Source organism: Bicyclus anynana, chromosome 2 (genome assembly GCF_947172395.1).
Source record: "Bicyclus anynana chromosome 2, ilBicAnyn1.1, whole genome shotgun sequence".
Classification (NCBI taxonomy): domain Eukaryota; kingdom Metazoa; phylum Arthropoda; class Insecta; order Lepidoptera; family Nymphalidae; genus Bicyclus; species Bicyclus anynana.
In genome coordinates, this window is record NC_069084.1 from 9,831,467 (window position 1) to 9,969,804 (window position 138,338).

The following is a 138,338-nucleotide window of genomic DNA, read 5'->3' on the forward strand; positions in this document are numbered from 1 at the left end:
CATAACTTAAAAAGTTCAGTTTCTGCTTTATTGTAACTCTCGCCTACGGCTCAGGCCAGCAACATCGCCTCAGCTGTAATTTTTAACTTACCGCACTTTTAACATAATGTACTATTACTACCCGCTAATTATTATATTTTAAATTTTGTTTTATTTTTTATTTTTAATAATGTAAGACTATACATAAATTAATGAGAAAACCCACAGAAGAACCAAAGTCACTGACATAAGTAGCTCAGCGAGTCGCGTAGCTTAAGTGGCAGTGGCAGGTCACATAGTATGGAAGGTTCTGGAAAGGAGACTCCGCACTGGAAAACGCAGTGTTGGTCGACCCCCCACTAAAGTGTTTTTCATATAGCATGGGTACGGTGACAGTTGACAAGACAAGCCTTATGACGTTCGACGATTATCGTGAAACTTTCAATAGTGAAACGAACTGTCACCATATCCATGCTCTCTGAAAAACACTATAGGTGGACGGATAACATCAAGCGGGTTGCAGCAAACTGCTGCATGCTGGCTGAAGACATTTTGTTTGGAAGTTCATGCAAAAGGCCTATCCAGCAATGGGCGTCCATCAGCTGTTAATAATGAATTATAATAACCAGAGTGCACAGGAAAACCAACTGCAAACTTTTATGGCTATGCAATGGCTAGGCTTCATTTCATAAAATGAAATAGATACTAAAGATAAGTTATAATTTATTTTTATTTGTAATTAATATTGAATTGGGTACAACTCTTCCCACACTTTAATTCTGTCTTCCTTCAAGTTGGTATGTAAGGTGAGATCGTCTGATATACGCAGATACTTTCGGTCATCCGGTTTCATGGCTGGCCATTTTAAACCCTCCAACTCTGGTGTGTCACCACGAGGATTTGGATCACTGAAAGAATTATATTGTTATTAAAGTTGGAAGTATTTTTTTTTTAATAAGACCACTATTCTCATTGCCCTCCAGTCAGGAAAGATGTGCTAGGAGTGGGTAAGACAATAGACCAACGGGTCGAGGACCGCTTTTACCGTTAAGCTATTGAGGCTATATTAAGGTTTGGAATACATAAGTCTCATAAACAAAAGTAGTTTGGTTATGTTAATAATACAGTATAGGTACTCATTTTTAGTACTGCAATTAAGGAAATGGTTGACAGACTCCAGCAATTTTCAGATTTCTTTTTTTTTATTCTTTACAAGTTAGCCCTTGACTACAATCTCACCTGATGGTAAGTGATAATGCAATCTAAGATGAAACCGGGCTAACTTGTTAGGAGTAGGATGAAAATCCACACCTCTTTCGGTTTCTACACGAAATCATACGGGAATGCTAAATCGTTTGACAGTACATCTTTGCCGGTAGGGTGGTAGCTAGCCACGGCTGAAGCCTCGCACCAGCCAGACCTGAACCAATTAAGAAAACCACAAGCCCAGCCGGGGATAGAATCTCCGTATTATAAGTACATACCATGGAGGCTGTCAAAACTGGATAGGTGACTGGTCCTATAGCCTTCAAACTTTCTCTATTTGCCGAAAATAATACTTCGCCAGTCCTAGTTGGACTTTTTGGGTTTCATAATCACCTGGACTATTTGCTAAGTCAGTTGCTTTCACAAAAACAAACTTCATTTGACATTTTTCCATTCAACATTTGAAATATTTTTTGGTTATTACTAAATGGAGTTGCAATGTAAAAATTATATACTGGCTATTATATATTATGGCTTAAGTTAACTTTATTAACGAGACCTAACTTTCCCAGGTGAAATATATATAAGTACCTATATCTGGCAAAGTTGTACCACATGGCTGTCATCCTGTCCACAAGGACTGCATCACGGCCCGTTGTCCCGATCTGGGGCCAGAAACTCAAGGCAAACAAGTAAATTAGATCATCATGGTGGGCAGCAGCTGTAATTAGAATAAATAACACTATAGTGCAGTGGTAGATTTAACCTAAGGCCTAGTATGATTACTTTGATATCATAGTCGAGTACCAACATTTTTTAGGTAAATCCAAAAATTGTTCGTACTTGACTAAAACACTACAGTAGTCCAAACTGGGCATAAGGCCCAGTAGGCTCAGGCCTAGGGTGGCCATTGGTAACAAAAAATGTGTGAATAAGCAATAAAAAATAACTAAATTTCACCAATACTCTTTCTTTTTCTTTAACTTAAAACCGTTTTCACTGTGCAAATATCTCCTAGACCTCAGAAAATGTAACAAAATCAATTGAGTTTGCTAAATGGCAATGAAATGCATATTATACAACGGGTGCTGGAAATGGCTCCAGTGGATATGAGTCCAATAGTTGTGGACAGATTTATGAAATTCCAGCTATCCCATTCTTAAAATGACACAAACTGAATACTATGAATTTTTATTTAAGGTATTTAAATGTTAAAGGATATTTCTATAACTGCATAGCTACATTCTCTCATATTAAGATGACAATATTATGATTTAGTATACAAATTGTCCCCAAACAAACTTACCGACAGGTTTCTTGGTGACAGGATCCTCATAGTGGCTGTGGGTACCGACGTAGCTAAACTCATAGTACCATACTGGGTGAGGTGAGTGGCGACACATAAGATTGGCCATCCTAAACATAAAAACAAATAAATTATTTTTTTAGACTCGTTATTCCTGCAATATGTATAACATTTAGCTGGATTTTAAGTATATTTATAATAAGGCTTGTAAGGTGCATAATCCAGTGATTTGCTAAAATATAATAATGTCTATGGTTTGGTAGTGATATATCTCTAATCTCTTTCAGTCTTTTGATCATATAGGTTGATCATATATGGTAAGATATCCGGAAAAATGCAACAGAACCTCAGCAGAGTAAGTGGATAGATATAGTCAAGGAGAGCACCAACCCACCAAGCTGTATTTCTATTCCATAAAGGGTTAAGGGTTAAGTGCTTCTAACAAGACTTTGAATACCACACCTGTGAACTGGGAAGCTTTCAACTCCATCTGTGTATAATAAGCCAAGATTCCTAGCGCTCTGCGTGTCATTCTGCACAGGCCTGTTGTGCATGTACTCGGAGAACAGCTTCTGTGTAGCTCGTCTTGGGTTGTCTCGTGGCATTATGAACGATATTGGTGCTATTCTGTCCCATTCTGCGTTTATTTGGTCCGTGAGGGTCTGATTCGCCAATATCGCTGCAAAATAAATAGAACTTTAGAAATTTCTGAAAAATATATTATTATTTACAGGTTATATTTTTAAAGCCTTTCTCCCAGCTTGCGTGGTATATTACCTAGCTTGTTTTCTACACATATTTTTCTTAAAAGATGTAACAGATATCTGTGTTGTAAATTACTTTATTTATTTATTTTAAATTATATTTATCAATTTTTTTTTTTTGATGATCTTGCTTCGGCATTTGACACTTGACAGACGACAGTGACACTGACAGTGACACTTGACAGTCCATGACAGACTATTAATAATCATTAATAGACAGTGACAATGACATTGAAAACATCTTTTTTAAAGTCACTTGACAATCCGTTCAGAAAATAAATTAGGAAAAGAATTGTGAAAAAACCAAAAAACGATTTCAAAGAATTATGAACGAAAAAATTTGATAATTATTATGAAAGGAGATTCGGAGTTTGGCGGGAAAATTGTAGGATTGAATTGGATTGGACTCATATGAAGCTCTCGTTTTGTTTTCATTGATTTGCTGCATTATAGAGTTTTATTGCTTAAAGTAGAATGTATTTTATTCAATATAGATAGTTTGTGTAGGATTCAGTGTAGCGTTCCGTGGATGAAGATAGCAATTAAACCCCATAAGTAATACACATTAAATATACCGATAACGATGCCCCACACCATGGGATAGACGTTGAAAAGTTCATCCTCACTTTGCATGTAGGAAAGGAATCCCAAAATTTTATAATATTAAAATAATATTGTAATATTCTGTTTAGAAATTACAAACTTGTAAAATTGACCACAGCTTACAACCATATTATGTAAACTTACTGAAGGCTTTCCAGAAAAATTCATCCGTCGTTTGACTGATGATATGTGGTACTGCATGCATCTTGCCTTCGCGGATTGCGTCAAGTGGTTCCATCGTTAAAAACCTCTCTTGTCCATAATCTTTCTCCACTACAGGCCACCAGATCATAATAGGGTCATAGGCGAATTCCTACAAATCACAATAATTTGGATTATCATTTTATTTTATTGTTTATAAGTACTTGCGAGTTAAGATAGTTGATAGCTTGACCTTACACTGAATCCGTCTAAAGAGTCTCCGAGCTCTCGCCAAGTCTTCGTTTTGAGGCAGTCTATGATAACTTTAGAATTCTCAGTGGGACAGTTCAAAAGACGTGCTTGCTTCACTGCCAAGTTGTATAGGTTGTCCGGTGAAGGGAATGCGAAGATCGGTGATCCACTCATTGAGATGCCACGATGAAATAGACCTAAATATGAAATAAATCATGTTATTTTGTTTACAAAAGGATTAAATTTTGTATGTCGACGAAACTCACTCATTATACACTGGCTTAAAACAACCTTGTATGTGGCAAAATGCTGAGTTAGGGCCTTTTTCTAGGTTATGCCACATTCTTCTTTTATTGCTCCACTGTTTGCGTGGACTGATGGATGAATGATTTAAGAATGTGGCATTACTTAAAAATAAAGATCTTTCTTTCTTTCTTTCCTTTACTTAAATAGCTTCGATTAGTTAAAGCATAACATTTAGTTGTTCAACCTTTAGTAGGTTCTGGAGATATCATGATTTCTCCCTTTTTTGGTTACTGGTTACTGGTGGCTTACTGGTTGATCAACTCGTTAACCTATGTATCTTCAGACCATCAGATTCTGAGTTCGAATCCTAGGTCGAGCTATAAAAATATTGAGATTGTCTTTCTACCAAGTATAAGGTAGCTCATCGGGTTTGGGAAGTTGGTAGTGTTACGTCCCCGTGCATCCCAGAGCACGTTAAGCTGACGGATTCCTGTCATTACCACCATATCTGATGTCAAACATTATCACACTGAGCCTGCTGCCACATTGGAATAGCGTGGTGAAACTAAGTTCCCTCTCCCATAAGGAACCCCTCCCATAAGGAACCCCTCCCCTGGCCCCTCAGCGAACCTCAAATATGCGATAATTATGAAAGCGGTTATAGATAAAGTTACCTTTAGACATGGGCGATATCATGTGCAGCATTACACTCATGGAGCCTACACTGCAGCCAGTGATCGTGACACTATTGGGATCACCGCCGAATGCAGCAATGTTGCGCTGCACCCATTTTAATGCTGCCACTTGATCCTTCAACCCGTTATTTCCAGGCGCTAATTCATCTCCAGTGCTAAGAAAACCTGAAAGATAAAAATATAACTAGAAAATGTATGGGGAACTAAACTTATTTCAGTAGAGGCAGACCTTTTCAGCGACCTCAAATAATCGATAAGTATAAAACTCAGTAACCCACTAGGTGGACCGAAGACATCAAGTGGGTTGCAGGGAGCCGCTGGATGCTGGCGGTTCGAGACGGTTTTGTTTGGAAGTCCATGCAAGAGGCCTATGTCCAGCAATGAATAATGAGGTGGTAAACGCAAGTAACCTCATTCCACGTATGCTGTCAAGTGAGGAGCAGTGGCAGAAGTACGCCCATATGCTTCAAACCACAATGAAAAGAAGGGAGGAAAAAGAGACAGAACAAAAGAGAGAGAGTGAAAGAAAACAACAGGAAGGTCAGCACGAAGAAATGCATAGCGGTTCCGTGCTGACCATGGAGTCCAGGGAAGGTTATTTTTATGTGGAGATATTGAGTTGAACCTTTAGAAGGAGAGTCTGACTCACACTTGTCCGGCTTTTAGCGGCATTGTATAATTATAACTATATTAATATGTATAGGGTCATACCGAGAGAGCTAAGCCTGTAGTTGATGGTAACCAAGACGATGTCTCGATCGAGCAGATAGTGTGGTCCGGCAACGTCACTGCGGCCCGATACAGAGTAATAGCCACCAGCGTGGATGTAGAATATTACTGGCAACGGATTGGACCTAAAAAAAGTAAAATAACATCGTAAGTGCCAATGGCATATCGTTTATAGGGAGGAACGTGCATTTTGTTGGGCAAAATCTTGGACAATTGAATCAGAGAAAAGGGTTGAAAATATTCTTGATAAGTATCAATGAATCGAAACTCTAATTTTGCCTATACATTCAATAAAGTAGGTAAGTGTTTATGTACCTAAAACTTCCAAAGTAGTTGTAGTAGTATGAATTTATTCTAACTTACTTAACTTTAGTCAAACTACTGCTTCATGTCACTTTCGGTATATTTAATTATATCTAAGAACAACATATCAGTAAGGAACCTAGCAATAATTATTTAGTTATTGACAATAGTAAGTATTGCCAGTAGTATATTGCCAGTATATTGCCAGTAGTAAATATTTACTTTGTTTAAATGAAACACCTTGTTATCAAAGTAGGTCACAAAGATCTACTCCAAGAAACAGTGCCAACCCTAAATGGCCTAAATGGCCAGCGACCGTGCTCGATGTTTATAGAAAGATCAAAGATGACTCGCTAAGGTGGTCTCGATTGCAGAGGAGATAGAGATTCCAATTTACCTGTTCTTTTTCAACGGAGTATAAACATTAATAATGAGACAGTCCTCGTCTACGTATTCTTCAGGATCGGAAGGTTGAGGACACGCCGGCCCATCTTCACTCGCGTCGACTGGACTTTTGTAGCTAAGAATAGGTTTGGGTGGCTGGAAAATAAATAAGAAAATATATAACGGTACATAATAATTTATTTATTTTGCTATCATCCGCGAAAAGCCGACGAACCCATTTAGAGAGACGAAGTCAGGAGATGTAGAGTCAACATCTCCTGAGGATGCTCCGGTTTCGGGGTGAAACGTACGTAGAGAGTATTTCGGTTGGTCGGCTTTTCGCGGATGATAGTAAAATAAATAAATTATTAGATATTCATGATGAACTTCCGCAAAATAACGCCTGCTTCTATCCAATATATAACAGTTTTACACACGGTACGGTTATGTACAATCGTAGTTATAGAATAGACTATAGAATTAATTAAAATTACCTTTAATGTGGTTCAAGTGAATTGGTGGTGGTGGTGATTTTTTGAGTTGGGATCATAAGTTTTCTATCAACCACAAGCAGACTTCAGTTTCGATTAAAAAAAATTAAAGTTATACGTGTCGTCTTTTTGCTAAAGTTAACAAAATTTAGCTCAAAATTTAAGATATTACTGATACATCATGAACTTTGTTACTCCTTCAGGCTCAGTAGTATTAGCAGTGCCATAGAATCATCATTATTAACCCATATTCAGAGGTGCCTGCCCCCGACCGGATTCGAACCCACACCCTCCGGAATCAGACGCAGAGGTCATATCCACTGGGCTATCACAGCCATTTAGAGCCATAGAGTATTATGGTAATACCATTCGTTTCGTGGTCAAAGTAGACCAGAAGTTTGGCGTGGTTTATAAGTACATTTTTATGACAATAATTACTTGGTCAATTTACCTGGAACCTCAATTTTCCCACTGGTGGCTCAGCGTACCGAATACCGCGATAGGATTCAAACCTGCGCCCGCGCCTTGTCACATTGTAACCGCCACGAAATTCTCCAGAGGGCGACACTACCACTGGTTGCTTGGGTTCTAAGAAAAAAAACATTCTTTCATAAATTCTTTTATAAAATGTAAATAAGACTAAGTAGGATACCTAATACCTCGAATACACAGTGGCGTGCACTTCACAGATGCAAAAATGCACTGCCTACCCTAAGGACTCGATAAAAACTATAGGTCGCCATTGACGGTCAATTATTCTCACGTTTCTGAAAAGCAAACGACAGTATCCACGCGGCATACTATAGAAGTCAAGTCACGATCAAATTATAGTCGTGGGTGCTACAGAAACGTGAGAATAAGTGACCGTTTGTAGCTAGCATTATAGTGCTCACCCTAGTTAAAAACCTTACGCACGCCACTGCGGCTGCACATGATAGATATACCTACCTATTGTGTTGTATATGTATTGTATAGTGTGTTTGTAATCTTAACCTTTACAATGTTTTTGAACTCATTTGACCTCTCGCGCTACACGGGATTGCATCTTGTTTTGATTGCTGTTATCTACTGGATATATTTATTTTAGCTACCATCTAGGTACATACTTATCTAAGTAGTAGTACTCACTTATGTAGATAATCCGTTTCCGTGAGAATAGCTCATCATCATCATCATCATTATTATCAACCCATATTCGGCACACTGCTCCTCTCAGAATGAACCAATGCGGATTGTGAAAATTCACATAGGTACGTAGAGAAAATTCTCGCAGGTATGCAGGTATAACCTATGCAGGTTTCGTCACGATGTGTTTCCCTCGTTGTTTGAGACACATGATATTTACTCGTAATTTCTTAAAATACACGTAACTGAAAAGTTGAAGGTGCATGCTTGCCGAACCCTTGCTTTTAAACGGATTCGAACCTATACCCTTCGGAATCGGAGGCAGAGGTCATCCACTAGGCTATTACGGATCCTATTAACATACATTAACACAGGTGAGAATAGTTACGGGGATAAAATATTGCTTATTTTCATCAGGGATACAGTAGAATTCTGTCAGTGTCAGAATTTTTCATATCGGTCCAGTAGTTTCAATGCAAACAAACGAACAATGAAATATGTATTTCCTCTTTGAAGTATTAATTTTAGTAGTATAATATGTAGATTTTTGCGTATAAATATTTTTCAATATCTAGTTAAGATGGAATTCTCAATCTTCTTTTGTCAAGCCCATCTTTCTACCTGATATCACAGAATACATAATTTGTGCACTAAAAATACTAATTGAACCTACCTGCATTGTGTCCAATTTGTTCGTCATGTGTGTGTGAGTGACCATGTGCGTACGCACACACAGCCACCAGTAGAACACAGAACCACACTCTCATGTCGCAGCTTGTCTTGCACTAACAGGAAAATCATTACATCGGGCTTATATTGTATTCTTGGCACCTTATGGATACAATGAGACACCAGAGGAAATGTCACAGGATCGAGTTACTGGGTAATTACCCTTGCAAGGCATTCGACTTGCCTAATTTGTAGTTAATGTGGAGATACGCCTTCATAGAACATGAAAATACGGTAAGGTATTACATACGAGTATAAAATAAAATATAAAATACTAAAAAAATGGTTTTATACAAGTGACTACTTAAGTAGATCACGAGAATCTTGTTATTCCTCAGATAATGTATGTATCTATACAATCTGATACGGGGAATCTATCGCACACCGGAGATAAGTCCTCAAGATGATGACGCTTTTAGTGTTGCCAATGCGATTTCAACATCAGAGGAGAGTATAGGGACTTTAGTAGAGCTTGATTTACGAGAGCCGCTGGCTGGGTTGAAGTAGCTTACGAAACCAATTTTCAGTTGACAGTTATCCATCAGGCTACGAGTGAGAACACCGAGGGGGCTTAAGTCGGTTGAACGACTTGAGTCTCCATGGCGAGAATCTATACTAATATTATAAAGCAGAAGAGTTTGTTTGTTTGTTTGATTGAACGCGCTAATCTCAGGATCTACTGGTCCGATTTGAAAAATACTTTCAGTGATAGATAGCCCATTTATCGAGGAAGGCTATAGGCTATATTTTATTTAAAAAAAAATTAGGGATCCTTCCTAAAACTCCAATAATGTAACCCAAGGTGTACATGGCGCCTTCCCAACAGTCTGCTAATTCCCTCAAGCATTGTCATTGCTATTCAAAAGGCCAAGGGGTTGCAAATACAGCAGCGTCATTCACTCGCAGCACACATCATTTTCTACAAAAAATGTCGCGACAGCATATATCTATCTATCTATACTATAATAAAAGAGTAGAAATCGAGTGTCTGTACTTTGACCAAATTTAACTAAAATCAAGTTAGGGCGATTAGAAATGAGCAATAGAATACAAAAATATATTTTTTCATTTTTTTTGCCTGTCTGTCTATCTGTCTGTATGTTCGCGCTATTCTCTGGTTCTACTGAACGGATTCTGATGCAGTTTTCACAAATAGATTAAGCAGGCAACATATATACATGTTCAGGGCAACATATAGGCTTTGTTTCATTTAGATCGGACAGATAGAAAAAAAGTTATCTTGAAAAAACCGGATTGCTTAAATTGATTCGCAGGCGTTATTTGGAGAAACGAGTTTTCCACTAAAACTGTGTAATATCGACATTAAGGCACATATTCTATACTCAACTGACCAATTTGTTTGTTTATTTGGTTGAACGCGCAAAGCTAATCTCAGGAACTACTTAAAAGTTCAGGTTCAAACTAAATAATCCTTTTTGTGTTTAAATAGTCACATTGTCTACTTTTTTATCGTATAATGTTATGCAAGATTTATTACCATAAAAAGAGTACGAATTTGGCGCAATAGCTATTTAATACTTATCTATATACTTATAATAAAACTGTAACAGGTCAAAATACAGAACTTTTTGATTAATTAAAAAAAAAAATATCTTTATACAATCGATACTGAATTCAAAAACATTTTTTTTCGATTATTTGTCTGTCTGTCCCTATTTTTTGTTGACCGGGCATCACACTGAAACTACTGAATGAATTCAAATGAAACTTAGCACGGTTTGAGAACATAATACGGGGCAGGTTATAAAATACTTTTTATAGCGAAAATAAAATCAGAAGGGGGTGAAATAGGCGTTGAAAGTTTGTACGTAAACTTTATTATAGACCGGCATTTGGCCGGGAGTTTGTGATAGGGTCTTTGACCGTGACTACGGCTGGGTATTTTACCCAAAAAAAAAAAAGCGCGGCCTTCGGTCGGGGGTTGTAATATGGCTTCTGATCGTGGCTACGGCTAGGCATTTTTCCGATGCACAAAAAACGGAACGCGTGGCCTTCGGCCGCGCACCGTATTGTAGCCCGGTCTTCGGCCGGGAGTTTGTGATACAGCCTTCGACCGTAACTACGGCTGGGCATTTTACCCAAACACAAAAAATGGAACGCGTGGCCTTCGGCCGGGAGTGTATGATACAGCCTTCGACCTTGACTACGGCTGGGTATTTTACCCAAGCAAAAAAAAAGCGCGGCCTTCCTCTGATCGTGGCTATGGCTGGGCATTTTTCCGATGCACAGAAAACGGAACGCGCGGCCTTCGGTCGCTCACCGTATTGTAGCCCGGCCTTCGGCCGGGAGTTTGTGATAGAGCTTTCGCGCACTGTATTGTAGCCCGGCCTTCGGCCGGGAGTTTATGATACAGCCTTCGACCGTGACTACGGCTGGGCATTTTACCCAAGCACGAAAAACGGAACGCGTAGCCTTCGGCCGGGAGTTTGTGATAAACCCTTCGACCGTGACTACGGTTGGGCATTTTACCCAAGCACAAAAAATGGAACGCGCGGCCTTCGGCCGGGGGTTTGTAATATGGCCTCTGATCGTGGATACGGCTGGGCATTTTTCCGATGCACAGAAAACGGAACGCGGAACCGTACTGTAGCCCAGCCTTCGGCCAGGAGTTTGTGATAGAGCCTTCACGCACTAAATTGTAGCCCGGCCTTCGGCCGGGAGTTTATGATACAGCCTTCGACCGTGACTACGGCTGGGTATTTTACCCAAACAAAAAAAGCGCGGCCTTCGGTCGGGGGTTTGTAATATGGCCTCTGATCGTGGCTACGGCTGGGCATTTTTCCGATGCACAAAAAACGGAACGCGCGGCCTTCGGCCGCGCACCGTATTGTAGCCCGGCCTTTAGCCAGAAGTTTGTGATACAGCCTTCGACCGTAACTACGGCTGGGCATTTTACCCAAACACAAAAAACGGAACGCGTGGCCTTCGGCCGGGAGTGTATGATACAGCCTTCGACCTTGACTACGGCTGGGTATTTTAGCCAAGCAAAAAAAAGCGCGGCCTTCGGCCGGGGGTTTGTATTATGGCCTCTGATCGTGGCTACGGCTGGGCATTTTTCCGATGCACAGAAAACGGAATGCGCGGCCTTCGGCCGCTCACCGTATTGTAGCCCGGCCTTCGGCTGGGAGTTTGTGATAGAGCCTTCGCGCACTGTATTGTAGCCCGGCCTTCGGCCGGGAGTTTATGACACAGCCTTCGACCGTGACTATGGCTGGGAATTTTACCTAAGCACGAAAAACGGAACGCGTAGCCTTCGGCCGCGCACTGTATTGTAGCCTAGCCTTCGGCCGGGAGTTTGTGATAGACCCTTCGACCGTGACTACGGCTGGGCATTTTACCGATGCACAAAATACAGAACGCGCGGTCTTCGGCCGCGCACTGTATTGTGACCCGGCCTTTGGCCGGGAGTTTGTGATGCAGCTTCCGACCGTGGCTACGGCTGGGCATTTTACCCAAGCACAAAAAAGTACGTACTTTGTTGTGCACCCTCTTTCGTCCGGGAGTTTATGATAGGGTCTACGACCGTGGCTACGGCTGGGCACTTAACGCAGACACAATTAATTGCACGCCGGCCGTCGGCCGGGGGCTGGATAGGGCCTCCGACGATGGCTACGACTTTGCATTTTACCCAAGCACAAAAAACGCGCATATTATTGTACACCGGCCTTCGGCCGGGGCTGTGATTTAAAAATTTTTATATATAAAACATACGAAAATATAAATAGAAGGGGCGACGGCGTCGAAAATGTACATCGATTTTCACGCGGACGAAGTCGCGGGCACCTGCTAGTGTATCTATAAAGATTACACCAGGGGCGTAGCTACCACCGTATCAGCCGTATTTATGATACGGGGCCCCCTAGCTATAGGGGCCCCATAAGTGTGAAAGCAAATATTAGTAAAATTTTTCCTTCGATCTCATTTAATGCTTCCCGGAGAAAATAAAAACTGCTAAAGAGATTTTCGAGATTTGCCGTTCGTCTTTTGCGCCCCACAAGTAACTTTGATACAGGGTCCCGCCAAGGCAAGCTACGCCACTGCCCTGCACGTTTAAAATAGGTACCTGCATTTCAGCGCCGGCCCGAAGTAAATTTTAAAATGGAGCGAGATCCAAATATGGCGCATCTCCTGTTTGCTCCTAATAATATGCAGATACCTATACCAAATTATGAGTGTAAAGTGAGAATGGAACGCGAAGATCTTGACCATACTCTGGAATGACCAATTGAAAATCAGGCGCAGTACCGTCTGCGGTTGACTAAGATTATTATTTAGGCGCTCTTTAGGATTTGGCGCCTGGAGCGACTGCTCCGTTCGCCGTATGGACGGACCGGCCCTGCTGCATTTCACCGACAATCTTCTATTATTGGTAATGCAATCAACAGTTAGCAAGCATAACTAAAGTTATCGTACTTACCCACTTTTATTGTTTTCGTACGAGTTAAGACTACTTTTATGTTTTTTGACAAAAGTCACGTTACCAACTCATTTTTTAACTTCACATTTGATCCAGTAATTAGCCTAGGCTTCTTGAGATAACTGATAGGATAAAGTAGATAGATACTATCTTATAAAAGTTCAAAACAACAAATCCGCTCTAAAGACTCGCTCAGCTGGTTATATTTTGTATATTATATATCATTATCAATTGTTAATGATTAACAACCCATATTTGGCTCACTGTTGAACTCGAGTCTCCTCTCAGAATGAGAGGAGTTTGGCTACCAGTCCACCTCGTTGGCCCAATACCGATTAGCAGAGTTTCCTCACGATGTTTTTCCTTCACCGTTTCTTTCTAGACAAAAATGTATATAAACTCGATAAGTATTACATTATTATACCGTACCTACGTAATAGGAAACGTTCGGTTACTGAGACAGAAACATAATAACATAAAGGGGGTTCCCAGCAACAATATGTCATAGACAGACAACATATAAATAAGGAAAATAATTTGCATAAACATAACGTGTTTATAAAGTTAAAAGAACGCTTGACCTTGCACTTGTTATGTATAGCTAATTCACATTAGCTACAGACATATTATAATTTCACTGAGCCGCAATGACTCCAAGGTTATAAAGGGCCTGACATAACATCGATGGCATAGGCATACTTACATCTCCATTCTAACAGTCTTTGCGACTATTTTTGGGACTAATTTGGAGGGTAATATTGGCCTTATTTTTTTTTATTTTACTAACGGACTTCCAAAAAGGAGGTTTACATTTGGGTTCGGCTGTAGGTATACGAGTGTATTTGTATTTTCGGTTTCGGGGTGAAACGTACGTAGAGAGTATTTTGTCGGACCTGGGTGACGTTGTCGCATGGGTTCGCCGAATTTTCGCGGTTGATAGCAAAATAAATAAATCATTATATAATTTTTAAACTGTATTTTATGCTTGTATTTAAGGGGAAAATAAAAAAAAAATTGTTGACCTGTCGCGTCGTCTTGATCAAAATTTTGCGCGGTAAAAGATTGAAGAAGAATGCATACGAACGAAATGCGTATTAAAACATACGCATTTTTATTGTGTGGATAAAATAAGGAAGGAATATAAATAACAGGAAGTGACAGAAAAGTAGAGTGTTATGGTGTTTGGTATGGGGTGGGTATGTCATGCGGAGAGATGAAAGTCACATAACAAGAAAACCGACAAACTTTTTGTCCTTCTATTGCTGAGGAAAGAATGTGTGAAAGAAGATATGTGTACAAAAGGAGATAGTGATAAATTTACGAATGACAAAAGTAATATAGTGGGATAGGGTATTAAGTACAAAGAGATGGTAGTGTTTTATGAACAGCTAGAATTTTTATTAAATGATTCCGAAAATGAAAATTACATTTTTAATTTAGTAAATAATTTATTAATATAATACACTTAATATGTTAATATTGAATTGGATACAACTCTTCCCACACTTTAATTCTGTCTTCATTCAAGTTGGTGTGTACGGTGAGATCGTCTGATACACGCAGATACTTGCGGTCATCTGGTGTCATGGCCGGCCATTTTAAGTCCTCCAACTCGGAAAGGTCGCCACGAGGATTTGGATCGCTAGAATAAGTAAATAAAAATTGATCTATTCATTAAGTTTTTCGATAACTTCTTTTGTAGTGATGTGGTTCTTAATAGAAGTCCTGAGTTCTTTTCCCAGCTAGAGTCGTTGCATTCGTCAAGAGTTGCATTCGGCATCGGCATAGTTATCAAACTAGCCACGGATACGCCTCGCCCTCGCCGTCCGGAATCGGAGGCAGAGGTTAACTTTTTTTAAATTATATTAGACGGTACAAAAATTTACCTGTATCTAGCAAAGTTGTACCAGATGGCGGTCATTCTGTCAACGAGTGTGGCATCGCGTCCTTTAGTTGAGATTGCAGGGAAAGCGCTCAACGTAAATAGATAAATCAGATCGTCGTGGTGAGCAACACCTGAAAATATTTTTTACGTCAAAGTAATCTAATACGGCCACCATATGGGAACCATAGATTTAAGAGACCATAGATGATTAAGAGACGGTACAGATGATAGGAATATAATTTATCACCTATATAGAACCTGAATAGAAATTATTTGTTTTCATAGAAGAGCTTACCAAGTGGTTTCTTAGTGACGGGATCTTCGTAATGGCTGTGGGCGCCTATATAGCTGAACTCATAGTACCAAACCGGATGAGGTGAGTGGCGACACATTAGATTTGCCATCCTAAACATAATATAAAATTTAAATCAGGTCTTTTTATTGAGAAAGAATAAAAAAGGGAACTAAGCTAACTTCATATGAACTATAAAAAACATGCCCACGTGAAATGGTGGAAAGAATACTAGCTGCATTTCCGCGCTGGACAGCCAGGCTGATCTTTGCGCAAAAAATGTGCCAGTCCTTTTATCACCAGTCGAGGCAACTAGTCGCGGTAAAATAAGTATTAGCTTAAATAAAATTACTATAGAAGCTTGAATTTGACAGGATAAACAAGAGTACTCCTAGTAAGTTAGGAATAGGCATATTTGCGTAATATACCTCTTTGCGTACCTGTGAATTGGAAAACTTTCGACTCCATCCTGGAATAACAAGCCCAGATTCTTAGCACTCTCAGAGTCATTCCGTAAGGGCTGGTTGTTAAGGTACACTGAGAATAGTTTCTGGGTGGCATATGATGAATTTTCTCTTGGCAGTATGAATGTTATTGGTGCTATTTTATCCCATTCTGCATTCATTTGGTCCATGTATGTCTTGTTTCCTAATATGGCTGTAAGTGTATTTAATTAAAAGAAATACAGAAATGTAATAACTTATGGCCAAAGTTAATGTTTGCGTACTGAAAGCTTTCCAAAAGAACTCATCTCTCGTTTGGCTGATGATGTGAGGGACCGCGTGCATCTTTCCTTCTCTGATAGCATCAAGTGGTTGCATTGTCAAAAACCTCTCCTGGCCAAAGTCTTTTTCTACTACAGGCGACCAAATCACTATAGGGTTGTGGGCAAATTCCTGTAAATTTTAGTTTTTCATTAATAATCATCGTCGACGTCCATTGCAGGACATAGGTCTTTTGTAGGGACTTCCAAACATCACGATCCTGAGCCACCTGCACCAGTGAAACCCTGCGACTCACTTGATGTCGTCAGTCCACCTAGTGGGGGGTCAACCAACACTGCGCTTTCTCGTGCGGAGTCGTCATTTCAGCACCTTGGGACACCAACGTTCATTGGCTCTTCGAACTATGTACCCCGCCCTTTGCCACTTTAGGCAAAAGAGAAAATTTGTTCTTTTTTTTGCAAAATGGCTTAGGTTAAAATGGCAAGTATTTTATTTTTCTAGACAAGCTAACAGTTATATTGTATTATGTGGCTGTAAATAGAACATCCCATCGTGTTTGATCCATCAGGTAGCTAGGTACAACAAGGAAAGTGACTATGAAAACTTCAAACTAACATTTACACTTACATTGAATCCTTTTAAAGAGTCTCCGAGCTCTCGTGCTGTTTTCGTCTTCAGGCAGTCAACGATAACTTTAGAATTGTCAGAGGGACAGTTCAGTACGCGTGCTTGCTTCTCAGCCAGATTGTACAAATTATCTGGTGAAGGCGACGGATAAAGCGGTGACCCACTCATTGAGATGCCACGATGAAAAAGACCTAAATGTAAAAAGAAATATTTTTGGCAAAGTAAACTTTTTCATTATAGATATTACCGATTTTACTGAAGTTAAAAAACTCTATAGTATAAAATAGTGGCTTGCTTGCGCTCTTCAATATACCTAACTATTTAACCAGTAGAATTGTCTGATTTATTTTCTTTCATTGTCTTTTTTTTCTATTTCAGGTCCTGTAAATTCTGTGATTGATACTTGCTTATCTCACTACATAGTACTTACTTATCTTACTTTGTATAAATTACCTTTTGACATGGGTGAAATCATATGTAGCATCACACTTTTGGAGCCAACGCTGCAGCCTGCAATAGCAACACTATTAGGATCACCACCAAAAGCAGCAATGTTACGCTGCACCCATTTTAGTGCTGCCACTTGATCTTTCAAACCGTTATTTCCAGGAGCCAATTCATCGCCTGTGCTAAGAAAACCTGGAAAAAAATATTTTGGCGTCAACATTTTATAATGAGGCTTAAACTAAAAATTCTTGACTACATTTATGTCTAATGGAAAGCAATAAAGAGTTCTAAATTAAAGCGTTCTTGCCTAGAATAGAAGATCCTATTTACTTGAAGGTGCTCGAATTATAGGAAACACAGACGCAGTTTTTAGTAAAGATGTTGATGCAAATGTTTCATGCGGGTCGACTTGATATCGACAACAATAGAATGCCACTGTTCACAGTGTTTTGTTGTTCTGTGGCTGAATGGGGATTGAGGAACTAGATCCCTGAGAGATGTGCATACTTTCCAAAGTATATCCGGTATAAGACCGATAGACGACGTTGCGACGTTGCGTTGGTGTTGCAAACTTTATACCTATGTGCGTAGGTACATTCCAGGTATACAAATGTATCTTCAGAAGGGTATTTTATACTATCTATCTCCTTATAATAAGCCGAAGAATAGTTACCAAGCGAGCCAAGTCTATAGTTGATAGTAACAAGCACGATATCTCGATCAAGCAGGTAGTGAGGACCAGCCCGGTCACTTCGACCTGATAATGAGTAAAATCCACCACCATGGATGTAGAAAATTACAGGCAACGGTTGTGATCTGCAAAAGTAAAGTTGCGAGGCCTTGATCAAACTTAAGTTTGACAAAGTTCGAGTTTACAATCGAACTTTAGAAACCTCTGGTTATGTTATGAGTAAATGGTGATAATTAAATTTGAAAGCTTAATATTAAAGTTACGAGGGTCACAAACAACTATTTAAATGGTATTTACTTATAAAATGGAAATTTTAGTAATAATTTTTGAAACACATGATGTCTTGCTGTTGAATAATAATATGACGTCATCATAATCATCTACATCAACTAATCCATTTATTGACGACTTAAGAGTTGGATATATTAGACTCGATATCTGGAGGAGTAACAATGCAAGCTATTAGCTATGCAATCTCAGTGATCTGAGATCATTTAGCCTACGTAGGTATACCTCGGTAGGTCAAGATCGTTTATTTTTCTTTCTATTTCGTTATTTTAATGTTGTTTTTGTTGTAAAAACTGATTACGGTGATTTTGAAAATAAATAAGAATGTGAAAAAGAAAATAAAGATTATTTTCTCTGTTTTAGCAAGAATTAAGAGTTTGAGAGAGATTTACCTATTCTCCTTAAGAGGAGTGTAAACGTTAATAGTTAGACAGTCTTCATCAACGTAGTATCCCGGTCTGGTAGGCTGAGGACACGCTGGGCCATCCTCACTAGCATCGACAGGACTTTTGTAGTAAAGGATTAGTTTAGGAGGCTGAAAATATCTGAGCTTTAAATAAATAGTCACTTGAATTAAGTTGCTTTTATCCCCTATCCTTTAAAGAAGGAGGCTTGGTCTTATAGTGTGTCCTATTAACAGTCTAATAATTATGACCTTAATTTCGTAAACATTAGAAAACCTAAGTAATTCCTATAATAGGTTTCCTAATACCCGAATACGCAGAACGTAATAGTAGGTAAAAGGAAACTAGTTTGGCGATAATTATCCACTAGACAGGGTAAATCCATATATCACTAAAGCTAGGGTAAATAAACCACATGTCAGACGATGGATCTCCATAGCTTGACATTTTGTAGTGTTCGAAACATCGCAGATCTGAGCTATATCCAACCTTAATCTATACTAGCTTAGATTCTAAAATATTGAACACTAAGACGGTCTTACCTGAAATCTTAGGTTCCCAATCGGCGGCTCAGCGTAACGTATGCCGCGGTAAGTTTCGAACTTTCGACCACGACGAGTCACATTATAACCTCCACGAAATTCTCCCGAAGGAGACAGTACTGAGGGCTGATGAGACTCTGTTAAGCAATTAATGAAACACAAATTGTATTTCATGTATTATACAATGTAACCATAGAATCTATTCTATGGTAAAAACTTATCAATAAAAGAAGTATCCGAATAAAAGAAGTAGAAATCCTTAATAACATTAACGATTACACGAAAGTTATCGCACCACCACATTTCAGTTTTACACGAATAAAATAATTAAATAGTTAGATACACACTAATAGATAGAACCGTGAACATAATTACTTGAATTTTTATGGGTTACTTAATGTCGAAAAAGACTTAAATTTCAGGTGACATTCAAATATGGAAAACGCAGAGGAAAGATTTTTGATTGTTTCTCTGTAGCAAACCGAATCTACTAGATCGATTCTAAAAATCCTTTCATTAATAGAAAGCTACATACAAAAAGTAACATAGGGTATATTTTGTCTCAGTATCACCTTAGGAACTAGATTGCCTACTAGTGGATATAGGTACTCTTCCAACGGAATATCAAATCGGCATATCGTCTTTATTCTAAGACTTTGTGACGTACAGTCAAGTCTACTTACCTATTGGCTCCCCTAAGCTCTGGCCTTCATGGTGTGTAAGAGTGTGATCTTGTGAATATGCACCGATACCAACGCACACTATTACAATAATATAATTCAACCACCGTCTCATCTTGTGGCTTGTTTTGCACTAACAGGAAAGCTACGCGACCTGATTTATAAGTAACGACATATAGGTATACGTGTTCTTTTGACAATTTATCATGATTGGTAAAATTAATAGGAACCAATAAGGTACAATGTGTACCCTTGCATACGTGAGTAGTTAGGTATACCAATTTGTATTAGGTAGGTGTATATGCAATGGGTAAAAACTAATCTACAAATCAGCTTTACAGATTTAATTTATAGAAAAAACTACAATCAAAAGCCTCTCAATATTTATAGTAGTTGGTATCTAATTAAGGTAATGGGCACTAGACTAGAGAGAAGAATATCTTACCATTCCATGTGTTCATCGCGGGGGTACATAGAGAAAAAGACCGAGCCTGTTTCGGATGCCCAATCTAATATAGAACTAGTGAGGCTAAGGTCTAAAAAAAACAGGTTAAATAGAGAATTCCTCTTGCACCCATTTCTATGGAACATTAACAACAATAGACTATAGTTAATTTGTAATCATTGTGCAATTTTATAAAGTTTGATCTTTATATAGGGATGTCAATGATATTTCCTTAAAGACGTAACTATGAGTCCCTACAGTAGTATAACATTGTAAATATGTATTATGTGGTATAACAATATCGAGGACTCGTTGCAATAAATCAAAACAAAAATCTATTTCATTTGTAGAAAATTCTAAATTATTCACAAGAATTTATTTTAAAGGAAAATACTTATGTTGCTTTGCTTATCGATAACTAATAACTCATTACTTACTCTCGTAAAATATTGAGAATGTATGTAGGAAGGTCTTTATAAATATTTATAGAAGAATTCTTAATGAATAGTGCTCTTCAGGCAGGTATGTACGTTTACGTTTACGTTACGGAAAGTTTGAAAGAAGTAAATGGCTTATTTAATAGATTAGTAATTATCCCTTAACTTTTATTGATATTCAATAATGATAATTGATATTTAGTTCCTAATACAAACATGCACAGAAAGAAACATTCTTTTCATTTCCTGCGTGATGTTGTCATCGAAGATTGTGTTATGAATGTTAAACACAAGTTTTACATATAAATTGCATTTGTTCTTTATGATGATAATATCAATAAAGTCTAGAAAATATATTCGATACAAATTGTTCTTCATACAGGTTAGTTAAGTTGTATCACGCAGAATATAAATGTATCTCTGCTCGAATAAACAAAGAGTAGTTAAAGAAGTAACATGAAGTTGAAAATATACGAGTACTTTCATTAAAACTGTTTTAATTTGAGCTGAAGCTACTCGCATGGTAACCGGAAAAATAAAATTATATTATTTTTCCGGTAATCGTCTGAATTATATACAATTCTTATACCAAATATTTTCTTCTATTTACATTTAACTCTTAACTTAGACCCATGATGGCCCTGTGGATATGACCTCTGTTTTCGATTAATACATAAATGAACTACAGAAATCAAATTGAAATTAGTAATTAAATCCTCAAGAAGTTTACAAATCTATAACTACTTCATGGTAATTTTTCATTTAAGTAAAACAATATTTTGATTAAAAAATTATGGCATTTATTAAAGTAATAGAAAAAACAATATAAATATCACATAACTACATATTTAAAAGGGAATATACTCGTAGGTACGAGTAGATTTATTAATATTTGATTGGGTATAACTCTTCCCAAATTTGCATTCTTTCTTCCTTCATGTTGCTGTGAACGGTCCATTCGTCATCAATGCGCAAGTACTTGCGATCTTCTGGCTTCATGGCTGGCCATTGAAGACCTTCCAGCTCGGGAACATCTCCTCGAGGATTTGGGTCCCTGAAATTTCATTACATTTACATCATTACGTCAGACATCACTGCTAGATTAGTTTTTATGAACTACCGAATCGGTGATAGTGCCCAAAATTAGCCTAATTATCAAAATACGAAGGTGGTTATTTTTGAGTAATTTTATTGCAGGATTTAATGTATAAAATTGTAATAGAACTTGCAATTAACACTTTATTCTATGTGGACATGATTTGCATAGTTAAGATAACTTAGCTTAGGTAAGTTTATTATATCCATTCTTTTGAATTTATGTTGGAATCGAATTGATCATTTATGATAACTAGATCTCTAGGATCATTTATGATAACCTGCTCAGTATTTTGAACACATTAAGAGTTAAATTAATACCATCAAGATTATGAAGGATTAAACAGTATAAGTTAGACGCTATCGGATTAAGTAGGCATAGTTATAAGCATTGATACGCTTTCAGATCCAGTCCAATATCTCTAAGTCACGTAAGAAATTGTCAGAAAATAATGAATTTGTTTAAATTACCCAAATCTTGCGAAGTTGTACCACATTCCCGTCATCCTGTCCACAAGTACCGCGTCGCGACCCTCGGTGGAGATGCCGGGGAACTGGAAGCTCAAGGGGAACAAGTAAATCAAGTCATCGTGATGTGCTGCGGCTAGAACCAAAACTTCTAGTTAATACTCAGAGCCAGTTAGATACTCACATTTCTTTTAACAAACTAATCAGCGTTTTTATACAGAAAAGAATAACTGACGAAAGAGGCGTCATTACTTATTCCAGCAAAATTGTTCTCCAAAATTTCCATTAATATGTTACATTTTTTGGCCTTAGCGAGCAGAGCGAGTGAGCGAGTCAGTGGATGCAGTTTTCTTTTTTAATATCAAAAAGCTAATATTGATTATTCAATATCATGGAAGCACTAGCTTTTCTGTTTCAAAAGTAACACTTACCAACTGGTTTTTTAGTGACAGGATCTTCGTAGAAGCTGTGGTTGCCGACATAGCTGAACAGGTAGTACCAAACAGGGTGTGGAGAGTGACGGCACATAAGATTCGCCATCCTATTGTACAGAATATTGATATCGTTGAATATAATATTACCTTTAGTTAATACATTTCTTTCCTCACGATGTTCATCCTATTGAAGGATAAACATCGTGAGGAAACCTGCATACCAGAGAATTTTTTAATTCTCTGCATGTGTGAAAGTCTGCCAGTCTGCATTGGGCCAGCGTGGTGGACTATTGGCCTAACCCCTCTAATTCTGAGAGCAAACTCGAGAACAGCAGTGATCCCGAATATGGGTTGATAATGATGATGATGAAACAAATCATAAGAAATGGTTTCTAAAATCTACAATATTCAATTAATTTATTGTATACCTGTGTACAGGGAAGCTTTCAATGGAGTCCTGGTATAATAAACCAAGATTTTTAGCACTTTCTGCATCGTTCTTAAGCGGTTTGTCATGCAGGTATGCGGTGCGTAGTCTTCGTGTCGGATATGTAGCGTTTTCTCGATTCAACATAAATGAGATTGGAGCGACTCTTTCCCATTCAGCATTCATTGTATCAGTGAGAGTTTTGTTTTTCAAAACCGCTGAAAAGTTCAATTTTATGTTTAATATCATATGAGGGATTTATGAAAACGTACGATTAATTGAATGTTTCAAAATAATTTCTGAAATGTTTTCAACTCATAATAACTTTTCAAAATATTGGTTCATATGACTATGTATTCTAGTGTCTTACTAAATGCCATCCAGAAGAACTCATCCTCCGTCTGACTAATGATATGAGGAACAGCGTGCATTTTTCCTTCGCGAATTGCGTCCACTGGATCGATTGGCATAAACCTTTCTTGACCAAAATCTCTCTCGATAATCGGCATCCAAATTCCAACGGGATCAAAACCAAATTCCTATAAATTAAGAAAGGTTAAAAGTTCTCCATTTGCAAGTAATTAAGAAGGATTTTCTTAACAAAACTGCTTACATAGAATCCTCGCAATGAAGTCCCTAATTCCATCCAAGGTTTTGTTTTAAGACAATCAATGATCACTTTAGAATTGTTTGTGGGACAATTTAATATTTCAGCCTGTCTAACAGCTAAACGGTACATGTTGTCTGGAGTAGGGCCCTTGTAGAACGGAGACCCGCTCATAGAAATACCTCGATGGAAAAGACCTGTAATGAAAAAAAATATTTTTGTTCATTGATGCATCAAACGAACGAGTTGACGTAGTTGACAAATGGAGAAGATTGACATATTTTGCCGACCCCACTTAAGTGGGATAAGGGAAAGGAGATGATGATGCATCAACCGAATAACTTACTTTTAGTTATATTATAGAGTTTGTATATACCTTTGGACATAGGAGAAATCATATGCAACATCACGCTTGTAGATCCAGCGCTGGTGCCAGTTATAGTAACGCAGTTGGGATCTCCACCGAATGAGGCAATGTTGCGTTGGACCCATTTGAGTGCTGCAACTTGATCTTTAAAACCGTTGTTACCGGGAGCTAGCTCGTCACCAGTGCTCAGAAAACCTGAAAGAAGGTTAACATAATAGCAGACCATAATAAATTAAAATCAGTTAACATTACCAGTTTTACTCTTAAATATCTATATGTGTATATAGATATTAAGATTAAGACTAAAACTGGAAATGTTGTGAATTTATAGTGTTGTGCTGTACTTTTTTTTTATTATGAACACTGACGGGTTGATAGGGATATTTGTACAAAATTACAATTACGTTCGTAGTGCTGTGGTTTTTAATTTAGGAATTTTGAAAATATAACATTATCTTCAAAATTCTGGTCTGGTCTGGTGGTAAGGCTGACGATTACTGGCAAGCGAATGTTCCAGAATGAAGCCGCGTAGAAACCGTCAGAGGTATGGGGTAGAATATAATATTTCTACCTTTTCCAAGGAACCCTGCTTCCATCTAAGACTATATATATTGTGACTTAACATCAGCTGAGATATCAGTCAAGGGCTAACTTTCATTGAATGAAAAAGAATCCAAATATCGTGATACATTGTGGAACACTGAGCACTGTACTGTGTTTTTCTGTATTCTGAGAGTTGATCATTTGAAAGAAGTACATTTACCGAGCGAGCCAAGTCTGTAATTGATGGTGACTAGTACAACGTCACGGTCCAGCATATAGTGTGCGCCAGGGATATCACTTCGCCCCGTCATCGAGTAAAATCCTCCGGGATGTATGAATAAGATAACGGGTAAGGGTTTGGACCTAGGAAATAAATTACATGCTTGTTACTCTGTGTCTCGTTTTAGCTGTGGTTTTTTGTAACAAAATAGTTCTTATACATGTATATTTCACATATAGATACAACATGTATGTTGTACATTCACCTAAGGAATGACAGATCCAAATACAATACTTGGTATACTTTCAAACTCAGCACTTGGGTACACTGGCGAGTTTGTTGAGGTACGCGTTGAGGGTGGTCACCATGGTTAAAACCATAATGGGATTTACTAATAAAATCCCACATAACACGTCTTGCCTCCTTACTAGTAAGTCGGGTATCTCAAATAGAGATTTCCATTACCAAAATAAAAGCTATATTTTCTCGAACTTGTAAATGTTCGAACTGTCTTTATAATTTAGCTTTATTATAGCTTTTGTACAAGTTACTAACGTACTCGTAACTGTAGAGAGTTTTTTGTGACAACAATGTACAATTTACGGTTTTACTTACTTAAAGGTTATTGCATTGATTTTCCAACTAAACATGAAAATATTTGGTGTTAGCTGTAACACATTAAATTGTCACTTATTTTTAAGTACTTTTATTTATTATACCTGTCCTTTTTAAGTGGCGTGTAGACATTAATCGTGAGACAGTTCTCATCCACCGGGTAACCGGGAGGGGCTATCAGAGGGCAGGCTGGGCCATCTTCACTAGCGTCCACTGGAGTTTTGTATTCGAGAATTAATTTTGGTGGCTGTTGGAATAATAAATTTTACATTAGATTCATATTATCTATAACTGACTCCCGCAGTTGTTTCTGGTTCTCGATCCGGTGAGAATACGGAATAAAATTGTTCTAGTAGGATCGTACCAAATTTCATTGTGCAAGGAAAACAACACAAACTAAGAAAGGGAGTTTTAACCAGTTTTAAAGGAGCTCCTTAAACCTACGAACTGATCACAAGGCCAGGGCTCTGCTTGGAGTTTTTCTATCTGCCACTCGGTGAATCCATGGAATGCTAAGATGTTCGTTTTATCGATGATAATAAATCTTTCTATTCAAATTTCAAAGAGTTTTGAAAATTGGTCCAGTTGCTATGTAGCCTATTTGTGATAAACAAACAAAATGACGACAAATTGGCAGCGCTTCCCCCTCTACCTTGCGTGACTACCAGTATCTTATTCCTAACTTAAGTATTCGTTTAATTAAATTTTGGATGAAGATTATAGTTGTGTAAATATTGCAGCTGTGACACCAAACTGTTAATCCCCCCACCATTTCGTTAGTTTTCCCCCACATTAGTTTCATTTGGATTTCCAGGAAGTGACAATTTGCGCGAAAGTCGTACGAATTCGTTTATTTTAATTCAAAAAAGAATATAAAAATAATTGTCAGACTTTTTATATCCGGATGAATAATTACATGTAAAAGAAAAAAATTCGTCAAACGTTTTATTTGGATGCATAATGTAATTCGTAGAGTTTACGTACGATTAGCTTCTTCTTCATTTCCATAGTGGGTACTATGAACGTTATTTTATAGACGTATTCACGTCAGACTTATCCTTAAGTTTAGGCAATATATATAGTAACTAAGTTTCACACATAAAGTGTTTAAGCTAAAGTGAATTTCTGTGTGTCTGACTGAATTCTCAATTGAGTCAAATTGAGATTGAGAGTCTTGGATGTCGTATGATTTAAGACATTTTCTTAAATTATACGACCAAGACTCTGTTTAGTTGAAATGTAATTTTAATTTCTGATTAAAGATCTCGATTCTTTTATTTTTGCTTAATCAAATATTTCCTTATTATCTTTCTACGTACTCTCAGTTATTTGTCTGTCCTTCTTTAAATGTTTAACAATGTTAATAAAATATAATATAAAAAACTATTAAAAATGTATATAATTGTATTATTATTTATTTATCTTTTGTTATTACAATTTTATCTAATAAATTCTAGAGCTTTATTAATCAGTTGGAAATTTCTTTCGAGATAAAGGAAAAGTGTAATGACCTACTTATGTTGACATCCTTGAGTAAATCCAGTTTTTGAATCATACAGTGAGATGTTTTCATATCTAGAGAATCTAGAGATATACTAGTTGTAGAAATTTTACTTGTCAGGTTTTGAAAATATTTACAGAGAATGAAAAATATTGGTTGAAAATTTTTAAACTAAATTGGGAGAGCAGTATTTATGCACATTTTCAATATCAAATAGAACCTTTTAAATTGAAAATCGTTTATAAGTATTAAGGCTTATTGAAAGTAAGCCTGATTTTTTTATGGTTGATAATTTGATATGGATGTAATAACTATACCTAATAGTATTACCTACTGCACGTTTGGAGGTAATTACTGAGGTGCATCTGTACATTTATCTAGATCACTGATCACAGAAAACATATTATGTATCCAGATCTCTATTCCCTTTTTATTTTTGATCAATAACTTTTTAACTTTTCCTCACCTGAAACCTCAGTTCTCCGACCGGTGGTTCAGCGTAATAGATACCTCGATAGGACTCGAACTGGCGACCGCGTCGTGTTGTGTTGTAGCTGCCACGGAACTCACCAGAGGGCGACACTACTATGGGCTGCTTTGGTTCTAGTATAAACAAAATTTCGCGTTAAAACCAATTATTTATTAGATTTTTTTTTAATTTTTGTTAAATCTACCTCTGAACATACTTTACCAAATATTTGGGTACGAGTATTTTATACTGCTTTTCAGTGGCGAAGGATGGAATTCAGATTAAGGTGAGACGTCCCAAAGAATAGGAAATTCATACAGCGTGATACAAACTCCGGTTTCTCATATATCTATATACAGTACAACAACGAATATGCATGGATTTTAAAGGTAACTCGGCGTGAATCGGCTTTCATGAACTTTTCGCCGCTACTATCAGCATGTTTGTTTATCCCAGTACTGGCCCAGGACTCACTCCCTAAAGGAGAGGGATTTAGGAGATTTCTGCAGGATTGCAGAGAGTGATAATATTTAGATAAGTACCTCTGCATCGCGGTTTATCAGATGTTAATGATAATGACTGAACCGCGTATTTTTCGGGGATAAAAGCTGTATGAGAATACACGTGTCTATATTTCAGCGAAATCTTGGCTTATTGCCAAAAAAATCGCGGCTTGAAAGAGTAACAATTATACACACACACACAAACTTTCGCCTTTAGGTACAATAATACTGTAAAGTGTGATTACTTTACTATCGCAAAATCCGACCTTCACCTTAGAATAATGCCCTTGAACTAAATCACTTGATAAACTTCTGCTGAATGTTTTTGATTCCTTAATAGATGTCTGACGACTATATTTACTACTTATATGAACTTCGTCTGTGAAGTTCTTTTTTGGTGCAGCCTCAAAAAATAGTGCTGCCAAAAGAATATTTTGTCCAAATCCAAATTCAAATCCTCCTCCTCACAATTTATATAAACAGAAACCGAATTTACCTACTTTTATATGCTATCTTTTCACTCGCATTTTTCACTTATTCACGGAGATAAATTTCAATTTTATTTATTTATTCGTTTTACAATAATACGCTAAATTAGGTAGAAATGGCTGGTGAAACCTATTTAAAAATTGTTAACATGTTAACTTATCTGAAAATCATTGGTGAATGATATCGCGATTAAGTAAAATAGTATAGGTAGCTCCAATATGACTGACCTGTTACATCTCGATGGTTGTGGTTATGATGTTTATGGTCATGGTTGTGGTTATGGTTGTGGCTGTGGGCATACGACCTCGCCACAGCAACCACTAGTAACGCATAAAACAACCTTTTCATTTTGCAAGTAAAACTATACTGCCGGGAAACTCATAATGAATCACCTTATATACTGTATGTGTTATTAAGCTACTAACGTTCTCAATGAACTTGTCAATAAGAAACACGAAGGTATTCGATACGTGTGTTGCCCTTCCGGTTTACGTGTCTTGTAATTTTTTCAATAATTTTCATTTTACTCTACTTACTTTTAAGCTATTCCATAGCTTCTATCACGGGCCTTGGGCGCGGGGACCGAATCCAGAAATTCTGTAACGAAAAAAACCTCACGCTCCCCACTCCGACGGGCAACAAATACGATTACAAATATTTAGTATTAGTTATCATCAGGAAGATCGCCTTTATCTGCGACCAAGATAATTACGCGTGTACCTAATTATAATACCACCGACTTTTTTCAAAGGCTTGCTCTTTGTCATTCCTCGACTAAGCAATAATAATACCAGTTTGTTTTTAGATATTCGTATAATTGTAAAATATCTACCACCTAAATTTTTGAAGCGTCGTTTTTGCCTAACTAAGTAATAGGTAATCCTTTTCCCTAATTATAGCGTAAATAAGAACTTACTAGGTGTAAAGAATAATTCATTTTTGGAGTTGCAGCGCTATCGTCGCTTAAAACTGGAGACTTCTGAGAAATGAAAATGAAAATTCAGAGATTTTTGTTGTTTAGGCACGAATCTCGATAGGTAATCTATATTAATCAGAGTAATCGGTTTAACCAAAAAAGTACGTTTTGTAGAAGTACTTTTTCTGAATACAGTACAAACAACTGGTATTTTTGCCTAAAAAGTTTTCCGGGAGTTTTAAAAATGGAATTATTTAAAATTCCCGAAAATCTAGCTCGACTTTAAACTGATTACATTTTACCACCTCGAATTTAAACTGATCATTAAATAGAAAATGGTATTTTCGATTTTAAATTTCGTAGGTATGTTTAGGTTTTTGAAGTCGTGTTTTTAAAAAAAATCGAAAATTTCGTAAAATACTTTTTTTTTGTTTGAATGATACGAACTATAAACAACTTTGTTATTAAAATATTTAATATTTGTTGTATACTACGAGTAATATTATAAACTAGCGGTCGCCCGCGACTTCTTCCACGTGGAACTCGTTGTAAACTTTCAACCCCTTTTACACCCCCTTCTATTAATAATTTCCCACGTATGTACCTACAATAAATATAACACTAATTATTTTAGAAAAATATAACTCAAAACGTGAACGATTTCTATTTAAAAAACTCCTTTAGGGGTAGAATTTGAGAAAATCTTGAAGTACTTTTTAGTTATTAAAATTATTAATATATATTAATTATAAGTAATTTTTAGTTATTTAATGGTAGTAATTTGTAAAACATGTATGGTATACCATACATGTTTTACAAATGTAACTTGAAAAGGAAAAGACTTTAGACCCCTAATATACCTCCTTCTGATTTTATTTTCCCGACCATAATTACGTAGGTATCCTTTTAATAACTTTCTTCGTATTATGGTCTCAAAACGTATCAAGTTTTAATTAATTCATTCAGTTGTTTCAGCGTGGTGCCCAGTTAACAAAAAATACGGACAGACAAAAAGTTAAAAAATATATTAATGGCTTCAGTATCAATTATACTCGTAATATATTGCCTTCCAACAAAAGTTTTTAACATATCTTTAACGTACAGAATAGGACCTGTTATGGTTTTTTTTTTATGTACAGATAGATATATGTAAAAGTTGGTCTCTCTGTTACCTCTTTATTTCTAAACAACAAACGGACTGTAGTCCACTGTAGAAACAACTCGAAATTGAAGAATTTTGGTAGAGATTTTACAGGCTCACAGGCTGCACTGAGCTACAATTGCAGTGGGCCTCAAAAATAAATTTAAGTATCTGTTTATAGCAAACAAACCTCATACTGCTTGAGATGGTAGAGACAACTTTATCCGTTTTTTTCACATTCAGGCAATGATACTCGTATTGTAATCCTACTTATAAACGCGAATGTATGTATGGATGTTTGTTACTCTTTAACGCCGCATCTACTGAACCGATTTGGCTGAAATTTGGAATGGAAATAGATTTTACTCATATTTTCATCCCAGAAAAATCCATGGTTCCCGAGGGATTTGTGAAAAACTAAATTTCACGCGAACGAAGTCGCGGGCGTCCGCTAGTCATTTCATTTAGGTAGGTATCTACCAGAGTTCCTGTTTTTGATCATTTTATTAATTTTCATATCAAGTTTTTCGTGTACCGAATTCTACCTTGGTGATACTAAATGCTACAAATCGTAAGCATACCTACTCGCATGTCCATTAATATTTTACTGCATAATAATGCTTGAGGAAAACGGTTCGGTGGAAGTTAACTTCGGGAATACCCAACGAACCTACTTACATCAAATTGATCACATCAAAACTATTGTAACTGGGCATAGTTGCCTTTTTATTTATAGTTTTTTTTTTATTTATCTATACTAAATTTCTTATATACTAAATTTAAGTAAAGTTTGTGCTTATGGTATTGTAGATCAACTGAACCGAATTTGAAAATTCTTTTACCACTACGTTATTTTGTCAGTGTCATCCTACTTAATATTATAAACGCAAAATTGTGTATGGATGTTTGTTACTCTTTAATGCCGCAACTACTGAATCGATTTGGCCGAAATTTGGAATGGAAATAGATTTTACTACATAGGCTACTTTTTATACCGAAAAAATCCACGGATTCCCGAGATTTACCGAAGATCTGATGATTTTAATGGTATGAATGGTTTTAACTCCTCGGCTACTGAACCGAATCACCTAAAATTTTAAATAGAAATAGATTATAGTCTGGATTAACACATAGGCTACTTTTTATCCCGAGAAAAACCATGGCTCCCGAGGGATTTGTGAAAAACTAAATTCCACACGAAAGAAAGTCGCGGGCGTCAGCTAGTTGGCTATAGGTATTTTATCCCCGTTCCAGCTAGTTTATAATAATGACATATATTATTGAACGCATTTACATTCTACTATTTCACACTATGGTTGTTATTAAGTTATTAACTTATCTCCTGAAATTGAATAAACGAAACCACAACACTAAATGAAAATGAACAATAATTATTGCCTGAAACTTTAATAACTTCAGATGCCACAATACAAAAAATTTTAATAAAAAAAATTCAACCGACTTCCAACTCAAAAAATAACTTTAACTAAAAAGCAAAAAATAACATCCTACCTATGTGCTACCTTCTGATCAGTTTCAGGCGGTGCCAAGCCAGTGATGTTGTAGTGTTTTATTTTTAGTGTTAGCATACCCACTGCGTGTGTACAGTCACAACCTATCTAAGTGGAAAGTTCTTATCAATACAAAATTATCAAGTCCAAACACAAGGTAGCTACTGTGAGCCGTCGAGGAGTTGTCTTCACTGTGCTTCGTCTTCGTCACCAGACCCTTAATACAGTCACAATCCATCTAAGTGGAAAGTTCTCATCAATACAAATTTATCAAGTCCAAACACAAGGTAGCTACTGTGAACCGTCGAGGAGTTCTCTTCACTGTCCCTCGTCTTCATCATCAGACCCTTAATACAGTCACAATCCATCTAGGTGGTAGGTTCTCATCAATACAAATTTATCAAGTCCAAACACAAGGTAGCTACTGTGAACCGTCGAGGAGTTCTCTTCACTGTCCCTCGTCTTCATCATCAGACCCTTAATACAGCCACAATCAATCTAGGTGGTAGGTTCTCATCAATACAAATTTATCAAGTCAAAACACAAGGTAGCTACTGTGAACCGTCGAGGAGTTCCCTTAACTATCCTTCGTCTTCATCACCAGACCCCTAATACTGACACAATCCATCTAGGTGGAAAGTTGTCATCAATACAAATTTATCAAGTCCAATCACAAGGTAGCTACTGTGAACCGTCGAGGAGTTCTCTTAACTGTCCTTCGTCTTCATCATCAGACCCTTAATACAGTCACAACCCATCTAGGTGGAAAGTTCTCATCAATACAAATAAATCAAGCCCAAACAAAAGGTACCTGCTGTAAATCGTTGACGAGTTCCATTGTCTGTGTTTCGGCTCCATCATCAGACCTACTCCAGACCTTCATAAAATTGTAGTGGTTTAAAATACCTTATGGAAACATTAACAAACGCACTAGCTGTCCCTACGATTTTCGAAAGTTCCCCTCGATTTCACCAGGATGCCATCATCAGATCCTGACATGAAAAAAATGGGACCACCCTGGAATCAAACCCTTCAAAACAAAAAAAGAATTTTCAAAATCGGTCCACAAATGACGGAATTATCGCTGGACATACATAAAAAAAAAAAAAAAGACATACATACAGCCGAACGTAGAACCTCCTCCTTTTTGGAAGTCGGTTAAAAAAGAAACATCTATCTTTTTTAGTTATTGTAATAAAACTGTATGCTGATAAGGCTTAAGGGGGGTTTGTCTACATCGCTTTTTAATGTAGGTAGGTACACATAAGAATTCTTGGTTTAGTCGCAGTAAAGATATTTTACTGTGGTTTAGTCTTGTTGATATGAACCCTTAGTTACCTTCTAGTAAGCAGGTATTACAACGTAGATAGGTATTACTTGTACTGTACATATGTTTTCTGTGGTATTACCTGCAAAGTCCAGTGTAATCGGTTTGGTAACCTCAAAGCTGGATCAGTTTACAATATCAGTTACCTACTGTAGGAACCTTGGCGTTTAATAATAATGTTATTTATAAATAAGTACTATATTGCCAAGTACCGGCCAGTAACGGAGTTATTTTATGTAGCGTTCGATGGTGGTGACTTGGTAGTTGGTACGCATAAGAATCATTTGAATAATAAAACGCTGAACATATTATGCTTAGGTATAATATCACTACAAGGCCGTAATAGCCCAGTGGATATGACCTCTGCCTCCGATTCCGGGGGTGTGGGTTCGAATCTGGTCCGGGGCATGCACCTCCAACTTTAAGAAATTAAATATCACGCGTCTCAACGGTGAAGGAAAAACATCGTGAGGAAACCTGCATACCAGAGAATTTTCACAATTCTCTGCGTGTGTGAAGTCTGCCAATCCGCATTGGGCCAGCGTGGTGAATTATTGGCCTAACCCCTCTCGTTCTGAGAGGAGACTCGAGCTCGGCAGTGAGATGGGTTGATAATGATGATGATAATATCACTATGTATTACCTATGTCATCTTCAGATTCAATAAATCAGCAATGAGGAGATTCGCAGAAGAACCAAACCAGTCACTGATATAGCTCAGCGAGTCGCGAAACTGAAATGGCAATGGGTAGGGCACATAGTTCGAAGAGCCGGACGTTAGGGTCCCATGTTGCTGGAATGGCGACCCCGCACCGAAAAGTGCAGTGTTGGTCGACCCCCCACTAAGTGGACTGAGGACATCAAGCGGGTTGCAGGGAGTCGCTGGAATCTCGAGAAGAGAGAGCTCGTTTTGTTTGTACGTCCATGCAAGAGGCCAGCAATGGACGTCCATCGGCTGTTAATGCTGATGAGGATGTCATCTTCACCAAAACCATGTATATTGAACAACCAACTACCTATTTAGGTTCTTGCTACTTTTTCGAGCTATGCAACGCTTTAATATTAATAAAAACAAGCCAAATTTTTTTAACTTTCTATACTTATTTGCAAAAATCATTAATTACGATATTTATGAATTACCTACTACGTGAAAAATTGAAGGGACAGGGGGAAGGGAGGTAAAATGTGAAAAATGGGTCACGTAGTAGGGGTATGAGCGTGGAATATTGTTTACTAACTGTAGACCAAGATATGAGTAATAAGATGAACACACGCATCGAAAATACCACATTATGACTTTATTACCCACCCAATCATCTAATAAAAATGACTCCTTTTGTTATTTTTCACACGTTTTCCTTGTTAGTAAGTGCACTGCTAATGTCCTACTTATCTATGATGCGTTGCCACAAAGACAAAAGATTCAGATGTTAAACCTTTTTAGGTATAGAAGTTTCGGTTGTGAATATATTGATAGCCTTGAAGTTTATACTTTACATAGTCAGGCAAAACGTTTTCTTAAATGGTATTTAATAATTTATAATATTAATACTTAATAGATGTACCTACTTATTTTTATACTAATATAATAAAAAGGTAAAGTTTGTGGTGTTGTAGGGGATCTTCTAAACCGGTTTTAAAAATTCTTTTACCTACCGCTAGAACGCCACGTTATTTGCGAGTATTCTCGCGGGAACGGGGACTACGCGGGTGAAACAGCGGGGCGTCGGCTAGTCCATTATATGCCTTAATAAGTGACTTCGGTAATGCAAGTATAATACGATTATGCTCTTGGTCTCGCAATAAATACTCTACCAGTAGGTACCTACCTAGAGGGCTTTTTGGGATCTGTATAGGAAACAGAAAAGAATTTTATAATGTACTACCCTAGCTAAAAACCTTGTGCACTGATAGACAGACATACCTTATTTTAAGAAGATTAAGTTTATTAGCCCATGCTCTTCCTACCATAACTAAGGACGGTAGCAAATTATGGAGTCTGGACCGTGGTGCCGCTGGAAGGAAGCGGGTTTCAAAGCTTCAGATCCTAAACTCTAAGTCTAAATATAAAACGTAATTTTACCGATCATCATATATCTTTCAAACAGCAATGCTGTGTGCATTGCTGTTTGGTAGCAAAAATAAAAATGGCGGTAGTATTTCCTCGGCTGAGCTCTTTTTAAAAAGCCCTAATAACTCTACTAAAACTACGGAAATGAGCTTTTGTTTTTCACAAAGGCTTTGTAGAGTAAAGCTTGTTAACTTAGTTTGTAACACTCCTGATGGTCCGCGCGGGCCGTGGGGCGTGTAGCGGTTAATGTAAAACCCACGACTGCTGCACCTCACTTCCCCGCACGCACGATTTCACATCCGCGCAACCTGTCCCCCCGTCACCCGCATATCATGGGAGTGTCATTAACGAACTTGCCAGACATAGTTATGTGCATTTTTAGAGTTATGTGCATTATAAGAAATTAAATATCATGTCTCAAACGGTGAAAGAAAACCAATAAACATGGGACCTTGCATTCACACACGTAAAGAATTTTCTCAATTCTCTTCGTGATGGACTATTAGCCTCTCAGCCTGAGAGGAGACTCGTTCTCCACAGTGAGTCGAATATGGGTTGTCATTGATGATGATTGTAAAAATGTGTCCAAATGTAATTGCTAATAAGTTTTCCTAGGCGTCATTGTAAGTATTAACATTTTCACGCAGGTTTGATTTTTCTCTCATTTCTCTACTTACCTACATATTATTTTAACTTTTAACAGTGTTGATATAATAAATGTAAAAAAGTGTTTTTACATAGTGTTGTTCCAATTCTGGTTCTGATCGCTGCTTGATTGGGAACTCAATCAAAAGTTCCCAATCAAGCACCGCAAGAGGAGGTTTTATTTATAAATATTTAATAGTGATTAAATATTTATAAATAAAACCTCCTCTTGCGGTGCTATTGAGTTCCCAATCAAGCAGCGATCAGAGCCTGAATTTGAACTATACGAATTGAAGTCTAAATGGAACTGAAGTGAAGAACAAATAGTTGCAAGTGTAATTGCCAGTTGGAAATGAATCACGCATATTCCTGAAACCTGCACGGCTATTCTCTAACGATGTTTTGTATAACTCGCAAGTGCGAGTTTCGAATTCACCGCTATCTATCTCATTTTATAGTATTGTGTTAAAGAAAGAGAGATAGAGGTGAATTCGAAACTTGCGAGTTATAAAAAAACGTTACAGAATAGCCTAGCTGGTCCTCACTCCTCACATATGATAAAATCAGCTAAACCGCCACTTCCAGTTAGGTTTAAGATTACAATGCTCGCAATCAAGTGGAACGGAAAAAGCTTTAGTCGTGAAGCGTCGCGGATGATTTTTAGATCTTTCAAAGAGTATTAATTTCTTAATAATCATGTAGAATTTTTTTACATACCTTCCTATGTATTAGTATTTTTTTCATCCTTTCTATTAGTATTATCAACGCGAAAGTTAGTATGGATATTTGGATGTTTGTTTGTCTCTTTAACGCGGCAACTCTTAAACTGATTTGGCTGAAGTTTAAAACGAATATATATAATACCCTGCAAAATCCATGTTTTTTTGCAAGATTTGCGGAAAACTGACGGTTATGATATTGTTATGAATGTTTATTACTCGTTCACGTCGCGAATGCTGAACCGAATTCGCTGAAATTTCGTATTGAGTTATGTTATAGCCTGGATGTACACAAAGGCTTCTTTTCATTCAAAAATCAAAGATTCCCACGATATTTGTGAAAAGCTGATGGTTATGGATGATATGAATATTTGTTACTATTTTACGCAAAAACTACTGAATGGATTTAGCTGTAATTTGGAATGGACACGATTTATGGAAAACTTTAATTTTACGCGGAGAATGTCGTGGGTATCAGCTAGTCGTCTAATAAATCCTCAAGTATTAGAAGTTATACTCATTGCAGTACGTAGTAGAAAGTCTACACTATAACATAAAAAGGCATTTTACAGGTACTTACAAAATAACAACCGAAGAGACCACTATATTTAACTCTCTATCCTGCCTATCATCATTAAAGGTTGTATTTTCATAATTTATGAAGATGACTCTTTTATTTTATAAAATTATCCTCTCTCCAACATTTCTCCCGCACGCGTCTTTATTACACCAGTTACTTCCGAACGCATCGGCAGAACAAGACGTGATCGTTGCCTGTTATTCAGAAAAAAAAAACGCGCGGTAAAAAATAGAAAGTTCGTTCGAAGTTCAAGTTTCGTTATTTACCAATATTTGTCTTAAATCCTATTAAGAAATAAATAAAATTTTTATTGATGGATTTTATGTGTCTGTAGTTTAGTGACTTTTGGTGTTTATATTTTAGCTAAATTAGGAATTATGTCGGCAATGACGCGGTATTTAATTTATTTGGTAAGTTCTTTTTTTTATTCCGTTTTTATCATCATTTTTCTCATTCAAAAATTCCTGTATCCCTTTCGTACATATTATTACTAATAATTATTATAAAGAGGTTCGTCGTATTGTAAGGGGTAATCTCTGGATCTACCGAACCGATTTTGAAAATTCTTTTACCACTTTTTAGTGGTAAAAGCAACGCTACTTATTTGTAAGAGTCACCCTAAATCTGCTAACCTACATTGCAGCAGCGTGGTGGGTCTATATACGTGTATGGCTCTATATACCGTCTCTTAAAGGAGAGAAGCTTCGCATAAGTAGGCCTTTAATAATACGCTAAAGTTACATACATACCTAATGATGATAATATATATACCTTCTTTAATGTTTGTTACAGTATTTACGAGAATTTATTGAAGGTATCTCGGAGTTTATTGGTCCCACAAACTCTGTCTCAGAACAGTTAGCTTTGTCTCAAATATGGAGGCCCAAATACTGTTTGTTTATTCAATTTTCATCATTATCGTCAATAATAACCCATATTCGCCTCACTGCTGAGCACGAGTCTCGTCTCAGAATCAGAGGGGTTAGGCTTATAGTCCACCACGCTGGCGCAATGCGGATTGGCAGACTTCACACACGTACCTACCTAGAGAATTATGAATTTCTCACGATTTTACCTTTACCGTTTGAGACACATTTAAATTTCTTAAAATGCACATAACTAAAAAGTTGGAGGTACTACTCCGGACTAAATTCGAATTTACACCCTCCGAATTGAAAGTACAGGTCATATCCACTGGGCTATCACGGCAATGGGATGAAACATTAACGTAATTATAAGCATTTCCTAATTATTTATTATAGTATTAAAGGCACTGTAGCAAAAAGTAAAAAAAAATGAGTTTTTCTGTGGCTGTGTCACGGAAATGGTAGTGTTATTTCCGCTTCTTCTTCCGCTTAGAGCGATACACATAACAACAATCGAGATGATTTTCTTGATCCTTTTTAGCTAATTGACTAGTAGGATAATTTTTGGATTATTTTAATTGGATAATGGTATAAAGGAGGGGTTTCTATGAGGATTTTTAATCCCTGCAGAAAAAAGTTCTAAGCCGGTTTCCCCGACTTATCATCAGTTTTCTGAATCGCCATCCATTTTCGGTGTCAATTACTGATAAGCGTTCATGTTGAAATGTATGTATCTTTACTTTTTACCTAGCCCAGGTAGGCAGGTATAATAAGCCTTCAGATTCGTAAAATATGAATATCAAAAACTATCAGGAAGATGTCGATCACGTCCGTTGGGCTGATGGCTTGCGATTGTTATTTAGAATTTCACTTCGTATACTGAATACATTTAAATCGTACATATTCATTTAATAATGTCTCTATGAAATATTAATGGATCTGCTGAGCACGCGTCTCAATTCTTACTACTCTGATCTAGTTCGTTTTCAACACGACATTTGCATGGAACTTTCGCCTTTCTATCGATTAACGTAAGAGATATATTAGCTTGCGTCCCTGTGACAATAGAATGAGAGAAAGCTGGTGCGGTGCGCAGGCGCAGCGAAACTGCCGGAATGTGTACCAAAACTAGAAATGCGGTGAATTGTTGCAATTCTATATAGACGTTGATGTAGACAATGTAGTTCCATTGCAGTTGACATGATGTATGGCTATTGTTCTGGTAATTTGAAACCATACAGGGTTATAGCTGTCATTTGCAATTGGCAATTCGTAAAGCAACATTGACTACTGAATAATTTGAAGATAGTACGTACGAGATAGAGACGTGTCTTTTGGAACTATTTAAAATATTAATGAGTGCGTCTGCATACCAAAATCTGAACTACTTCCTGTTTCCTGATGAAGGATTGGAGTTATTCGTTGACATTACTACTATATTAAGTTACTATGTCGCTAGTCTGATGAGGGACTTAAAAGATGTTCATGTAGCCAAACTGATGCTACTTGGACGTTTTAGAGCATTTATAGAAAAGCTCATTTTTTACCCGACTGCAAGAAGGTTATGTTTTTCGCGTATCTTGTATGTATGTATGTATGTATATATGTATGTATGTGTGTATGTAATATTCTTTATTACCTCATATCTTCCAAACCGCTGGACGGATTTACGTAATTAAGATATCATTAGATTTGTCTTAATAACCCAAGTGTTCTTAGATAGGTGAAATTAAAAAAAAACAACAACAAGACGACTGTGAGATGCTATAGACTCGAGGTGAAAAATTTTTTTTTTTTTACAATTGCAACATGGGTATCAAAATCAAGGGCTTTTTGTGGGGAATTCAAAATGGTATATCATAGCAATGTTAAAAAAAACTATAATTAGAAAAACGTTATTTATTAATTGTCTATACAAAATACGCGAGGCGGATGACTATAAGGTGCGAGGTTTATGAAGTGAAGTTATATAACACCTAAAATATACTAAACTAAATATATTGATTATAAAAATCGGACTAGTGCGAGTCAGATTCGCCCACCGAGGGTTCCGTAGATCTTTTTGAATATTTACTTAACCTCGGTTGGACGTAGGTATAAATTATCGTAATTTGTAACATGTAACTAACAAATAAATCCGAAATTCACCATCTATCGTAACTAAAAAATCTGATCTGAATCTGGTCTGAAATAAATAAATTAATTAAACAAATAAAAAAACCTGACTACATAAATTATACAAAAACTGAAAAGAAAAAAAACAAGCTCAGTCCAGAAGTGTAGAAAGCAATTAGAAAACAGTCGGGACCTGTAAAAAAATGTAGACGAAAATCATTCTATTCAATATAATAGGTCCAATATAATAGGTATAGTATTCAATATAATAATTAATTTATTTATTAAATTTCGAAGTAACGAATCCAAACGATGCAGTTCCACTAATTATATTTCTTTATATGTGGTTTTAACCAGTATTCGTACTACTAAGTTGCGCTATGCCTATGATAATATTAGTACCCTTCCAAGAAACATCAGCACCGGTGTGTGGCAAAGAAATACCGTTCTGTTCCGATCTGGCGCGTTGGCCCGTTAGCTCGTTACATATTGGATGAGACGTGATCACTGATCGCTTATTGTGTACAACATGATGCTTTTATATATTAGGGAAAATTTAAATGGAAGGAGTTTTGCAGGCTTACCGCATAACAATAAGTATTACAATGATCCATGTTAGACCTTCTAAAAACTGTTTTAGTAGTACGGTATCTATCTCATCAGCATCTTCTCTTGTCCCATTTAAGTGGGGTCGGTAAAATATGTCTACCTCTCCAATTCTCTTCTATCATTCGTTAACTCCTCCTTTTACACACATGTAATCTTTCACACTCTCCAATCCAACCATCTTTTCTTTGACGTCCAGTCCTCTTGTGTTCTTCCACTTGCAATTTCAACATTCTTCTAGTAAGTATCTATCTATTGACATCGAAAGCTGGTACCTATACCTTGCACCAAACTTCGAGTCCACTCCGACATTGCAACAATCCTTTCTTCTGATAAGGCCCATAGAGACCAAGTCTCGGAACCGTATTCCGTCACTGGCAACACGTTCATAAACATTCGTCTTAAGGCTCTGAGGAATTTTGGACGCAAAGATGTCGCGGAGTTTACCGAACGCTGTCCAGCCGAGCTGCATTCGGCGCTACACGTCTTTCTCGAAATTGGACCTACCTAACTAGACTGTGTGTCTTAGGTCCTTATATATATTCATCTACATTTTCGAGAGCGCAAAGTTCTCGTCAATAACTGGGTGGAGCGGTACATGGTCATCAGACATAATCTTCGTCTCAGTCATGTTCATTTTTTAGGCCGATACGTAGAACAACTCTGTTGAGATCGTTGAGCATGGTCATCTAGAGTCTCTGCCATAATGACCTCATCGTCGGCAAACCGTAGTGGAGTGATGCACTCAACATTGATGTTGATGCCAGCTATATGTTCTGCTGAAACCAATTACGAATGTCGAGGCTGCCTCATATTATAATAGAAGAAAAGGAACTAACCAAGTAGAGTGTTAGACTAGTTAGGGTTAGATGTACTGTGGTGTTGCACATAGTGTGTCTATATTTCTGTATATTATAGCAAATACACCGCTTACCTTATTTCCTTATTAGGTAATAATGAAGAAATCAAAAGTAGCTTTTTATGCCAAGTGTTCTTCTTGTTACTGAGTCAAGAAGTAATTACGGGTATGTAAGAAACAGAATTAAAATAAACCATATTTCTAACTGTTTTTATTATATTTAAAATGGTGAAAAGTTGCTTGCATGTTAACGGTCTGATAAACAATAGTTTCCCTTTGTTATTATCCGTAGGCGACGATTTTAGTCAGTCTATCCAAGATTGCGGTCAGAGACATAAAAACAAAAAGATAATTGCGTATTCTGTGAGGTCAGAGATAAAAATGTGTGGTTCCGTTACACTTTCACACGTTTAAACTATATACAGACCATTATTACGCGTTGTATCACTTTCGTATAACTCTATAATGTCTATTATAAAAAATTTTGTCTATACTTTCATCTTATGTTCTTTGTAATTTGGTAATGAGAACTTTGTTTGTCCGAATCACATAGCCTCACTGTGGTACTTTCATCTTCATCAACATTGCATCAACAATACAACTTAGGCAGTCATACGACTCTTGTCTAGAGACGATTATTTAGTTTCTACCCGCATTAGTTAACTCTATGATTTGGGTTTAAGAGCTTTACCCCTCCCTATTTTCTATGTTATTTCTATTGTGCTCGTAAGCCTACCAACCTTAAGATCCTCCTACTCGTACTGTTAGATTTGATACTTCATCAGAGAATAAGCCCTATTTATTTTTCTTTTCGCTCGCTTATATTGGTGTACCTACCTATGATTTGCGTACATAGTTATTCCAAAATTCTGCTGTGCCATTGAGTTTAGTTAAACTATTTAGTAGATATTTTACAGTGTTGTTCATACTATTTTAGTGAGAGTTTGGATAGTGCCGCGTTGCAAGAATCAGCTCATGACTAAGGGCCCCGTATGGATTAGAAACGCGTCGGGCATGCTCCGACGTTGTACCTGAGTTTTAGCAGTGTTTCATAATTAATAATAATTAGTAGATATTTTGAGATTGACATAGGTAATATACACTTTAACGGTATACCTACTTGTCTTACCGTAAGTAAATACAAATAAAATATTTTCTAACATTACTCTATGTGTACAATAGCTCCGTAATAATTGAAACGGTCAATAATGTGTACCGGCGTGCGGGGTCGGCGGCCCGCGCTGTGGGTGAAGGTCACTCGGCTAACGGTCCGTGACGTCACAGACTTGTTGACCACTTGTTCCGTACGACTACTCTACACGAACTTCGTGTGGAAAATATTTGAATAGCGACCTGACTGATAGGCATTAGTAGTAATTATGTTATATGTTGATTTTTACTAATTTTCTTATAATAAAAATTCGATAAATTCAACACACGCCCGCTAGATTGTTGTTGTTTTTTTTTTTTTTTTTTCTGTCTGAGTAGGTGTCGATAGCTCCCTGCGGAACCACTACGGCGTCACCGGGGGGGTTGAGCGAGCGCAGAAGCCTGATGTGACCCGAAGGCTGAAAGAAAGATAGAGGACGGAACGGCTCTCTAAGGGCGTCTCCTATGAGACTCGGACCTCGGCTTAGAGGGCCATTCTGGAGGATAGATTGTTGTATTGCACTTTATAAATGCAAAATATTTTAATTAAAAAATTCAAAAACATAAATCAAATAACATCATACTAAGTTCTATACCTATATAATATTATGACTTAAATGATGATCAGTGTGAGAGCCCGATGATTTTATTATTCAAGCCATGTAAGAAAATCATAAGATTTAGGTTTTTTTGTTTACTGATTTTAGACAGTGTTCTTTCATGTAGTTCTTTTAGAAACGGCTTAAATTAACACAACACCGGTTTAGCAACGCCTTTTCGAGTGTATGTTTTTTAAAGTCGGTTAAAAAAGCACTGCCTAGCTTAAGGACTCAATACAAACTTATGTTGGACCACAATAATAAAGTTAAAAACCATATGCACGCCACTGGTTATAAGCAGGAGCCACCCACTCCTAACAGTTTTCTAAATAATTTATTTAGATGGAATATTGGTCATATTATAACGAAAAATATAAATATGGCAAATAGTCTACAAATAAAAACATTAAGAAATATTTTAATAGTGATCTGGTCGAGATTGTCAACCCAAACAAACAATGGTCATGGAGTAGGAAAATCCTTCTCACAATTCGTAACATCATAGATTACCGACTTCTGTAAACGTAATCCGACCAGCAATTCAGCAATCAAGGGAAAGCGTTTCCTATAAAAGACCATTGTCTGAAACGACCATCGGAACAATAACGATTGTTATAAACCGAAAATCAATCATTAAAATAGTTATGTCAGTCAGTCTTAGAAATTAACATTTTTTTTTTCAGCCTATTGAGGTTTACACAAGTAAAAATTGTTTTATTTTAATAAAAGCATTTATACAAGGCAAATATAGGAGTATTAATTTTCTAAATTATTTAGACATGTGTTCTTTTTAAATGGCATCACATATAAGTTCGTCTAATTGCGTACAAAATACGGTACTGCGGCGTCTAATGATGACATTTCGTCACGAAACTACCAAGTTTCGTAAAATAAGCCTTAGAAATACGTGATAGTATAGAAAGATACTCCACGGTAGATGAGTACTTAAGTTGTTAGTCGAGTCGAGATTGCAGTGGTGTCAGTCAGAGCACTGTTATGTGATTACGTTATTTTTTTACGGAAACGTGGTTTCTGCACGCAAAGTAGGGTATGGGCACAAGCTACAGCTAATGTTGACATCTAAGATTACTGTAATGTTGTTTTAAACATGCCCTGTAGGATTTTTTATCTGATTTTTGACAAGCGATGATTAGACGGGCGAGTACTAGTTGTCTCCTCTATGTACTCGTACTTCATAAGTAGATCTCGTCCATATGCATATGATAAGCCGTGATAGCCCAGTGCGTGTGGGTTCGAATCCGGTCCGGGGCATGCACCTCCAACTTTTCAGTTGTGTGCATTTTAAGAAATTAAATATCACGTCTCTCAAACGGTGAAGGAAAAACATCGTGAGGAAACCTGCATACCAGAGAATTTTCTTAATTATCTGCGTGTGTGAAGTCTGCCAATCCGCATTGGGCCAGCGTGGTGGAATATTGGCCTAACCCCTCTAATTCTGAGAGGAGAATCGAGCTTAGAAATGAGCCGAATATGGGTTGATAATGATGAAGTACCCAAAACAGTATATTATTTACTATTTATCTGTATTTAATTTTTACGGATGATCCTGTACCAATACCTTGTTTAATTTTCTTTGCATCCCAGTAGTATTTTATCCTTATGGATAATGCTGTATCAATACTCTATCAGTGGATTGGGGTTATCTCCACCAGTTTCAAATCAGTTGTAGGTAGGGGTCTATACCCGGGAAGATACTTGCGGGGAACCTTTACATCCCAGTGTTTTCTAGACATTGTCCTATGCGTCTAATACACGTTTATTTTTAGACAGACAGTAAGCTTTATTATATTTTGTCTTATACATAATTGTTTCCATTGGTGCCAGGTAATTTATGTAAATTTATATAGAAGTTCGACGCTTAAGAGTCGGCTGAATTTAAAAACATCGTATGTTTTGCGAAGACTCCTCACAAGAAGTTTTAATCTATACTAATATTATAAAGCTGAAGAGTTTGTTTGTTTGAACGCGCTAATCTCAGGAACTACTGGTCCGATTTGAAAAACTCTTTTAGTATTAGATAGCCCATTTATCGAGGAAGGCTATAGGCTATATTTTATCCCCGTATTCCTACGGGACTGGGAACCACGCGGGTGAAACCGCGCGGCGTCTATTATGCATTATAGCGCGCGTGGCACTTGCTCTCACTACGAGTATTTTATATTAAGTACACTACCGTTAGAGAAAGTGTTTAAACATGCTAATTACGAAGTTCATACAGCCATAGGCATAGGGAAACTAGAAAACTTAATTATACTTAGTTTTCTATTCTATAACGTAACGCAGTCTTCCAGTAAAACCATCGATCGATTTCCTGAAAAAAATGTTTTTTGCAATTACAATTTTATACTCTGGGAACGGCGACGTGTCTCAAACGGTGAAGGAAAAAACATCGTGAGGAAACCTCTTCTTAATTCTCTACGTGTGTGAAGTCTGCATAACCGCATTGGGCCAGCGTGGTGGATTATTGGCCTCCCCTCTCATTCTAAGAGGTGACTCGTGCTCAACAGTGAGACGAAAATGGGTTGCTAATGATGACGATGTGATGATCTACTTACTGCACTAGATTCACAATTCTGAAATACTTAGGCACTTCAACTTATTTAAGTCTCATGACCAGTAATTTCAAACGAACAAATAAGGAAATCAAGAGCAAACCTATCACTGAAATATTGATACGTTAAATCACCTGTAGGCACGAACTGGTTTAACATAGATAAATATCTTAAAATTCTATTCACGGCGAGTGATACGGCGGTCAGTATACAGGTATGCGGGTCAGTGAGGCGTAACGGACGTTCTTAACCGTACTCATGACTTACTTAACACAATGCACTGGCAGGTTCCTTGTTTATTCACTTAGGAAACTAAGGCGTGGTTTCCAGCCTTGACATAATTACCTGTGTGTACTTATATTATAGTGAGGTTGTTCCAACCTACATCTATCTGGGTTCTACTATCTCTAATACTGGTGGTTGTGAGATTGAAATCCGGAGACGTTGTGCCATTACTAGATCGGCAGTGGATAAACTTAGCAAGATTTGGAAAGATAGGAGAATCACCAAAACCACCAAGGTTCGACTTATGAGGTGTCTTGTCTTTCCAATCTTTCTCTACGGTGCGGAAACGTGGTCCTTGCGTCTACAAGACCGTCGCAAGATCGATGCCCTGGAGATGTGGTGTTGGAGGCGTTTGTTGAGGATTCCTTGTACAGCATTCAGAACCAACATTTCCATTCTCAATGAACTAAAGATAAAAGAAAGGCTTTCGTCGACTGTGCTTTTACGGGTCTTAAAGTTCTTTGGCCACATCTCCAGAAATCATGATTCTATAGAACGGTTGGTAGTGCAAGGGCAAGTCCGAGGCAAAAGATCCAGAGGCCGATCTCCAACCCGCTGGACGGATTTAGTTAAGGCTGCTACACAGTCATCTTTGGCCAAGTGTACTCAAAATGCAGCCAATCGCCAAAAGTGGCGGAGCATTGCACAGAAGGCGTCGCTCATCGCTGCAACCACGACCACTCTGCCAAGAGTGTACGATTAAGAAGAAGACTTATATTATAACCCAACTTTTCAGAATCTTAGCATTCCATGGAGTGTGCAGGTGCCGGGTCCATCTCGCGGTAGAGAGAAAAACACCAAGCAAAGTCCAGGACTTGTGACTACTGGATGTAGGGTTAAGGAATTCCTTGACAATCGATCAACACTCCCCTTCTCTACTCGTGTTGTTCTCCCTACCTATTCAAAGAAGAATTTTAAGAAATTAAATATCACGTGTGGGCCAGCGTAGTAGACTATATTAACCTAACCTAACCCCTCTCATTCTGAGAGGAGACTCAGGTGAGCCGAATTTGGGCTGATAATGATGAATGATGAGGTTGTAGAGGTAATCTCTGGATATCATCCTCATAATTATCACCCGATGGACATCTACACTCCACTGCTGGACTTCTTGTATAGACTTTCAAAGACCACTGACACCAGCATCCAGCGGCTCCCTGCAACCCGCTTGATATCCTCGGTCCGTCTCCATCTAGTGGGGGGTCGACCAACACTTTACACTGCGCTTTCCGGTACGGGGACGCGATTCCAGCATGTTAGGACCCCAACGTCCCTCAACTCTTCGAGCTATGAACCCTGCTCATTGCCACATCGCGAATCGCTGAGCTACGAGTATGTCGGTGACTTTGGTTCTTTTGCGGATATCCTCATTTCTGATTTTCTGCACTGAATCGATTTTGACGATTCTTTTACCAATAGAAAGTCACGTTATTAAAGTCAGTATCTATATAGCTATATTTTATCCTCGTATTCCAATGGAAACGGGAACTACTCGGCTGAAACCAAGGGGCGTCTGCTAGCATTGAATAAAATCTGGCGATACTTTGCAAATGTTCAGTGTGGTGACTCATTTATTTATTTTGGTTTTTCCGCTAATAACTGCGAATACAACAAAAAATCCCCTACGACTTTTTCTTTTTTCACTCCTGTTTTAGAATCAAAATCTTTAAAGATTGTGTTTGTTTGGTTGTGATTTGAGATATTAGGTATATCTAAGCCATCATTCGCACGAGAGTTTTTTTTAATGGACGTTTTAGAAAGGCGTTAAAATATAGTATAAAGTTAAATACCATACCGAGTCTTACGATTTATTGGTAGATATAGAGAAATCAGTCATGTTTAAAAAACATCTAACTAAAATAACGTAACATCAGTTGTTAGCATACACGTACGTTAGTATAAAATACATCGAAAGTTCCATCATATGCTCATTATGAATGATTCTGATATTTAACTTGTATGGTGAAGGTAAGATCCAATACATTAGCATAATAAACCCGCTACTGGTCAGTTGGCGCCGGGCTGCCGGGTCAGTCTGAACTTGTATGGTGAATAAGATCGTACTGATATGGATAGACAGTAGTAAATAACGAAATTAACCTAAAAACCCTGTAGAAATCCGTGTCATTACTCATAGGCTTTTCACTGGCTAAATCTAACTGCTTATCTTAAAGATAGCATTTGTAACCAGTATTCTAATACTTAGTTGCTTTGCTTTGCTTTCATTCATTCATTAAGTAAATCTCTAAGTTACAAGCAGGTAATTTATTAGACGTCTACATAAGTTATGTTAATGCTAACTATTTATTGAATGTATTCTAATTGGAATATTTTGAGGCAAATTGAACACTTCGCGGTCCGAAATGAGACAAAATATACAGGAATAATAATTTTTTAATTGAGATATACTTAGTACCTAACTAGGTTTGCCTCGATTATTTTTCTATAATGATAGCTGATCGAGCAAGCAGTCAGCTAAGATTAATTGGAAAGCAATCGCCACCTAATGTTGTTGCAAATCATTGCATCAGTGGGAGGCTTCGGCCGTGGCTAGTTACCAGCCTACCGGCAATGACGTACCGCCAAGCGATTTATTGTTCCGGTACGATGTCGTGTAGAAACCGAAAGGAGCGTGGATTTTCATCCTCCTCCTAACAAGTAAGCCCGCTTCCATCTTAGACTGCATCATCACTTACCATCAGGTGAGATTGTAGTCAAGGGCTAACTTGTAAAGAATAAAAAAAGGTACTTAAGTTATCTATAATTTTTTTCAGACGCTGGCATCGCTATGTGTTTCGGAGCCTGCCGTAGAATCAAAGATAGAAGCAGAATCACAGACCGACTCTGAAGAGCCCCCAGAAGGATACTACGCTTTTGTAGAGTCGCCTAATGCTACACCGCCTAGGTACTATAATGTTTTGTTCTTGTGTTTATTTTAGACAAACAAAAAGTATTGTAGAATACAACTGCAAACAGAAAGGCTACAAACTAGCTCTACCTTGAGATATGTACCTTCGTTCGTCATCAACCCATATTCGGCTGAGCTCGAGTCTCCTCTCAGAATGAGAGGGTTAAGGCCAATAGTCCACCACGCTGGCCCAATGCGGATTGGCAGACTTCACACACGCAGAGAATAAAGATAATTCTCTGGTATGCAGGTTTCCTCACGATGTTTTCCTTCACCGATTGAGACACGTGATATTTAATTTCTTAAAATGCACACAACTGAAAAGTTGGAGGTGCATGCCCCGGACCGGATTCGAACCCACACCCTCCGGAATCGGAGGCAGAGGTCATATCCACTGGGCTATCGCAGCTCTTCAAATGTACCTATTAGAGTTATACCTACTAAGATGTAAGAAAGTGTCTCAATAGATCCACCAGTTTACGTTGTACGCATACACAATGAGTAATCCGTGAACATACATAAAAAAAAAAGATTCCGACGAATTGATTGACCTCCTTTTTTGAAGTCGGTTTAAAACATTTTTTGTTTAATTGACGAGAATAGAGAGGGGAATATTGGTAGTGTATATGGAAAATATTTATGAAAAATATTTATAAAAATGTTACATATATAACTATTACCTACCTAGTTAAAATTGAGATCGCCAGAAAACAAGCGTGCTACTTACTTACGAACCTTTCATAATATAATCTATAAGTAATTAAAAATATGAACATATCTGCTTATACTGTACCTACATCCAAAGGGGTCGAACACAGAACCTTCTTTTCCCAAGTCGTTTAAAAAAGAAGCTCGCTAATCGCTTTCCATGTCGTCAAAGTTGTAGGGTCTACGAGACTACAAGTAGGTATAGTTATAATTACTACCTACGTACGCATAAATTAGTGTAACACTTGTCATAGACACATATTTGTTGCCGTAATTATTGTCGGTGACCTTCAAAACCAGCACTCATTATCATATAGCACCGAATGACAACACATGTTACGAATATGTTCCATTTGTAACACCAATGTACCCACTGGCCAGTGAAAGTGCACCTCTCACTGTCAACCGATAAGTAACTAGCAATACTCGAAAGTAATGAACTAGTAATCAACGCTAAGAGAGAGCTCGCATGCTGGAGAAATCAAGCTGCTAACTTTAATGCCCAGGGTACTTAATTTGACCAAACACGTTATAGGGCCTTGTTTGTCGGAAGGTATTCGTTTTAGATGGATACGAATGCAAAACGGTCGGGTGAAACATGCGTGGGTCAGGTCAGGAAATACTTATACTGGCAATTGTTTATTTTTACACATTATAATGCCGGTTATTATAACTTCCAGGGTCCGCCCCCCGCCCTACCGGCAAGTGGCCTCGGAATGCGCCTCCTCAGCAGAGAAGGCTCACGTCAGCGCCAACAACCTCTGCGGGGACCTCAACCGGGGCATCATACCGCGCAACCCCATGGGACAGAACCCCAATGGAGAACCTTATCCTTTGTACGTAACTATGACACTTCATATCTTAGATTTAAGAATTAAGAATACACGTCTGCCATATCGTACGCGATTTTACTTTTACAGGAATATATAAAGGAATACAAGCATTTGTTTATTCCTTGAAATATTCCTAATGTTAAGGGCTTGTACACAAAACTGCGATGCGACATCGCATCGTAAAAATCTATGAGCTCGCACAACGTATCGCAAGAACTTGCGAATTGATTCGCAACGCGCATTCCTGCGATGTTTCGTTCACTTGTTGACGCCATTTTTAGTACGGTCTCCTAAGCAATAACAAAAGTGCACACTTCTTTTTACGATCCATATCACGACGTAGTTTTCAATTCAAAATACGTTTAGTACGGTTGACGGTTGTCGAAGGAATGGTCATTGGTCACCCAGGGAGACGTCTTGCCGCACGAAATCGCATCGCAGCAATTGTAATTTCCTGCGTAGCGAATTCGCGTCGCGTCGCATCGCAGTTTTGTGTACAAGCCCTAAGTGATGTGAGTGTTAGATAGACGTATCTGTATGACTACTCATATATGTATGTCATAGATCTGTATGTACGGTTACCTTACCTTTCCCTAATGTTGTCTCGTCAGCGAGCTAATCCGCAACCACACGCTCCGCTTCCTGTCGCGCACGCTGCCGGTGCTGCGCGCCGACGACGCGTTGCCGCGCGTGGCGCACGTCACGCAGCCGCCCGCGCACGCGCACGCGTACCCCGCCGAGCACGACCTACCCGAGCTGCAGCACAATAGGTAAGTTCCCTCAAGCACTGCTATAACTAATCGTCGTCGTCGTTATCAACCCATATTCGGCTCACAGCTGAGCTCGAGTCTCCTCTCAGAATGAGAGGGGTTAGGCTAATAGTCCACCACGCTGGCCCAATGCGGATTGGCAGACTTCACACAGATATGCAGGTATCCTTCACCTGTTTGAGACACGCGATATTTAAATTTCTTAAAATGCACATAACTGAAAAGTCCCGGACCGGATTTGAACCTACGCCCTCAGAATTGAAGGCAGAGGTCATATCTCGTACCATCAGATACCACTGCCCACTATAATGCACTGCTAGACCTCTGTCCTTAATCGTTATTAGGAAAGGAGACACTGCTCCAATGCTGGTTGGTGGAATTACGATAGTATCTTTAACGATCATTGTTCATCATTGTTGATCATTGATGATCAAGCGATTGCAGCAAACGTGTCCATTTTAAAATGTAATCATCGACTTTTTGGTACTAGGTTAGAGGAACGCTCGAAGAGGTCCATCTCAGCAGAGGAGATACCCGCCAGCGAGCTGCAGATGGAGCATCGCGGACTGGACGAAAAGCCGCGGGAGAGCAGGAAGTTCTGTGACGGAGGCGGAGTGTGAGTATACGACTTTAATTATCACCATTAAATCTAGACATAACATGACGTTTCAGTTACACTAAGCTTAATTGAAATAGAGTTTAATCTATGGTTAGGACTAACTCAACTGGAAATAGAACCCACAGATTAATTAACAATGGTTTTTTGTAAAACAAACAAAATACAACCTATAAGTTATAACCTCATTAAATGGAGACTAAGTAATTTTTTTTTCATAAAGAAAATTACTAGATGACTGAGGAATGTATAAAGTATATTTTACAGCACTAGTCTGTATTTTAGAGGATCGTTCAGCATAATAATATATATTCTATCATGAACTGATTGACAAAATGATGTGAACATGCTTATAGAAGTAATATTATATCAATATATCAATAAAAATACATAGATACTGCAAAATATAAATTTATTAAATTTCAATTTAGCGACATATGTAGCATAAAATTAACGACATAGTTCTTTAAGTTACAACATAGAAATTTACCAAAATACAGCATGTGATGAAAATGAACTGAAAACATCGACGAAACACATTTAATCTTATTTTCAGCTACGTTTTTTTCGTTGGAAATAAAATTAGCTTGCACTCAGTAGAGTAAAAAGCTTTTTATAATATAAATTAGTTAACTACTAAAACAATTTAATTTGATTAATTAATTATAGTAACATGATTAAATTTCAAAACATCATTATGAGTAATTTTAAAAATTCATTTAGCACTACCAAAATATATAGTCAATTAAAAATATAATGTTAGAGCTAAATCTGAAGTAAACTCTATAATTAATTACTTATAAATGCGTATTTAAAGAACGTACATTGTAATATAACATACAATATGACTATAAAATAATATACATCCAGTATGTAACTTCGTCACTTTATTAGTGACTAGCGGACGCCCGCGACTTCGTCCGCGTGAAACCCTACTACCACCCCTACCTCTACCCTACCCTACCCCTTCCCTATCCTTACCCTACCACTATCCCACCCCTACACTAACCCTACCCTACCCTTACTCTACCACTACCCTACCACGCCACGGCGATGGAAGCTTAAAAAATGGAGTAACTTCTCCCGTTTACTCAACATTTCCCTTCACTGCTCTGCTTCTATTGATTGTAGCGTGATGAAAAGTATACTGTAACCTGCTCAGGAGTGTGAAGAATAATTGTACCAAGTTTTGTTAAAATTCGTCGAGTAGTTTTTGTTTGTATAACGAACATACCACGCGACGGAAGCTTGAAAAATTGAGTAACTTCTCCCGTTTTCCCAACATTTCCCTTCACTGCTCTGCTCCTATTCATCGTAGCGCGATGAAAAGTATACTATAACCTGCCCAGGAGTATGAAGAATAATTGTACCAAGTTTCGTTAAAATCCGTCGAGTAGTTTTTGTTTCTATAAAGAACATACAGACAGACAGACAGACAGACAGACAAAAATTTTACTGATTGCATTTTTGGCATCAGTATCGACCACTAATCACCCCCTGATAGTTATTTTGGAAATATATTTCATGTACAGAATTGGCCTCTCTACAGATTTATTATAAGTATAGATTACAAGAACAATACCAATTTCAGCTTAATCTCATAATACTTTTGAAGAGCCCATTGATGCAAGATTTGATAAAACGGTCTCAAGAGAATCGTGTCTTGTTCCATCTAAGATGGTGATACGTTTATCTTTTTCGACCTGAAAAAGTAAAAGAATATTTCTAAATATACTTACTAATGTAATTTCTATTAACATACAACCAATTTATTTTGATATTTTCCGCAAAATGAAAAATCTGTGTAGTGACACAATCATCTTAATTTTGGAAATAATTTTGTTAATCTCCGCGAAATACTGAAGATTCCAAGCGACGGAGTCACACAGACTCGACAGAAAGCGAAACATGACGAAACATTTCACTCGGAAACTATAGCATCAGCCGCTTTAGCCACATTTTACATATTGATTCTCTTTCTACAATCGCTAAAATTATATAGTCAACATCTCCTGGGATAAAGTGGATGCACAATCAGCGACCAAAAAATGTTCCAACTAATGAGTACCAAATACAACTTCTTGGCACTCAATTCAAATAGTCGCATTTGCAAATTCAACCTTAAACTCAATCCTTGAGGTTGAATTTGCTCTGAATTTGGGATTTTATTGAATACTAGCGGACGCCCGCGACTTTGTCCGCGTGAAAGTCGTTGTAAACTTTCAACTACCCCTATCCTACCACTACCCTACCCCTATCCTACCCTACCCCTGCCCTACCCCTACCCTACCCCTACCCTACCCTACCCTACCCCTACCCTACCCTACCCTACCCCTACCCTACTCATTAAGGCTGCACTTCTTTATTTATTCCCCCCCCCCCCCCCCCGCGAGTCGTTTCGAGCGCGGCAACCTTTACACAAAAATAATCCATATAGCATGAATTAGTATTCACGCGCGATGGTTTAGCGTATTTCTTGTATAACTTTGATGTTTCTTTACCGATTTTTATGATTTTTTTTTATTGAATAGGTAATAATGTTAACTTTTTTAGTTAGGGATGAGTGATGAGTATAATAAACATAAGAGTAGACAAATATAATTAGGAAGCTCCGAACTGCTAAGCTATCGGGAGTTACACGTGTTATTGTGAGTCAACCATAAAAGATAGACATATATATGCTGTTGTGTTTTTATAGACAATTTTAAGTAGAACATTTCCGTCATACATGATTTCTACGTAGCTTTAACTATTAAGGCTGTACATGCGACGGAAGCTTAAAAAATTGAGTAACTTCTCCCGTTTTCTCAACATTTCTCTTCACTGCTCTGCTCCTATTGATTGTAGCGTAATGAAAAGTATACTATAACCTGCCCAGGAGTACGTAGAATAATTGTACCAAGTTTCGTTAAAATCCGTCCAGTAGTTTTTGTTTCTATAAAGAACATACAGACAGACAGACAGACAGACAGACAGACAGACAGACAGACAGACAGACAGACAGACAAAAATTTTACTGATTGCATTTTTGGCATCAGTATCGATCACTAATCACCCCCTGATAGTTATTTTGGAAATATATTTCATGTACAGAATTGACCTCTCTACAGATTTATTATAAGTATAGATTAGACTATATTTAAAGGCCTTTAAAGGTATAATTTTCTTTACCAATAATTTTAAAACTGTCAAAGCAAAATTGGCCAGTTTTTAAGTGAAATTTTCTACATTATTGTGCATCCTTTTATTATAAGACGTCAATGCCTTGGAGGGAATAAAAATGTATATGAGACTTGAGAGAATATTATATGTTTGATATAATAGAAACGAAAGAACGTTACCTCAGCTCTGTATTTGAGGTGTTCGGGCCATACACACTGGTCAAAGTAACCGTCGATGTCTGGTGGATCATATAAGCGGTACACCCGGCGATTTAAACATGTTGCATAGTCTAATACAAAGAAGTACCTACAAAAATAAAAGATATAGTTGCATATTTATAGAAAAACATGTAACTTTAATAAAGGTTTTATAAATTGGCTACTGACCTTAAATGACAAATCTCCATTATAGGCTTATAATTTATGACTGTAAATCCCTCAACAATCATAAACTTTTTTCCCTTCACTTCTATTTTTCCATGACTTCTATCCAGATTATGATCTTGTGACTTATTGTCTCCATTAATAGTGCTAACAATATCATCATACATCAATGACATGTTCAATGATGACAAAATATCATAATTATTGTGGTCCAAATTGTGACACTTGATATGATGAGGACTGTCATCTGGATAGAAGTATTGGTCTTGATGGAAGATATATACTGGTGAGAGGATATCCAGCAATTTGTTCGCTAAAGTTGTTTTTCCACCGCAGGTCACTCCCGATATACCTATGATAATCCATTCATCTCTCTTTGCCAAAGACATGTTTCCAAATTTAAATTTGAGGCTCGAAGAAAAGTAGGTAGGTAACCTTAATGTGCAAGAGGTGCTTGGATCTTTGAAGTGTGCTATAGGAAGGGGTAGATATGGTAGAGGGTAAAGGACATGAGTCCTCCTACAAAGAAGAGACCCCACACAGCACAGCCTAGCAAAACCCACTGTGGATCAGGAATGTATTTGTAGATTGCAAAATCTGAAATAGATCAATTTTAGTCTATGTCAATGCATTTTCAAAGTCTTTTAATTTTAATTTTTTTTTCAAGCTATGAGTTATGAAACATAAATTTTAAAATCTATTCTTTACATAAAAACGAAAGGTCATGAACGTCATGAAAGAGGAATGGCCATCCCCGGCCCAGACCTCCCTCTAACTACCCGTCACGTCATCAACCCATATTCGACTCACTGCTGAGCTCGAGTCTCCTCTCAGAATGAGAGGGGTTAGGCCAATAGTCCACCACGCTGGCCCAATGCGGATCGGCAGACTTCACACACGCAGAGAATTAAGATAATTCTCTGGTATGCAGGTTTCCTCACGATGTTTTCCTTCACCGATTGAGACACGTGATATTTAATTTCTTAAAATGCACACAACTGAAAAGTTGGAGGTGCATGCCCCGGACTGGATTCGAACCCACACCCTCCGGAATCGGAGGCAGAGGTCATATCCACTGGGCTATCACAGCTCTAACTACCCGGCAGTTTATTTTTATCTAAAAAAATATTGATAATTCTACTTTAATAATGAAATCATTACTTTATCAAAAAAAGATTGCTACAACGTTTTGCGACATTTTTAATTTTCTAAGATTGATGAAAAAAATAATATAGTTCAAATTGTCCTAGAAGAGTGATATAAAAATTGTATTTTTCGTCAACATACTTTTATTAATCCAATTATTTAACCAGATCCTTAGTCATATATCATATTATCATCACTATATACTTTTATACAGGGGTATACCTGGGTTCCCTGGGCCCGCATTGTATGGGCCGGTGGCCATTCCCCTTTCGACAACGGTTTAGTTAGCTGCTGCTAACTAAAGTGCTGCTGGATTAAAGAGGTGTAAAGGTGGACAAAGTTACAGGCTTCCTCCAGTTTTCAATATTTTCTTTAGCATACTTATATAGTCTTCATTCATTCATTATCAAACCATATTCAGCTCACTGCTGAGCTTGAGTGTCCTCTCAGAATGAGATGGGTTAGGCCAAATATTCCACCACGCCAATGCGGATTGGCAGACTTCACACATGCAGAGAACTAAGAAAATTCTCTGGTATGCAGTATGTTTTTCCTTCACCGTTTCAGACACATGATATTTAATTTCTTAAAAATGCACACAACTGAAAAGTTGGAGGTGTATGGCCCGCACCTGAACCCTCTGGAATCTGAGGCAGAAGTCATATCCACTCTCATAGTCTTATAATTAGATAATTTTGTAGTACATATATTATATAAACAATTTTTAAATATTTTACTTATTATTGATGTATTGAATGACTTTAAGACAGGAATTTTAAAATGTAATAACAGTCTCACCTTCATCAATAAATGGGTAAGAATTAATCCAAAATACCAAAATTGTGAATACAGTCAGTGTTGTCACCAAAATCAGTTTTCCCAAGACTGCATCAGGAATATCCATAAAGACATACCCTTTATGTCACTGTATTTAGATAATATTACTTTTTATGATGTCTTTTCTTTGTTTTGCTTTTCTTACAATCTTCCTCGTCCTCAGGGAATAAAATTGATTTTTCCTCGACAACTTTTATTTCAATTTTATCCAATAGAGGTTTACCCGCTATTGCACGCTGAACTATCTGTAAAACATGAAATACAGTCTTTATTTATTTTAATCTTAAAAAAAAATATTTGCAATATCATTTAAATATCTATTTTCATCTAAGACTTGTGTCATGTCATGATGATGAATTGCTGAGGCAGTGATATTCACTTTTTTTTTTATATTTTTAGCTATTTGTGATATTATGATTCATTCATTTTTATATTTATAGATTCATTTTTACATACATAGATATATAAATACATCTTTATATATAAAAATGAATCCACATATCCCTTGGTTACGCCGAACAGCTGGACCGTTTTCACAATTTTTTCTTTCTTTTTGTGGTTTGTTGTATGTAATATACAGAAATATCTCTTTAGTTTTATATTTTTAACCACTATGGAACCTTGTTTAATGTTGTATCACATGACCTATTATTTTTAGACTCTGTAATACAGTTTATAGTTTTTGTTATATAGAGTTTAATAAATAGGTAAATCACTTGAAAACATTACATTATGTAATATGTTGTATATTACATGTAATTTTAACTTATTATGTGACAAATGTTCTATAAGGATACAAGAACAATTTTATCTGTAGCACTTATACTGCATACTTGAAACACTTATTACTAAAGCATTTTCAATTAATTTCAGTATTGCAGTTCTAATAAATTTATAATTTACTAGCGGACGCCCGCGACTTCGTCTGCGTAAATTTCGATGTCAACTTTACTACTACCCCTACCCTACCCTACCACTACCATAACCCTACCCAACCCCTACATCTACCCTACCCCTACCCTACCACTACCCTAAACCCGGCCCTAAACCTACCCTACCCCTACACTACCCCTACCCTACCCTACCCCTACCCTACCACTACCCTAGCCCTACATTACCCCTTCCCTACCTGTACCCTACCCTACCCTGTAACTTTTCTATCTTACTCCTACCCTTAGCAAAATCGGTCCAGTCCTTCGAGAGTGGTATGACCAAGAGAAATAGAGACTTCTATGCTAATAATATAAAGAGGTAAAGTTTGTGTGGTTGTAGGAGGTATTCTCTGGATCTACAGGACCGATTTGGAAAATTATTTTACCAATAGAAAGCTACGTTATTTGCGAGTGTCATAGGCTATGTTTGATCCCCATATTCACACGGGAACGGGAACTACGTAAATGAAAGCGACGGGCGTCATATAGCGGAATTTGTGCGTCTATGCGTATTAGAAATTTTGTATTATCTCCGAAACTATTTAAGTAATTAACATACTGTAAAGGGCAAATCTTATCTCCATAATGTCCTTGTGATTATTAAATGATTTATTTTAATAAGGATTAAAGTTTAGTTGTATAAATAATGACTTAAACCTAAGTATATAAAATTAATAATTTTTAAAACATAAAAGGTACTATATCTGCTAATATATAGAAGATAGATATATGGTGTCGCGGACTTTTTTGTAGAACTTTTAAAGATACATAAAGTCTCCATACATTAATTTCAATTTTACACAATAGTTAAGGCAGCGCATGCGAATAAGTCTGTTTAAGAGGATTTTCAGTCCGATCTGTATGACAAAAACTGTGATAACTCAGCTAATATATATGATACCAATATAAAATATAGCCTATAGCACTCCCCGATAATGTAGCATTCTACTGGTGAAAGAATTTTTAAAATCGGACCAGTAGTTCCGAAGATTACCCCATTTAAAAAATGTGACAAACTTACAAACTTACAAACTTTACCTCTTTATAATATTAGTATAGAGTATAGATTTATAAGCTTATAATTTAAAAAAAAATGCATATAATACCTTTTCAGCCACAGCCTTATTAGCAGTTGGTGTTGACAATGCTAAGAGCTTTTTAATGTTTTCTTCCGTTAAATCCTCTTTAGGTGATACACCAATTTTGGTTTGTGTTCTTTTCTTTTTCTTGTATTGGTGACTGGTGACTATAAAAATAAATCGATTAATTAATAGTTTTCATCACAGTTATAGTATGGTACATTCGAAATAGTGAAGTGTAGTGTGTACAAGTTAATTCACAGATGAACAAAATTACGTCATGTAAAATTATTAAATCAATGAATGTGTTTTTCAAACCTTGACCTATGTCTCGGGGTCGAGTCGAATCTGCGCGACGTTTTTTTCCTTCAGCTTTAGTTTCTGGAATGAAAAAACACTGATAAATACCCTAACCTAAATAAGACTTGTGTTCTTGCTTGCAAGAAGGTATACCTTCTTGATCCACAAATGCTAGTGCTTGGCGAACTAACGCTGACGACATTTTATTACATTTACAAGAAAATAAACCATTTATATTTTGCAAATCCAAAAACTGTAACCTAAAAATACAAAATTTACAATTTCATTTACTTGTCAATGTCATTTCTCATTACTCATTGTCAAATGTCAATGTCAACGCTCGGAACAATCACTCGGAGGAATTGAGAATTTGCGTTTTGTTCGTCCAGAGTTTGTTTAATGCAACGGATTAATTTATTTAAATATTATTATTATTTTAGTGTATTTGAGAAGTCAGTGAGTGATAGAAAAAAATGAAAAAAAGAAAATGGAAATATGAAATAAAAAGTGATCGATAGCTTTACTCAGCAGATGCATAATCAATTAAACCCAGATCACTTTTGCTAATAATATAAAAACCAACTGTGACTCTAACTCAAAACTAATTCTTACTAAGAATTAAATTTTCTCATCTTTAATTATTATTTTAAACAACAATAGATTTTGATCTAATACTTATTCGAAGGTGCAACTATCTGCAGGTATAGAAGCTACTTATAAGTAATGATTTTCATTATTTTTAGATTCTGCATGTTGTACCGCGCTATAAATGGTGAAAGTGCAGGACCTGAACGTCGAGAGGATCCAGGTCTAGCCCCCCATGCTCCTCACGCAGCACCTCATAGATATGAGGTATTATAAAAATGTGTAATATAAATTCTAATATGATTAATAACTGTAATAAATAGCGTCGAGATTAGACCTACTGACAGCCGCGTGGCGTCATATTTAGTGTCCCATCTTTCTGAATTTATAGCTAGGATTGTGTTTTAATTAGAAGGCGCAATTTCAAATAATATAATTTGAAGTTTACTTTTAGTCATTAAATCACAACGAGAGAAAACACAATACCTGAGGTAGATAGCACTATTTTTAATCGACTTCAAGCGTATGTTTTTTCTAAATGTTTGTTACGTCATAACTTCGTAATTTCTTAATTTTTTTTTTGTTTGAAACAGTATACTCCCAGATTGCTCTCATTTGATTTTCATGAAAATCGGTTCATTAGTTTTGTGTTTAAATGAAAATAACAAAATTGCCGTTTTTGTTCACTATACTAGGACACACTAAAAACAGAAAAATAAAATCTTTTTATCAAATGAATTCAACCGTCTTCAAAATCACAAACTAAACTAAAAAGCGAAACATAACATCGTAAGTGCTACCTTCTCTTTGAACGCGGTGCGAACACAATGGTGTATTAACTTAAGCAAGTCGTATACATATATCATAAAGTTTTAGGATTTTTAGACAGTTATTTCCCGTGGTTATTTCAGAAATGGCTTTAATACACCACTTGCTTGGCACCGCCTTCAAAGTGATCAGAAGGAACATACGATGTTAGTTTTCGCTTTTTAGTTTAGTTTTGTAGATAGTAGATTTTGAAGTCGGTTAAATTCTTTTGGTAAAGAGATTTTGTAATTTTACAATACAAAAAGTTTACTTTTTCGAGATCGAGTAGGTACACGAACTGGAACTCGCGGTACTGTATGAAGTAAAATTGTTATATATTTATCACAGGGTCCACCTACTCCGTGTCCCGCACGTGTGGAGTACGCAACACCAGTGTTCGCACGCAACTACCAAGGTGTTTGGCGTTACGTTGTTCAGATACCCTATGAGGGGTACTTTACACAAACCGTAGAGGTTACCAGGTTTGTACCATTTGTATAAAGCCAGTTTTTCGCTACACTTACATAAAGTAGGCTAACTTTACTTAGCGAATAACATCGAACTTTTCAGATGCATGCAGTCACGGTGCCACTATTTAGAAGGTGGTTGTCTTAGCTCACCGCGCTGGCTCTCTCTACTTGTGGCCGAGCTTCATTATCCGCCTCGGCCTGCTACACCTGCTACACCCCTCCACCAGGTAACAAAAGCATTGATAAATTACAAATAATAAAAATAAGATTAAAAATGAGTGTGCTTTAGACCACACGAAAATCTACTCCCCCTCTCAACGTCATTCACCTCGCCGGATTACACTTTTTGTAACGCATTCGCCAATTTACTTATCACGTGAAGCTTATAATTAATAAGTTTTACTTCAAAAAGCTTTGTTAACATTAGAAGTTGATAATACAGGCACCGATATTGAAATGGTTTTAGCTGGCCTTCTGCAATTGCGATCTTAATTTAAATAAATCATGTATTGAATAGTTACATAGTAAAATATATGTGATATCAGGAGTTTCCGGCATACGGTTCCACGGAGACCAGCTCTGAGAAGCCTCAGCACTGCGACGGACATGATGAGCTGGGCTGCTATCAGGTATAAAATCTTGTCCTATTTATTTTACTTTTTAAGTGGAAACAATTAGTTTATTTTTCAACTAGCAGGTGGCATGCGGTTTCACCCGCGTATTTACCGTTCCTGTAGGGATATGGGGATAAATTAATATAGCCTATAGCCTATAGCACTCGGGGATAGTGTAGCTTCCCAACAGTGAAAGAATTTTTTAAATCGGTTCAATAGTTTCAGAGCCTATTCAATGTAAACATACAAAGAAACTTTTCTTCTTAATAATATTGGCATATAGATATTTTGACTCATTTATGGATATTTTTAATAGGTACGCCTGTACTATGACTGGTTCCTAGTTCCTGGTTCCTGTAAATGCTGGCGGCCAGACTACTTCGCTCGTTACGTGAGGCGCAACCAACACGAGTTGTAAATAAAGATCTCTTTATAATATAGACCTCTTGCAATAAATATTATTAAAATTTAAAAAAAATATTTCAAAGTGAAAATAATATAATTATAACTATAGACTCTATCGAATTCGAAGCGAAGCTCTTTGTTTTAAAACTAGGTTATTACCTTTGTAAAAACAGATCAGGTTTTTTTTTCTTGAATTTCTAATATAGGTGGATTGTGACAAAATCTTTTGGTAACGTTATGTTGGTGGATAAAATAATATTTTTAAGGTTTCATGAGTATGATACTCAAACAAATATGATACATATTTTATACTATAATTATGTTTATAAAATAATTGTATTTAGGAAACCTTTTGGGTGAGATAATTAAAAATAAGATAATACTCGTATTATGAGAAATAGGTGCATACACCTTTTTATTAGTTGATATTTGGTGCTAAGACTTGGTGACGTTTGAGACTGTACTGTATTTATTGAATGTATTGTTATTTCTTGTGGTGCTTTTTAGTTTCTTAAAGGCGTAGGTATTTATATTATCATAAATTCTTTAAGATGGTTCGATCTAATATACTATGTATTTTTTATTAAAAACTAAACGTGATATTAAAATTTCAGGCAAGATTTATCTTAGAAGCGCCTTTAGAAAAATATTTTTTGTGTGTGCTAGACATTTGCTATGAATTTAATTAATATTATTTATTAGCCTGTAGGAACTGATACCATTGCTTTATTTAATTTAATAAATAAATAATTTATAAGTGTTTAATTTTATTCGCTAATGCAATAACAAAACGCTATTGACCCTACAGGATGTATGAAATGTTACTACATGGTACTCTGAGGAAAATTATAGGTATTTTTAGACGATGAATACGATGATTTATCATTTTGTGTACGGTTTTTAAATAGTAGGTAGGTATTGGTTGTATGACTATTTTAAAAAGTGACATTTTAGCCCAACAACTTTTTAATATAGGTTTATTAACCTAACTACTGAGCTCAATGTGCATTTATTTAATTTTTAAGTTAGCTAAAGACGTATGTAATTTGAAAATATTATTGTAATAAAAATACAGCACCTTAAAATTTAATTTTTCTTTTATTTATTCATCACCAAATCTGGGATGCATAAGCATAATTTATTGTCGATGGTCTAAAAACCTCAATAGCTCAATGGTAAGAGCGGTCGGGCTCATGACCGAGGGGTGGTGGTTCGATCCCCGCCCCGTTGGTCTATTATCGGAATACAGTCTTTCCCGACTAAGTGAAGGGGAATGAGAATATTGATCATATTTTAAAAGATATGACAAATATTCTTTAAAAAAAAAATGTATATTGTTTCTATATTTTATTGAGTATTTTTCAAAAATAAATACATTAAGTATATAAATAAATACACAATTAAACTACAAAATTAGATAGGCAAGTCAAAACATTGTTTTTCTCTACACAACCCGGCTTTTTTTATTAAATTCTAAGTAATTGCTTAAGATATTGCTGCTATGTTTAAAGTTAGATAGCTTACATTTATTAGATTCTTTTAAATTATAATTTACGTGTATTATATTTTGTTTTTCATGAGAGTATAAAGAAATCAAATAGGCAGATATAGATACGTACAAGCATATTGCTTCAGTAGAAAAATAACTCCTGAAAATGTAAGTATAATCTCAAATTAGCTCTTGAAAATCATAAGAGTGAAGCCACACAGTGCGGTGCGGCGCCGCGTTTAAGACGTTTTGCGTCGCTGTACACGTGACGTGGTGTGCGGCGCCGTGGCAGATTGTGTGCGGCGCCGTAGAAGATAGTGTGCGGCGCCGTGGCAGATAGTGCGCCTGCCGTGTGGAGCCGGAACGCGCCGACTGGTATATTCTATCCTACCAATATTATAAATGCGAAAGTTTGTATGGACGTTTGGATGTTTGTTACTTACTCTATAACGCCGCTACTACTGAAGCGATTTAGCTGAAAGGAGATGGTCCAAAATTGTATGGAGCCCAGGTCCAGTCATTGTACCCTAGCGTAAATAAAATAAAATATTTTTCTAACTATTATTGATTATACAAATCTACGAGTTTACTTTAATTCTTTCGAAATAATATTCATTATCTCCGAAGAAATGCAACACTATTAATAATGGCGGATTGATGAAGTTTTCAATGCAGTAATCGATTTGACGTTTGCTGTCTAATTGTCATGTCATAGTTGCTTTAAGGCCGCCATCTTTATAAAACTCAAAAACTTGGATTTTAAATTTATTTATTTCTTTTTATTTAAATTTATTCACTTTAATAATTAATAGTTACATTTATTCACTTTAATAATTTTAATAAAATCCTTGTATTTTTAAAATTTTAATGATACGGGGTACAAGAGTGGCCCTGAAATGGACCATCTCCTTTGGAAAGGAAATAGATTTTACTCTGGATTACCACATAGGCTAGGTACTTTTTATCCCGATAAAATCCATGGTTTCCCGAGATTTGCGAAAACTGATGATTTTGATGATATGAATGTTTGTTACTCTTTCACGCCTCAACTACTGAACCGAATTCGCTGAAATTTGGTGTTAAGATATATTATAGCCTGAATTAACACATATACTGCTTTTTATCCCGAAAAAATGCATGGTTCCCGAGCGATTTGTGAAAAACTAAATTCCACGCGGACGAAGTCGCGGGCGTCCGCTAGTCATTGATATTTGTTGCAGGCCACCGCAGCGACGCCGCACCATGTGGCTTCTGCCTAAGCGTTTCCTTACTCGAAACATAATTTCAATCCTTCTGTCTCACAAATTAACAACTTGCCATTTCTTCATTATAATTATCAATCTCTATCGTTACATCATCCTGAGTGTCTGTGGATAACTCTTCAGAAGCCAACGGGGCGGGACCAACATTGATACATTCAAGAGAATCCATAATGCAATTCCCATTGCAATCGTCGGATTCATCATCTCTCTCGGCAGCATTCTCAACGTACGGTATCCTGTGTATTCGATCACCAATCGGATTATGCGGAATTTGTCCAGTATCTATATGATTAAAACCATTGCTAGAATGAGCAATTTCAGTAAGCTCGTCAGTTGATGTCTGCACATTGATATATCGAGTAGTAGATGCCATGTCCTCAACAAATATATTTTGTCGTTGACTGTTTAAGAAGCGTACGGATGGGGTGCCGTTTTTGGGATTGGAAAAAGCAACGTAACATTCGGAATAAGGCGGGGGCGGCTCTTCTCGATTGTTGTGTTTCTGGGCATCGTTTGCGCATTCTGAATATGGTGGCGGAAGATCCGCATTAAAAATCACATCGTTGCTTATTTCGCTGGATTCTGAGGGGTAGGCGTCGAATTCAATTGGCACTTCGGGATCTAAGCTTAGTGGGTGACGATCTGAAATTATAACAATTAATTATTAACATGCTACAGAGCCGTGATAGCCCAGCCTCCGATTCCGGAGGTTGTGGTGTGGGTTTGAATCCGGTCCGGGGCATGCACCTCCAACTTTTCAGTTGTGTGCATTTTAAGAAATTAAATATCACGTGTCTCAATCCGAGGAAACCTGCATACCAGAGAATTATCTTAATTCTCTGCGTGTGTGAAGTCTGCCAATCCGCATTGGGCCAGCTAACCCATCTCATTCTGAGAGGAAACTCGAGCTCAGCAGTGAGCCTAATATGGGTTGATGACGACGATGCTACAAAACGATAAGAAGAAACTGTATATAGATATGCTTACTGCTAGTTGCAAGTACGTTAGGTGTCGGCCATTCTTCAGATCGTCTTCGACGCGCTGAAAATAACAGAACTCTCATTATTATCTCAAGAGCGTAAGTATTTAATATACTTACACGGAAATATATTTATCACTAGATGACGCCGCGCGGTTTTACCCACGTGGTTCCCGTTTCCGTAAGAATACGGGGATAATATATACCCTATACCCTATACCCGATAAATAGGCTATCTAACACAGAAAGAATTTTTAAATCGGATCTGTAGTTCCTGAGATTAGCGCGTTCAATCAAACAAACAAACTCTTCAGATTTATAATATTAGTATAGATTATAAAACAAAGCTCTGTCTGTCTGTTCCCGATAAACTGAAAACTACAGAACAGATTTTCCTAAAATTCGTGAGATATAAGGAAGGTATAATTTGTTAAGATTTCGTGTAAATTGATTGAAATAGTCCTCAAACGTCAATCCGTTTGAAAGCTTTCATAGAAAACGCTGCCAAAATAGGAGATTAGAGGAGATTAGGTAACTTTAGAGATAACACGAAAATATGTATGTGGAATATTCCTCTTTTATTAATATCTACAAAAAACTGATTCTCTTACGGAAAACTCACTAAGCCGATGGTACGAAGTTATGAGCCGTGATAGCCCAGTGGATATGAGCTCTGCCTCTGATTCCGGAGGGAGTATGTTTAAATCTGGCCCGGGGCATGCACCTTAAACTTTTCAGTTGTATGCATTTTAACAATTTAAATATCACGTGTTGCAAATGTGAATTGGGCCAGCGTGGTGGACTATTGTCTTAACCAATTCTGAGAGGATACTCGTGCTCAGCTGTGAGCCGAATGTGTTGATAATGATGATGATGACGAAGTTCACCAGGGAAGTTAAGACATACAATTATTTTCCTTTGATGTTCGTATATACATACATCGCGCATAGTTCCGCGTAAAGCATCGATCAGTGGCGCGCACGAGCAGAAGGGCTGCTATCAGCAAGAGCGCCCCCGCCCCCCACCCTCGCGCCGCCTTCCACACTGACCATTCTCCGTCTACAGTTGTGCTTGTCTTCCCACTGTCGCTCTGAAAGATGCAGAATTCTCGATTTGAATTTGGCAGTTTCGATGGGTTAGCTTCGCGAGAGTTAGTCTGTGGTGGACCTTCGTGATTGTAAACAACGCTCTGGTGCGGCAGCTATACACAAACCGTCGGGTAGGGGTAGGGCAGGGTAGGATAGGGATAGGGAAGAAGTGCACATAAGTCAAAGCGAAGCTTGACCGGGTTCGCTAGTATGATACACTAGCAGACGCCCGCGACTTCGCGTGAGATAGTTTTTCACAAATCCCTCAAGACCAATGAATTTTTCCGGGATGAAAAGTATTCTATACTATGTGTTATAGTATAATATACCGGCATAAAAGTATACTATGTGTTAATTCAGGTTAAAATCTATTTCCATTCCAAATTTCAGCTAAGTCGGTTCCAACATCCAAACAAACATCCATACAAACTTTTGCGTTTATAAAATTAGTAGGATTTAATGTATCTAGACATTTTATATCTCGTCAGTTGCTTGCCTTAGTTTGATGCATCTGAAATTTTCACCTTATTGTGGAAATAGCATTTGATATCTACTCGTACATATTTGTGTAAAGTAAAATTATCGAGAAAAATGAAGTTTCTCACATTCACCTACCATGAGATCGTTGTCTGGTAGATGCCACTGTGCACCAAGCGGTCCCGGTCTCCAGACTGTGGATGAGGTGGGCTGCGCCGCTTGGATAGTGTCCTCTGCTGAGTTTCCCAACCTATAGACAAAACACTGAAAATGGATCCCGCATCGATCAGGGCAATTTAGGATGATGAAGTTTTCATGCCCTGGGGGAGTTGGAACTAGCAGACGCCCTGCGGTTTCACTCACGTAGGTACTTCCAGTTCCCATAGGAATGCGGGTATAAAAGTCTATAGCACTAATAAAAATCTTTCTGTTTGTAAAGGTAAGGTAATTCTTAAAACCAGTTTAGTAGATCTAAAGACAAACTGACAAATAGGTACAAAAAATTACCAAATAAATCCAGTCGTCGTCGTCGTTATCAACCCATATACGGCTCAATGCTGAGCTCGAGTCTCCTCTCAGAATGAGAGGGGTTAGGCCAATAGTCCACCACACTGGCCCAATTGGCAGACGTCACACACGCCGAGAATTAAGAAATTCTCTGGTGTGCAGGTTCCCTCACGATGTTTTCCTTCACCGTTTGAGACACGTGATATTTAATTTCTTAAAATGCACATAACTGAAAAGTTGGGGGTGCATGCCCCAGACCGGATTCGAACCCACACCCTCCGGAATCAGAGGCAGAGATCATATACACTCGGGCTATCACGGCTTTTTTTAAATAAATCCAGTAGCAATATTTAATACCAAAATATTACAAAAAAGAAGAATAGAATCTAGGTACCTGATATGCTGTCTAAGCTGACCGGGTGTGTAGAGCACAATCTCCGGGCGGTGCGCTCGTGGCCACTCTAGTCTTGCGTGAAGTTCTCGCAAACGACGCAGCTCCTGAAAATGGTAGGCGTAGGATCAGATTAGTAAATAATCTGTGTGTCTCGATCAACCTTTTCCTCTATCTATCTATCTAATCTATAAGGAATGAGGATTTGGAGCTTAGTCAGACCACGCAACAGCAATGCGGATTTGTGGACTATTTGTTTGACTCTAACGATCACTATCCAAGAACGACAAATTAACATGCTCTCCGCGCTGCCGCATTCACCGCTCTATCTCTAACCAGAGGGCGGGCAACGTCGGCTGCATCTGCTGCACGTTACATGAGACATCTACCTGCAGATGTATCTGGTGCGCGCGCGCAGTGATCTCGCTGAGCTCGGCGAGCGTGACGCGCCCGCGCCGCCGCCGATAACTCTCTATCTCCGACCAGAGGGCGGGCAACGTCGGCTGCATCTGCTGCACGTTACATGAGATATCTACCTGCAGATGTATCTGGTGCGCGCGCGCAGTGATCTCGCTGAGCTCGGCGAGCGTGACGCGCCCGCGCCGCCGCCGGTACCGCTCTATCTCCGACCAGAGGGCGGGCAACGTCGGCTGCATCTGCTGCACGTTACATGAGACATCTACCTGCAGATGTATCTGGTGCGCGCGCGCAGTGATCTCGCTGAGCTCGGCGAGCGTGACGCGCCCGCGCCGCCGCCGGTACCGCTCTATCTCCGACCAGAGGGCGGGCAACGTCGGCTGCATCTTCTGCAACGTTATATGTATTAATTACTTCCAAATGAGGAAATGCCTGGGTGCTTCTGTATCGTTAATAGATTTTTTTTTTCTGTAACAATCTGTACCTACTCTTTATGAAATGATCTATTTTTTTCAAATACTGACGACTAAAAAAAACAAAATAATGGACACATTATTTTCATTCGTCACCGCAACAGCAGCTATGATATGAATAAATAGTAGGTCATAGTACTTGAATGTTCATACAATTTTATGTAGAAACTGCATTCTAGCACAGTTTAGGTAGGTACCAGCTAATTACAGAGCGTTCTTCAATCACCCATATGCTTTTCATTGAATTTTAAACTTTACTATTATTGCAATTAGCACCAAGACGAACGCAATATAATCTTTGTTTATAGAAGGTTGGAAATACATTAAAATCAACGAGTGTGCCGGTCCTTCCATTCACGCTTGATGACTATTTATGCCAAATCGATAATTGTTATTGCTTAATAACGACGTCTAGACTAGATTTGAGGGGATTAAGAATTCTTACAATCGATTTCGTTGACTTAGGCAGACCTAAGTATGCTATGTCATCTAATATGTGGATTAGTAAATAAGTAGCCACTTAAACTGGCTTACTAATAATATAGCAAAAATAGGAGATACAGGTCCGCTTGACGAAACCAATAAAAAAAAATCGGCCAAGTGCATGTAGACACACGCAGTGTTGGGTTCCGTAGTTTGTTTCAGAGTCTTCAACCACCCATCGGAATAGCAGTTGACTATTTTTATTTATTTATTTATTTTTAATGCTATAAGTTTTGGGTCGGGAGGGTATTGCCCATGAATACTGTTCCTGACTCAGGGACCAACATCGAGGTAGGGCATTTTTTTTAAAAGACAAATAAAATTGGACTACCCTGAATAAGCTTTTTAAAAAAAAAATTCTTACATTAACACAAGAATAATTTGAGAGAGTTCCAGAGATTACCATCCTTCCTACTAATATTATAAACGCGAAAGTTTGTATGGATGTTTGGAGGTATGTTTGGATGTTTGAATGTTTGTTACTCTATAACGCCGCTACTACTGAAGCGATTTAGCTGTAATTTGGAGTGGAAATAGATTTTACTCTGATGTAACTGATGATTTTGATGATATGAATGTTTGTTTGTCTTTTACGCCTCAACTACTGAATCGAATTAGCTGAAATTCGTATTAAGATCTATTATAGCCTGGATTAATACATAGACTACTTTTTATCCCAGAAAAATCCATGTTTCCCGAGGGATTTGTAAAAAACTAAATTACACGCAGGCGAAGCCACGGGCGTCCGCTGTGAATTCAGAATGACTGATAGTAAAATCGGGAAGAATAAAAAGCATCACAATTATTATGTCCAATTCTTTGTATTAAGTAAATGAAGGTTACCAACCAATTAAATGCCAATTGCTACATCCAAATCTGTTTAGCCGTTTCTATGCGATTAGGTAATATTTATAAACATTCATACATAATTATTTAGCAGAATAACATAGGACACTGGATGTAGATTTATTGTAGCTATAGATAACATAATCTAAATAGCAATCGAAAGTCAGTATCTAGTTTTATGCAATGCAGCCTGCAATGCGGTCGCGACAGAAGTAGAACAAAGCTCTCTGAATAAATAATCATTTCTTTTTGACAAGCCGAAGTTCACAATTAAGTTTATATAGTTACGTAGTTATGCAGGCCATCTAACTTAATTTTTTCGCGCATAATAATAAAGCCACAGTTCGACTCTAAATAAACAAGAGGCAATACTTATTATAACTCACAAAATAATGCTAACCTGTGCCTATGCATTAATTGAACTGAATTTAGAACAATAATAACGAAGAGGACTCAATAATGAATTGAAAATTACATTTCAATTAATAACCTTCTTTAAATGTATCCATCCATCCTTCTTTGCGTTTGGGTATTCGTAATTAAGTACACTTTAAGTAAACGAAATAACTTACGACACTACTTACCGGAAAACTTTTTAATGTTATAACATCAATCGATACTTTTCAATTTGTTAAATTAACACGTTATTTTAACACCGTATAGTTGTTTTTAACATTAGTTTGTTAAATAAACTTAACATTAGTGTATGCAGGGGATTGTTGGGAATGCTAGCTACAGTGTTGGGTGTCTACTGAACTGTACGCGACTGTACAACGCACGCGCAGTAGAGGAGTTGCGTCCCACGCAGTTGCCGGCCTACAAAACCAGAACTAAGTTATAGCATAAGTTTTTGCATATACCTATACTACCTATACCTATACCAATACTTAGTATAAAATATGAACTATAATAAAGCCGTGCTAGCCCAGTGGATATGACCTCTGCCTCCGATTCCGGAGGATGTTCGAATCCGGTCCGGGGCAAGCACCTCCAACTTTGCAGTTGTGTGCATTTTTAGTAATTAAATATCACGTGTCTCAAACGGTGAAGGAAAACATCGTGAGGAAACCTGCATACCAGAGAATTTTCTTAATTCTCTGCGTGTGTGAAGTCTGCCAATCCGCATTGGGACAGCGTGGTGGACTATTGGCCTAATCCCTCTCATTCTGAGAGGAGACTCTAGCTCAGCAGTGAGCCGAATATGGGTTGATAATGAATGATGATACTAATGCCATACTCAATGTGCCCTGTTTATCAACAAACAATTTAAAATGAGGGTATAAAACGCTAGTAATTTCACACATATAACAATTTAATTATAAAGTTGTTCTTAATTTAATGAAAATAACTTTGATAAGCTTAGAACAATTCTAGCTAATAAATAATAGATAAGCTTAGGATCCGCTGGATGCATGTGGCTCAGTATCGTGATGTTTGGAAGTCGCTACAATGTCTATGTCCTGCAGTGAACGTCCATCGGCTGAGTCTTTATTAAACGCAAGCTTACTGGAAAGTCTCATTGCTGTGTTAAGGATTATAACGATAAAACAGCTTGGTGTTGAACTGCACTGTACTATTGTGTTAGTTAGTTCTAGATAGGTAATTTTGTAAAATTGTGGTAAACAAAAAAAAAATAAACCTTGGCTGAGTTTGTTGTGGGCTCTTTTCGGACCAAGGTGTGATTGGAACCCTCGTAACTTTATTTTAAGCTTTCGACTTTAATTACCGCTATTAAATCATGACATAACTTGACTTTTCAAAAGTGCTTGTAAACTAAGCCTATTTGAAATTAAATTAAATTTGATTTTATTTGATATGGTAAGTATGTATGTCTAAATAATATACCTACATATGTTAGGCCCTCATTCGCACGAGTGTTATTTTTCACGAACGTTTCTGATGTCCCCCACGACGAGATACCCTAAGCAATTTCTTAAATAGCATAAAGGCTACTCCTGGACTACAGGTACTATAGAAATTGTACCATTTACCTACTTATGATACTCGTAAGTTCACGCTTATGAATAGGTAAGTAGTTGTCGATCAATGAGTAAGTATGACGAAGGACGCATTGATCAGTCCTCTGTTTTCAGTAATTATGTAAGATAATAACGATTGAGAGTGAGATGAAAGGGACGGGAGAGACGGGATCGATGCGCGCCCGACACTCCGGCGCCTGCAGACTTTGCTGTGGGCACACCGGGGTTGAAATTAATTCTTCACTCTCAAGCTTTTACGGCTCCGTACCTTAAAAGCAAAAAAATGGACCCTTTTGGATGATTTTGTTATCCGTCTGTCTGTAGAAATCTTTGCCTGTCAAGATTCTGTTAGGAACACGTGAAATTTTATTTATACTTAAACTAATAAAAATAAATTAATTTGACTTTGATTACAAACACTTAAATTTTTTAATTGCTCCGTAGTTTCAAAGGAAAAACGGTACCTTTATAAGATTACCTTGTTATCTATCTCTGTGTACCTACGGAAACGAGTGGAAATATCGAGTTGAAATTAAAACCATAATACTCAGTCTACAGTCCCTTTAATTTCTACATATAAAAATCAAACTGGTGACTCAAAAACGTCTATTTTGACACTTCAGGAACCAAATATTATTTATATTTGTTCTTCCTAGATGTCCTTAAAATATGAAAAAGGAAAAATCTGAAAATAATACATTTGTAATAACAAAAATGTCTTTATTTAAAGTTATCAATGAAATCCGTGTAAATACGGACTTTGGTATGGATAAAACATAGCGTATGTTATTCGCTTGTATTGTAGCTTTCCATTATAGAAAGTTATATTATTAATATCAGTCCAGAAGTCACGGAGTCGATTCGTAACAAACAAAAATTCAAATCTTACTTCTATAGGTACCTATATACCTCTTACCTAGTTTAGATTGAGTCTATTGTACCCCCGTCTTTAGTTGTCCTCTATTCGGGAGTAAAGAAAGTACATCTCCACTCAGTCCCACAAACACCACACACTAGAGTTCTTGTAAATACTAGTATCTACCTATTCGTAGAAATACTACGATATTTATTATACTACTACTCACAGTGTTAATTACACGAGTTATGTGATTTTGATTAGAAAAACTTAAAACAGAATACTATTAACTTAAAACAGAATAATATTAAACTATGAATAAGTAAACGTATCAGAAATTAAGAGTTGAAGATATTATTTTAGAATAACAGGTAAGTAAGTACGTATTTTATTTCAATGTTATTTAAAAAAAATATTTGTGCTTATATTTTCAAAGTTTTTTTATTAGTACAAAAACGCTAATCAGTTTTCACGTTGGGGGCTTTCGAGAGTCCAAGTAACTGACCGGGGTACCAAAAGAGGGATGAACCTTCTCTCAATACGCACCGTAGGTTCATTCTCTCAGTCACAAGGGTCATTGTTTTCTGGATCCAACCTTTGATCCAACAGCTAAGCGAAAGCTATGTTGGTTGAATCTTTTCGCTATAAGACGTAACGATTGTCGGATAAAATCAGTTGACCCTACAATTCATATGGTGGTAATTTTCGTGAGCAAGGTCCAGCCATCGCCGAATGTATAGATGAAAGATTTATCTAAAACTTTCAATATTTTAGTAGTATTAAAGGTTTTTCTGAGTGAGCTCGTCCGGGATAAGCCATGCTTATTTCTCATGAGGCTTTACTACGGTGATAAAGTATAGCTAAAAATAAATCACGCTATGAATACTTAGAAATAACTGCTGGCCTCTTCTATAATTTGGTCTCTATTAACCTATAAAAATAAACTTCTAATCAATTGAGAAGTGTCATCTACCTACTGTATGATATCCATGACGGGTTGAAAGTAGGCACCTGATGACATTTGTTACATAGAATCTCAATGTCGTATACGCAAGTCAATTGTCAACTAGCAAACGTCAAAGTTAGTGATTCACTGTTGGAGGGCTTCTATAGGAAAGCCCTGTTGAAATACGCTGATGACCTGATGATGATGCTGATGTTTCCAGGGGGCTGGAGCATGGCGGGCATGGGTCTGCTGGGCGGCGGCGCTGGCGGCGCGGGCGGCGTGCTAGCAGCGGAGGTTTGTGCGCCGCTACTGCTGCTGTGCTGGCTGTGCTGCTGGCCCGATGACGACAGGTCCGGTATGTTCACACTCACGACGCGTGTTTACGTCAGCCAACCCGCATTAAAGCATCGTGGTGGGTTTAAACCCCATATCCCCATATAGGGAGGGAAGCCTGGCCTGTAGTGGCCTGTTAAAATAGGCTATTAATTCCTTCTCCAATACATAATTCGTTCTGACTCCACAGGGTAGGCAGTGGAATGATGGTTTTGGCTTTGCACCGCCTTTAATATATCTAATAATAATTAATATTATTTAAAAAATTGTGGGTAAATTATGAATTTGCATGTATTTGCATATTTATCTACCTATTATTAATTTGCATGTGGAATGTGATTTTTGTAAAAGTAGTAAGGGCCCGCGCAGACATTAGACAAAAAGCCGTTCTGAGTTCTGCGTTCTGCACACCGTTTGTATTCTTTAACTATATATTTATGTAACATTATAGCAGACTACTATCTTCTTGGGCTCTTACTATACTTACTACTTCGTTATTTTAAATCTGAGACGTAAGGATAAAATATACTGTTAGATATTCGTAGTCGTACATATAAATTATTTGGTTATTATCCACTTTTTATTATTATATTATATTTAAACTTGTCTTTTATATTTATTCTTTATGCTAATAAATTAAGTATAAAGTATATATAGCTTGCAAATAGGAAATATTTATTGTTTTCTTTACAGATTCTAGCTCAGAAATGCATCCTCAAAAGCCTGTTATTGCTAATGGTAAATAATATAATATTCTGTATGTAATATGTGTTTAATTTAATTTTGTAAATGTGTAAAATTATGTGTTTTTGGTTTTTACTGTGGAAGTAACCTTGGTGTCAAAAACACTTTTTTGTTCTTAAGTGATGTTGATTTTATCTGCCTTTTTTGTTTTGTAATTATTTTATATATTTGACTATTATTATCATGTTTAAATAAAATTACAGTCACCCGTGCTCTAGAATATTTATCTTGTTTAATTTTTTTTCGGATTTCATTACAGAGTCAAATTCACGACACCGCCGCTCCAATGAGTTGTTTGGCCGAAGACTTGGCAGCAGCGCCGTATCACTACACCTGCCCAGTACTTCTGGTAAGGTATTTATGAGACGAATAATTTAGCATTCCATGTGCTGGGCATATTGTGTGACAGAGAAAAAAGCTCTGAGCAGAGCCTGGAACTTTTGACACAGGTGTCAGGTTAAGGAGTTCCTCTATGACACAACAGCAGCACAACACAACAAGAGCAGCATGGGATCATAGAATTATGTGGCCTTGAGCTTGAGTGCTGTCGGGTAATATATCCAATTTTCTGTGTTACAAAAAAACCTCAATTTTGTCAACTTAAATTCAAAAACCCAAGATGTTAAAATTAAAGATAAAAATGGTTGTGTCACACCCACGTTCCTCTGAGAGTGCGTAAACGGGTCATTCCTGGTCTTAATATTAAAATTGTTACCGAGCGAAACACTATTGTCACTCTAGAGTTGCTTTCGTCTTTAGAGCTGTGTAGTGGGTTAACACTGAAAATTTCTGATCTATATAAGCTGTCCCTGCAGTAGGACACTAAAAATAACGATTCATAAAAGTAGGTACATAAATTGATTTATACATACATTTGATTTTTTATTGCATTAATATAAATAACATTTATAATAATGCAATCAAACTTTCAACTTGCAGGTCATACGAAACAACCCCTGTCTGCTCATAGAAGTCATGAAGAAATTAGGGGTCGGCGGAAATCACATTTGGATCCGAACGAACAAGAGACACGGTACCACTCGGCCCCGAGTGTCATAGATGAGGTACTGCATAGAAGGGATTGGGAGCGTTCTACCAAGGAACTTTACATACCGCTCAAATCTGACAATGACTTTTCTAACGCTAATAATGATAATGATAACTCTGACAAATCTGAAAAAGATGATTCCCTTCTTGGAAAATCGAACGAACAAAGTGCCAGTAAACCCTGTAAGAAACATCATAAAAATATCAAGTCTTCTCGAAAGAAAACTGTAAATAAAGAATCTCTGAATGATGACGTGAAAGACCAAGATGCAACTGAAACAACAACCAATTTTTACATCGGTGAATCTAGCAATACTACAAGCCCCGAATACACAAACGATGTCAAAGTTGATGATATTACTAAGACTGTATACAAGCCTAAGGAAGCGAAACAAAGTCTTAATGAGTCGATACGAAGCAAGGACAGGCAGAGGCCCTTAATTCCTCTCACAGAATATCAGGTAGCTGGTTTTAATTTGGAGGCTATTGACGACATAGAGTTCGATAGATCTGGCGCCGTCCATCACTCGGTGGAATCCCGATCAAGTCTTTATAACACGCATTCAATACCAGCCCCGCCGCCTTCTGTAGGTCAGTAACAATTTGTCATATTATGCTAAGATTGATATACCAGTTTTATTCATATTTAAAATTACATCGAAGTAAAAGAGTGTATTTTTATATCGAACTATCTAAACTATTAATTATATCCTTGGAAAATCTATACTTAAATAGCATAACAACAATTAAAATAAATTCATATTAATAACATATGCCCTGGCTTCACCTGGCGCTCTGGCTTCACAATATCTTATTCGTTCAGGTCAAGATTGTTTAAACACACAAACTACTTAGAATTACAATTTTTCTCTGTTGTTAATTATTTAATAAATAACTTAACCTAACAGAAGATATATCACAATTAAGAGTTATTTATGGGTGAATAAAAAATAACCACTAACGTAAGCCAAATACTTACAAGTTCCTTCAACTACAGAAGCTGTAAGTTACGAGATGGAAGTTTCTTATTTGGAAGAAACCGGTACAGCGGGTGTGTGGCGCGCCCCTGCCCCTGTGCCGCCAACGGTGTTGGCGCCGGTAGGCTGGTCGAGAGCCAGGCATGCCAGCGCTGGCGATGTGTTGGCCCCTGTTATTCGACCTCAGTCAGGAGCTCTTTCTGGTAATTTCATTTTTAACAATATCTCTTTTAACTACCTCAGACCACAGCTGTTGTGACATAATGCGGTTTTTTGTTTCAACAGAGGTTCTAACTCCTAGCTCGGCTTAATTCTTCGATTTAAATTGGCGCTTTGTGATCTTATGGTAGACTTTGGCTGTAGCTAGTTATCATTCTAATGGTAAAGCATTGTCTATTTTGTTGCATGTTCAATTTAATCTACTTGTAAACGTTGCATTCAAATTATGCAATAATTACGTAGTTTTTAAATTGGTCGTAAGAGATTTACTGACAGATCGGGATAAATGTATTAAAAGTAGCCAATCCAGGTTAAAATGATCTCAGTGATTTGAATCCAAAGCTTAAAGATTTTTTTTTAAAGTCTTTGAATCATCAAAATATCTACACATGTATTCGTTAGTTAATATTTTTTTTCATATTTAGGTAATTTTATTACTAGTAGATATTATGAAAGATCTTGTTTAATTTTCAGAAAGTGATCTAGACTTTGAGCTTGAAGGCTGCGACGAGCCACCGCCGGCATATGACGAAGTACTCCTAGCATCCATTGACAGAAAAGAAACTGCAATATGAGCTTTACTCTTTTACTTAAAAAATAAGATAAAATTTGTTAACAACTGATAATAATTTTTTCACAATACATATATTAGAGCCCACACTGACAAAAAACTCCGCGTTCTGAGTTCTGCATTCCGTTTTCTCTGGAACAATATTAATTCCGTGTAGTACATGGAATGAGGGACCGAATTATATCAATATTAATTAATAGAAGTTACGGATTTCTTATAAAAGTTGATTTAAATATCACGTATTTTTTCAAATTTTCCATATGTCAAAAACGCTGTCGTCCACTTTGTGACGTCACTAACACACTTGATGTTGTTTATAAACGTCGAACTAATTGTTAACTATTATTTTTGTCCAACGCTCCATTTGTATGGGATTTATTATAGTGACGTCATGAAGCAGTTGAAATATAGACTGTCATGGCCGCCAAGCGTTTGGCTCGTATTGTCAAATACATATTTAAAAATTTTAAATTTTTATATAATCACGTCAAATGAAATTTTCATGTAATCAAAAAATATTAAAAAAAATAATTTCAGTCTAGCAGAACGATAATGATTGATTTACGACCATTTAAAAAAAATCAACTAGTCTATTGAACTTCCATAGTACCGCACAGACTGCAAGCAACGCTGTTTAACCGCTTGTACCTAAGTTTTGGCAATATAGTTACAAAAATTGCGCAGAACGCAGAACACAGAACGCATTAACACTTTCAGTGTGCGCGGGCCCTTATAAGTTCTCTACCAAATATAATTAGTTTTTGACATTTGAAGTACCTGTTCTCTAGAAAAAGAATTCAAATTACTCCTGTAATAAAAATAATTTCACTACATACTGAATGTGCGCTATTCGTTTCAGAACTAATGAACAGTTGACGTATGATTTTCAACATAATTATGGTTATGTTGCGAAGATCTAAGATTTTTTAATTTTTCTATAGATTTATCACAGATCAGAATATAGTTAAGCACATCACAGTTTTACCACTCCAATATTTATAGGTATTCAATATTCATGTTAATTTGCACTGGCTACCTATTAACAATACAACTACAATCTTCAAATAGCTAAACACTTATATTGGACATATTAAGTTAAACATATAATATACATACTTGTATTTCACTACTAAGTTACAAATACAATATACTGTCATGTAAATAGTTCAATGTTCATAAATTAAAGAGAGTTAAAAAAATCATGCATGAATGTTAGATAATATATATTTTTGAAATATCTAACATTATTTTTGTAATCAATAAGATTTTTTAATAGTCATCTATTCATAGATTAACGCTTTATTACGAGGAGTATTACATATGGTTAAATATTTGAACTCTACCCTTAAAGAAGTTTCTGATTTGGATGATGCCAATTTGGTTCAGTTCCACGCAACCAAAACGCAGACGTGTCTACTCACACCAAAACGGAGTCCTTTTACTGTAACTCCTGCTTTCCGAAATATATCTGTAACCAGCGCCGGCCCGAAGTAAATTTTAGAATGGAGCAAGATCCAATTATGGCGCCTCTCCTGTTTGCTCCAGACTCCTAATAATAATTATATGTACCAATTGTGAGTCCAAAGTAAGTATAGAACGCGAAGATGTCGACCATAGTCTGCAGTGACCAATTGAAAATCAGGCGCAATACCGTTTACGGTAGACTAGGATTTTAGTAGTAGGTAATAGAATATCGATAACTTCTAAAATCATACTCCCGGACATACGATGAAGCAGTACTTCACGCCCCACCAATTGGTACCACCACCACTATCAAGCTCAAGTCCGGTCGTGCATGGAGTACTGCAGTCACCTTTTTGATGGCTCTGCTAAGTATCGGATGGCTGCTTTTGACCGTTAGACGCTGTAGATCCTGTAGACCCAGGACACTCAAAGGCGAAGACTTACCCTGTCTGAAAAAACCCTTGGTTATCGTAGGAAGGTTGCTAGTCTCTCGGTTTTTTACAGAACATATTTCGGAGAGTGTGTGTGATCGTGTGTTGGTCACGATCTGCATGATGCGAACAACACACGATCAGTTTTATCGGATGTCCTTCCGTTAGCTCTGCAAACTTATGAACTTATTGTCAGTTGCTGACATCAAAGAACCTGCCTGATCTGCCCCATGGTTGGACTTCATGTCTGGGAGACATAAGAAATTGGTGACCTACGAAAAGTGTTCCCGCTATAGTTTTAGATAATGTAGTACCTACCTATAGAATACCTGCTAGACCTTAGAGAAGTCAGGTAGTAGTACTTGCTCCACTCAGGAGGACCATTCCTCCCAAAAAATACAGTAGTTGGATTATTAACAATGTTTTACGACAAACTGCTGACAAACTTTCGCCTTTTAAATTCACGTAAGTCTGATAATCACATAATATTGTTTTAAGCTTCTCTGTGTTTTAAAAATGTGTTTTTTTTTAAATAGTAAACAATAATTTATTTATATTTTATAATGGTTTGTTAAGTTTGTTATATTATGTATTTTAGTGTGTTAACTTATGTACCTACAAGTCTTTCTAGTCAATTAATTATCTAGGTACCAAACTATTAATAGTATTTGCTCAGAATTTGTATTTGCAAAAAAAGATATCAATAAAAAAATCTAATGGATAAATAAGTAAAGACTATAAAAAAGGTAACTAACTACAACAGACCCATAGCGATCGATGCAATTAATTATTGTATTAGATTATTGTATTAGTATTCCAATTTTGTTTTATAAAAATATTACAATTACGAGATTATTTTCACAAATACAAATGTGAATTAGAGTTTCTAGGCATCTAAACTGCCAATATGCAAAAAATCTATTAGTTTTGTACAGCAGGCGCGTAGCCTATTATTATTTGTATTTCTATCTTTTGTTAAAAACCTTGTGCACCTTGTACGGTGATCGGCTCGGACGACTGATACAAAAGTATATTCCGCTTTAGGTATTTAGTGTTACAGGTTTTTATTATTTTAATGACAATATATTATTTAAAATTGTTTGATTTTAAACAATAATAATTGATTCATTGATATTTCGTCATACGAACATTACAACTTTTTTTTAAGAAAATAATAAAAAGCTTAGGTAAAAATGACTAATTTAAAATAAATGTATTTATGTTGATTGCTGCTTAATATAATATTGTTAATATGTATCCAAACATTGTCGATTTTTTATTATCTAAGAATAAAATTGTTTTCTTAACACCGAATTCGCAACTGTTTTTTTTTCATTTAAAATTTACCTATACACTGCCGATAATAATTAACAAACAAATGAAAATTATATTGTATCCCATGTTAGATAGCCCATTTATCGAGGAAGGCTATAGGCTATATACTATACCCCTATTCCAACGGGAACGGGAACCACGCGGGTGAAACCGCGCGGCGTCAGCTAGTATTATATATAGCATCTCTACTACTCGTATATTATATAGACATATCATCCGGTGTCTACTAACAACCCTTCGTGGATATCATATTAGTAGAAGTAGGTAGGATATTGCACAGTTGATTTGATGTTTATTTTAATAAGTTGTTAATAAAGACCAAATTAGTAACTAGGCCAGCAGTTTAGAGTAACTAGTTAGTAACCAATTACCTCAAAAACTACGCGACGGATTGTAAGAACTTCACCATACCTATAGGTTGTACCTATTCTAAAGCACTCTCTAAAAACTCACTTCGTTCGTTTTTTATAAAATGAATCTCGTGCTATATTGACCATAACCTACTATTGAAATATTAAATATTAGCGGACGCCCCTGACTTCGTCCGCATGGAATTTAGTTTTTCACAAATCCCTCAGTAACCATGGATTTTTCCGGTATAAAAAGTAGCCTATGTGTTAATCCAGACTATAATATATCTTAATACCAAATTTCAGCTAATTCGGTTTAGTAGTCGAGGCGTCAAAGAGAATCAAACATTCATATCATCAAAATCATCAGTTTTCGCAAATCTCGGGAAACCATGGATTTTTTCAGAATAAATCTATGTGTTAATCAAGAGTTAAATCTATTTCCATTCCAAATTTCAGCCAAATCGCTTCTGTAGTAGCGGCGTTAAAGAGTCACAAACATTCAAACAAACATCCAAACATCCATACGCGTTTATAATATTAGTAGGATTTCCCAAGATAAAATATTTCCAAGTCGTGTAAGATAACAACATTATCAAAGGACTGGTATGGTATATGCGGATATCTCTACATATCGTTTTGTGTTCTAAAAAATGCGCCTGTCAGCGCAAGCTCAGTCATGTCAAACTTAACGTCATTTACGGGAGTACCAAATTGTAAAAACGATGAGAAATGTCGTCTTAAATTATAAATGTTTTACCGAACAACACCTTAAATCGATACTACAGTTTTGCATCCTTAAACATTTATTCTTCACTCATAATCTTTAATTTAAACAACGTTTAGTCCATTGGCTGATATGATGATGATAATGATGATACCAAATTTGTGACCAGTATGATTCGGAGAAATTTGACTGTAACAGACGGACATACGGACTCGCGAGTGATCTTAATTATAAGAGTTCCGTTTTTGTACGTAGGTACGTATAGAATTCCTTTATTTTTTAGGGTTCCTAATATACTATAAGTATTTCGCAAAGGACAGAAAAGTCATTCATCTATTTCAAAGTCAGCTTATTTATTTTCTGATATACAATTTCAGTAATTACCAACTTAACTAGTCACTGGTTCTTCTTCTGGGTCTTCACTCATCGTTGGCAGAGGTGTGTGAGGGTTGTTATCCACGCATATACTCCGCAGAGTTATGGTAAGGGAGGGGAATGGCGGTGGTCCCAGAATCAGGATGGTAGTACAGCGGTGGTTGAGTTTTAGTTGGCGGCCAATAGACGGGTGCTGAAACGTAAAATTAAATTTGCTTGTCTTCCTGCCTTCTGCCTTCTGCAAGGTCAAGGATTCAATTCCCACAATATGGCACTTGCCTCTTTTTAAATCTATACTAATATTATAAAGAAGAAAACTTTGTTTGTATGTTTGTTTGTAATGAATAGGCTCAAAAACTACTGGACCGATTTTAAAAATTCTTTTACCATTCGAAAGCTACATTATCCACAAGTAACATAGGCTAAATTTTATTGTTGAAAAAAATAGGGTTCCGTAATATATTTGAGATTTTCGGACACAAGGTGTAAAAAATCAACCAGAAAAGTTACTTAATTTGTGTACGCTGCCTAAACTATAAAAGATAGAACCATAACATGTTCTAATTAATTGTAGATCTTATAAATATCTACAAAAAAGTCCGCGACACACTTTACCTATTTATGTCGACTGAGGCACAACAACCATTTTTTTTATTTAAATTTTTTTTTTTTTGGCCTACATTCAAACGCATTTATTTTACTCATGCTATTAATCCTTATCAAAATAAATTATTTCATCACTAAGTTCAGTTTATGTAGATAATATTTGGTCGTTGAATGATTAAAATTGGACGTTTGGTTTTCAAGTTATAGGGGTAGGGTAGGTAGGGGTAGGGTAGTGATAGGGTAAGTGTAGAATAATAGTAGAACCCCTACCTCTACTATTATTCTACACTTACCCTATCACTAGGGTAGGAGTAGGTTAAGGTAGGAGTAGTTGAAAGTATACATCGGATTTTACGCAAACGAAGTCGCGGGCGTCTGCTAGTTATTAAATAAATAAATAATAAAAAAGAGGTAGATAGGTTACATAAACCACATTCGATGTTTACAACTGGGCACACATATTTCAGCGGCGACAGTGTGTGTTCCGTAGTGCACTAGTAACCCAAAAGTTTCTTTTTAATTTTTTTACGTATCCATTAACCGTTTAGCCGTTAAAGGGTAGGGACACTTGACTTTAACAAAAATTAGCTCTTAAAGGCTTAATACGTTAAGGGAGCTCCTCGACAGTTCACAGTAGCTACCTTGTGTTTGGACTAGATTAATTTTATATTGATGAGAACTTTCCATCCATATAGGTTGTGACTGCAAAAGAGGTCTGGTGATGAAGACGACGGAAAGTAAGGTCCTCATTGGTTTGATACCTTTCACGTTGTTTTTGGATATTCTTACGTGTGGATAATCAAAATTTTTAAATAAAAAAATTAAATAACTTAGGACTTAGGTACTTATCATAAGAAAATAACGTTTCAGCTAATTGCTTATTAATTTTTATTCACACTTAGGAGGTATATTAACACTAAAAATTAAAAAAATAAAAATTTTATTATAAAAAAATCAACTCAAAAATTAAGCAAAAATAACATCTTACCTATGTGCTACCTTCTGATCAGTTTGTAGGCGGTGCCAAGCCAGTGATAATTTAATTCAAGCCGTTTAAATTACAAAATTTCTGTGGTTCTTTCAGAAACGGTTTTAATTTTTCCATAATATTACGATGAAATTTTGGTACGCTTGTAATCTATCGGCCGATTTTTCGGACACAAGGCTTAAGCCGGATTTATATTTGTCTGACGCGTCGTGTTGTGACGCACATCAGAAGCCATCACGACATGTCACACATAAGTGTAAACGTTGCCATAAAAAATGTATGATACCGATTCTATTTTAATGCGTCACGACTCACGACACGACACGTCAGACAAATATAAATCCGGGTTTATTTTTACAATTTTTTTTTTATTTTTTACCTTTTTACGCTACCTTTGGGACTTTTAACGGTGTCGAATGAATAAATTCTCACTACTCGATATTTTAAAATTAAAACAATACAGCGTAAAAAAAACGCGCGGAATAATTTTTACTCAGATCCAGTATAACTAATAAAGCAGAATTAATATGTTTGTATTTTTGTTACAGATACGATTGTCATTTATTGTCAAAATTAAAGCATTAAATGTTTATCACACTAATCACACTTCACATCACACTAATATTATAAAGGCGAAAGTTTATGTGTAAGTGTGAAAGTGTGTGTGTAAATATGTTTGTTCCTCTTTTACGCGGCCACTGAAGCGATTTGGCTGAAATTTGAACTGGAAATAGATTTTACTCTGGATTTCACATAGGCTACATTTCATCCCGGAAAAATACATGGTTCCCGCCGAGTTTGTGAAAAACTGAATTCCACGCGGACGAAGTCGTGGGCGTCCACTAGTTTATTATAAATTATAACTCACAAAGTTTTATTTATAAAATGTTGAACACTTTTCTGACATAAAAACTCTTTGCTAAGATTTCACTTAGCTTTCGTTTTTAGACGGATGATTAACCGTGCGTTTTACGGTATACGAAATGACATACATTATGATATTGAAATTGGTGAAATAAGAAACACTTTACGAGCAAATGTGTTATAAAATGGGTCACATACATACCATTACGCCTCATTACCATAGGTGACCAAGTTCTTCCACTTGCATACCTATCTGATATTTATTTTTCCATTATTACTCTGTGGCGCAGTGGTATGCACGGTGGATTTACAAGACGGACGTCCTGGGTTCGATCCCCGGCTAGGCAGATTGAGGTTTTCTTAATTTGTCTAGGTCTGGCTGGTAGGAGGTTTCGGTTGTGGCTAGTTACAATCCTACCGTCAAAGATTTGACCCCACCGCCAAGCGATTTAGCATTCCGGTACGATGTCGTGTAGAATCCGAAAGGGGTGTGGATTTTCATCCTACACCTAACAAGTTAGCCCGCATCCATCTTAGATTGCACCATCACTTACCATCTGTTGAGAATGTAGTCAAGGGTTAACTTGTAAATAAAAAATAATCTCATCAATCCTTTTATACCAGTCCGTCGGTTTAAACAAAGACATAGACATATTTAGGGTGCCTACAGTTTCTTACTTAAAAATTAAAAGCCTTTGTTAGTATTAAAGTCAGTTTATTTTATTTGAAATATAATTTTATTAACTACCTACTAAACTGACCAGTCACTTTGAATCATTGTCTCACCGTTGGGCGAAGTTGGGTTGGGGCATCTGCATTGGATTTGGCCCATGCGTATAATGGGCCTGTTTCTGTACATACCCCATAGAGTTAGGGTAAGGTAGGGTGGTGGCCCCCGAACTGGGCTGCAGCGGAGGATGCGTTGTATTTGGCGGGTAGGAGACCCCCTGAGTTATTCCTAAAAGTAAAGAAAACGAAGGTAATGAATAGTTATCAGCAGTGGTGGATTTACCAGTAGGCTAAGTAGGCAGATTTTAGAGGGCGGCAAATTTAATCCAAAAAACTTTATCTTCTACAGAAATAAAGAAAAATTTTGCAATGGATCAGAGATAGAGGTGGTCACGACCCTCACACATGAGGATTACGACACAACGAGGATATGAATACGAAAGGTAAAACCACTTGACATACAAAGATGAAATTTGGCAGGGAGGTAGTTTATAGATAGTAGAGGTCAACTAACAACGGATTTTGCGAGAGGGCTGGATTAAAGAGGTCTGAGGGCGGACGAAGTCGCGGGCATCCGCTATTATGTATAATCAATAAATAGTTTAGATAGACAACTAGTTCTATTTTCCTCATATTCAAAATGAAAAGTAGAATGTTTAACACGGGTAAAAGAATCAATTCCTATTCGGACTATAGTCGCCCTTGCTACGCTCGAGCGTCTAAATAAATCGGGAATTGATTCTTTCCGCCCTCGGTTAACAATCTACTACCTATTTCATTTCTCAAACTCGGAAAGTAGTGTTGTTTTGATCTGAGTATTTTAGTCAAATCTAAAGTTAGGTTAGGTTAGGTTCGAACATGTCAATTGACACTTAGGTCACTCTTTAGGTATAATAAATAATTAAAATAAAAAAATATGTGACTATTGGATGGAAAATGCTGCTTCCCTCCTTAGAGAGGGAAAATTTCCTTTATATTACTTTCCACATAAGGGCCGGAATGAACTTTAAAAATAGAACCGCTGCCAGCTGTGTTGAGTTTTATGTTTATTTTTTAATTTGTCCCCAGCTAAATTCGGGGACAGGCAAAGATCGTTGACCATACAACCTGTTCAGACGTCAATGAGGAAGAAATAAACTAATTATAAAAAAATGCTGCGGCCATGTGAGTTTCTAAACAGTGAGTTCCATATTAAAAATTAAAAAAATATAAATTGGCGGGATTAATCTGTCATGTATCTGTGACGGAACCAATAAAAATAGGTAATAATCATAAAAATAAACTAAAAAAATACGCCCCAGTTTGTCTCAGCCCACAACTTCCAAGGAGTATCCGCCATGGAATCCATCGTCTGATAAAATACCAGAGTCTCCTATTTTAACAGATATCCAGAACAGCCAAATTTGTTATAATATATCATGTAATATCATCATATCATCAAACAAACATGCAACTTTTAATTTAACGAATTGTCCTAATTTGACAATTAATTTTAAATTATTTATTTTATATTATATAATATTATTATACTCGTATATTATCAATAAATAGTTAAGACACACAACTAAGTTTTATTTTCCTTATATTCGAAATGAGAAGTAGAGTGTTTAACATGGGTAAAAGAATTAATTCCTACTCGGATTATAGCCTGAGGGATTGATTCTTGCCACCCTCGGTTAACAACCTACTATTTAACACGCTTTTAAAAGCTTCACTTGTAAGTGTAACTATGTATGTAAGAAAATTTGACCTGCAAGTTTCTTGTAATCTTAATTTGACCCGCTTCCCGGTCTTCGATTAGGATGAAATTTTGCACACGTTCTGAGTTTTGATGACAATAGATGACTAGCGAAGAAACGTCATTACAAATCCAATATGGCGGCCTCCCAAAGAAGACGGACTGGGAGTTCGAAATCCACCCCAATGATATGGACCTCAAATGGAAGGGTTTGTAGTCAGGAATACGAAAAAAGTAGTCACGTGACTTAAATCCTATATGGCGGGCGTCCAAGATGGCGGACAGGCTACTTGATATGCTACATGATATGGGTATCAAGCGTGTATTTAGTTCTTTAAACTATTCATGTTATTATTATTAAATACTAGCGGACGCCCGCGTCCGCGTGGAATTTAGTTTTTCACAAATCCCTCGGGAACCATGGATTTTTCCGGGATAAAAAGTAGCCTATGTGTTAATCCATGCTATAATATATCTCAATACCAAAATTCAGCTAATTCGGTTAAGTAGTCGAGGCGTGAAAGAGTAACAAACATTCATATCAATAAAATCATCAGTTTTCGCAAATCTCGGGAAACAATGGATTTTTTCGGGATAAAAAGTAGCCTATGTGTTAATTTAGAGTAAAATCCATTTCCATTTAAAATTGTAGCCAAATCGCTTCAGTAGTAGAGGCGTTAAAGAGTAACAAACATCCAAACATACACCCAAACATCCTTAAAAACGTTTGCGTTTATAATATTAGTAGGATAGTTGTATTATTTTAGAAGGTAGCCGTAGTAGTTGGTTATTAAACCAAAAGTCTACACTCACCATTGGCAGAGGTTAGGTGCGAGGTTGGTTGTCCATTGGTGGTGGTCCCCGACCTGGGCTGGTGCAGTGGAAGCGTTCCTTAAAGAAAGCAAGATTAAGGTAAGCAAGTTATCTGTTCGAAATCTTTGTTTTGAATAATGAAGAAGATCATCTAATAACAATGTAGGGCGGCAAATTTTGATTAAGTAGTATTTGTAAGTATTACTTTTCGTCGTCATTAACCCATATTCGGCTCACTGCTGAGCTCGAGTCTCCTCTCAGAATGAGAGGGTTAAGGCAATAGTCCACCACGCTGGCCCAATGCGGATTGGCAGACTTCACACACGCAGAGAATTAAGATAATTCTCTGGTATGCAGGTTTCCTCACGATGTTTTCCTTCACCGATTGAGACACGTGATATTTAATTTCTTAAAATGCACACAACTGAAAAGTTGGAGGTGCATGCCCCGGACCGGATTCGAACCCACACCCTCCGGAATCGGAGGCAGGGGTCATATCCACTGGGCTATCACTGGTACATATTACTTTTAATTTTATAGTCTTAGTATGATGATGATGATGAGATGTGTTACTAGCGCACGAAAAATGAGGCGCTCAAAAGAGGAAATTTATACACAACTCAATGTTAGTTGTAGTTAGCAACGAACGCTATATAAAAAAATAATACCTAAATATCGTCTACAATGTCTAGTTGTGTGTTCAGGGAGTGTAAAAACTATGTATACATATATTTTCCTTTAATTTCGATTTTCCTCTAAAGATATTACAATAATCCGCTAGAAGCAGCACTGAGGGGGGTATGTGTTGAATTTTCTATTAAAATCATCAATGCCAAATACATTTTGTTTTTTATTACCGTTTTGCAATTTATTCTGCAATTTCTTGGATTTTTTGAGGTACATAATTTCGTACAATACAATATAATACCATACAGTATATACAGTACAATACAAATCGTAAATTCAATTACGTTTTGATAAATTTGACGTTGTTGTCAATGGAGATTTTTAAACAAATCGATTGTAGCCGCTATACTGTGCTAACCGACAACAATAAAATTTTACAGGATTTTTTTGTCGTATTACGTTGAAGTAGGAATTTGATATTTTTTTTATTTGACCGGCGTTTTTTAAGCAAATGCACCAAAAAACAGTCAGTATTACTAATAAAGTAAATTAATATTTTTGTGTTTCTGTTAAAGATAATAAAATGTTTTTTTATTATATTTTATCTCATAAAATGTTGAGCATTTTTCTGACATAAAAACTCTTTGCCAAGATTTTAAAAAGTACCGTTCGTTTTTAGACGGATATAAAGGTTTTATATTACATTAAGGCACATGTGCATTTTACTTTACATTACGGCACATGTGCGTAATGAGATACATTACGACATTTAATTGGTGAAATAAGCGATACTTTATTAGCAAATGTGTTTTATTAGATGTTACAGTACAGGCGGGTTATTGGTTCGTTATCGTTAGTAAATAAAACTAATTTTAAAATTTTGCCCTTTGAAAATATTACTTGTATTAAAATTGGCACATATGATAAAAGTGTCGCTTACTATAATTTGACGGTCATTATATCTATTTGTACCCCCCTGGTGCTGTTTCTAGCGGATTATTTCAAAACATTCAGAGGAAAATGGCTCATTAAAGACAAAATTGGCATGCGTGCGCTCAGTGTTGTAGTGTATTCGAATCATGGATTTTGTAGGGACGTAGCCAATCTATAGTATAAAATTATCATTGACAAAGCATTTGTTCAGTAGGTACTCGATATCAAAGGGGGTAGGGTAGGTATAATAAAATAATGGACCAACGAACCACTGGCAAATTGCAGAATCGTAGTCTGCATGCTTTCTGAGTTCAAAGCTGCTAAATAGAATGCGGGCCTTTGAATATACACACTGGCATCACAGTCGTAATCGTGCTAATGTAAAGTTTGTCAGTCTTTATAAAATGAAGTATATCTGGATATCGCAGGTATGTGGTTTTAAAAATTAAATACTCGCACTTACGCGTCTTTTTTTTGGACTTGCAGCAGCGGTAGATACAGCATTTCACCAATACAATCATGGTCACTGTGCACCCAAAGGTTAATATTATTCCTATAATCTCATATACATTCGTCTCCGACGTATCCGAGTTTGAGTACCCGTACATCTCGGCTGCTACTCGATTTTCCATATTCTCAAAATCCTTCGACTCCCACGTATCCAAGGATGAGTACCCGTACATCTCGGCTGCTGCTCGAATACTGTAACTAATTATTGTTATACATAATATTGTACAGGATGTCCGTAAATTAATGGATAAAACGCAAATGGTAGATACACCACCAAATACATAAAATTAAAATATAAGTATACGGTTGAATTGAGAAACCTCCTCCTTTTTTTGAAGTCGTCGAAAATATAAGGGACTACATATATAACTTTGGGACCCTCCCATTTTACATTACGCTCAAATCATTAGATTTTCGAAATGCACACTTTTTTATGCACTAATCTTATTAGTTAATCGTAGTAGTTATCCTTATTTGATGTGCTTGTTGAGTATTTTTGAAGTAACTTCTGTATTTTTCCCAAATTTTAGGTTTACTGGTTTCGGAAAAAGGGGGGAATGGTCAATTCGTCGTATTTTTTACATTACTTGGAAACTATTTATTTTAAAATTACAAAAAATATATATTTGAGATCCTCTTTACACTCTCTTTCATTTGATGTGTCACATGGAATGCAGTTGGAAGGTTATTTTTCGTGTTTTCCAACTTGCCCCTCAAAAGTGACCTTCATATCCAAAAATTTATATAATTTCTGAGGTTTATCCGTAAGTAGAAAGCTAACTTCTGTATTTTTTTCAAAATGTCAGGTTTAGTAGTTTCGGAGAAAAGTTTGAATGACTTGGAAACTATGTATTTCTAAATTACAAAAACAAATTTTTTTTTAAAATTCACTTATCAAGGACCTTTCATTTGATGTGTCACATGATGCTGTTAAAAAATTTTGTATTTTCCATCATGCCCCCTAAAAGTGAATTCAAAATTTTCTAAAAATCTTCAAATAAAACGGTAATTTCTGTTTTTTATTCAAAATTTTAGAAAAGGGCAAGGTCAATTGTCGTCTATTGATTAAAATAACTTGAAAGCTATTTTATTTTTGATTCTACAAAAATTTTTTTTTTCAAATTCTCATAACAAGATGACTGATGTGACTCTGAGCCTTCTTATGAGGCCGAACCATAGGTCATCACTGGCAACACGCACTGTTCGAAGACAGAACAGAACAGACAGAAGAAAAGGTTCCGTTTTTGTACTACGTACGTTCGGAACCCTAACAATATAGTTTTCAAAATGTTTTTATTGTATGGATTGAGGAAGAACCAACTACGCAAACTTACCAACTGATTGAAGATGTTAAACACTCAATGAAGTTCTAGTGAGTACTGTATTTTACTGTCTCCAATAATTTTGAATATAATCAAGTTGTTGTTACTACCAAGCTCAGTGTAGGTCTAGTTACTTACTGAATTAAACTTTGATAGATATTTTGACCGTGCGTTATCCTCTAAGCGAGTAGGTTGACACACCTACCTACTCGTATAAGTGATAAGAGCTTAGCGCAAATAGTTTTAAATAATTATTTTAAGGATAAAATTGTTATCGAGTCGCGCGGAAGTCGCCAGCCAAATCGAGAGAACGGTTCATATAACTAAATCAAAAAATCAAAATCAAAATTCATTTATTTCAAGTAGGCTCAGTTTACAAGCACTTTTGACACGTCAGTTGACTACAGCTTAAATAGTTGTTCATATGATCTAATATATAAAATTCTCGTGTCACAGTTTTCGTTGCCATACTCCTCCGAAACGGCTTGTCATGCCGTTTCGGAGGAGTATGGTATACATATTGATGAAATTTTTTGTGCTTATCCGGTATCTATGAGAATAGGCCAACATCTATTTTTTATACCCCTGATTGTTATTCGAATCGTCCGTGGGTAAGGGTAGGGTAGGGATAGGGTAGGGGTAAGATAGGAGTACGGTAGGGGTAGGGTAGGGGTAGGATAGGGGTAGTTTAAAGTTTACATCGAGTTTCACGCGGAAGAAGTCGCGGGCGTCCGCTAGTAACATCTAAAAATCGTTTTATATAAGACTAGCGGACGCCCGCGTCTTCGTCCGCGTGAAACCCGATGTACACTTTCAACTACCCCTATCCTACCCCTACCCTACCCCTACCTCTACTTCTAAACTACCCCTACCCTACCCCTACCTACGCCTACCCTACCCCTACCCTACCCCTACCCTACCCCTACTCTAATCCTACCCTACCCCTACCCAACGACGATTCGAAAGTACCACGAAACGTTTCTTAAATATACCTTAAGCACCCCCGTATTGGTGACGCCCACTTCGCAAGGGGCCGTGCAGCAGAAATCGTAATATTTTAATTTCGCCATAACTTCAAAACCAAACGTCCAATTTTAATCACTCAAAGACCAAATATTATCTACATAAACTGAACTTAGTGATGAAATAATTTATTTTGATAAGGATTAATAGCATGAGTAAAATAAATGCGTTTGAATGTAGTCCAAAAAAATCAAAATTTTAAAATAAAAAAATGGTTGTTGTGCCTCACTCGACATAGATAGGTAAAGTGTGCCGCGGACTTTTTTGTAGATATTCATAAGATCTACAATAATTAATTAGAACATTTTATGGTTCTATCTTTTATAGTTTAGGCAGCGTACACCTAAGTAACTTATCTGGTTTATTTTTTACACCTTGTGCCCGAAAAATTCAAATATCTTACGGAACCCTATTTTTTTCCAAAATAAAATTTAGTCTATGTTACTTGTGGATAATGTAGCTTTCGAATGGTAAAAGAATTTTTAAAATAGGTCCAGTAGTTTTGAGCTTATTCATTACAAACAAACAAACATACAAAGTTTTCCTCTTTATAATATTAGTATAGAAGTATAGATGACATTTTGGCTTGTCATTTTTGCACAGATAACAAAGTGCGCACACCAGCTTTTGTTTTTTAAGACAAATGCACCAAAAACAGCCAGTATTATATAATAAAGTATAGGTGTCAAAGAATAAAGTATATTAATATTTTTGTGTTTCTGATACAGATAAATTGTTGACATTTATTGTCAAAATTATTAAAATTAAAGAATTAAAAGTCTAATAGATTATTAGAAAATACAATTATCGAATCATAAATAGTACAAATATTTATACTAGCTAAGACAACAATATTTAACTACGCTAAATTTATTATAAAAATAAAATAAAAGGAAATATCATTATATTTACAACTATAAATTTAAAATAAATTAAAACTAATACCTAAAAATACTTATAAAAACTCGCCGCCCTTGGTAGGGTGAACATCACGCAGGCAGCATTTATATCATTTTAAAAATCGTTATTTTTATAATGATATACGAGTAGGTACTTAAAGATATGCATCAAAATGTTTATCCACTTCTGGATGACCTGGAATCTGGACCACAGATGAATGGAGAAACCTAGTCTCCATACAAACGTGGGACCAAAGGGTACATTTTTGTGCATTATTTAAGGGATTAAAGTGCTATCTTAATCTACGGGACCCTTCACTGCGCGTGGCCCGCACGCACATGGCAGGTTTTTTCAAGATTAAATTTTACGACTTTGTCGAAACTTTTTTAATGTACACACATTCAAAATACATGTACATACGTCATACATGCTAAATTACAGCTTTCTAGTAGTAATAGTTTCTGAGCTAAACTGTGGACAGACAAACTGTCATGGCGAAACTAAATAGGTTCCTTGTTGACTACGGTACCCTAAAAATGATGTAGTGACTCAATACTAATGTCATCTACTTGTAGCAACATAGATTTGCAACACGCTGACCTAAAATTTGAAATCCTTTATTCTAGTTTTGCATGACCTTCCCCATGAATTACTCCCCTTAAGTATATGTTGAGTACCCCATAGGCATTGGTGATAAAATACATCCTTGATTAATAAAAAAATATATATTAAAATATTAAACATTTATTAATTAAAAATAGTTGTACAGGTACATTGAGCATAGATACATCAATACCTATATAAAAAGAGTAAGTTAGTAATTATTAAAAGTTAACGTAGAAAGACAATTTAACTTCAAAAATCAAGTAAATTTTTAAAGTTAAATTGTCTTTGTTCTTCAGTTTCTATAGTCAGTCATGAATTAGATTTAAAAAAAATGTTACCAAAACTTCAAACTTTACCTACTTATTTTAAGTAACACGATATAAATATTACATTTTTGTTTAATGTTTGCTGACTAGTAATATTATGTCTTTTAATATTTTTATTTTTACCAAAAAAAAAACTGAAATAAAATGTTAATTTCCAATTAAATAAAATCTATACTAATATTATAAAGAGGTAAAGTTTGTAAGTTTGTCACATTTTTTAAATGGGGTAATCTTCGGAACTACTGGTCCGATTTTAAAAATTCTTTCACCAGTAGAATGCTACATTATCGGGGAGTGCTATAGGCTATATTTTATATTGGTATCATATATATTAGCCGAGTTATCACAGTTTTTGTCATACAGGTCGGATTGAAAATCCTCTTAAACAGACTTATTCGCATGCGCTGCCTTAACTATTGTGTAAAATTGAAATTAATGTATATAGACTTTATGTATCTTTAAAAGTTCTACAAAAAAGTCCGCGACACCATACATCTATCTTCTATATATTAGCAGATATAGTACCTTTTGTGTTTTAAAAATTATTAATTTTATATACTTGGGTTAACGTCATTATTTATACAACTAAACTTTAATCCTTATTAAAATAAATTATTTAATAATCACCAGGATATTATGGAGATACGATTTGCCCTTTACAGTATGTTAATTAGTTAAATAGTTTCGGAGATAATACGAAATTTCTAAAAGACGCAGAAATTCCGCTATATGACGCACGGCGCTTTCATTTACGTAGTTTCCGTTCCCGTGTGAATATGGGGATCAAACATAGCCTATGACACTCGCAAATAACGTAGCTTTCTATTGGTAAAACAATTTTCCAAATCGGTCCAGTAGATCCAGAGATTACCTCCTACAACCACACGAACTTTACCTCTTTATATTATTAGCATAGAAGTCTCTATTTCTCTTGGTCATACCACCACTCTCGAAGGACTGGACCGATTTTGCTAAGGGTAGGAGTAAGATAGAGAAGTTACAGGGTAGGGTAGGGTACGGGTAGGGAAGCGTAGGGGTAGGGTAGGTTTAGGGCCGGGTTTAGGGTAGTGGTAGGGTAGGGGTAGAGGTAGGGTAGTGGTAGAGTAGAGGTACGGGTAGGATAGGGAAGTGGTAGGGTAGGGGTTGGGTAGGGTAGCGTTGGGGTAGTGGTAGGGTAGGGTAGCGTTGGGGTATTGGTAGGGTAGGGTAGGGGTAGTAGTAAAGTTGACATCGAAATTTACGCGGACGAAGTCGCGGGCGTCCGCTAGTATGATATATGGCGGACCTAGCTCCCCCACGAGTGTGTGTTATATGTTTGGTTGGAAATAACGGGTGGTGCTAAGGGTTAATTCTTATTATTTTTTTTACATGTTTAGGTATACATAGGTATCCATCCAATACATGACGTTTGCATATTTTTATACTGATAAATATCTTCTGTCATCATTTGGAACTTGAATTATAAAAAAAAATATACCGACAATACAAGTTAATGCAATAAGTATATACAAATTGACTTGTGTAAATAAACATTTTTATGAGAAAATCTGGCAAAATGGTATAAATAACTCCAATAGGTACATTAAATAACGATAAATCAACATCGGAAGATGTTCATAGTCATGCTAAATTATAGCTTGGCAACTTCGTTCGTAACACTCCCGATGGTCTGCGCAGGCCGGGGGCCGTGTAGCGATGAATGAAAAACCCACGACTGATGCACCTCACTTCCCCGCACGCACGATTTCACACCACGAGTGTCATCAACGAGCTTGCCAGACTATACAGCATTGTAGTCTCTGCACTAAATCGCGGACAGACAGACTAACATGGCGAAACTAAAAACGATGTAATAGATCGTCGGTGGTTCGGGATACATAGTAACCCTTAACGGCCAATAGGGATGATGACAGATTTTTAAATTGTATAAATTAAGAGTATGCTAATAGTAAAGCAATTTTGTAAAAGGAACAGGGTATTTGCGATCATTACTTTCGGAGCTACAGGGATTTAAATGGTCAGATTTGCGGCGCTGCCACGGATCCCTGAAAAACGCCCCATACAAAATGGCACGAACTAATTAAACTTATTAAACTTTAGTTTAATATACATATATTGTTATCATCAGGAATAGATTTGGTTTGTTGTAAGTTTTAAGTTAACCATAGTCGTAGACACGTCCGTGAACACACAAGGTTTCACCTGAAAACCAGCGCCACAACTTTTGTTCACTTGTGTGTGGACAAATAAAGATATTCTATTCTATTCTAAATAGATCCCTGGTGGTCATTTAGTCAGCCTCAGTGGGCGGTACGCTGGCGATCTGTTTTCCAACTGGCGACGGTGGCTGGCTGATGATCCTGGGCGCAGGCAGTGACACGGCGCTGTGTGCTGGCGAGCGGCTTGAGGGGAACACTGTGTCGGTGTGTGTCGGTGCTGGAGGCAGGTTGCACAGGCGGGCCATCGCCGTCGCGCTCTCACGTACACCTGTTCATGAATGTTACGATCAGTGGCGGATTTGTAGTCTTGGTTGCTCTGCACACCATAGTAACAGCCGCTACCTTAGACCATTAAAAATAAAGGACCTGCCTCGTAAACCATTACCCGTCTGTCAAAGATCAAGAATCAATGATCTAACGCGTTTATAAAAACTGTTGCTATAGAATCGATGTTTCGTTGTTGTAATCGTTTTCGTCGTGTAAAGAGCTCCCTAAAAATTCCGGTTTGTGTAGTTGAATGGCATAAAAAACGGTACCTCAATTTTATCAAATTTGTAATAAAAACCATTTATAAAAAAATCGGTTCTTTTGACGAAACAGCCAAACATCAGTAATCGAATTTTCCATGTATTTAATCTGTGGATAGTATAAGCAATATGTTTGTTAGACTGTGTAAAAATTACGCGTGTGTGTATTGCGAGTCAATTATATAATTGTGTGTAGTGTATGGACACAGAATATACTTAATGGTGTTAAATGTTTTCGATGTGTGAGTTTACCTCGTCCCCCTCAAAAAACGACAGGCTTTTTTGTTGGTGAATTTGGGTGCGAAACAGGTCCATTCTTTTTAATGGTCTAAGGCCGGTACTCTCTCTCTCTCTCTATATACTAATATAGCTGACGCCGCGCGGTTTTACCCGCGTGGTTCCCGTTCCGTTCCGTTCGGTTGAATGCAATGTCTATTTAAAGATTCGCTAAATAGCTTGACGGTACGTCTTTGTCGGTAGGGTGGTAACTAGCCACGGATCAATTAAGAAAACCTCAACCGGCCCAGCCGGGGATCGAACCCAGGACCATTTTAGGAAATTAAATATCAAGTGTCTCAAACGGTGAAGGAAAACCTTAGTTAGGAAATCTGCATACCTGAGAATTTTCTTAATTCTCTACGTGTCTGAAGTCTGCCAATCCGCAATGGGTTATTAGCCTAACCCCTCTCATTCTGAGAAGAGACTTGTGCTCAACAGTGAGCCGAATATGGGTTGTTAATAGGGTTGCCAACCGTACTATAATATACAGTATTATATTACTACCGTACTATAATATATACTACATTTCGGGTCTGCGTACTATATACTGTTTAAGAAATATATAGTACGCAAAAATGCTATATTTTTAACAACTTTATGAACTTTAAATTTTATGATCATTATTATTGAATCCAAACTTGTCTATCTTATGGAATTCCAAACTTAAAATTGACGATTAAAAAAATAACCTTGAAAAACGTTAAAAACCATTTAATATCTTTTATTTACTTAAGACAAAAATTCTTGAAAAATACAATAAGTGTATAAATAAATATAGTTTTTTAGAAAACAAACGTGTTTTAACGCTTATTTCGTAAAATACTAAACTTTTAAAGTGTACTATATTTTTTTATCGCAAAATCTGGAAAATACTATATTTATCGCAAGAAATGTTGGGAACCCTAGTTGTTAATGACGGTGATTTTGAAAGAAACCCACCAGGCTGTACAGGGTAAGCTTGCGACTTGGGCTTTGGCGGGGCGGGCGGCGGTCTCACCGACGTGACCGGCTCGGGGAACGTTGCGTGAGATAACTCTGTAACAAGATCGTATTCTTGGGTTTAAAAATATTTATTATTTCACAAAGAATTCACTCATTCACTTATGTGAAACTTATAGGCTAATACAATATATTTCAGTTTGAGCGTACAAGAATAGTAAAAAGTAGTAATAATAGTAGTGCTAACAAATAAACTAAAAACAATAATATAATAACAAATAAACAATAAGAATTATAACGTGATAAACACAATACACAATATTTCAATAACTATTTGCGGGTAGTCATTAAAAAATACCAACAGCGGCCCTTCTTTACGTACTTTTTTTTTTTTTTTTTTTTTTTATTCTTTACAAGTTAGCCCTTGACTACAATCTCGCCTGATGGTAAGTGATGATGCAGTCTAAGATGGAAGCGGGCTAACTTGTTAGGAGGAGGATGAAAATCCACACCCCTTCCGGTTTCTACACGGCATCGTACCGGAACGCTAAATCGCTTGGCGGTACGTCTTTGCCGGTAGGGTGGTAACTAGCCACGGCCGAAGCCTCCCACCAGCCAGACCTGGACAAATTAAGAAAATCTCAATCTGCCCAGCCGGGGATCGAACCCAGGACCTCCGTCTTGTAAATCCACCGCGCATACCACTGCGCCACGGAAGCCGTCAAAACTTAATAATAATAATAATAATAATAATAATTTATTTATTCATCAGAAAGCAGGTTTACAAAGATTACTTAAATATAATAAGACCCTGATACTCTCTACCATAATAATTTGGTGTATGAAAAATTTAAATAGACTATGTATAATCTTAATTTAAAAGCAAACAAATAAAAAAGAAAACATATGTAATAGCTTATACAATTTAACATTTTAAGATTCAATGATTATGACAAATGTAACTCAAAACTACTGTGACAGATAAAATAAAATAATAGTCATAATATATACTGTCAAAATTATTAAACCTTGTTAAATTTAGTGCAAAGTCAAGTAATTTTTACCAGTGAAATGTTAAAATGTCAATTAAAATTATGTCAAACACACATGTCAATTAAAATTATGTCAAAATATTTATCATACGTCAAAAAAAAAAGAATATCATTAAAATTTGTAATTTAAATACTCATTTAAGTTATAGAAACATTTATCCATAAGCATTTTAGAAACCTTATCGAATAGGCTGTGACAAAAGCTGCCTTCAATGTAAATAAGGTATTGACTCATATCAAATATCAATTAATTTGGTAAGTACATGAAGTGAGGATCCGAAATATATCCATATTTATTAATAAAAGTTAAGGATTTCAATTCAATTCAATTCTTCTTTATGGCTTTCATTTGTGCCAACTGGGCACTGTTTATCTCGCCAGTGTCGAGTAGATGGAGGAGGCACAATGGAGATTGTTCGGTGAAGGCTGACAAATTTAATTTTGAGAATCTACTAAATAGTTAATATTAAATGATATTATTTTGTTAGTTCTTAACCTAAAACAACACAAATAACATATATTAATAAACAAAATATATAAACCATATTACAATTTGATCTTATTACATTCTACATATTTACATAAAAATCTACAATATGGACTAAACACAAACATTAACAAACATTTAACACTTAAAGGACGAGGGACTTTTGGGGGAAGAACGTCATAGAGAGGATGAAGAAGTCTGGGACAGTTAAAAAGGAGATGAGTGACAGTGCCTTCATCCAAACCACACTCACAGATAGAGTTATCCCTAATCCGGAGCTTGTTTAGATGCACAGGTGTACATGAGTGACCAAGACGCAAACGGGAAATAGTTGTTAGAACCCAACGTTCAGTCATTTTTTGAAAGAAAAACCAGGGACGTCGTGGTATATTTAGCTGGATAGATGAATAATGTTTGCCTTCCACCAATTTTGATTAATTCCAGAAGGACTCCCAGGATCTATCCAGATAAGTTTTTGTAAGGGCAGTCAAGTCTTGTGAAGAATTTTCAAAATGTTCAAGGGAGCCAGTTAGCACAGCAGCTTTTGCACATGAATCAGCAGTCTCATTTCCAGGGATTCCGGAGTGACTTGGGATCCAAACAAGCAAGATGGATAATCCTCTTTGATAACTTGACAGCAGAGCTTGCCTGATCTTTAAGATAATGTGAAATCTTGATTTGCTTTTGAATGGGTTTTCTTTAATGGACAATAAACAACTTAAAGAGTCTGTAAAAATAACCGTCTGTTGAATGTTATGGGACTGTGCAAACAGGACTGCTTCCAATATAGCAGTGGCTTCTCCTGTGAACACAGAAGACTCGGGAGGACATTTGAATTTCAATATTATCTTATACCTGGGAACCCAGCAGGCAGCACCAACGCATCCATCTGGGGATAACTTTGATGCATCAGTATAAATATGCAGATGATTTGACCAATTTTGATTAATATGGCTTGAAATTTAATGCTAGTATCTGGGGCTCCTTTAACTAGGCCAAGATCTGTGATGATAGGAGGGTTATATAATAGAGCTTTATATGAGGTGGAAAAAAGTGGGTTACATTGGAATTTTGATATAGGATGAGGGAGGCTATTAAATTTCAAGAAGCTATCTAGCAAATAGGAAGAGGAGTAACGACAGTGGGGAGTGCGGGACAATTGAGTTAATTTGGCCCAAAGAGGATGTGATGATAACTGTAACACTTTGCTAACATACCGGTGACAAAGATATTGGCGACGGACAGAGGGTGGAGCCAGTTTGTTTGCAAAGTTGTCAAGCCAATCGGAGGGATTATTAGAAGTTCGGTCAACATGGTTAAGGGAACGACGGAATCTTCTAATATTTGTCCAAACAATAGAGGAAGGAGAACGAGGACTAAGGGATTCACAGAAACCCATCCAGCCTAACTTTTTCTTTTTTGATACAACCCTTTTGGCTTTAGCATCGAGTTTTTGGTAGACTAAAAAATTTCTTAGGGACATACAAGACGAGTATGCCTCCTCTGCAGAGGTTCTTTCCCTAAATAAATCACTGCATTCATCATCCCACCAGGGAGGTGAAAGCATGTGTTTTTTGGGAGGATGTTTTCTTGGGATATGTGAATCAGCCGAACGTTTAAGACAATTTAGAAAAGATTCATAACTAATCAAAGTATTTTTATCCACCTCAAGACTTGGCAGGGAATCAATCGTGCAGTCAACCGATTGGGCATACGCTGCCCAATTGGCTTTTTTAAGTTTATATTTTAAAAGAGGGTCATAGTTGGGGATGGGAAGGGATCTATTATTTAATGAGATTATGATAGGAAAATGGTCACTGCCATGGGTGGACGGCAGCACCCTCCAGTTCATTTGGGAAGCCAGGTTTGAGGAGCAGAGGGAAAGGTCCACTGCAGATTTTGGATTTTGACCAGGATATGCTCGACGTGTAGGAGAACCATCATTGAGGATGCAAAGGTTAACATCGTCCAGTATATCTATAAGTAGAGGACCAAACCCATCAGTGGCATGACACCCCCACATAGTGTGGTGAGTGTTGAAGTCACCCATGACTATGACCGGACTGGGAAGAGAAGATAGGATAGATTGGATTTCAGGAAAAACAGAAGAAGAAGGGTGAGGAATATACAGAGACACAAAAGAAATATCTAAAGAACGAACAGCCACAGCATTAAACTGTTGGCTGTGCGGAGGGAGAGGAATTTGGGAATAAGGAAGGGAGTGCCTCAGAAGGATGGCACTACCAGCACAACCGTCATCCCTGTCATCCCGCAAGCAGGAGAAACCTGGAACCCGAATACGAGAACCTGGAATCAGCCATGTTTCCGAGACGGCAACAATGACAGGTTTGTGCAGATTTATGATGGAAATTAATTCGTGTTTTTTGGAACGTAGGCTTCTACAGTTCCATTGAAGTAGGGTTATTGGGTCCATTATTGAGAATTTTGAAAAGTTGGGATAAGTTATGGGCAACGTTGGGCGGTAGGGGGATTTCGCTACAAGGAGCTATAATATTGACTAAAAATTCTGATAATATTTCTAAAATTCGACCCTGAGAAGGGACATCAACATTATTATTGTTGAGAGCGCAACCATTTGGTTGGGATGAGGAACATTCACCAACAATATTCTGATGAGCTCTTTTGTCATACCCTTTCCCCAGAGGTGCACGGGGTCGAGGGGAGCGGAATATTGTCTGGCGATATGAAGTTGTTGAGGGATGTTGAGATCTGGAGGGAGTCCTAGGGGAAGAGGAAGGCATTTCTTTTGCTACCTCTGCATACGAGGTACGCACAGGGGGGAACTGAGACGCTGCTTCCATGTAAGATATATTATTTTGTGACATTACCAGTTTTATGGACTGCTGACGAGAGAATTCAGGGCAGTCCTTGTCTGTGGCAAAGTGTTTGCCAGAACAATATAAACAAGTAGATTCAACCTGTGTAACAGGGCATGAATCACCTGAATGGGGTTGAGCACATCTGTAGCATCTCGCTTTGGATCTGCAAGCCAGTTTAATGTGGCCAAACCGACAACAGTTTTGGCACTGTATCGTGGGAAATTTGTACACTTCGACACGGAGAGAGGAGTAGTAGGAGTAGAGTCTTTCAGGGAGCATCTGCCCTCTGAAAGTTACTACAACAGTCTGGGTCGGCACCCATGTGGTTACACCCTCACTGGTGGTTTTCCTATTTAATCTTCTGGCCTTGAGAACGATTCCACAACCAGTAGGGAGCTCAATAGACTCTACAAATTCGTCCATCGTCCATTCTATTGGTACACCTTTAACCAGACCCATCCTGGAAATGTTGTATGTCGGGATAATTGCTTTGTATTTACATAGTGTTAATATTGGGTTAGTCAAAAATCAGTTGGCACTCTGTGCCGAGCAAAATTCAACAATAATTTTGTTACGCCCTACATTTTTAATGCCACCTATTAACAATTGAGTCTATTTTATTTTTGTGCAGAAATTGGCCAAAAGTTATGGCTCTTAAAGAGGCACCAGACGATGGGTCAACTACATCACGTGACACTTGGACAATGAACGGACCTTTGTCATCTAATGAGTATGATTTGGGGCCGTCGGAAAATGATGGGTGAACATATACATTTTGTATGGAAGGAATGGATTGGGAGTCATTGGGTTTTTTGGAGGATGGGACTTCTGCATTCTCTCCGTGTCGTTTACGGGATGGACCCGGGTCTGGGGGCTTTGGAGGCGGATCTATGTCATCCTTCAATTTTTAAAATTATAGCTACAATAAACTATAATAATTTACCACCACCAAAAGAGTTAGTAATATCTTAAATCTATATCTATACTAATATTATAAAGAGGTAAAGTTTGTAAGTTTGTAAGTTTGTCACATTTTTTAAATGGGGTAATCTTCGGAACTACTGGTCCGATTTCAAAAATTCTTTCACCAGTAGAATGCTACATTATCGGGGAGTGCTATAGGCTATATTTTATATTAGTATGATATATATTCGCCGAGTTAACACAGTTTTTGTCATACAGGTCGGACCGAAAATCCTCTTAAGCAGACTTATTCGCATGCGCTGCCTTAACCATTGTGTAAAATTGAAATTAATGTATGGAGGCTTTATGTATCTTTAAAAGTTCTACAAAAAAGTCCGCGACACCATATATCTATCTTCTATATATTAGCAGATATAGTACCTTTTGTGTTTTAAAAATTATAAATTTTATATACTTAGGTTTGCGTCATTATTTATGCTACTTAACTTAAATCCTTTTTAAAATAAATTATTTAATAATCACAAGGATATTATGGAGATAAGATTTGCCCTTTATAGTATGTTAATTAGTTAAATAGTTTCGGAGATAATACAAAATTTCTAAAAGACGCAGAAATTCCGCTACATGACGCCCCGCGCTTCCAATTACGTAGTTCCCGTTCCTGTGTGAATATGGGAATCAAACATAGCCTATGACACTCGCAAATAACGTAGCTTTCTATTGGTAAAACAATCTTTCAAATCGGTCCAGTAGATCCAAAGATTATAATTTTAGCATAGAAGTCTCTACATTCCTTTGTCATCGCACCACGCTCATAGGGCTGGACCGATTTTGCTAAGGGTAGGGGTAAGGTAGGGAAGGTATAGGGTAGGGTAGGGTAGGGTAGGGTAGGGTGGGGTAGGGCAGGGTAGTGGAGTGTATGCCTAGGTTAGGGGTAGGGTGGGGTAGGGCAGGGTAGGGTAGTGTATGCCTAGGTTAGGGGTAGGGCCTACCCCTATCCTAGGGGTAGGGAAAGGGAAGATTACGGGTAGGTAGGTTATCCTACCCCTACCCTACCCGTACCCTACGGGTAGGGTAGGGGTAGGATACAGTTAGGGTACGGGTAGGGTAGGAGTAGGGTAGAGGTAGGAGATCGATACTGAAGCCTATTTTATATTTTTTGTCTGTCTGTTTGCCTTTTTTTTTGACCGGGCATCACGCTGAAACTACAGAATGAATTCAAATGATACTTAAGACGATTTGAGACCATAATACGTAGAAAGATAATAGGATACTTTTTGTCGCGAAAACAAAATCAGAAATGGATGAAGTAGGGGTAGAAAGTTTGTACGGAAAGTCCTTAATTTTACTAGGTACATTTGTAAATGTAAAATGATAAGTGGACTATTTATTAGGTATCGATACATCGATTTTTACGCGGACGAAGTCGCGGGCGTCCGTTGGTTGTTAATATAAATATTTTTATTATGTTTATACTATTTTATTTTCCTTCCTGTTCAAATAAATGTGGGTATTTTACCCTACTTATCATACCTCATTAGTCAATGTGGTTTCGGATCACGAGGTTCTAATTGTTTAAAGATAAGGAGTTCGAGTCTTGAGTCGGTCTATGAAATATAAGCTTTTCTTTCTCCTTCGAAATTTCCAGAGCTAATTTTGAACCTGGAGTTGAGAAATGGGAAGATTGAAATATTGTATTACCTATCTCCCTTGAATTCCCAGTAGCAGTCTAGTGTTACACCCCCTTGTGCTGGAGAGTAATTTTTTTCAAGATCTTATATAATAGACTCTTATATAATGCGGGTTACAGGGAGCCGCTGGATGCTGGCACGAGATCATTGTGCTTGGAGGTCCATGCAATAGGCCTATGACCAGCAGTGGACGTCTATCGCCTGATAATTATGTTGATAATGATGCTAATATAATAGACTAGGCTTAGCTCGAAAAATGTCTTTTGTGTTTTGATGTACCACTAACTTTTGAACCACAATGTAAAATTGGTAATGTACGGCAGTCGAATCCAAAAAATATGTATTACACCGTGTGTATTATGTTACAACAATCATTTTGGTACCAATTTTACATTGTGGTTCAAGAGTTAGTGGTACATCATTGTGGACGTCATTGTGGACGTCATTGGTTCAAGAGTTAGGGATAGAGTTTTCGCCAAACAACGCGTACTTTAACAGTATTAACTGTCAAACAGACCTAACCGCGACGTATGCTTCTAGCGACAATAATTGTCGAATAGACCAATTATGATATATATATATATATAATTATGATATATATAGATGTACCGACAGAAGATGGACCGAAAGAGTGATGAAATGGGCAGGTCCAATAGGCACAAGATCGAGAGGCCGCCCAGCTGCTAGATGGGTAGACGAAATAGAGGCGACAGCGGGAGTGAAATGGCAAGATGCAGCTAAAGATAGGGAAAGGTGGAAAACATTGGAGGAGGCTTTTACCCTTAGGGGGTCCATATAAAAATAAATAAATAAAAAACGTGTAAATATAAACAAAAAAAAAATCAAATTTATTTTAGATATGTTATTTAAGATTGTGTGTTAGTTTTTAAGATTTATATGGAATTCAATAAAGCTTTATTATTATTATTATTAGACCAATTATTGGTCTATTCGACCGCTAATACCTACTGTCATAGTACAACTAACACAATTCGACGCTAAGTATAGCGTGGCGTCAGAAAGGCGCTTTAACGCGCGCTAAATTCGCGTTCTGTTCGGCAAAGCCTTAAGATATTGGGCGCTTCGGATGAAGAAATAACCTCAAAGGAGGCATTGGGCAATGTACTATGGTGTACAAGGAAAGCTAGCACAATAAACCACTACATAGTATAAAACAAAGTCGCTTTCTCTGTCCCTATACAGTGTCCCGTAAATATTACGACATACTTTACAAGGTGATAACTGACATCAAGACCTATTAAAATAACGCAATGTATGTTAGCCGAAATTTTACGGTTTTTAAGTTACATTTTGTACAATATACAAAAATCAACATAACTTAAAAATCGTAAAATTTTGGCCAACATATTACATTGCGTTATTTTAGATGGCCTTGTTGTCAGCTATCACCCTGTAGAGTATGTCGTACTAATAACGGGACACGCTGTATATCCCTTTATAATAAAGACATTCTTTAAAACTACGCAACGGATTTTGATGTGTGTATGTTTGTTCCTCCTTTACGCTGCGGCTACTGAAGCGGTTTGGCTGGGAATGGAAATAGATTTTACTCTGAAATAACAGGCTACTTTTCATCCCGGAGAAATCCATGGTTCCCGTGGGATTTGTGAAAAACTGAATTCCACGCGGACGAAGTCGCGGGCGTCCGCTAGTATTTTATATTTCAAGTCAAGCTATATACAGTTATATTGTATTTACGTGGCTCTAAATAGAACATCCCATCGTGTTTGATCCATCAGGTAGGTAGGTACAACAAGGAAAGTGACTATGAAAACTTCAAACTGACATTAACACTTACATTGAATCCTTTTAAAGAGTCTCCGAGCTCTCGTGCTGTCTTCGTCTTCAGGCAGTCAACGATAACTTTAGAATTGTCAGAGGGACAGTTCAGTACGCGTGCTTGCTTCTCAGCCAGATTGTACAAGTTATCTGGTGAAGGCGACGGATAAAGCGGCGACCCACTCATTGAGATGCCACGATGAAAAAGACCTAAATGTAAAAAGAAATATTTTTGGCAAAATAAACTTTTTCATTATAGATATTATCGATATTACTGAAGTTAAACAACTCTTAGATATAACATGGTGTCTTGCTTGCGCTCTTCAATATACCTAACTATTTAACCAGTAGAATTGTCTGATTTATTTTCTTTCATTGACTTTTTTTTCTTTTTCAGGTCCTGTAAATTCTGTGATAGATACTTGCTTATCTTACTACATAGTACTTACTTATCTTACTTTGTATAAATTACCTTTTGACATGGGTGAAATCATATGTAGCATCACACTTTTGGAGCCAACGCTGCAGCCTGCAATAGTAACACTATTAGGATCACCACCAAAAGCAGCAATGTTACGTTGCACCCATTTTAGTGCTGCCACTTGATCTTTCAAACCGTTATTTCCTGGAGCCAATTCATCACCTGTGCTGAGAAAACCTGGAAAAACATATACTATTATCAGCATTTTCTAAGGAGGCTTAAGCATATACTATTATCAGCATTTTCTAAGGAAGCTTCTGCATTTTTTCTTCGTGTTGACTACAGTCATATTACATGAAAAACACATAGACTACAAAGCTTGCTCTAGATTACAATCATGCCTAATGGAAAGCAATGATGAGGTTTAAGACGAAGCGCTCTTGCCTAGAAGATGCCTATTCACTCTTGCCGTGAAGTTGCTCAAATTGTAGGAACAGACGCAGTTCCTATTAAAGACGTTGATGCTAAATGTTTCGTGCGGGGACAAAAATAGGATGTCATTGTTCAGGTCGTCACCCTGTTCCGTGGTAGAGTAGGGATAAAGGAACTAGATTGTAAAGTACCTGTGCACACTCTCCAAAGTATATTCGGTAAAAGACCGATAGACAGGTGAAATTGCGTTGGTGTTGTGAACTTTGTATGTGCGTAGTTACATTCAAGCCGTGATAGCCCAGTGGGTATGATCTCTACCTCAGATTCCGGAGGGTTTGATCCGGTCCGGGTCATGCACCTCAAACTTTCCAATTGTGTGCATTTTAAGAAATTAAATATCACGAGTCTCAAACGGTGAAGGAAAAAGTAAGGAAACCTATACAAGAGAAATTTTTTAATAGGTACTCTGCGTGTGTGAAGTCTGCCAATCCGCATGGGGCTAGCGTGGTGGACTATTGGCTTAACCCTTCTCAATCTAAAAGGATACTAGAGCCAGGAGGAGGAGACTAGCCGAATATGGGTTGATAATGATGATGATCTACTTGTAAAAGGGCATAGAATAGTTACCAAGCGAGCCAAGTCTATAGTTGATAGTAACAAGCACGATATCTCGATCAAGCAGGTAGTGAGGACCAGCACGGTCACTTCGACCTGATAATGAGTAAAATCCTCCACCATGGATGTAGAAAATTACAGGCAACGGTTGAGATCTGCAAAAGTAAAATTGCGAGGTCTTGGGTCAAAGTTAAGTTTGACATAGTTTGAGTTTACAAGTACTTTTGAAACTTGAGGTTATGATATGAGTTAATAGTGATAATTAAATTCGAAAGCTTAAAATTAAAATTACGAGGGTCACAAACAAGTACTAAAATGGTATTTAATTAGTATGAATGATACAAAATCATTCCTTTTGGCATCACCCTTCCTTTTGGCTTCGCCGTAAATTTACGAAGCTAAGAAATGTCTTGCTGTTCTTTGAATAATAATATGACGTCATCTTAATCATCAACAACATCAAAATTATTGACGACTTATAAGAGCTAGTTATTATTTTAGACCTCGACATCCAGAGGAGTAACAACGTAAGCTATTGGTATATAGCTATGCAATATTAATGATATGTGATTATTTAGCCTACGTAGGTAAGTTTAAATAAATATTTCGGTAAGTCAAGATTTTTTATTTTACTTATCTCGTTATTTTAATGTTGTTTTTGTTGTAAAAACTGATTAGGGTGATTTTGAAAATAAAGAAGAAGGTGATAAGGAAAATGAAGATTCTTTTCTCTGTTTTAGCAAGAGCTAAGAGTTTGAGAGAGAGTAATTTACCTGTTCTCCTTAAGAGGAGTGTAAACGTTAATAGTTAAACAGTCTTCATCAACGTAGTATCCTGGTCTGGTTGGCTGAGGACACGCTGGGCCATCCTCACTAGCATCCACAGGGCTTTTGTAGTGAAGAATTAGTTTAGGAGGCTGAAAATATCTGAGCTTTAATAAATCATTTCAATCAAGAGTTGTTTTTATTCTCTATCCTATAAGGAAGGAGGCTTGGCCCTGTCCTGGGTCATATTAATAGTCTAATAATGATGACCTTAATTACGTATACATTAAGAAACCTGGTATAACAGAACGTAAGACTTAAGAATCGGTAATAGTAGATAAAATGAAACCTATAAATGGTTTGGCGATAATTACCACTAGACTGGGTAAATCTATAAATCACTAAAGCTAGGGTAAATTAATCACATGCCAGACCATGGATCTCCATAACTTGACATTTTGTAGTGTTCAAAACATCGCAAATCTGAGCTATATCCAACATTAATCTATATTAGCTTAGATTCTAAAATATTGAACACTAAAAGACGGTCTTACCTGAAATCTCAGGTTCCCAATCGGCGGTTCAGCGTACCGTATGCCGCGGTAAGTTTCGAACTTTCGACCACGACGAGTCACATTATAACCTCCACGAAATTCTCCGGAAGGAGACAATACTTTGGGCTGATGAGACACTGTTAAGCAATTAATGAAATACAATGTAGCCATAGATTCTATTGTATGGTAAAAACTTATCAATGAAAGAAGTATCCGAATGAAACAAGTAGAAATCCATATTACCATTAACAATTACACGAAAGTTATCGCACCACCACATTTCAGTTTCACACGAATAAAATAATTAAATAGTAAGATACAAACTAATAGATAGAACCGTGAACATAATTACTTGAATTTTTATGGGTTACTTAACCCATTTGAGGTCACTGTACGCAACTGAGTACAGACATATCCATAGGTGTAGATTGTAGAACTCGGAAAGTTAAGTAGGGTAATCATATAATTTTACTTTATTATAAAACTGTTTAGATATTTTGTTAAACATTATGCGGGTAGTCTGACATTTTTTGATAAATAGTGTCAGTTGAAGTTGCATCACGGAAACGTTGTGCACGTAAGTGAATGATATTATATTTTTTTTCATAACCATCGATAAAAAGTTTGTTTTTTCATAACATTAGTAGAAAATAGATGTCAAAGTAAGATTTGAATTAGAATACAATAAGTTATTTACAACTACAACGAAAATAGGGTCATACAAATTGTACTGTACGCGTTTGCGTACAATGACAACATACGTAAGTAAAATAACTGGTTTAGTTTACATATTCCTTGTAATAAATAAACAACAATTTACACCTTGAGAATGCTACTACATAGGGCTCGAGGCAGCTGTTGATGGTGTTTTACGAAATAGTGATGACGATGAAAGTGATTTGGCTATCATACCAACCCGATCCAAGCACATTGACTGATGAAGAGGAAGGTGCCGAGGAAGATATAGCAGGGTGTTTCATGCCCCATGATGTACCTCATACTATAGAGGTATTTACGAATCCCGAAGATGGCAGTAACGACGATAGTGATGATGAACTGGCGTCAAAAAGAAGACGACAAGATGTTACCCGCCAATCCAATCCGATGCCAATCTGGCGGAAATGTGCCCCTTCATACACTTCAACATCACAACACCTTGCGAAGTCAGTGATAGGAAAAATGGGATTTGTGAAGAGCTAAGGGGCCTATACAAATATTTGAAAAGATTGTTGATATGATTATATTATACAGAAAATCTCGTATTTGGATATCACAAGTTACCCCAAGAAGCAATGTACTGGTCTCTAGATGAAGATATAGGCTTGGAATTCGTCGCCAAATCTATATCAAGACGTACGTTCCGGGATATAAAAAGAAACCTTCATCTTGTTGACAACAACTTAGCAGCAACATCTTATGATAAAAGATAATGCAACGATAATAGTGTATGTATAATGGCAACTAAGTACGACACCATAGAACCATAAGGGACTGTCAAGCGACGGAGTCCAAAATAGTGGGAGAAAACAGACGTAGCGATACCACATTTATTTCAAACTTACAACAAAAATATAGGTGGCGTTGATGAACTTGACGAGTCTATCTCGTTATACAGAATTGCTGTTCATGGTAAAAAGTGGTGGTGGGTGTTATTTACTTACATATTCGATTTGTCCGATGCTAATTCTTGGCTTTTATATGTAATGAATTTTGATACTAGTAACGATCAACGAGTACTATTCTATGAATAGGTCACCCCATCAAAGCTGAAAGACCGCTGCAGTGTGTCTTTTGTCATGTAAGAGTGCGCTGGTAATGTAAGAAGTGTCTCAAAACACTTTGTGTTGATAAAGCGTATTTTGAAAATTTACAATTTACAATGACCGCTTATACATAAGCGGTCATTGTACTCAGTTGTGCACACCCCTGTAATTTCATGAAATCTAATATTTTTCAGTATTTTCTTCAATTTCATGCTTGTTTCTTTGTTTTTTAATAAGTAAGTGAAGATTATTTCAAAATATCATTTGTACTTTTCATTTGACCTCTAATGGGTTAATGTCGAAAAAGACTTAAATTTCAGGTGACATTCAAATATGGAAAACGTAGAGGAAAGATTTTTGATTGTTTCTTTGTAGCAAACCGAATCTACTAGATCGATTCTAAAAATCCTTTCATTAATAGAAAGCTACATACAAAAAGTAACAAAAGGTATATTTTGTCTCAGTATCACCTTAGGAACTAGATTGCCTACTAGTGGGTATAGGTACTCTTCCAACGGAATATCAAATCGGCATATCGTCTTTATTCTAAGACTTAGTGACGTACAGTCAAGTCTACTTACCTATTGGATCCCCTAAGCTCTGACCTTCATGGTGTGTAAGAGTGTAATCTTGTGAATATGCACCGACACTAACGCACACTAGTACAATAATATAATTCAACCACCGTCTCATCTTGTGGCTTGTTTTGCACTAACAGGAAAGCTACGCGACCTGGTTTATAAGTAACGACTTGTAGGTATGCGTGTTCTTTTGACAATTTATCATGATTGGTAAAATTAATAGGAACCAATAAGGTACAACGTGTGTATACCCTTGCACATGTGAGTAGTTAGGTACACCAATTTGTATTAGGTAGGAGTATGTGCAATGGGTTGAAAACGGATTTATAAATCAGCTTTATATATTTTATTTATAGAAGAAACTACAATCAAAAGCCACAAATCTCAATATTTATACTAGTTGGTATCTAATTATGGAAATGGGCACTAGAGAGAAGAATATCTTACCATTCCATGGATTCAACGTGCGGGTAAATAGAGAAAAACGCCGAGCCGAGCCCGGAACTCGTGAAAACTTTCCTTTTCAGCTCGTGTTATTCTCCCTCCCTAGCCAAACTTGATAAGATCTTACTAGAACTGTTTTGGATGCTTAATGTAATATAGGTAGAACTAGCAGAAGCAGGTTAAAAAGATAATTTGTCTCGCATCCATTTCTATGGAACATTAACCACAATAGTTAATTTGTGATTATTGTGCACTTTTATATAGTGTGGTCTTTATATAGGGATGTCAATGACAATTCCTTACATATCCTTGCATACATTCTATGGAATAACAATATCGAGGACTCGGTGCAATAAATCAAAACAAAAATGTATTTCATTTGTAGAAAATTCTGAATGAATCATACGTATTTATTTTAAAGGAAAATACTTACGTTGCTTTGCTTATCGTTAACAATAACTCATTACTTACTCTCGTAAAATATAGAGAATGTACCTATGTATTCTAATTGAACGAATAGTGCTCTTCAGGTAGGTAGAAAGTTTGAAAGAAGTAAATGGCTTATTTAATATATTAGTTAATATGCCTTAACTTTTATTGATATTAAATAATGGTGATTGATATTTAGTTTTTAATATAATCGTCCACATAAAAAAACATTCCTTCTATTTCCTGCGTAATGTTGTCATCGAAGATTGTGTTATGAATGTTAAACACAAGTTTTACATATACATTGCATTTGGTCTTCATGATGATAATATAAATAAAGTCTAGAGAATACTTTCGATACAAATTGTTCTTCATACAGGTTAGTTAAGTTGTATCACATGCAGAATATAAATGTACGAGTAGTTGTAGCATAGTATGTAGAATGTAGATATCTCTGCTCGAATTAACAAAGAGTAGTTAAAGAAGTAACATGAAGTTGAAAATATACGAGTACTTTCATTAAAACAGTTTTAATTTGAGCTGAAGCTACTCGCATGGTAACCGGAAAAATAAAATTATATTATTTTTCCGGTAATCGTCTGAATTACATACAATTATTATACCAGATATAATTTTCGTCTATTTACATTTAACTCTTAACTTAGAGCCATGATGGCCCTGTGGATATGACCTCTGCTTTCGATTCTGTATAAATGAACTACAGAAATCAAATTGAAATTAGAAATCCTCAAGAAGTTTACAAATCTACAACATGGTAATTTTTCATTTAAGGAAAACAATATATTGATGAAAAAATTATGGCATTTATTAAAGTAATAGAAAAAATAATATAAATATCACATAACTACATATTTAAAGGGGATATAGGTACGGGTAGTTTTATTAATATTTGATTGGGTATAACTCTTCCCAAATTTGCATTCTTTCCTCCTTCATGTTGCTATGAACGGTCCATTCGTCATCAATGCGCAAGTACTTGCGATCTTCTGGCTTCATGGCTGGCCATTGAAGATCTTTCAGCTCGGGAACATCTTCTCGAGGATTCGGGTCCCTGAAATGTCATTACGTTTACATCATTACGTCAGACATTACATCACTATTAGATCCGTTTTTGTGAACTAACGAATCGGTGATAGTGCCCAAAATTAGCCTAAATATCAAAATACGAAGGTTTTATTATTGAGTAATTTTATTGCAAGATTTAATATATGAAATTGTAATTGAACTTGCATTTAACACTTAATTGTATGTGGGCATTATTTGTATAGTTAAGATAAGTTAGCTTAGGTAAGTTTATTATATTCATTCTTTTGAACTTACATCTTATATTTTGTACGTAACTATGACACTTCATATCTTAGATTTAAGAATCAAGAATATACGTCTGCCATATCGTACGCGTTTTTATATATAAAGGAATACAAGCATTTGTTTATTCCTTGAAATATTCCTAATGTTAAGGGCTTGTACACAAAACTGCGATGCGACATCGCATCGTAAAAATCTACGAGCTCGCACAACGTATCGCAAGAACTTGCGAATTGATTCGCAACGCGCATTCCTGCGATGTTTCGTTCACTTGTTGACGCCATTTTTAGTACGGTCTCCTAAGCAATAACAGAAGTGCACACTTCTTTTTACGATCCATGTCACGACGTTTTCAATTCAAAATACGTTTAGTACGGTTGACGGTTGTCGAAATTATGGTCACCCTGGGAGACGCCTTGCCGCATGAAATCGCATCGCAGCAATTGTAATTTCCTGCGTAGCGAATTCGCGTCGCGTCGCATCGCAGTTTTGTGTACAAGCCCTAAGTGATGTGAGTGTTAGATAGACGTATCTGTATGACTACTCATATATGTATGTCATAGATCTGTATGTACGGTTACCTTACCTTTCCCTAATGTTGTCTCGTCAGCGAGCTAATCCGCAACCACACGCTCCGCTTCCTGTCGCGCACGCTTCCGGTGCTGCGCGCCGACGACGCGTTGCCGCGCGTGGCGCACGTCACGCAGCCGCCCGCGCACGCGCACGCGTACCCCGCCGAGCACGACCTACCCGAGCTGCAGCACAATAGGTAAGTTCCCTCAAAAACTACTTTCGACTGCTATAACTAATAGGTAAAGTGGGTATACATAATAAGTAAAGTGGGTATTGAACTAGGATCATAGAATTCATAATAGCTCATCATTATCATCATCATATCAGCCGATGGACGACTACTGCAGGACATAGGCCTTTTGTACCTAGGAATTTCCAAACATCACGATACTGAGCCACCTGGATCCAGCAAATCCCTGCGACTCGCTTTCTAGTGCGGGGTCGCCATACATTTTTACTTTAGGACCTCAATGTCCATCGACTCTTCGAACTATGTGCCCTGTCCATTGCCACTTCAGCTTTGCAACTCGTTGAGCTATGACTTTGGTTCTTCTGCGGATCTCCTCATTTCTGATTCGATCACGCAAAGATACTGCTAACATATCTCGTTCCATCGCCCGCTGTGTGACTCTGAGCCTTCTTACGCGGCCCATAGTTAGCGACCAAGTCTCGGAACCATAGGTCATCACTGGCAGCACGCACTGTTCGAAAACTTTTGTCTTCAGGCACTGAGGAATTTCGGACGAAAAGATGTCGCGGAGTTTCTCGAATGCATAATAGGTATTGAAATAGAAAACTGCTTAACTCACATAATTATTGTCGGATTAATCCCGACTATTTGATGTAGTATTGTAGAACCCAACTGTTCGGCTCGCACCGCGTTGCATAAAGAAGCTTATGACGAAGGGCCTTATACGAATTCGAAATTAACAGCATATTTTGTAGGCCAGGCCTCCCTCCTTATATGAAGCATACTGCTTAAGCCCACCACTGCTGCTCCAAGCGGATTGGCGGGCTTAGGACGGTAACGTTATACCTACGATTTTACGATAACGATCGAATGTTAATGATAAAGACGGTGCTTCCCGATGCACACAGAATTGTGATACCGCAAACTTCCCCACTCCGGATTGAGAATATATACTGAAAACTTCATACAGTTAATGTGTCAGTTTTAACCATATAAATATTAATACTAGGTTAGAGGAGCGTTCAAAGAGGTCCATCTCAGCGGAGGAGATACCCGCCAGTGAGCTGCAGATGGAACATAGAGGATTAGACGAAAAGCCGCGGGAGAGCAGGAAGTTCTGTGACGGAGGCGGAGTGTGAGTATACGACTTTAATTGTCACCATTAAATCTAGACATAACATGACGTTTGAAAAGTGCTTGTAAACTAAGCACTAAGCCTAATTGAAATAAAAGAAGTTTCGGCTGCCTGTCCACAAAAGCGGAGCGAGGGAGCGTAGCGGAGAAGCTGACGAATGCGGAGCGGAGTTGCAGACTATGTTAAACATAACATAAATTAAATTTAACATGTTATATAATGTTAAATTTAATTTATTTAACCCACTCTGTTTTCATTATATACCGGTTTTATATAAATTTATTATTTTAAACTAGCTCGCAAGTCCTTGTCCACTTATGCGAAGGCGGAGATTTTGTACAGTCCTATTGGTTAATATTTATTCGTTTCTCGGCTCCGCTGCCTCGCTCCGCTTCGGTGAACTGGCAGCCTTATATCTCAATAATTACCTATTCTGTTTGTACTGAAAATTAATCCACACAATAGCCGTGTCAAGCCCCAGTCAAGCAAAACAACCCTGCTTTGCTTTGTATGCGCTTAATCACAGAAATTCGAAAGATTTTAAATAGCCTTAGTCGGTGTCGAATTTCACTAAAGTAAAAAATACAATTGAATGTTTAGTGTGCTAACACGGCTAGTTTACGATTTTACTACTTTGACATCAACTCAATATTCTCCGGAAACTCCTGGGCCTTACGGAGTTAGGATTAACTCAACTGGAAATAGAACCCACAGATTAAATAACAATGGTTCTTTGTCTTTGTAAAACAAACAAAATACAACCTAAATGTTATAACCTCATTAAATGGAGACTAAGTAATTTTTTTTCATAAAGAAAATTACTAGATAATTCTGAGGAATGTATAAAAGTATACTTTACAGCACTGGTCTGTATTTTAGAGGATCGTTCAGCATAATAATATATATTCTGTCATGAACTGATTGACAAAATGATGTGAACATGCTTATAGAAGTAATATTATATCAATATATCAATAAAAATACATAGATACTGCAAAGTATAAATTTATTAAATTTCAATTTAGCGACATCTGCAGCATAAAATTAACGACACAGTTCTTTAAGTTACAACATAGAAATTTACCAAAATACAGCATGTGATGAAAATGAACTGAAAACATCGACGAAACACATTTAATCTTATTTTAAGCTACGTTTTTTTCGTTGGAAATAAAATTAGCTTGCACTCAGTAGAGTAAAAAGCTTTATATAATATAAATTAGTTAACTACTAAAACAATTTAATTTGGTTAATTAATTATAGTAACATGATTAAATTTGAAAACATCATTATGAGTAATTTTGAAAATTCATTTAGCTCTACCAAAATATATAGTCAATTAAAAATAAATTGTTAGTGCTAAATCTGGAGTTATCTCTAAAATACTTATGTATAAATGCGCATTTTAAGAACGTAGGTATGATACATTGTAATATAACATACAATATGACTATAAAATAATATACATCCAGTATGTAACTTCGTCACTTTATTAGTGATTACACGAACAATACCAATTTCAGCTTAATTTCATAATACTTTTGAAGAGCCCATTGATGCAAGATTTGATAAAACGGTCTCAAGAGAATCGTGTCTCGTTCCATCTAAGATGGTGATACGTTTATCTTTTTCGACCTGAAAAAATAAAAGAATATTTCTATATTTTCATATTTTCCGCAAAGTGAAAAATCTGTGTAGCTGTGACACAATGATCTTAATTTTGGAAATAATTTTGTTAATCTCCGCAAAATACTGACGATTCCAAGCGACGGAAGCGACAGTGTCACACAGACCCGACAGAAAGTGTGATGGAACATTTCACTCGAAAACTATGGCATCAGCCGCTTTAGCCACATTTTACATATTGATTCTCTTTTTACAATCGCTAACACTTAGAAAACTCAAACAATTCAAATAGTCGCATTTGCAAATTCAACCTTAAACTCAATCCTTGAGGTTGAATTTGCTATGAATTTGGGATTTTATTGAATATTAGACTATATTTAAAGGCCTTTAAGTATAATTTTCTTTGCCAATAGTTCTAAAACTGTCAGGAGACTTGAGGCAATATTATATGTTTAATATAATAGAAACGAAAGAACATTACCTCAGCTCTGTATTTGAGGTGTTCAGGCCAAACACACTGGTCAAAGTAACCGTCGATGTCTGGTGGATCATATAAGCGGTACACCCGGCGATTTAAACATGTTGCATAGTCTAATACAAAGAAGTACCTACAAAAATAAAAGATATAGTTACATATCTATCGAAAAACAGGTAACTTTAATAAAGGTTTTATAATTTGGCTACTGACCTTAAATGACAAATCTCCATTATAGGCTTATAATTTATAACCGTGAATCCCTCTACAATCATAAACTTCTTTCCCTTCACTTCTATTTTTCCATGACTTCTATCCAGATTATGATTTTGTGACTTATTGTCTCCATTAATGGTGCTAACAATATCGTCATACATCAATGACATGTTCAATGATGACAAAATATCATAATTATTGTGGTCCAAATTGTCACACTTGATATGATGAGGACTGTCATCTGGATAGAAGTATTTGTCTTGATGGAAGATATATACTGGTGAGAGGATATCCAGCAATTTGTTAGCTAAAGTTGTTTTTCCACCGCAGGTCACTCCCGATATACCTATGATAATCCATTCATCTCTCTTTGCCAAAGTCATGTTTCCAAATTTAAATTTGCGGCTCGAAGAAAAGTGGGTAGGTAACCTTAATGTGCAAGGGGTGCTTGGAACTTTGAAGTGTACTATAGGAAGGGGTAGATATGGTAGAGGGTAAAGGACATGAGTCCTCCTACAAAGAAGAGACCCCACACAGCACAGCCTAGCAATACCCACTGTGGATCAGGAATGTATTTGTAGATTGCAAAATCTGAAATACATCAATTTTAGTCAATATTTACACATCTACAGTCTTTCAATTTTAGATTTTTTTTCAAGCTATGAGACATAAAAAATTAAAATCTATTCTTTACAGAAAAGCAACAAATAATTTGATATTTCATGAACATCATGAAATATCGAAAATTGTTTATAGTTAGTAGACACTGGCTAAGAACAAATTTTGCAACAGTGCTAGATTAAAGAGAGAGGGTGGACAAAGTTCTGCTAGTATTCAATATTTTCCTTCACATACTTATAGTCTTATAACTACATAGTTTGTAGCACATTTATATAAACAACTTTTAAATATTATACAAATTTTTTTTTTTTTATTCATTTGAAGTTAGCCCTTGACTACAATCTCATCTGATGGCAAGTGATGATGGAGTCTAAGATGGAAGCGGGCTAACTTTTTAGGAGGAGGATGAAAATCCACACCCCTTTTCGGTTTCTACACGACATTGTATCGGAACCGAAAATAGCTTGGCAGTACATCTTTGTCGGTACAGTGGTAACTAGCCATGGCCGAAGCCTCTCACCAGCCAGACCTAGACCAATAAAGAAAATCTCAATCGGCCCAGCCGGGGATCGAACCCAGGATCTCCGTTTTGTAAATCCACATACCACTGCACAACGGAGCCCGTAAATTGATGTATTTAAAAGCAATGACTTTTAGACATGAATTTTAAAATGTAAACAGTCTCACCTTCATCAATAAAAGGGTAAGAATTAATCCAAAATACCAAAATTGTGAATACAGTCAGTGTTGTCACCAAAATCAGTTTTCCCAAGACTGCATCAGGAATATCCATAAAGACATAACCTTTTTGTCACTGTATTTAGATAATATTACTTTTTATGATGTCTTTTCTTTGTTTTGCTTTTCTTACAATCCTCCTCGTCCTCAGGGAATAAAATTGATTTTTCCTCGACAACTTTTATTTCAATTTTATCCAATAGAGGTTTACCTGCTATTGCACGCTGAACTATCTAAAACATAAACTACAATCTTTATTTATTTTTATCTAAATTTTTTTTAATATTTGGAATATTATTTAAAAGTAACCAATTTTCATATCACACTTGTATCATGTCATGATGATGAATTGCTGTGGCACTTTTTTTCATATTTTTAGCTATTTGATATTATTATAATATAAATACATACCCCATAAAAATAAGCTGTGTGGTTTGTTATTTATACAGAACTGTCTCTCTAGTTTTATATTTCTAAGCACTATGGAACCTTATTTAATACTGTTATTACCAATTATTATATGCTCTGTTATATAGTTTAACTAATAGGTAAATCACTTAAAAATATTACAGTCGTAATATGTTGTAATACTCAATACATGTAATATACTTATCATATTAACTGACAAATGTTCAATAATGTATCATAAGCATACAAGCACAATTTATCTTTAGCACTTATACTGCATACTTGAAACACTTATTACTAAAGCATTTTCAATTAATTTCAGTATTGCAGTTCTAATAAATTTGTAATTAAAAAAAAAATGCATATAATACCTTTTCAGCCACAGCCTTATTAGCAGTTGGTGTTGACAATGCTAAGAGCTTTTTAATGTTCTCTTCTGTTAAATCCTCTTTATGTGATACACCAATTTTGGTTTGTGTTCTTTTCTTTTTCTTGTATTGGTGACTGGTGACTATAAAAATAAATCGATTAATTAATAGTTTTAATCACCAGTATAGTATGGTACATTCGAAATAGTGAAGTGTAGTGTGTACAAGTTAATTCACAGATGAACAAAATTACGTCATGTATGATTATTAAATCAATGAATGTGTTTTTCAAACCTTGACCTATGTCTCGGGGTCGAGTCGAATCTGCGCGACGTTTTTTTCCTTCAGCTTTAGTTTCTGTAATGAAAAAACACCGATAAATACCCTAACCTAAATAAAACTTGTGTGTTCTTGCTTGCAACACAATGTTGTTGCTAGCAAGAAGGTATACCTTCTTGATCCACAAATGCTAGTGCTTGGCGAACTAACGCTGACGACATTTTATTACATTTACAAGAAAATAAACCATTTATATTTTGCAAATCCAAAAACTGTAACCTAAACTAAAAATACAAAATTTACAATTTCATAATTCATTTACTTGTCAATGTCATTTCTCATTACTCATTGTCAAATGTCAATGTCAACGCTCGGAACAATCACTCGGAGGAATTGAGAATTTGCGTTTTGTTCGTCCAGAGTTTGTTTAATGCAACGGATTAATTTATTTAAATATTATTATTATTTTAGTGTATTTGAGAAGTCAGTGAATGAGAGAAAATCTTTGGAAATATGAAATAAAAAGCGATCGATAGCAGATGCATAATCAATAAAACCCAGATCTTTTTTGCTAATAATATAAAAACCAACTGTGACTGAATTTAATTTTCTCATCTTTAATTATTATTTTAAACAACAATTGATTTTGATCTAATACTTAGTCGAAGGTGCAACTATCTGCAGGTATAGAAGCTACTTATAAGTAATGATTTTCATTATTTCTAGATTCTGCATGTTGTACCGCGCTATAAATGGTGAAAGTGCAGGACCTGAACGTCGAGAGGATCCAGGTCTAGCCCCCCATGCTCCTCACGCAGCGCCTCATAGATATGAGGTATTATAAAAATGTGTAATATAAATTCTAATATGATTAATAACTGTTATAAATAGTGTCGAGATTAAACCTACTGATAGCCGCGTGGCGTCATATTTAGTGTCCCATCTTTCTGAATTTATAGCTATATAGCTAGGATTGTGTTTTAATTAGAAGGCGCAGTTTCAAATACTATAATTTGAAGTTTACTTTTAGTTATTAAGTCACAAAGAGAGAAAACAATACCTGAGGTAAATAGTACTACTTTAAAACCGACTTCAAAAAAAGAAGAGTTTCTCAATTCCACGCGTATGTTTTTTAAATGTTTGTTACGTCATAACTTACATTTCTTAAACAATTTTAAAAATTATTTTTTGTTTGAAAGAGTATACTTCCAGATTGCTCCCATTTAATTCTCATAAAAATCGGTTCAGCAATTTTGTGTTAAAATGAAAATAACGAAATTGCCCGTAATCGTGGCGCTTTCGTTCACTATGCTAGGACACACTAAAAACAGAAAAATAAAATATTTTTATCAAAATCAACCGACTTCAAAATCACAAAACTAAACTAAAAAGCGAAAAATAACATCGTATGTGCTACCTTATCTTTTTTTAGTTTAGTTTTGTGATTTTGAAGTCCGTTGAATTCTTTTGGTAAAAAGATTTTATAATTTTACAATACAAAAAGTTTACTTTTTCGAGATCGAGTACATGAACTGGAACTCACGGCAGTGTGAAGTAAAATTGTTATATATTTATCACAGGGTCCACCTACTCCGTGTCCCGCACGTGTGGAGTACGCAACACCAGTGTTCGCACGCAATTACCAAGGTGTTTGGCGTTACGTTGTTCAGATACCCTATGAGGGGTACTTTACACAAACCGTAGAGGTTACCAGGTTTGTACCACTTGTATAAAGCCAGTTTTTCTCTACGCCTACATAAAGTAGGCTAACTTTACTTAGCTAGTAACATTGAACTTTTATTCAGATGCATGCAGTCACGGTGCCACTATTTAGAAGGTGGTTGTCTTAGCTCACCGCGTTGGCTCTCTCTACTTGTGGCCGAGCTTCATTATCCGCCTCGGCCTGCTACACCTGCTACACCCCTCCACCAGGTAACAAAAGCATTGATAAATTACAAATAATAAAAATAACATTAAAAATGAGTGTGCTTTAGACCACACGAAAATCTACTCCCCCTCTCAATGTCTATTCACCTCGCTGGATTACACTTTTTGTAACGCATTGACCAACTTACTCCTCAGGTGAAGCTTGCGTAAATAAGTTTTACTTCAAAAAGCTTTCTTAAAGTTTAAAGTTAATAATACAGGCACCGATATTGGAATGGTTTTAGCTGGCCTTGCAATTGCGATCTTAATTTAAATAATATATTGAACGATTACCTAGTAAAATATAGCAATTTGGATTTTAATTTAAATAAACCATGTATTGAATGGTTACATAGTAAAATATATATGTGATATCAGGAGTTTCCGGCATACGGTTCCACGGAGACCAGCTCTGAGAAGCCTCAGCACTGCGACGGACATGATGAGCTGGGCTGCTATCAGGTATAAACTCTTGTCCTATTTATTTTACTTTTTAAGTGGAAACAATTAGTTTATTTTTCAACTAGCAGGTGGCATGCGGTTTCACTGTAGGGATATGGGGATAAATTAATATAGCCTATAGCCTATAGCACTCAGGGATAGTGCTTCCCAACAGTGAAAGAATTTTTTAAATCGGTTCAATAGTTTTAGAGCCTATTCAATGTAAACATACAAAGAAACAATCAAACTTTTCCTCTTTATAATATTGGCATATAGATATTTCGACTTATTTATGGATATTTTTAATAGGTACGCCTGTACTATGACTGGTTCCTAGTTCCTGGTTCCTGTAAATGTTGGCGACCAGACTACTTCGCCCGTTACGTAAGGCGCAACCAACACGAGTTGTAAATAAAGATCTCTTTGTAATATAGACCTCTTGCAATAAATATTATTAAAATTAAAAAAATATTTCAAAGTGAAAATAATATAGTTATAACTATAGACTCTATCGAATTCGAAGCGAAGCTCTTTGTTTTACTAAACTAGGTTATTACCTTTGTAAAAACATATCAGGTTTTTTTTTTTAAATTCACTATTTATTAATATCGCTTCTTGAATTTCTAATATAGGTGTATTGTGACAAAATGTTTTGGTAACGTTATGTTGGTGGATAAAATAATATTTTTAAGGTTTCATGAGTATGATACTCAAACAAATATGATACATATTTTATACTATAATTATGTTTATAAAATAATTGTATTTAGGAAACCTTTTGGGTGAGATAATTTAAAATAAGATAATACTCGTATTATGAGAAATAGGTGCATACACCTATTTATTAGTTGATATTTGGTGCTAAGACTTGGCGACGTTTGAGACTGTACTGTATTTATTCAATGTATTGTTATTTCTTGTGGTGCTTTTTAGTTTCTTAAAGGCGTAGGTATTTATATTATCATAAATTCTTTAAGATGGTTGGATCTAATATACTATGTATTTTTTATTAAAAACTAAACGTGATATTAAAATTTCAGGCAAGATTTATCTTAGAAGCGCCTTTAGAAAAATATTTTTTGTGTGTGCTAGACATTTGCTATGAATTTAATTAATATTATTTATTAGCCTGTAGGAACTGATACCATTGCTTTATTTAATTTAATAAATAAATAATTTATAAGTGTTTATTTTTATTCGCTAATGCAATAACAAAACGCTATTGACCCTACAGGATGTATGAAATGTTACTACATGATACTCTGAGGAAAATTATAGGTATTTTTAGACGATGAATACGATGATTTATCATTTTGTGTACGGTTTTTAAATAGTAGGTAGGTATTGGTTGTATGACTATTTTAAAAAGTGACATTTTAGCCCAACAACTTTTTAATATAGGTTTATTAACCTAACTACTGAGCTCAATGTGCATTTATTTAATTTTTAAGTTAGCTAAAGACGTATGTAATTTGAAAATATTATTGTAATAAAAAATACAGCACCTTAAAATTTAATTTTTCTTTTATTTATTTATCACCAAATCTGGGATGCATAAGCATAATTTATTGTCGATGGTCTAAAAACCTCAATAGCTCAATGGTAAGAGCGGTCGAGCTCATGACCGAGGGGTGGTGGTTCGATCCCCGCCCCGTTGGTCTATTATCGGAATACAGTCTTTCCCGACTATTTGGAGGCGAATTAGAATATTGATCATATATAAAAAGATATGACAAATATTCTTTAAAAAAAGTAATGTATATTGTTTCTATATTTTATTGAGTATTTTTCAAAAATAAATACATTAAATATATAAATAAATACACAATTAAACTACAAAATTAGATAGGCAAGTCAAAACATTGTTTTTCTCTACACAACCCGGCTTTTTTTATTAAATTCTAAGTAATTGCTTAAGATATTGCTGCTATGTTTAAAGTTAGAAAGCTTAAATTTATTAGATACTTTTAAATTATAATTTACGTGTATTATATTTTGTTTTTCATGAGAGTATAAAGAAAATCAAATAGGCAGATATAGATACGTATAAGCATATTGCTTCAGTAGAAAAATAACTCCTGAAAATGTAAGTATAATCTCAAATTAGCTCTTGAAAATCATAAGAGTGAAGCCACACAGTGCGGTGCGGCGCCGCGTTTAAGACGTTTTGCGTCGCTGTACACATGACGTGGTGTGCGGCGCCGTGGCAGATTGTGTGCGGCGCCGTAGAAGATAGTGTGCGGCGCCGTGGCAGATAGTGTGCGGCGCCGTGGCAGATAGTGTGCGGCGCCGTGGCAGATAGTGTGACCTGCCGTGCGGAGCCGGAACGCGCCGTCTGGTATATTCTATCCTACTAATATTATAAATGCGAAAGTTTGTATGGATGTTTGGATGTTTGTTACTCTATAACGCCGCTACTACTGAAGCGATTTAGCTAAAATTTGGAATGAAAAAAGAATTTACTCTGGATTAACACATAGGCTACTTTGTATCCCTAAAAAATCTATGGTTTCCCGAGATTTGCGAAAACTGATGATTTTGATGATAAGAATGTTTGTTATTCTTTCACGCCTCGACTACTGAACCGAATTAGCTGAGGTATTAAGATATATTATAGCCTGAATTAACACATATACTACATGTTATCCCGAAAAATCCATGGTTCCCGAGGGATTTGTGAAAAACTAAATTCCACGCGGACGAAGTCGTGGGCGTCCGCTAGTCATTGATATTTGTTTGCAGGCCACCGCACCAACGCCGCACCATGTGGCTTCTGCCTAAGCGTTTCCTTACTCGAAACATAATTTCAATCCTTCTGTCTCACAAATTAACAACTTGCCATTTCTTCATTATAATTATCAATCTCTATCGTTACATCATCCTGAGTGTCTGTGGATAACTCTTCAGAAGCTAACGGGGCGGGACCAACATTGATACATTCAAGAGAATCCATAATGCAATTCCCATTGCAATCGTCGGATTCATCATCTCTCTCAGCAGCATTCTCAACGTACGGTATCCTGTGTATTCGATCACCAATCGGATTGTGGGGAATTTGTCCAGTATCTATATGATTGAAACCATTGCTAGAATGAGCAATTTCAGTAAGCTCGTCAGTTGATGTCTGCACATTGATATATCGAGTAGTAGATGCCATGTCCTCGACGAATATATTTTGTCGTTGACTGTTTAAAAAGCGTACGGATGGGGTGCCGTTTTTGGGATTGGAAAAAGCAACGTAACATTCAGAATAAGGCGGGGGCGGTTCCTCTCGATTGTTGTGTTTGTGGGCATCGTTAGCGCATTCTGAATATGGTGGCGGAAGATCCGCATTGAAAATCACATCGTTGCTTATTTCGCTGGATTCTGAGGGGTAGGCGTCGAATTCATTTGGCACTTCGGGATCTACGCTTAGTGGGTGACGATCTGAAAATATTTGACGAGAATTTAAAATGCAACAAAACGATAAGAAGAAACAACAGTGCTGAATATGCTTACTGCTAGTTGCAAGTACGTTAGGTGTCGGCCATTCTTCAGATCGTCTTCGACGCGCTGAAAATAACAGACCTCTCATTATTATCTCAAGAGCGTAAGTATTTATATTATAAAACAAAGCTATGTCTGTCTGTTTATTCGCGATAAACTGATAACTACAGAACAGATTTTCCGAAAATTCGTGAGATATAAGGAAGGTATAATTTATTAAGATTTCGTGTAAATTGATTGAATGAGTCGGAAAACGTCAAGCCACCTGAAAGATTTCGTAGAAAACGCTGCCAACATAAGGGATTAGGTAACTTTAGAGATAAAACGAAAATATGTATATGTATGTGGAATATTCCTCTTTTAAATCTACAAAAAACTGATTCTCTTACGAAAAACTCACGTCATCAACCCATATTCGGCTCACTGCTGAGCTCGAGTCTCCTCTCAGAATGAGAGGGGTTAGGCCAATAGTCCACCACGCTGGCCCAATGCGGATTGGCAGACTTTACACACGCAGAGAATTAAGATAATTCTCTGGTATGCAGGTTTCCTCACGATGTTTTCCTTCACCGATTGAGCCACGTGATATTTAATTTCTTAAAATGCACACAACTGAAAAGTTGGGGGTGCATGCCCCGAACCGGATTCGAACCCACACCCTCCGGAATCGGAGGCAGAGGTCATATCCACTGGGCTATCACAGCTCACGAAAAACTCACTAAGCCGAAATTATAGCCCAGTGGATATGAGCTCTGCCTCCGATTCCGGAGAATGTACGTTTGAATCTGGTCATGCACCTTCAACTTTTCAGTTGTATGCATTTTAATAATTTAAATATCACGTGTTTCAAATGTGAATTGGGCCAGCGTGGTGGACTATTGTCCTAACCAATTCTGAGAGGATACTCGTGCTCAGCTGTGAGCCGAATGTGTTGATAATGATGATGATGACGAAGTTCACCAGGGAAGTTAAGACATACAATTATTCTCCTTTGATGATCGTAGATACATACATCGTGCATAGTTCCGCGTAAAGCATCGATCAGTGGCGCGCACGAGCAGAAGGGCTGCTATCAGCAGGAGTGCCCCCGCCCCCCAACCCCGCGCCGCCTTCCACACTGACCATTCTCCGTCTACAGTTGTGCTTGTCTTCCCACTGTCGCTCTGAAAGATGCAGAATTCTTGATTTGAATTTGGCAGTTTGGATGGGTTAGCTTCGCGAGAGTTAGTCTGTGGTGGACCTTCGTGATTGTATACAACGCTCTGGTGCGGTAGCAGACATACACTAACCAGGTAGGGGTAGGGTAGGTTAGGATAGGGATAGGGAAGAAGTGCACATAAGTCCGCGAAGCTTGACCGGGTTTGCTAGTATGATACACTAGCAGACGCCCGCGACTTTAGTTTTTCACAAATCCCTCGAGACCAACGAATTTTTCCGGGATGAAAAGTAGCCCATGTGTTAATCCAAGTTAAAATCTATTTCCATTCCAAATTTCAGCTAAGTCGGTTCAGTAGTTGCGGTGTTAAATAGTAACAAACATCCAAACAAACATCCATACAAACTTTCGCGTTAATAAAATTAGTAGAATTTAATGTAACTAGAAGGTGAAGAAGAAGAAGAAATACTTTATTGCACCAAAAATACAATAAAAAGATAAATTAAACATAGCATGCAAAGATAAATTAAACTTAGCATGTAACTAGACATTTTATATCTCGTCAGTTGCTTGCCTTAGCTTGATGCATCAGAAATTTTCACCTTATTGTTTTGTAAAGTAAAATTATCCAGAAAAAACATACATACAGCCGATCATAGAACCTCCTCCTTTTTGGAAGTCGGTTAAAAATGAAGATTTATTCTCCCATTCACCTACCATGAGATCGTTGTCTGGTAGATGCCACTGTGCACCAAGCGGTCCCGGTCTCCAGACTGTGGATGAGGTGGGCTGCGCTGCTTGGATAGAGTCCTCTGCCGAGTTGCCCAACCTATAGACAAAACACTGAACATGGATCCCGCATCGATCAGGGCAATTTAGGATGATGAAGTTTCCATGCCCTAGGGGACTTGAAACTAGTAGACGCTCTGTGGTTTCACTCACGTAGGTACTTCCAATTCCCATAGGAATGCGGGTATAAAAGTCTATAGCACTAATAAAAATCTTTCTGTTTCTAAAGGTAAAGTAATTCTTAAAACCAGTTCAGTAGATCTAAGGACAAACTGACAAATAGCTACAAAAAATTACCAAATAAATCCAGTCGCCGTCGCTCACTGCTGAGCTCGAGTCTCCTCTCAGAATGAGAGGGGTTAGGCCAATAGTCCACCACGCTGGCCCAATGCGGATTGGCAGACGTCACACACGCCGAGAATTAAGAAATTCTCAGATATGCAGGTTCTCTTACGATGTTTTCCTTCACCGTTTGAGACACGTGATATTTGATTTCTTAAAATGCACACAACTGAAAAGTTGGAGGTGCATGACCGGATTCGAACCCACACCCTCCGGAATCAGAGGCAGAGGTCATATCCACTCGGGCTATCATGGCTTTTTTTTAAATAAATCCATTAGCAATATTTAATACTAAAATATTACAAAAAAAAGAAGAATAGAATCTAGGTACCTGATATGCTGTCTAAGCTGACCAGGTGTGTAGAGCACAATCTCGGGGCGGTGCGCTCGTGGCCACTCTAGTCTTGCGTGAAGTTCTCGCAAACGACGCAGCTCCTGAAAATGGTAGGTTTAGGATCACATTAGTAAATAATCTAGCTTAAAAGCGATTTAGTGTCTCGATCAATCTATAATGAATGAGGATTTGGAGCTTAGTCAGACCACGCAACACTAATGCGGATTTGCGGACTATTTATTTGACTCTAACGATCACTATCCAAAAACGACAGCTTAACATGCTCTCCGCGCTGCCGCATTCACCGCTCTATCTCTAACCAGAGGGCGTGTAACGTCGGCTGCATCTGTTGCACGTTACATGAGACATCTACCTGCAGATGTATCTGGTGCGCGCGCGCAGTGATCTCGCTGAGCTCGGCGAGCGTGACGCGCCCGCGCCGCCGCCGGTACCGCTCTAACTCCGACCAGAGGGCGGGCAACGTCGGCTGCATCTGCTGCACGTTACATGAGACATGTACCTGCAGATGTATCTGGTGCGCGCGCGCAGTGATCTCGCTGAGCTCGGCGAGCGTGACGCGCCCGCGCCGCCGCCGGTACCGCTCTATCTCCGACCAGAGGGCGGGCAACGTCGGCTGCATCTGCTGCACGTTACATGAGACATCTACCTGCAGATGTATCTGGTGCGCGCGCGCAGTGATCTCGCTGAGCTCGGCGAGCGTGACGCGCCCGCGCCGCCGCCGGTACCGCTCTATCTCCGACCAGAGGGCGGGCAACGTCGGCTGCATCTGCTGCACGTTACATGAGACATGTACCTGCAGATGTATCTGGTGCGCGCGCGCAGTGATCTCGCTGAGCTCGGCGAGCATGACGCGCCCGCGCCGCCGCCGGTACCGCTCTATCTCCGACCAGAGGGCGGGCAACGTCGGCTGCATCTGCTGCACGTTACATGAGACATCTACCTGCAGATGTATCTGGTGCGCGCGCGCAGTGATCTCGCTGAGCTCGGCGAGCGTGACGCGCCCGCGCCGCCGCCGGTACCGCTCTATCTCCGACCAGAGGGCGGGCAACGTCGGCTGCATCTGCTGCACGTTACATGAGACATCTACCTGCAGATGTATCTGGTGCGCGCGCGCAGTGATCTCGCTGAGCTCGGCGAGCGTGACGCGCCCGCGCCGCCGCCGGTACCGCTCTATCTCCGACCAGAGGGCGGGCAACGTCGGCTGCATCTGCTGCACGTTACATGAGACATGTACCTGCAGATGTATCTGGTGCGCGCGCGCAGTGATCTCGCTGAGCTCGGCGAGCATGACGCGCCCGCGCCGCCGCCGGTACCGCTCTATCTCCGACCAGAGGGCGGGCAACGTCGGCTGCATCTGCTGCACGTTACATGAGACATCTACCTGCAGATGTATCTGGTGCGCGCGCGCAGTGATCTCGCTGAGCTCGGCGAGCGTGACGCGCCCGCGCCGCCGCCGGTACCGCTCTATCTCCGACCAGAGGGCGGGCAACGTCGGCTGCATCTTCTGCAACGTTATATGTATTAATTACTTCCAAATGAGGAAATGCCTAGGTGCTTCTGTATCGTTAAAATAGATTTTTTTTCTGTAACAGTTTGTACCTACTCTTTACGAAATGTATTTTTTTTCAAATACAGACGACAAAAATAACAAAATAATGGACACATTATTTTCATTCGTCACCGCAACAGCGGTCATGATATGAATAAATAGTAGGTATGACCTACCTTCATAGTACTTGAATGTTCATACAATTTTATGTAGAAACTGCATTCTAGCACAGTTTAGGTAGGTAGGTATACCAGCTAATTACAGAGCGTTCTTCAATCACCCATATGCTTTTCATTGAATTTTAAACTTTAAAATTATTGCAATTAGCACCAAGACGAACGCAATATAATCTGTGTTTATAGAAGGTTGGCAATACATTAAAATCAACGAGTGTGCCGGTCCTACCATTCACGCTTGATGACTATTTATGCCGAATCGATAATTGTTATTGCTTAATAACGACGTCTAGACTAGATTTGAGGGGATTAAGAATTCTTACTATCGATTTCGTTGACTTAGGCAGACCTAAGTATGCTATGTCATCTAATATGTGGATTAGTAAATAAGTAGCCACTTAAACTGGATTACTAATAATATAGCAAAAATGGGAGATACAGGTCCGCGTGACGAAACCAATACAAAAAAATCGGCCAAGTGCATGTAGACACACGCAGTGTTGGGTTCCGTAGTTTGTTTCAGAGTCTTCAACCAACCATCGGAATAGCAGCTGACTATTTTTATTTATTTATTTATTTTTAATACTATAAGTTTTGGGTCGGGAGTTTATTGCCCATGAATACTGTTCCTGACTCAGGGACCAACATCGAGGTAGGGTAATTTTTTTTAAACGACAAATCAAATTGGACTACCCTGAATAAGATTTTTAATATTTTTTTTCTTACATTAACACAAGAATAATTTGAGAGAGTTCCAGAGATTACCATCCTTCCTACTAATATTATAAACACGAAATTTAATTTGTATGGATGTTTGGAGGTATGTTTGGATGTTTGGATGTTTATTGCTCTCTAACGCCGCTACTATTGAAGCGATTTAGCTGGAATGGAAATAGATTTTACTCTGGATTAACACATAGGCTACTTTTTATCCTGAATAAATCCATGGTTTTCCAAGATTTGCGAAAACTGATGATTTTGATGATATGAATGTTTGTTTCTCTTTTACGCCTCAACTACTGAACCGAATTAGCTGAAATTTGGTATTAAGATCTATTACATCCTGGATTAATACATAGACTACTTTTTATCCCAGAAAAATCCATGTTTCCCAAGGGATTTGTAAAAAACTAAATTCCACGCAGACGATGAAATTTAGATTCCCGGATGAAAATCGGGACGGAATAAAAAGCATCACAATTATTATGTCCAATTCTATGTATTAAGTAAATGAAGGTTACCAACCAATTAAATGCCAACAGCTACATCCAAATCTGTTTAGCCGTTTCTATGCGATTAGATAACATATATAAACATTCATACATAATTATTTAGCAGAATAACATAGGACACTGGATGTAGATTGATTGTAGCTATAGATACCATAATCTAAATAGTAATCGAAAGTCAGTACCTAGTTTTATGCAATGCAGCCTGCAATGCGGTCGCGACAGAAGTAGAACAAAGCTCTCTGAATAAATAATCATTTCTTTTTGACAAGCTGAAGTTCACAATTAAGTTTTTATAGTTACGTAGTTATGTCTATCTACCTTCATCTTTATTCGCAAAATAATATAAAGCAGTTCGACTCTAAATAAACAAGAGGCAATACTTATTATAACTCACAAAATAATGCTAACCTGTGCCTATGCATTAATTGAACTGAATTTAGAATAACAATAACGAAGAGGACTCAATAATTAATTGAAAATTACATTTCAATTAATAACCTTCTTTAAATGTATCCATCCATACTTCTTTGCGTTTGGGTATTCGTAATTAAGTACACTTTAAGTAAACGAAATAACTTACGACACTACTTACCGGAAAACTTTTTAATGTTATAACATCAATCGATACTGTTCAATTTGTTAAATTAACACGTTATTTTAACACCGTATAGTTGTTTTTAACATTAGTTTGTTAAATAAACTTAACATTAGTGTATGCAGGGGATTGTTGGGAATGCTAGCTACAGTGTTGGGTGTCTACTAAACTGTACGCGACTGTACAACGCACGCGCAGTAGAGGAGTTGCGTCCCACGCAGTTGCCGGCCTACAAAACCAGAACTAAGTTATAGCATAAGTTTTTGCATATACCTATACTACCTATACCTATACCAATACTTAGTACAAAATATGAACTATACCAAAGCCGTGCTAGCCCAGTGGATATGACCTCTGCCTCCGATTCCGGAGGATGTTCGAATCCGGTCCGGGGCATGCACCTCCAACTTTGCAGTTGTGTGCATTTTAAGTCAATTAAATATCACGTGTCTCAAACAGTGAAGAAAAAAAAACCTCGTGAGGAAACTTGCATACCAGAGATTTTTCTTAATTTTCTTAAGCCTCCTCTCAGAATGAGAGGGGTTAGGCCAATAGTCCACCACGCTGGCCCAATGCGGATTGGTAGACTTCACACACGCAGAGAATTAACAAAATTCTCTGGTATGCAGGTTTCCTTACGATGTTTTCCTTCACCGTTAGTGTACCATCCAGCCACTATACGCCAGCTTATTCACGTGAACGATCGATCTGCCCGAAATTACTTTACCATACACAAAGCTTAAAATAAGGTTTATTTGTGAAAATACGTAAGTACTTGGTTAAAAATATCATACAGCTTTAGCACTAGTATATGATTACGAAGGTACAATTTCATCTCCGTACTTGCAATAGACACTGAGCTACTGGGGGTCAATAATGGGTTGAAACGGTTCGTGTGAATAGTGCATGGCATGCACGCGGCTTGTTGCTGGAACTTGGCCTGCGCACTGCCGTGCGCTTGGATACAGACGACTGCACATAATATAACGAAATAAAATGACTTGTATGTGAATGACAGTACTCAATCACCACATCAGTAGGCCTATAAGATGCGCCACGAATCTCATATCTCCTGAAGACAAAATGACACAATCGTCGTCGACTAATAGCTTCAAGAGTTTTGAGTAACAAACGAACAACCAATTAAATTTTACCTCTTTAGAATATTAGTATAGTTTAGAATAGGTACCTACAAAATTATTATATAATAATAATGAGGAGATCCGCAGAAGAACAAAGTCACCGACATAGCTCAACGAGTTGCGAAGCTGAAGTGGCAATAGGCGGAGCACATAGTTCGAAGAGCCGATGGTCGTTGGGGTCCCAAAATGGTGGAATGGTGACCCCGCTCTAGTAAGCGGAGTGTTGGTCGACCCCTCACCAGGTGGACTGGCGACATTCAACGAGTCGCAGATATTCGCTGGATGCAGGTGGCTCAGTATCGTGATGTTTGGAAGTCCCTACAAAAGGCCTATGTCCTGGAGTGGACGTCCATCGGCTGATATGATGATGATGATGATGATGATGAATAGTGGTCCTCCGTATGATTAATGGTATTCTACGGTGCATATGTGCATATGAGATTGTAATAATATTAATTTCAAAAATAAAAATAAAATTGTTGCACACCACACTATGTTGCAAAAAATTAGCAACTCTTCTAAGGATGTCTCAAAAAGTTCAAAGTCTTTATTAAACGCAAGCTTAATGGAAAGTCTTATTGAAGTGTTAAGAATTATATAGACGATAAATCGGCTTGGTGTTGAACTGCACTATACTATTGTGTTAGTTAGTTAGTTCTAGATAAGTAATTTTGTAAAATGGTGGTAAACAAAAAAAATAAACCTTAGCTGAGTCTTTTCGACCAAGGCGCGTTTGGTACCCTCGTAACTTTATTTTAAGCTTTCGACTTTAATTACCACCATTATATCATGACATAACTTGACTTTTCAAAAGTGCTTGTAAACTAAGCCTATTTGAAATAAATCTAATTTGATTTGATTTAATTTGATATGTATGTGTAAATAATGTATATTCTACATATACTAAGCCCTCATTCGCACGAGTGTTTTTTTTTCACGAACGTGTCTCATGTCCCCCAAGACGAAATGCCCTAAGCAATTTCTTAAATAACTTATAGGCTACTCCTGGACTACAGGTACTACAGAAATTGTACCATTTACCTACTTATGATACTCTTAAGTTCACGATTATGAATAGGTAAGTAGTTGTCGATCAATGAGTAAGTATGACGAAGGACGCATTGATCAGTCCTCTGTTTTCAGTAATTATGTAAGATAATAACGATTGAGAGTGAGATGAAAGGGACGGGAGAGGCGGGATCGATGCGCGCCCGACACTCCGGCGCCTGCAGACTTTGCTGTGGGCACACCGGGGTAGAAAATAATTCTTCACTTTCAAGCTTTTACGGCCATACCTTAAAAGTAAAAAAATGGACCCTTTTGGATGATTTTGTTATCCATCTGTCTGTAGAAATCTTTGTCTGTCAAGACTCTGTTAGGAACACGTGAAATTTAAACATTTCTCTGTAAACTAATAAAAGTAAATTAATTTTGACTTTGACTTTGATTACAAACACTCAAGTTTATACTGCTCCGTTGTTTCAAAGAAAAACGGTACCTTTATAAGATCACCTTGTTATCTATCTCTGTGTACCTACGGGAACGCGTGGAAGTATCGAGTTGAAATTAAAACCATAATACTCAGTCTACAGACCCTTTAATTTCTACATATAAAAATCAAACTGGTGACTCAAAAACGTCTATTTTGACACTTCAGGAACCAAATATTATTTATATTTGTTCTTCCTAGATGTCCTTAAAATATGAAAAAGGAAAAATCTGAAAATAATACATTTGTAATAACAAAAATGTCTTTATTTAAAGTTATCAATCAAATCCGTGAAAATACGAACTTTGGTATGGATAAAACATAGCGTATGTTATTCGCTTGTATTGTAGCTTTCCATTATAGGAAGTTATTTTATTAATATCAGTCCAGAAGTCACGGAGCCGATTCGTAACAAACAAAAATTCAAATCTTACCTCTATAGGTACCTATATACCTCTTACCTAGTTCAGATTGAGCTTATTGTGCCACCGTCTTTAGTTGTCCTCTATTCGGGAGTAAAGAAAGTACATCTCCACTCAGTCCCACAAACACCACACACTAGAGTTCTTGTAAATACTAGTATCTACCAATTCGTAGAAATACTACGATATTTATTATACTACTACTCATAGTGTTAATTACACGAGTTATGTGATTTTGATTAGAAAAACTTAAAACAGAATATAAAACTATGAATAAGTAAACGTATCAGAAATTAAGAGTTGAAGATATTATTTTAGAATAACAGGTAAGTACGTATTTTATTTCAATGTTTATTACTATAATATACAAAACACTATTCAGCCTTCACGCTGGGGGCTTTGGAGAGACCAAGTAACTGATCTGGGTTCCAAGAAATGAATGAACCTTCTCACAATACGCGCTGTTTGTTCATCCTCTATGTCACAAGAATCATTGTTTTCTGTTTGATCCAAAAGCCGAGCAAAAGCTCTATTGGTTGAAGTTTTTCGCTATAAGACCATTGACTGAAACGTATATCCATATGGTGGTAATTTTCGTGAGCAAGGTCCAGCCATCGCATCGCATGACAATTATGTATAACGTACGAGTGTAAAGATGA

General features: G+C 37.0%; 11 protein-coding genes across 16 annotated transcripts; 3 read left to right on the top strand and 8 right to left on the bottom strand.

The window, feature by feature from the left end:
* Positions 1-685: 685 nt before the first annotated feature.
* LOC112047796 (carboxylic ester hydrolase) lies at positions 686-9,052 on the bottom strand. The gene is made up of 11 exons (XM_052888655.1): positions 8,898-9,052; positions 7,551-7,687; positions 6,622-6,764; positions 5,904-6,046; positions 5,172-5,357; positions 4,258-4,448; positions 4,003-4,171; positions 2,954-3,170; positions 2,492-2,601; positions 1,777-1,906; positions 686-887 (listed from the first exon to the last, which is right to left on the bottom strand). The coding sequence occupies exons 1-11, from the start codon at positions 8,989-8,991 to the stop codon at positions 719-721; spliced, it is 1,689 nt and encodes a 562-aa protein (XP_052744615.1). The 5' UTR covers positions 8,992-9,052; the 3' UTR covers positions 686-718.
* A 5,767-nt stretch (positions 9,053-14,819) lies between these two features.
* LOC112047778 (uncharacterized) lies at positions 14,820-28,978 on the bottom strand. The gene is made up of 22 exons (XM_052885253.1): positions 28,820-28,978; positions 27,598-27,734; positions 25,735-25,877; positions 25,016-25,158; positions 24,262-24,447; positions 23,892-24,082; positions 23,649-23,817; positions 23,280-23,496; positions 22,849-22,958; positions 22,421-22,553; positions 21,743-21,908; positions 19,976-20,105; positions 19,293-19,429; positions 18,739-18,881; positions 18,041-18,183; positions 17,374-17,559; positions 16,921-17,111; positions 16,296-16,464; positions 16,009-16,225; positions 15,572-15,681; positions 15,278-15,407; positions 14,820-15,033 (listed from the first exon to the last, which is right to left on the bottom strand). The coding sequence occupies exons 1-22, from the start codon at positions 28,938-28,940 to the stop codon at positions 14,865-14,867; spliced, it is 3,441 nt and encodes a 1,146-aa protein (XP_052741213.1). The 5' UTR covers positions 28,941-28,978; the 3' UTR covers positions 14,820-14,864.
* Positions 28,979-37,668: 8,690 nt separating this feature from the next.
* LOC112047792 (uncharacterized) lies at positions 37,669-63,866 on the top strand. Its single transcript, XM_052888686.1, has 10 exons — positions 37,669-37,912; positions 49,329-49,459; positions 50,851-51,006; positions 51,615-51,773; positions 52,264-52,389; positions 60,972-61,080; positions 61,969-62,102; positions 62,191-62,317; positions 62,636-62,719; positions 63,021-63,866. Exons 1-10 carry the CDS (start codon positions 37,880-37,882, stop codon positions 63,120-63,122), a joined length of 1,161 nt encoding a protein of 386 aa, XP_052744646.1. The 5' UTR covers positions 37,669-37,879; the 3' UTR covers positions 63,123-63,866.
* On the bottom strand, positions 52,785-60,539 carry LOC128199385 (nicotinamide riboside kinase 2-like). 2 transcript variants are annotated; one of them, XM_052888706.1, is made up of 7 exons: positions 60,382-60,539; positions 60,253-60,309; positions 59,956-60,095; positions 57,879-58,162; positions 55,938-56,531; positions 55,731-55,857; positions 52,785-54,092 (listed from the first exon to the last, which is right to left on the bottom strand). In XM_052888706.1, the coding sequence occupies exons 5-7, from the start codon at positions 56,321-56,323 to the stop codon at positions 53,988-53,990; spliced, it is 618 nt and encodes a 205-aa protein (XP_052744666.1). In that variant the 5' UTR covers positions 56,324-56,531; positions 57,879-58,162; positions 59,956-60,095; positions 60,253-60,309; positions 60,382-60,539; the 3' UTR covers positions 52,785-53,987. The 2 variants fall into 2 exon arrangements, with proteins under 2 accessions (XP_052744666.1, XP_052744664.1); XM_052888704.1 differs by having other exon boundaries at positions 60,247-60,309.
* A 585-nt stretch (positions 63,867-64,451) lies between the features above and the next one.
* On the bottom strand, positions 64,452-72,323 carry LOC128199381 (uncharacterized). The gene is made up of 7 exons (XM_052888688.1): positions 72,106-72,323; positions 69,839-69,961; positions 69,306-69,409; positions 68,543-68,654; positions 67,779-67,929; positions 66,848-66,901; positions 64,452-66,502 (listed from the first exon to the last, which is right to left on the bottom strand). Exons 2-7 carry the CDS (start codon positions 69,956-69,958, stop codon positions 65,904-65,906), a joined length of 1,140 nt encoding a protein of 379 aa, XP_052744648.1. The 5' UTR covers positions 69,959-69,961; positions 72,106-72,323; the 3' UTR covers positions 64,452-65,903.
* Positions 72,324-75,395: 3,072 nt separating this feature from the next.
* Positions 75,396-80,348, top strand: LOC112047810 (uncharacterized). Its single transcript, XM_052885261.1, has 4 exons — positions 75,396-75,657; positions 77,319-78,017; positions 78,394-78,606; positions 79,097-80,348. The coding sequence occupies exons 1-4, from the start codon at positions 75,396-75,398 to the stop codon at positions 79,195-79,197; spliced, it is 1,275 nt and encodes a 424-aa protein (XP_052741221.1). The 3' UTR covers positions 79,198-80,348.
* A 3,484-nt stretch (positions 80,349-83,832) lies between these two features.
* Positions 83,833-93,294, bottom strand: LOC128199386 (uncharacterized). 3 transcript variants are annotated; one of them, XM_052888711.1, is made up of 5 exons: positions 93,018-93,294; positions 91,637-91,875; positions 89,614-89,691; positions 87,120-87,291; positions 83,833-84,068 (listed from the first exon to the last, which is right to left on the bottom strand). In XM_052888711.1, exons 2-5 carry the CDS (start codon positions 91,854-91,856, stop codon positions 84,044-84,046), a joined length of 495 nt encoding a protein of 164 aa, XP_052744671.1. In that variant the 5' UTR covers positions 91,857-91,875; positions 93,018-93,294; the 3' UTR covers positions 83,833-84,043. The 3 variants fall into 3 exon arrangements, with proteins under 3 accessions (XP_052744671.1, XP_052744668.1, XP_052744673.1); XM_052888708.1 differs by having other exon boundaries at positions 91,637-91,881; XM_052888713.1 differs by lacking the exon at positions 87,120-87,291 and having other exon boundaries at positions 91,637-91,881; positions 93,018-93,251.
* A 1,737-nt stretch (positions 93,295-95,031) lies between these two features.
* Positions 95,032-113,896, bottom strand: LOC112054953 (carboxylic ester hydrolase-like). Its single transcript, XM_052888698.1, has 8 exons — positions 113,749-113,896; positions 111,405-111,541; positions 110,860-111,002; positions 110,099-110,241; positions 109,091-109,276; positions 108,638-108,828; positions 99,825-99,920; positions 95,032-98,347 (listed from the first exon to the last, which is right to left on the bottom strand). The coding sequence occupies exons 1-7, from the start codon at positions 113,858-113,860 to the stop codon at positions 99,879-99,881; spliced, it is 954 nt and encodes a 317-aa protein (XP_052744658.1). The 5' UTR covers positions 113,861-113,896; the 3' UTR covers positions 95,032-98,347; positions 99,825-99,878.
* A 2,665-nt stretch (positions 113,897-116,561) lies between these two features.
* LOC128199395 (uncharacterized) lies at positions 116,562-126,463 on the top strand. Its single transcript, XM_052888717.1, has 7 exons — positions 116,562-116,719; positions 117,723-117,848; positions 123,306-123,414; positions 124,160-124,293; positions 124,385-124,511; positions 124,884-124,967; positions 125,256-126,463. Exons 2-7 carry the CDS (start codon positions 117,784-117,786, stop codon positions 125,355-125,357), a joined length of 621 nt encoding a protein of 206 aa, XP_052744677.1. The 5' UTR covers positions 116,562-116,719; positions 117,723-117,783; the 3' UTR covers positions 125,358-126,463.
* On the bottom strand, positions 118,838-122,909 carry LOC112047793 (nicotinamide riboside kinase 2). 3 transcript variants are annotated; one of them, XM_024085035.2, is made up of 7 exons: positions 122,752-122,909; positions 122,601-122,657; positions 122,304-122,443; positions 121,474-121,757; positions 120,163-120,756; positions 119,956-120,082; positions 118,838-119,483 (listed from the first exon to the last, which is right to left on the bottom strand). In XM_024085035.2, the coding sequence occupies exons 5-7, from the start codon at positions 120,546-120,548 to the stop codon at positions 119,379-119,381; spliced, it is 618 nt and encodes a 205-aa protein (XP_023940803.2). In that variant the 5' UTR covers positions 120,549-120,756; positions 121,474-121,757; positions 122,304-122,443; positions 122,601-122,657; positions 122,752-122,909; the 3' UTR covers positions 118,838-119,378. The 3 variants fall into 3 exon arrangements, with proteins under 3 accessions (XP_023940803.2, XP_023940802.2, XP_052744694.1); XM_024085034.2 differs by having other exon boundaries at positions 122,595-122,657; XM_052888734.1 differs by having other exon boundaries at positions 121,474-121,769; positions 122,595-122,657.
* Positions 126,464-126,708: 245 nt separating the features above from the next.
* LOC112047779 (uncharacterized) lies at positions 126,709-132,428 on the bottom strand. The gene is made up of 6 exons (XM_052885293.1): positions 131,427-132,428; positions 131,051-131,154; positions 130,306-130,417; positions 129,445-129,595; positions 128,445-128,498; positions 126,709-128,372 (listed from the first exon to the last, which is right to left on the bottom strand). The coding sequence occupies exons 1-6, from the start codon at positions 132,426-132,428 to the stop codon at positions 127,774-127,776; spliced, it is 2,022 nt and encodes a 673-aa protein (XP_052741253.1). The 3' UTR covers positions 126,709-127,773.
* Between the last annotated feature and the right edge of the window lie 5,910 nt (positions 132,429-138,338).

Coding starts and splice junctions, on each gene's coding strand:
- LOC112047810 (XM_052885261.1), top strand. CDS start 75,396: ATGTCGTATACGCAAGTCAATTGTCAACTAGCAAACGTCAAAGTTAGT. Junction 75,658..77,318: donor GCCCGATGACGACAGGTCCG/GTATGTTCACAC, acceptor TTCAACTTGCAG/GTCATACGAAACAACCCCTG. Junction 78,607..79,096: donor TCAGTCAGGAGCTCTTTCTG/GTAATTTCATTT, acceptor TTTAATTTTCAG/AAAGTGATCTAGACTTTGAG.
- LOC128199381 (XM_052888688.1), bottom strand. CDS start 69,958: ATGCAGCCGACGTTGCCCGCCCTCTGGTCGGAGATAGAGCGGTACCGG. Junction 69,410..69,838: donor CGCACCAGATACATCTGCAG/GTAGATATCTCA, acceptor TACCATTTTCAG/GAGCTGCGTCGTTTGCGAGA. Junction 67,930..68,542: donor TACCAGACAACGATCTCATG/GTAGGTGAATGT, acceptor TGCATCTTTCAG/AGCGACAGTGGGAAGACAAG.
- LOC128199385 (XM_052888706.1), bottom strand. CDS start 56,323: ATGTCTTTGGCAAAGAGAGATGAATGGATTATCATAGGTATATCGGGA. Junction 55,858..55,937: donor ATGGAGATTTGTCATTTAAG/GTCAGTAGCCAA, acceptor TTATTTTTGTAG/GTACTTCTTTGTATTAGACT. Junction 54,093..55,730: donor ACCTCAAATACAGAGCTGAG/GTAACGTTCTTT, acceptor TTACTTTTTCAG/GTCGAAAAAGATAAACGTAT.
- LOC128199395 (XM_052888717.1), top strand. CDS start 117,784: ATGGAACATAGAGGATTAGACGAAAAGCCGCGGGAGAGCAGGAAGTTC. Junction 124,294..124,384: donor CAAACCGTAGAGGTTACCAG/GTTTGTACCACT, acceptor ACTTTTATTCAG/ATGCATGCAGTCACGGTGCC. Junction 124,968..125,255: donor ATGAGCTGGGCTGCTATCAG/GTATAAACTCTT, acceptor TATTTTTAATAG/GTACGCCTGTACTATGACTG.
- LOC112047792 (XM_052888686.1), top strand. CDS start 37,880: ATGTCGGCAATGACGCGGTATTTAATTTATTTG. Junction 51,007..51,614: donor AATGGAGAACCTTATCCTTT/GTACGTAACTAT, acceptor TTGTCTCGTCAG/CGAGCTAATCCGCAACCACA. Junction 61,081..61,968: donor CAGCACCTCATAGATATGAG/GTATTATAAAAA, acceptor TATTTATCACAG/GGTCCACCTACTCCGTGTCC.
- LOC112047778 (XM_052885253.1), bottom strand. CDS start 28,940: ATGAAAAGGTTGTTTTATGCGTTACTAGTGGTTGCTGTGGCGAGGTCG. Junction 25,159..25,734: donor ACGCCACTTAAAAAGGACAG/GTATAATAAATA, acceptor TTTATTTCCTAG/GTCCAAACCCTTACCCGTTA. Junction 15,682..16,008: donor GAAAGTTTTCCAATTCACAG/GTACGCAAAGAG, acceptor TATTATGTTTAG/GATGGCAAATCTAATGTGTC.
- LOC128199386 (XM_052888711.1), bottom strand. CDS start 91,856: ATGTACGGGTACTCATCCTTGGATACGTGGGAGTCGAAGGATTTTGAG. Junction 89,692..91,636: donor CAAGTCCAAAAAAAAGACGC/GTAAGTGCGAGT, acceptor GCTTTCTTTAAG/GAACGCTTCCACTGCACCAG. Junction 84,069..87,119: donor CAACCCAACTTCGCCCAACG/GTGAGACAATGA, acceptor TTTACGTTTCAG/CACCCGTCTATTGGCCGCCA.
- LOC112047793 (XM_024085035.2), bottom strand. CDS start 120,548: ATGACTTTGGCAAAGAGAGATGAATGGATTATCATAGGTATATCGGGA. Junction 120,083..120,162: donor ATGGAGATTTGTCATTTAAG/GTCAGTAGCCAA, acceptor TTATTTTTGTAG/GTACTTCTTTGTATTAGACT. Junction 119,484..119,955: donor ACCTCAAATACAGAGCTGAG/GTAATGTTCTTT, acceptor TTATTTTTTCAG/GTCGAAAAAGATAAACGTAT.
- LOC112047796 (XM_052888655.1), bottom strand. CDS start 8,991: ATGAGAGTGTGGTTCTGTGTTCTACTGGTGGCTGTGTGTGCGTACGCA. Junction 7,688..8,897: donor ACAAATTGGACACAATGCAG/GTAGGTTCAATT, acceptor TTTTTTTCTTAG/AACCCAAGCAACCAGTGGTA. Junction 2,602..2,953: donor GAAAGCTTCCCAGTTCACAG/GTGTGGTATTCA, acceptor TTTTATGTTTAG/GATGGCCAATCTTATGTGTC.
- LOC112054953 (XM_052888698.1), bottom strand. CDS start 113,860: ATGAGACGGTGGTTGAATTATATTATTGTACTAGTGTGCGTTAGTGTC. Junction 108,829..109,090: donor GATTTCACCCATGTCAAAAG/GTAATTTATACA, acceptor TTTTACATTTAG/GTCTTTTTCATCGTGGCATC. Junction 99,921..108,637: donor ACTCTTTAAAAGGATTCAAT/GTAAGTGTTAAT, acceptor ATCTTGTTACAG/AGTTATCTCACGCAACGTTC.
- LOC112047779 (XM_052885293.1), bottom strand. CDS start 132,428: ATGCAGCCGACGTTGCCCGCCCTCTGGTCGGAGATAGAGCGGTACCGG. Junction 131,155..131,426: donor CGCACCAGATACATCTGCAG/GTAGATGTCTCA, acceptor TACCATTTTCAG/GAGCTGCGTCGTTTGCGAGA. Junction 128,373..128,444: donor TAACGTACTTGCAACTAGCA/GTAAGCATATTC, acceptor AAATATTTTCAG/ATCGTCACCCACTAAGCGTA.